The 144179-nt window shown below is 47.1% G+C and overlaps 3 protein-coding genes across 5 annotated transcripts; 1 reads left to right on the top strand and 2 right to left on the bottom strand.

Annotated features, from left to right (window-relative positions):
- Positions 1-13024: 13024 nt before the first annotated feature.
- Positions 13025-20756, bottom strand: LOC146046117 (uncharacterized). 2 transcript variants are annotated; one of them, XM_083165308.1, is made up of 3 exons: positions 20673-20756; positions 15976-16075; positions 13025-14555 (listed from the first exon to the last, which is right to left on the bottom strand). In XM_083165308.1, exons 1-3 carry the CDS (start codon positions 20723-20725, stop codon positions 13263-13265), a joined length of 1446 nt encoding a protein of 481 aa, XP_083021434.1. In that variant the 5' UTR covers positions 20726-20756; the 3' UTR covers positions 13025-13262. The 2 variants fall into 2 exon arrangements, with proteins under 2 accessions (XP_083021434.1, XP_083021435.1); XM_083165309.1 differs by lacking the exon at positions 20673-20756 and adding an exon at positions 20355-20474.
- A 14919-nt stretch (positions 20757-35675) lies between these two features.
- USP47 (ubiquitin specific peptidase 47) lies at positions 35676-83986 on the top strand. Of its 2 annotated transcripts, none has more exons than XM_083164113.1 (28): positions 35676-35833; positions 56006-56197; positions 57935-58048; positions 59883-60036; positions 60166-60262; positions 61091-61236; positions 63391-63470; positions 63715-63864; positions 64871-64966; positions 66193-66345; positions 66794-66955; positions 67429-67557; positions 68992-69068; positions 69465-69520; positions 70404-70516; positions 70591-70695; positions 71179-71386; positions 72510-72625; positions 72902-73021; positions 73715-74483; positions 77367-77542; positions 77665-77745; positions 78076-78191; positions 79836-79954; positions 80133-80263; positions 80358-80405; positions 81490-81620; positions 82589-83986. In XM_083164113.1, the coding sequence occupies exons 1-28, from the start codon at positions 35795-35797 to the stop codon at positions 82761-82763; spliced, it is 4053 nt and encodes a 1350-aa protein (XP_083020239.1). In that variant the 5' UTR covers positions 35676-35794; the 3' UTR covers positions 82764-83986. The 2 variants fall into 2 exon arrangements, with proteins under 2 accessions (XP_083020239.1, XP_083020238.1); XM_083164112.1 differs by having other exon boundaries at positions 66791-66955.
- A 3162-nt stretch (positions 83987-87148) lies between these two features.
- DKK3 (dickkopf Wnt signaling pathway inhibitor 3) lies at positions 87149-142653 on the bottom strand. Its single transcript, XM_083164111.1, has 8 exons — positions 142532-142653; positions 140733-140966; positions 130549-130692; positions 130237-130317; positions 92084-92176; positions 91545-91683; positions 89499-89652; positions 87149-88044 (listed from the first exon to the last, which is right to left on the bottom strand). The coding sequence occupies exons 2-8, from the start codon at positions 140910-140912 to the stop codon at positions 87810-87812; spliced, it is 1026 nt and encodes a 341-aa protein (XP_083020237.1). The 5' UTR covers positions 140913-140966; positions 142532-142653; the 3' UTR covers positions 87149-87809.
- Positions 142654-144179: the final 1526 nt, after the last annotated feature.

Below are 144179 nucleotides of genomic sequence, written 5' to 3'. Positions count from 1 at the left end.
AAGTCAATAGTTGGTAGTGGGGTCCCTTCTGCTCCTTCATTTTGGCTCCTGAATCTATACCCTGGCTCTCTAACGGCATATAAAAAAATCACTATTGAAGTTCCTTAATAGTGCTGCTAATGTGGTAATCCCAGTCCGCTGGTGATCTACCTCCCCTCCAAGATTCAGGAGTTCGCCGCTATGTGGCTTCGGTGGTTGGAATTTAAGTCTTCTCGTTTGTATCACCTAAATACTGCATGGGTCAAGCTGATTTAATTATCTGGGTAATCTGGCACTTACATTGAATATTGATATCACCTCTGGGACCCCACACACTACCCTCCTATAACTTCCCTACTTTCTTTCCTTCTACCCCTTCCCCTGTCCTGTATGTCTTTGTTTGTCGGTTTTTGCTAATTTTTATTTAACCTTCATAATTTGTTATGGACAAGATCCTATGGACAATTTGATAAGTACAATGTTCCATGATCCTTTTCTGTTGCATATAATCCAAATTGTATTGTTTGTTGTATGCTTTGACATAAGGTACATTTTGTACTTTGCTTTCAGAATCCAATAAACATATTTAAAAAAAAAAAAAAAGATTAAGACACAACTGTGGAGATTGATTTGTGTATTTCAACGTCACAGATGACAATACTAATAGGAATGTGTATGTTATTTGTTGCAATGAATTAAAGTCATTTTTCCTTTGACACAATGTAGCACAGAGTCCAGGCTGCCTGTGGGCGATGATAAAGATTTATCAGACCTTAATACCAGGTTCCATAGCCCGGAATTGTGCTCGATCAGCAGGACGTAGATAATGATTCACACAGCAGACGCTGAGCGGGTAAGAGATAGAACACGGACATGGGTGGAAACATTCAGAGATCAATTACGGGAGATAAACCAAGATTCTGTACTTATAATGCTGCCATCCCCTTTCCTATGCAGAGTTCCAGTGGGGGGCTTGTGTGTGCAGGCTATAAATTGGGGCCCCTCCTCTCCGGCATTGTAATAGTAGCAGACGCTCTGAGCAATCTCCCTAAGTGCACCCACATTATGCAGCTGTTACATTGGTGGAATAAAAAAAAAAAAAAATGGTGCAGAATGCTGTGACGCAAATGTGCCCCTGGCACACCTTGTCTCTCCCCCCCCCCTCCCCCCCCTGCATCGGTCCACGGATTGGCGACTTGCATAGTGAAACAACAATATTTGTGGAAATATAAATGGAAAACATAAATATTTTAAAAGTCCATACAACTGTTAATTGAATAAACTGTAGATCCAAGGTTTCTAAAGTAACTCAAACAGAGAAAAGCATGGTGCATTTGCTTAAGACTTATTTGGTGAAGGTCTTCCTTGTGTTATCCTGGGCTGAAAATTGTTTGCACTGTGGGTAATAGTATTGTTTTTGACTTGCATAGTGAAGCAAAATGCTGTGAAGCAAATCCTGAAACACGCTGTGGCAGAATGCTGTAAAGCAAATACAGAGACAAGTCGGCTGGAACACACTGAGGTAGAAGGCCGAGAAGCAAATACAGAGGCAGGTCGGATGGAACACAGAGGCAGAAAGCTGAGAAGCAAATACAGAGGCAAGTCGGCTGGAACACACTGAGGCAGTGCCGTCTTTCCCATTGGGCACGATGGGCAGTTGCCCTGGGGCCCTAGGACCTAGGGGCCCCCGGCCCAGCCCAATGGGAAAGATGGTGGCCGGGGTCCGGGAATCGATGGAAGCTATCCTGGCGCCGGAGCCGTCCCAGCACCGCCAGCTCGCCTGCTCCATCTCCCCCGCTAGCTCCCACCACGGCTCGCTGTGTGCGGGAGACGTGATGCTATTTAAAATTCACGTCTCCCTCTGGACCGCCAGCCAATAGGCGCTTGCGGTCCAGCAGCCAATCAACTGGTGGCTGCTGGACCGCGAGCGCCTATTGGCTAGCGCGGTCCAGCGGGATATGTGAATCTTAAATAGCAGGCGCAGCAGCACACACTAGTGCACTGTTACAGCGGGGACTGGGAGCGCCTGGGCAGCGGACAGCTGGGGGGTCCCCACTGTCAGATGTCGCGCGCAGGGGCGATCCGCGGCACTGCTCCCCTCTCGTGACAGCCATCACAGCCGCCGCAGCTAACATCATCATCCCGCCCACCCGGCTCCCAATGTGCTGGTAAGTTGTGGACATCAGAAGGGGGACCATGCTCGAGCTCCATATAAAAAACCTAAAAGAGGTCCAGACTCACCACCCTGGTGTTGGATGGTATGGGTATGTTGGGGACAGTGAAAGAGTAGGGTGTGTAATTGGGAGTGGTGTAGAGGAATAGGGAGTGAATGTGGCACAAACAGGGGGACTAGGGTGTATATGTGAGTAAAGCTTTATAGGGGGTCTGTGGGTGGAACAGGGTGTTTGTGGTGGGGATAGAGGGTTATGGGGTGTATGTTGGGGGACAGGGTGTTTGTGGTGGGGATAGAGGGACGTGGCAATGAGGTCTCTCCTCTTATATGGAATCAGTATGGGAATTCTGTAAAGGGGCAGTAATATGGGCAATGTTTAAGGGGCACTACGAGGGGAATTATGTGTAAGGGACATTACGCCGGAAGCTTACTGGCTGCCGCACGGAGCCACAGAGGTGAGGGTTGGGGAGGTGACTGTGGGCTCCTGGGCAAACTAATTTGGGGGGGGGGGGGGGGGGGGGGTCCAGTGAACTAGGTTGCCCAGGGGCCCTTCCTAATGTTAAGACGGCCCTGCACTGAGGCAGAAAGCTGAGAAGCAAATACAGAGGCAAGTCGGCTGGAACACACTGAGGCAGAATGCTTTGAAGCAATTGAGATGCTGAAAATGCAAATCTGGAGCAGCCACTGAACCAGGGAACTGATCCTCTAAGAGAGGTTACACTGGAATCCTGCTGCCAGTATTTTGATTTAAATATGTTGGCCTAAGCACTGATAGGCTGGACAAACCATGTGACTTCATTAGTCGGGAGCTGGTTAAAAGAGTGGTTCATGTATTGGAATCCAAGACGGCAAAGCCCATAGATCGGTGGGAACTGCAAGTAGAACACTAATACTTAAACATTCTGGGGGAGCCGCGAGTGGGCATTGTGGATGTGGACGGCTGCAAACTGACCTGGATTTCATGACCTGGATAGGTGAATTCATGAGGCATTGCTCCAAGTGGGCACACAGCTTTCGTAGCAGCCTTGCATGGTTGTAAACAACGTGATGCCACCAAGCTGGGCTTTCCGTGGCATGATGGTATATATAATTTTAATAGTAAAGGCTGCTACCATTATGTTGCTCACATTTTTTGGTATCATTCAGAGAAGTGATTTACTGACACAGAAATCATGCAAGCCTACTCTAACCTGCAGAAATACTAATGCTATTAATTTTCCACAACTTTCCACCTCCCTGCAACAACAGCTCTCACTAATTTCTACATTTACCTCTCCTGACTCTGCTGTTTCCCACTTGTACCAGACTCTTGAAACAGCCCTTGATGAAATGGCTCCAGCCCCCCCGCAGGCTTAGATGCCAGCCGTGGCACACCAAAATAACAAGACAACTACGGACTCAGTCACATAAAGTAGAACGCCAATGGTGTAAATCATGTAATCTGACTGATTTCCTCACATATAAGTCTAGCTACCACTCAATGCTTTGGACACTGCCAAACAAACATACTTCCAATCTCTCATCTCTTCTCATGCCACCAACCCTAAGCAACTTTTCAACACATTTAAGTCTCCCCTCCTCCCCCACCGGCTACCATCAGGGCATAAGAACTTGCCTCTTAATTTAAGGACAAGATTGATAACATCCGAGATGAAATGGTATGCTCTTCCTCAACCTCTAACCCACTTATTTCCCCTGCTGAACCCTCTGGCACTTTCTCTTCATTTGAGCCCACAAATAAAAAAAAAGGGTACTTGTTTCCTAGCACGGCGCCCATCTCGTTGATTGTATGCCTTAAGTTTAAGGCACTTAAAGCATACAATCAACGCGATGGACCCGATTTTATGTCAATCACCAGCTAATTTGCCGGTGAAAGACAAAATCGCGTTGATCGCGTCCATCGTGGCCCCTAATAAGGGGCCGCGATGCGACCGACGCGATCAACGCGATTTTCCCATAGGGAACAATGTTAAATTATTTTTAAAATTAAAATCGGGTTGATCGCGTCAGTCGTGGGCCATTATAATGGCCCGCGATGCGATCAACGCGATCAACTCGATTTTACATAGGTGACAATGTGAAATGGGCCAATATGGCCCATTTCACATTGAATATGGTTAAAAAGTATGTTTAATGCCCCCCCATTGTTAACGCCACCGCACTATTGACGCCAACCCGAAGTGTGGCGAGCGCAGCGAGCCTGCGAGGGGCGGCGGTACACATCCTACGACCTTTTCATACCCCTACTATCCACGTCGGGGTGGAGTTGATTTTGAAGTGTGGTGAGCGCAGCGAGCCACCGAGCCCGAAGCGTGGCGAGCGGACGCGGATACCTGTGAAGCCCGGGAGGGGACGCAGATACCTGTGAAGGTATCCGCGTCCCCTCGCGGGGCTCGCTATGCTCGCCACTCTTCGGGCTCGGTGGCTCGCTGCGCTCGCCACACTTTATAAATTATCTCCACGCCGATGTGGATAGTAGGGGTATGAAAAGGTCGGAGGATGCGTACCGCCGCCCCTCGCAGGCTCGCCGCGCTTCGGTTGGCGTCAATAGTGGGGGGGGGGGCATTTCAAACATGAGGGGGGGTTTGGTATTAAAATGGGGGTTTTGGGGCTTTTTACATTGAAATCAATGTAAAATGGGGTCTCAGGGACCATTTTACATTGATTCCAATGTAAAAATCAGGTCGATTGTGTCGATCGCATCGCATGAGATTTGGTTGGCATGCGATGCGATCGACGCGATTTTTCCGACCCGATGGATCAAAATCGGTGGCGCCATGCTAGGAAACAAGTACCAAATAAAGTATTCACACGCTTCTTATCCTACTACTCTATTACCTCTCCTCTTGATCCTTTACCTGCACAAGTCATTAAAAATGTATCTCCTGTGCTTATTCCAACCTTAACTAAAATCTACAATCTCTCTCTTGCTACTGGTACTTTTCCTTCTCTGCTCAAACATGCAGTGATTAGTGAAAACATAATTCTGACCCTAACTCTCTCTCTAACTACTGTCCTATCTCTCAGCTCCCATGCCTCTCCAAGCCACTGGAAAGACTTGTCTACTCTCGCCTCACACACTTTCTTAACTCTCACATCCTATTAGACCCACTTCAGTCAGGCTTTCACTCTCAACACTACACTGAGACAGCACTGACTAAAGTGGTGAATGATCTGGTAACTGCTAAGTCTAAAGGCCATTACTAACTATTTATTCTTCTAGATCTTTCTGCTGTGTTTGACACTATGGATCACACTCTTCTCTTACAAACACTACAATCCCTAGGTCTTAATAATACAGCCCTTTCCTGGTTCTCATTTTACCTATCTGATCGATCTTTCAGTGTTCACTTCTCTGACTCTACCTCCTCTTCACTAGCTCTGTCAGTCGGAGTTCTATACTTCCTATCTTGGCAAACTAATTAGCTCTTTCGGATTTCAGTATCACTTATATGCGGATGATACTCAAATCTATCTATCTGCCAATCATTGGTTGCCTGCATCTTACCGTATTCAATATAAAACACTTCTACTTGCATATAAAGCTATTAACCATACTGCACCATCATTTATCAATTTACTGATTACAAAATATCTCCCATCTCGACGTCTCCGCTCTGCACAAGATCTGCATCTCTCTTCTGCACGGATCACCAGCTCCCATTCACTATTACAGGACTTTCATCGGGCTGCTCCCACCCTATGGAATGCCCTTCCACGTACAGTAAGACGCTCCACTAGCCTCCAAACTTTCAAGTATTCCCCAAAAACTCACCTCTTCAGGCAAGTCTATCATAGTTAAGTTCTACACGCGTAACCCTCTGAGGCACTTATGTATTATATAGCTTTTCTTCTGGACTTGCAACTTGTTGGAACTGCTATGCTATTACTGGTATGGAGACACTGATTGGAGAGACATTTTGTGATTGAAAAGATCATTTAGAACTAACCAATTATTGGGTAATGTGTTTGCAGTACATGGTATATTTGTAGGATCATTGGGATTGGTCAGAATAGGCCAGTGGGGGAAATTTACTAAGAATACGAAAATTTGCATTCATAGTCTTAATACGAATGCATAACCAGCCTCAGGTTCAAAGAGCCGGTCCTGGTTTAAAAAAATCAGGAAACCATTTAGGTTTCCTGTATATTTTAAAACCAGCACCAGGCCCAAGGACCGAGTAGGGGTCCCCCGTATTTTGAGAACCAGCCCCAGGCCCATCCAGCCAGCAGGGTGGAGCCACAGTCGGGGGGGAGGGGGGGACGGACACTTTTTGTACAAGTCCCCCCCGGCCAAAGCATTCATCCCTACCGACCAGCCAGCCTGGGCAGGGGTCCTGCGGAAGTGGAGACCCACCCAATAAAGGGGTCCCAACCTCCAGAACTTACCTGCCCATGCTGAATCCTGGTGCTGTCCCCGGTACCCCTGGGCTGTGGGCATCAGGCTGATTGAAGTTAGAATAAACTATTGTATATTGCTGTGGAACTATGAGTCCTAGCAAACCTTTCCAAATGCAGGGACTTGGAGAGCCACAAGTCCCAGCATGTGGGGCATTAAAGGGCCGCTGGAACTTTTAGTTCCACAGCAGTACAAATAGTTAAATAAACACACTGACACACAAGAAAAATAAAGCTTTATTAGATACAGAGCCCTTTCATACAGATACTTACCTATCTTGAGCCCTCAGGTAGGTGTCATCCATCCATCCGTGCATTCCTGAAGAAATCCATGGGGTACCTGTGGAAGGAAACCATACTTATCCAGGGGAGAAGAAAAAAAATCTAATCTGGAGGAGGAGCCGCCGGAGGTAAACAAACATCCCCTGATGTTTTGCCCCTGATTTTTTAAATCCAGGACCGGCTCTTTGAGCCTGGTGCTGGTTATGGCTGGGGGGGGACGCCACGCTGTTTTTTTAAACTATTTATTTTTCTTTAGACTGAAGCCTGCACGGATCTGACTGCCGCTTAGTAAATTAGAAATCATCATTCTTTTGAATGGTGATTCGTAGTCATATTCTGTTGATGGCGTATACATTCGTATTTGTAAATACTGAAAATATGTATACGCCTAAAATATTTATATTTTACTGTATTTGGCTTAGTAAATTTCCCCCAGTATGTTTCTCTTCTTGGTTTAATGATTTGGGCAAATAAGTGATAGCTATTCTGTGTATGTGACCTTGGCGCCATCTTGTGGTTACACAGAAGAATCATTTCTGGTACTAAAAGGAAGCTGTACTAAATAAATAATTCGGTACTTGTTTCCTAGCACGGCCACAATCGTATGGATCGTGTACCTTTAAGTTAAGGTACACGATCCATACGATGGACCCGATTTCCTTTGAAATCAGGTCCATTTGGCCGGCTAGGATAAAATATCGGGGGCATCGCGTCGGTCGGGACCATTAACAATGGTCCCGACGCGACCGACGCGATGCCCCCGATTTCCCCATAGGCTTCAATGTTGAAAAATATTTTAACATTGAAATCGTGTCGGGAAAGGTAAAATATCGGGGGCATCGCGTCGGTCGGGACCATTAACAATGGTCCCGGCGCGATGCCCCCGATTTTTACATAGGCTTCAATGTTAAAATATTTTTTAACATTGAAATAGTGAGAAAATGTGAAAAATGTGAAATGGGCCAATATGACCCATTTCACATTATAGATGTCCCCGTCGTCACCCCACGATAGACGTGAACCCGAAGCGTGGCGAGCGCAGCGAGCCCGCGAGGGGCGGCGGTGCGCGTCCTCCGACCTTTTCATTCCCCTACTATCCACGTCGGCGTGGAGTTGAGAATAGAATAGTGTGGCGAGCGCAGCGAGCCACCGAGCCCGAAGCGTGGCGAGCCCCGCGAGGGGACGCTGATACCTTCACAGATCCCTGCGTCCCCTCGCGGGCTTCACAGATATCAGCGTCCCCTCGCGGGGCTCGCTGCGCTCGCCACGCTTCGGGCTCGGTGGCTCGCTGCGCTCGCCACACTATTCTATTCTCAACTCCACGCCGACGTGGATAGTAGGGGAATGAAAAGGTCGGAGGACGCGCACCGCCGCCCCTCGCGGGCTCGCTGCGCTGGCCACGCTTCGGGTTGGCGTCTATCGTGGGGTGGGGTGTACACCGTAAAATTTGGGGGGTTGGGAATATTTTACATTGAATCCAATGTAAAATCGGGTCCCAGGGAAAATCGGTCGGTCGCGTCGATCGCATCGCATGCGACCAAATCGCATGCGATGCGATCGACCCGATTTTTCCGACACGACCACCCCGATGTAAATCGGGGTGGCCGTGCTAGGAAACAAGTACCAATAATTCTTGTGGACACTCCATAGAAATGAATAGGGACACACCGATTGGTCAGAGAGTGGGAACTAACCAATCAGCGTATTCCCATTCATTCCTACAGACAGAGTGCCCAAGTGACCTCTCTTTCATGACAGGACTCTGGGATTAGCAGTGGCATTATTTGTTTTGACAAACTTTAGAGGTGCTACATGGACCAAAGAGGACATGAACCCCAACATTTTGTAATAAATAAGTCAACGAAGGCTGTGTGGGTGATTTTTTAATATTACTTATAAAATACTATAATACTCAGTAAGTGTCTCCTGTCTTTAGTTTCGACAGGCCCAGGGGTTATAGAAAAGAGTTCTGTACCCTAATTTTCGGTCTGTATGGTATTATGGCAGGGGGGCCCCATGGTATGAATCCCCCTGCTATAATGTTTGCTGCTCCAGTCTTCTACTAGTTATTGAAAAATAGAGGATGACCCTTTGCTGCCCCCCCCCCCCCCCCAATAGCAGCCTAGACTCAGAGGGGCGGGGCTTGTTAATGATTGGGGGGAGGGAGCCCCACTGTAATAACTTTTCAATAAACACAGAGTAAAATTGAGATGCTTGCCATCATTTTAGCCAAAGAATTAGAGCCCACCAATCAGGTGATGTCATCTGGTGGGTCCGTAACGTTCCTAAGGTTCGAGTCCAGAGCATAGGACCCCTAGGTCAGCACAAGCTGGACAAGCTACTTACACAGTCCTCAGCTTAACACTCTGTAATGGTGCATACACACGGTGCGATCTCCACTAACGGCAATGCCGGTGGCAGTGTCATCACTATTGTAGGCAGGCCCGGCACCTAAATGGGCTTCCCCCAGAGCGCCATACAGCAACGGCGGGGACAGACAGGCCCACCTGTTTTAGAAGGACGCCGCTAAACGGGCAGAGAACCTTTTGCCCTTTAAAAATCAGGCAGGGCGCCCCACCCTGCTAAACCAGCCTAGAGTGAACTCTAGGGTCGTAAAGGGAACGGCGGGAGCGCCCATCAGCCATAGGATGCAGCATTGGCACTGTGCAATAAAATGAGCGCTATTGCTCATAAGGCCTAAGATGAGCGATATCGCTTATTTTATTGCACCGTGTGTATGCACCTTTACATTCATCCATATCAACTTCTGTGCAACATAACAGAAGATAGAATGACGGGTTTCATGCAGCATATAATGGGGGGGATGCTCTTACATCCGTGCCCCCTTACCGCCGCCCATCGCCGGCTACCGCAAACATAATTATTGCATATGATCTAACATATATGATAATTATCACAAAAGACAGCTCTTGCGTTTAGAGCTGTCTTTTGCGTTGACCCGGCGATGAGCAGCGGGTCCCAGTGACTCCCCCCTCCCTTTCTTACCCGGCCTGGATCCTGCTGCTGCAGGGGGGGGCTGGCTCTCCTCCTCCCTGCACCCGGAAGAGGATGTACAGTGCAGGGAGGAGGAGGTGACAGGTCCGGGCAGCACAGCTCTGTGCTGCCCAGACACAGGTGAGGGGGAGGTCGGTGCGGGGCGGCGGTGGGTCGGTGCGGGGCGGCGAGGGGTCGCGTTAGAAGCCCATAGGCCAGAAAAATCTGGTGATGCCCCCTGCCACGGTAACCCAGCGGGGGATGCTTAGAGCATCCCAAAATGCGGTAAAAACCCAGATAACGGGGTTTTTACCGCATTTTTAGTTTAGAGAGTCTCCACCAATGACTTAAAATTGAAAGAATTCATTGAGACAAATTGGGTATTTATACTGCTGCTTCCATCTTCATCTATGGTCCAAAAGGCTGAATAAAAATCGTAACTCTTCAATATATCACTTAGACCCCATCAAAGATTTTTATATATGAAATTACAAACACTATTTTCAAGTCACAGCTAAACTATGATAAAAACTGGGGATGACCGCTTCTGAAGTTGTAAACCAGCTCATGCGACAGGGCCCTCGGGGGAAACCGTTCTGCAAAGTGCTGCAATACGGAAGTGTTACAAAAACTAAAAGGTTCGCTTGTCTGCCTGCCAAGGTTTGCTGCAGCTACGGGGAAGAAATGGGAAGTGAGGAACCAGGTTACTGCTCAGTTGAACAACTCACAAGTAGTTTAGAAATTCCTCTTAATAGATACTCAGATTTTTCTTTGCCCGAAGGCAGCAGAATAAATATCAATAATTTGCAAAGTATCTGGAGTCGTACAGACGTAGTAATCACTCAGTGGGAGAAAAATACATTATAGCCATTTTGCTATAAGATGCGCTTCTGTGAGGCCCATTACATTCTGAGCCCAAGCTGCTATTGCCGACATATGGTTAAACTGCCGACAGTTTAACACGGCAAGAAGAATCTAAAACACAGACGTTTTATCTGATGTTCCGGAGCAGAGGACAGGAAATTGTGCGGCAAGAAGCCCAGTAACTGGCTGCTTAGGAGGCAATTCTAGCACATTACAGTATGTTCCACAATGCCCGTAATACATACAAACAGATGAACATTTAGTCCTGTACCGTCACTGTATATACTATTGCACATTCCGCAATAGAGCCAAAGACCACACCTATTACTGCTAATGCTCCCTGCTTGCCCTTTATATGTGGTGAAGTATGATCTGTCTTATCGCCAAGGTATGTACTGTAATCTATTTGTATAAAAGGCTAACTACTCCTCACCTCTGTGAGGTGAAGTACCGCCACTGACCACACAACGAACCAATTTACTCCTTTGTGTGCCAAAAGATGCCATAACAGAAAGGGAAAGCAATTTTTGCAGGGACACTGATATGTTTTAAACTTGCTGGATATGGAGAGAGGGAGCTGTGAAGACAGAGATTGGAAGTAGGAGCAGTTAGGGAGTGGAGGCAGGCTGGAGAGTTTGTGGGCTAAAAATTGTCACAGCTCAAAGTGAAAGTAAAAACTGTCACAGCTCGAAGTGAAAGTACATTACAGAAGCCGTCATTTTGTTGGGGTTTTGACTAGTAAATATATATATATATATATATATCATCAGTTTTGTCTCACCGCCTGTGAGAACAATCAGGGTTGGAGCAAGGGCTCAGTAGCCGGTGACATCACTCGTACTTGCCTACTCACCGAGAAGGTGCGGGAGACTCCTGATTTTTTAGGCACTCTCCTGCACCCCTGAAATAGTAGGTTGTCCTCCTGCTATGTGTTTACTTCCAAATGCAGTGGGCACTACGAGGAGGATAAGGCCCAAAGCAAACACCAGCCCAGCCTACTTACCATTGGGAAGCTACATTCCCTCATACCAAACACCAGCCTGTCCTCATCCTGCTCTTCTATATGATAGGTGCGGGGTATGGAAATGGTTAAAACCAGTGTTATTTCTCAGCAGGATCCTCTAATTAATTATGACATCATCGGGAACTGGGTTCCTGAACCTGCTCTGGGCCAATACGTACTCTCCATAAGATAAGTTGATTTTAAGGTCACCTGTGAGTGCCCATTGTTTCTAAATACAATACAGTATATCCATATCTCTCTCTCTCTTTTTATTAATCGATCCACGCCAGGCCCGGAGTTCCTGGACCTATTTTACCAGAAAAATAGTACTGGTAATAATAAAACATAGGGGTTTATTTACAAAAATGGGAGTTCTATTGGAGATGAGATGTTGCCCATAGCAACCAATCAGATTCTACTTCTTATTTAGCAACTTCTAAAAGATAATAGATATAATTTTATTGGTTGCTAAGGGCAATAGAACTCCCATCTTAGTGAATTTTCCCCCAGAGTGAATTACAGCTTGGCAGCCCTGCTGCAGAATTGCGCTGCGCATCTTGGTCATACACAACCAGAGGCGCAAGGGAAATAACTGCACTGTTATCCCTGTTCTACTTGCAGCAAAAGCCATCAGGACAAGGGACCTTATTCTGGTTCGTTCGCACAGGGCCAATGTTTTTGCATTGTGCAGTTTTTATGTGCATGCACCAGGCATTCGCATGCTAATGGTGCCATGATGGAAATGCGGGGGGCAGCGGACATCACTGGATGTCATCTACCTGCCCACTTCCCCCCGGAGAACACGCATATGTAAAGTTGCTCAGAGCGCCTACCACATCTTTTGATGGCCGCCAACCATCGAAAGATGTGGGACGGTCCCAGTGGCATGTGAATGGATGTTTATGTAAAACCAGCACAGCCAGTGCGAATGTACACGCCTTGCAAAAAGTGGGCCGGCGTACCACCATTTGCAAGGCGGGATCTGGGAGATGCTACACTGCGTATATGCACGCCTCGTCTGCAAAATCGCCTGCAGTGCCCCCTATGTCGCAGACATGAAGTTTTGAGGTCATAGGAGGGGTGCAACTTCAGCGCTGTTGAAAACAGCAGCATATTGCGCCATGTTTTTGAGGTCCACCGAGACCAGTGTCTGCTGTGGTGCTAGGCCAAAAGCGTGAATATCCGGACATCCTGGCTGTAATGCCGTATGGAATTCATACTGTATTTGTGCATAGAGTTGCTTAGGAAAGTCAGCGTTACCCCCAAACAATGGATTTTACTTTTACGTTTATTTATGAATCATTCATTTTGGTATTTAATGGTCTGGCAAATGTATAAAAAATACTCACAAGTAGGGTAAAGCTGTTATTGTAGAATACATTTTTGCTTCATAAAAAAGTGCTTTATGTAGAATTTATAAATGGATTTAAACAACTAACGAAACGTAACTAAAACCAGAACAGCGGGCAGAAGTTAATGGTAAAATGCTGTGGCCTGGTGAATACATTTTTGTTAAAACTGAGGAATAATAATTATGATAATATACAACTGTATAACTATAGTATTCATCTACCGCGTTTGATAGTTCTCTTTCTTTGTCTGATTCGGCGCAGACTTCCTGGAATGCTTTTTGGATTGTTGCTTCATCTTCAACAGCGGTGTAATTGGCGTGTTTTCGTTGTCATCGCCTTTGCCTTTGAAGAAGTAGGAAGAGTTCAACATGGACTGGACAAGCCTAGAATCATGGGATCTCTTCAGCGGATCCCATCTTTTGCTCTTGCTTTTCTTCGTAGCTTGTCGGGCTGCGGCGGACGGCGAAGATTCTACTAAAATAACGTCATCGTTGCTGATATTGATGCAATCTCTGGTGGCTCTGATCCTAGATGGCAGGGAGAGGTCGACAGGCTCCTGAGAACAAGCCTCCAAGACTTTGATCTTCTTTAGAAAGCTTGACAGGGTGAGGTAGCTGAAGACATCATCCGTTTGAGTGGACTTTTCCACAGAAGCCATTGAGCGACAGCGGACGACATTATAGCGATCACCGCTCCTATGAGCGGAACCAGAGAATTGAGAAGGCAACCGCATTGAATTGGAACTGCCCATGGTGCTGCCCTGTTCTTGAGCGAGTGGCGGAGAGCATCCGCTACTGCTACTTGAGACACGAGCCGGCAGAAACAGCTTCTGAGTAATGAACAGGTCCTGGCTGTGGTCCGAAACACTATTTGCGTCTTCTGGTCTTCCAGGAACACCAAGCTTGTTCTCCAACGTCATTCTGGACGAAGTGGATGGAGAAGACAGTGGACAGTACCTTACCACTCCAGCAATGTTACTCTGCTGAATCTTCAGTGGTTCCTTCACAGGGCCACGTGTAGCTGTCCCCTTCAGTTTGGTATTTGCAGTGACATCAGAGCTGCTACTAACAGATAGTGGATCTGGAGCTGGTCTCTTATTCTCATCTCTTGAGAAATTATTGCCGGAGGACGATACTTCAAAATTCACTTGCTTTTTCTTCCTCTTTTTCTTTCCATCAGAGGAGGAATGGGAGGCGTTGTGCACTTCCTGCGCATGCTTTGCTTCCTGTGCTTCCTGCGGCAGACCAATCTCTGTGAATTCCAAAGTGGCTCTCTTCCGATGACGTTTATTCTTGTTTAATGAGCCACCGATGTTGGCGGAGTTTCCTAACGGGCTGGAGTTCTCTCTCTTCACGGTCAGGCTGGAAGAGGCTTCAATTTCTAGGTCAGTTATTTCACATTTTTGGAGCTTTTTTGATCCCTTCTTCTTACGATCTTTCTTTTTCATGGAGGAACGTTCCAACTGACACAAAAATTCCAAGTCATCCTCCTTGAGAAGGTCTTCATCCAGCTTCAAGAAAAAAACAATACGGGAAAACATCACAATGTGGCATAGACGCTGGCAAGTACCTCAAACCATGATTATCGGAAGTGTCACTGCGTGGCCAACTCTACATAAGTTGCGATATCTTTTCCCTTCTCATCTAGTGTGTATGTGGCTTAACTGAGTGGAGTTTGTATGTGGTCCTCCACCCCCATACTTGTACGAGTGAGTTCATTCTAGGTGCTCCGGTTTCCTCGTACACCCCAAAAATATACTGGTAGGGTAATTGTGTGTGTGTTTAGGGAACATACAGTGAAGCTCCACTTGGGCAGGGACTGTGTGTGTGTTTGTGTTTACTCAATTGTACATGATTGCCGCAAATAGTGGGGTCCTGAAATCTTATTAATCTGACCAAAAACATTGGGGGTTATATAGACCTGATCACTGGGCTGCTAATTTGTAAAGCCCTTTGCAAGACTACGATTAGCTGCAAATCCATTCACAAGCTGATAACCATTAAATGATTTTTCCAGTGTGTGCAGTGTGTGCAGTCTGTGCGTAGCCCAGGACTTACTCAGCGGCTGCGATAGCATCAGACTGATCGGGGGCGGAGCTGACATCACATGACTTCCCCTCACACACCTGGCCATGCCTGCATCATCCCTGACACTCCCAGATAGCAGCCACTCACCATGTAATGATTCCCCAGTGTGTGCAGTCTGTGTGTAGCCCAGGACTTACTCAGCGGCTGCGATAGCATCAGGCTGGTCGGGGGCGGAGCTAATGTCACATGATTTTCCCTCATACACCTGGCCATGCCTGCATTATCCCTGACACTCCCAGATAACAGCCGCTCACCATGGGATGATTCCCCAGTGTGTGCAGTCTGTGCGTAGCCCAGGATTTAGCAGCTGTGACAGAATCAGGCTGATCGGGGGCGGAGCTGACATCACAGGACTTCCGCTCACACACCTGGCCACCTGGAAACTCCCAGAAACAGCCGATTACCCCACACAAACGTCAGCATCTTGTTTATCAACTTGTGTATGGCCAGCGATGAAAAGAGTAGCAGGATTTTATTGCACAATGGCGCAGTCTGTCAATAATTGTTGGAGCGATCAATTCTGAATAACTCCCATTAATAGGGACCTATGTGATTGGGGCGATTCCCTCCACCCGCTGCACTAAGGCCCCATGCAAGTTTTACAAAAGCTGCTCCAAGTGATTATAATTTCTGCCAGGTGTCACCTTAAACATATAAGATTGGAAGGGTGTTAGAGTGGAGGGGGGAGCAGGGGAACGGTAAGTGGACCTCTGTCGGGATGCCAGCATGGGTATTCTGACCGCGGGCATCTGTATGTATTCCTTACAGTGTGCATGCATTAGCAGCAATACTAAACCACTCTGCTTAGGGTTACATAGCAAGGACTTGACATAAGACAAATACCATTTCCTCATGTGAGGCTGAAGGATCCGCAGGTCCAAGCTTGTGTGGACTTACGTCCTGGTGAGCTTCTAGCGAATCCATAAAAGGTGTCCTGTGTAGTCTGGAAATAAATAAATAACACATTTAAACTCAATGTAAGTTCAAGTTCCATTATTATTATTATTAGCATTTATGTATAAGGTACCACAAATGTCCTCACAGCTGTAGGGTATAGGCTGAGAAACTGGGCCTAAGGGTAAAAGGTGAAACTGTGCGAGAGAGGGCATTGTTGCAAGAGCTTACATTCTAAAAGTGCGGTGGGAGTAGTGTGGTGTTATTGAGGAGATACACGGAGCAGGTGCTGTATCAGGGATGGAGAAGAGGATGTTGGAGGAGAGTATGACAGAAGGAAGGAGAGCGTACCATAGATTGGGGCAGCACAGGAGAAGTCTTGGTGGCAGAAGTGAGAGGTGGTCAGCACTGGGGAGGTAAGGTGGCTGGTGATGTAGGAGAGTGGAGGAGCTTTGTGAGTGATTGCGAGATTACACTGGATCCTGCAGGGGACAAGGAGCAAGTGGCGGGATTGGCACAGGAAGGAGTGGAGGGATTGCCAGAGTGGGGAGGCACAGATTTGCATCATTCAGAGATGAGGATACATTAGCTTCTGTACCGAGCAGTAATAATGGGCACTCCCTTCAGTGGCTGCCAACATTGCCATCATTATCAGTAACACGCAAGCTTAAAGAGCCCCCAAACATTGCCCTATATTCAAAACAGGGCCTATACCAATGCATCCCAATCACCCTGCATTATACTACTGCACCCCTTGTTATGACCTGCACCCCATGTTATCACCCTGCATTATACTACTGCAATCCATGTTATCTCCCTGAATTATACTACTGCACCCCATGTTATCATCCTGCATTATACTACTGCAATCCATGTTATCACCCTGCATTATACTACTGCACCTCATGTTATCATCCTGCATTATACTGCTGCACCCCATGTTATCACCCTGCATTATTTTACTGCACCCCATGTTATCACCCTGCATTATACTACTGCACCCCATGTTATCCCCCTGCATTATACTACTGCACCCCATGTTATCACCCTGCATTATACTACTGCACCCCATGTTATCCCCCTGCATTATACTACTGCACCCCGTGTTATCACCCTGCATTATACTACTGCAATCCATGTTATCACCCTGCATTATACTACTGCACCCCATGTAATCACCCTGCATTATACTCCTGCACCTCATATTATCACCCTGCCTTATACTACTGCACCCCATGTTATCACCCTGCATTATACATCTGCACCCCATGTTATCACCCTGCATTATACTGCTGCACTTCATGTTATCACCCTGCATTATACTGCTGCACCCCATGTTATCACCCTGCATTATACTGCTGAACCCATGTTATCACCCTGCATTATACTTCTGCACCCCATGTTATCCCCCTGCATTATACTACTGCACCCCATGTTATCACCCTGCATTATACTACTGCACCCCATGTTAACTGCACCCCCTGTTATCACCCTGCATTATACTACTGCACCCCATGTAATCACCCTGCATTATACTCCTGCACCTCATATTATCACCCTGCCTTATACTACTGCACCCCATGTTATCACCCTGCATTATACATCTGCACCCCATGTTATCACCCTGCATTATACTGCTGCACTTCATGTTATCACCCTGCATTATACTGCTGCACCCCATGTTATCACCCTGCATTATACTGCTGAACCCATGTTATCACCCTGCATTATACTTCTGCACCCCATGTTATCCCCCTGCATTATACTACTGCACCCCATGTTATCACCCTGCATTATACTACTGCACCCCATGTTAACTGCACCCCCTGTTATCACCCTGCATTATACTACTGCACCCCATGTAATCACCCTGCATTATACTCCTGCACCTCATATTATCACCCTGCCTTATACTACTGCACCCCATGTTATCACCCTGCATCATACATCTGCACCCCATGTTATCACCCTGCATTATACTGCTGCACTTCATGTTGTCACCCTGCATTATACTGCTGCACCCCATGTTATCACCCTGCATTATACTGCTGCACCCATGTTATCACCCTGCATTATACTGCTGCACCCATGTTATCACCCTGCATTACACTTCTGCACCCCATGTTATCACCCTGCATTATACTACTGCACCCCGTGTTATCACCCCGCATTATACTACTGCACTCCATGTTATCACCATGTATTATACTACTGCACCCCATGTTATCACCCTGCATTATACTACTGCACCCCATGTTATCACCCTGCATTATACTACTGCACCCCATGTTATCACCATGTATTATACTGCTGCACTCCAAGTTATCACCATGTATTATACTACTGCACCTCATATTATCACCCTGCCTTATACTACTGCACCCCATGTTATCACCCTGCACTATACTGCTGTACCCCACGCTGTCATCCTGCTTTACACTACACTGCTGCAGTGCACCCCACATTGTCACCCTGCATTATACTGCTACCCCCATGTTGTCACCCTGCATTACACCTCACATTATAATGCTGCACCCCACGTTGTCACCTTGCATTATACTGCTGCAGCCCACATTGTCACCCTACATTATACTGCTGCACCCCTTGTTGTCACCCTGTATTATACCAATGCACTCCATGTTGTCACCCTGCATTATACTGCTGCACAGTTTCACCCTGCATTATACACACCTAGGGTGGCCAATCCCGGGATCGGGATCGGCGGGATCCCGGGATTTGGCCCCAAAATGTCCGGGATTTCAATCCCGGGATTGGAGTATCCAATCCCGGGATTTCGGGATTAGACTGCGCACGCGCAGTCTAATGCCGAGCAGCTTCTGAGCACCCGCTCAGAAGCTGCCCGGCTGTTCCCAACCCCGGCGTGCGGCCTGCGCAGCGTGACCTCTGACTGTCACGCTGCGCAGGCCACAGCAGCCTATCACAGGTGACTGCTTCCGGCCGCACTGACCTCCCCGCAGCGTCCGCAGCGCTATGTGCCCCACTGCAGCCCGCCTATGTAAGGTAATCTGCGGGGCTGCAGCAGGCACCCCCCGCAGCGCTGCTCTGTCCGACCGCCCGCCCATGTCGATACCCTCCCGCCCATGTCGATACCCGCCCGCCCATGTCGATACCCGCCCGCCCCCCATGTCCATGCCCGCCCGCCCGACCATGTCCACCCCCCCCCCCCTCCCGCCATGTTGATTATACGGGTGGACAGGGCATGTTTTTCTTTTAGGGATGCCAATCCCGGGATCCCGAGAATCCCGGGATTGAGCATTTTTCAATCCCGAAATCCGGGATTGAAAAAATGCCCCGGGATTGGCATCCCTATACACACCCCACACTGTCACCCTGCAATATACTGCTGCACACTTTCACCTTGCATTAAACACACCCCACACTGTCACCCTGCATTAAACTGTTGCATCCCTTGTTGCCATCTTGCATTATACAAATGCACCCTATGTTGTCACCCTGTATTACACTGATGCACCATGTCACCCTGCATTTTACTGCCACACACTGTCACCCTGCAATATACTGCCACATGCTGTCACCCTGCATTATACTGCCGCACACTGTCACAACTGATTATACTGCTGCATACCGTCACCCTGCATTATACACACCCCACACTGTCACCCTGCATTATACTGCCACACACTGTCACCCTGTATTATAGTGCCTTACACTGTCACCCTGCATTATACGGCTGCACTGTCACCCTGAATTATACAGATGCACCCTGTCACCCTGAATTATACTGCTGCACACTGTCACCCTGCATTTTACTGCCGCGCAATGTCACCCTGCAATATACTGCCACATGCTGTCACCCTGCATTATACTGCCGCACACTGTCACAATTGATTATACTGCTGCATACCGTCACCCTGCATTATACACACCCCACACTGTCACCCTGCATTATACTGCCACACACTGTCACCCTGTATTATAGTGCCGCACACTGTCACCCTGCATTATACGGCTGCACTGTCACCCTGAATTATACTGCTGCACACTGTCACCCTGCATTATACTGCTGCACACTTTCACCCTGCATTATAGTATACTGCTGCACACTGTCACCCTGCATTATGTACACCCCACCCTGTCACCCTGCATTATAGTATACTGCTGCACTGACACCCTGCATTATAAAATACTGCTGCACACTGTCACCCTGATTTATGCACACCACATCCTGTCACCCTGCTGCACCCTGTCATCCTGCTGCACACTGTCACCCTGCATTATACTGCTGCACTGCGCTGTGTAAACGGTAGTGTCTAGTTCCCTTTCAGTTTTGTCAATTCTCACTGCACCTTGGCGCGCAATTACCCCCGAGCGGCTATTACTGCTTCGGTGACGTCACACGGGTAGGTAGCGCAGGGTATCTTCCAGTGTTCCAGCTCCGCACTGTGTGGGACTCACCCTGAGCGGGGCGGGGCTTCCGGACACCCCGGGGTATCCTCGTGGGTATTGGGGGAGGGGGGGACTGGAGTAGAGCTGAGATATGTATAAGAGGGAGGGTGCCCGGGGCTTCGGTACATGTGTGTGCATGGAGGGGGGTATTATCAATAGTCAGGTACAAATCACTGCTACCTTGTATGAATCTATTGGGCACATGTAACTGTTCTTACCTACAATGGATGGATGGGGTGATGTCTGCTGTAGTATATGCCACTTTCAGCATGGAGTAGGATCCTGTGTATATAGAGCTGCCACAGACATCATTGGTGCACAGGGGTGAGGCCCAGGTCACAGATGATACATTGTTACATGTTGCTTTATTTGTTATTACCCAGCAGCCAGTGCTATGGGCAGCTGCTGCACGCTGACAGTATACCTGCTAGAGATGGGCAAAACGGGTCACTGAGCGGACCCGGGCCGACCCGGGTCGGTCAGTGAAAAGATCTAGATCCTTTGGGCGGCTCTACGGCTCACTTTGTGTAAAAAAAGACAGTTATTTATGGTTCGAGTTAGTGTACCATACCTCCCAACATGACCCTTTCCAGGAGGGACACAATGCTCTGTTTCTGGACTTCCCTCTTAATGTTTGATTGTTATTACCTGTGTGGAAACACCTTTCTTACCCATTTACCTGTTTAGAACAGGTAATAGCAATCATTCGTTAAGAGGGAAGTCCAGAAACAGAGCAAAGTCGTAGGTCAGAGATGGGGAACCTTTGGCCCTCCAGCTGTTGTTGGACTACACATCCCAGCATGCCCTGCTACAATTTGCTATTTGGCCATGATAAAACTGTTGCAGGGAATGCTGGGATGTGTAGTCCAACAACAGCTGGGGCCAAAGGTTCTCTAACCCTGACCTAGGTGGTGCACTTAACATAGATTGTTCTCCACTGTATTAGCCCGCAGAATCTATGGTTTTACACACAGGGGAAATTGACTAATAATTGAATAGCCCTGCGTGGTAAACACAGTAGATAATTGAATATTGAATACGTTGGGTTTGCCCCCTTATATATCTCAGGGTCCCTTCCTGTGGGGCTACCGGTCTCTGTACTACTACAACAATTAGCCTGTAGCCCCTCCCCTTGAATATCTCCCCAATAGGCCCTCTCATCCGAGCCGGGCAGTGCGATGTGTAGGCATAGACTACAATGGGCTATCGCCATCTCAGAATGGCGGTAGCCCAGGGGTGCGAAGCCGGACTGCCCAATGTTGGTACATCGGGCAGCTTCGCATCCCCCATAGAAACCTATGGGGATGCGGCCGGCGGCGCTGAAAGGGGGATCGCAGCAGGGATCGGAGATTCCTGCAGCGGTTCCCCGATGATACATTTAGGGGATACTGGCTTACTAGAGTAGAAGATACCATGTCTCTGGTACATGTACAGCTGCTAGCCAGGGAGTACACGGAGGGTGTCAGAAGGAGAAGAGGAGCTTACAGCGGGATGCGGCTCCTTAAAGTGTTCTGTACATTGCACATTTTAGAGAAATGTAATGACATCATCTCCAAGCGCCAGGCCCGCGGTGATCCCCGCCGGAACCACTGATCGCCGTGCTGGGGACAGCCCAGCACCAAGGTAAGCTGCTGGGCTGCCCCCAGCCCCCGTGCACCCCTCCAGCCATAGACCTGGAGGTGAATGGATGCCTCACACCGGCATCCATTCACCTCCTCCGCTGCTGTCTGCTGAATATAGCAGACAGCAGCGCAGGCTGTCTGTGCCCCCCTGTCCAACCTGCGGATGCTGCGGTCCCCTATTGATGTAAATGGGAGCCGGGTCGGATGACCCAGTGTACCCATTTACACCGACTGCCCTCTACCCAGGTCATAGTCATGTTCTACCCAGGTCAGGACCTGGGGAAACAGTCGTTTGGTCGACTGAACTAGGTCGACATTAGGTCAACAACACTAGGTCGACATGCTGAAAGGTCGACATGGTTTTAGGTCAACGTGGTTTTAGGTCGACATGGAACAAGGTCGACGTGGTTAGTAGTAGTAGTACGTTTATTTATAAAAAACAAATGACAAGGTAACATACAGGGTGTGTTGAAAAAGTTGACGTGGTTACAGGTTGACGTGGTTTTACGTCGACATGGAACAAGGTCTACATGGTTATAGGTCAACATGAGGAAGGTCGACAGGTCATAAGGTCGACATGGGGATTTTCACTGTTTTTTGAGCCGACATGTGCCGACAGGCGGTATTTCATGCCCTACCATCCACTAGGGCATGGAGTGAGATTATAATAGTGTGGCGAGCGATGTGAGCCACTGTGCCCGAAGCATTGCGAGCGATGCGAGGGTCCGATTTCACTTCCAACTGTGTTGACATTCGGGTCAAAGAAACAGCGAAAACCCCATGTCGACCTTATGACCTTTTCGACCTTCCTCATGTCACCCTAACTTCCATGTCGACCTAAAACCACGTCGACCTCTTCCCATGTCGACCTCTTCCCATGTCGACCTTTCTGCATGTCGACCTAGTGACTGTCTGACCAACGCTTGTCTGACGAACAATCCAGTTCCCAGGACCTGGGTAGAAGTCCCGTGTAAAGGGACACGGAGTGTCCCATTTACACTGCCGCTGACCTGAGTCTGACCCGCTGAAGACCCGGGGTTTTGCGGCGGTGTAAAAGGTGTATTCATTTTGCTCGTTGCCAAGGGGGATTACATTTGTTCATTGCCAAGGGGGACTAAATTTGCTCATTGCCAAGCCCCCCCCCCCCCCAAATGAAAGTTAAAAGAAGGCCCCCTCCCCCTCCAAATTAAAGTTAAAAGTACTACACAGCCCAGCAGACTCAGATCTAGTAAAAAAAACAAAAAAAACATGTGCACTGCCTAACCAAAGTCTGTGTGTCTGTGAGAATGTGTGTTCATACTTCTACACAACTTTCTGTGATACTGTACTAGTAGAAGATGGTAAAGCAATCTTGCAATGCCTCTGCTGAGTCTGCTATTGACCTCCTTTAGGGCTTCAAAAAGAATCTAGATCTGCACATGACACAGCTGCAGCAGCAGCAACAGCACAAGCAGGCTTGTTTTTCTATAAACCGCTGAGCGCCTGATGCCCCTCACCAGTCAACAAACCTAGAACCCAAAGCACCATCTCCTCCCCTTCTTTCCCCTTTTGTAACCTTCCCCTTGTACCTGAAATAACCAGTCGGAGTATAGTATTTTTGGCGAATTAAATGGTCACAATTTATTAACTTGATTTCAGATTTACTGTTACTTAATTTGGGTGGCAAAGATAGCACTGCGGTCCACCAGCCCTTATCAACTGATACATGTAACCGCCTGGGGGGCCGGGATCCCCTTCTCGCAACTGACGACCTGTACCCGTGGGTGATCCCGTTTTGCCCCCCGACACCAGGCCTGGCGCCCACCTTGGCTGGCCCGCAATACTTCCGCCCCCGACGCCAGGCCTAGCGCCATACCATGGCTGGTCCGCAGTACTTCCGTCTGCTGCTTTGCCTTCTTGAAGTTGCTTAATGTTGTTCCTTCTTCCTCTTGTGGTGGGTGGGTGGGATCCTTGCGGGGGGTTGCTTCTGAGTGTAATGACCCCCTTCCTGCAAATTTACTGTTACTTAATTTGGGTGGCAAAGATAGCACTGCGGTCCACCAGCCCTTCTCACAACTGAATCATGTAACCGCCTGGGGGGCCGGGATCCCCTTCTCGCAACTGACGACCTGTACCCGTGGGTGATCCCGTTTTGCCCCCCGACGCCAGGCCTGGCGCCCACCTTGGCTGGCCCGCAGTACTTCCGCCCCCGACGCCAGGCCTAGCGCCATACCATGGCTGGTCTGCAGTACTTCCGTCTGTTGCTTTGCCTTCTTGAAGTTGCTTAATGTTGTTCCTTCTTCCTCTTGGGGTGGGTGGCATCCTTGCTGGGTTTGCTTCTGAGTGTAATGACCCCCATCCTCCCCCTTCCTTAAGTATGGCCTATCACCTGGGGAGGGGCCATTTACCTTTTGTTCTTCACCTTATCTTCCCTCTTGCTTTAAGCTGGCACCTACCCTACCTGCCTTCCCCCCTGCAGGAATTATGTCTCTTTTTTGTGGAGCACAGGCTGAGCGTTTATACTCATTCGTTGCTTTTTGCAGCTCATTCTCTTTAAACCGCTGAGCGCCTGATGCCCCTCACCAGTCAACAAACCTAGAACCCAAAGCACCATCTCCTCCCCTTCTTTCCCCTTTTGTAACCTTCCCCTTGTACCTGAAATAACCAGTCGGAGTATAGTATTTTTGGCGAATTAAATGGTCACAATTTATTAACTTGATTTCAGATTTACTGTTACTTTGGGTGGCAAAGATAGCACTGCGGTCCACCAGCCCTTATCAACTGATACATGTAACCGCCTGGGGGGCCGGGATCCCCTTCTCACAACTGACGACCTGTACCCGTGGGTGATCCCGTTTTGCCCCCCGACACCAGGCCTGGCGCCCACCTTGGCTGGCCCGCAGTACTTCCGCCAACGCTAGGTCCTAGGACCGTAGCCCGCCACCCTACCGTGACCCTACCTCGCCCTGGACTCTAGTCTGATGGGTTTTTCTGTCCCCTAATGCCTGCTGGTGTCCTAGTCCCCAGCTTACTCTCTGCCCAGATGGCTGTGACCGAGCTATGTTCTTGTCCATACTGTGCTCTGACCTTTGTTGCCTGTTGTTGTGGTAACACCTCGTCTTCACAATCTGCCATAAGTGATGAGAACAGGTTAAACCTTGCAGCTGAGCCTGCGGTGCTGCCTCCCTAAAGGCTTCGCATTTTCCCCTGGAGAGGGCATCGGCTATTTTGTTGTCTACACCTGGCACGGAAGTTAATGTTGTGTTGTAGACACCCCAATACCAGGTGCCTGATCAGGTTAATCGCTGGCGGGGAGGAGGCCATTCCTTGTTGACCGCCTGCACCACCCCAAGTTGTCACACCAGAAAGTTATCTCCTTGTTGGCTAACCTGCTGCCCCACAATTCAACTGCTACTATTATTGGGAACAGCTCCAGAAGCAGCAAGTCAGCCCCTCCTCTGCCCAGCTCTGGGGCCACAGCGCCGCGCACCATTCTCCCTCTATGTAATCTCCGAAGCCCCATGACTCTGCTGGGTCCGTGTATAGGTGTAACTTCTTGTTTGGCACGGGTGGTGCCAGCCGGATCCTTACTCCATTGACTTTCTAGAAAAAGGTTTCCCACATGAGCATGTCTTCTCTAATCTCTGCTGTTACCTAAGTGATGCCCCTTTTTGTCCCCGCTGTGGCCCTTTCCAGTTTGCGACAGAAGATTCTGCCCATAGGGATCATCCTGCACGCAAAGTTTAGTGACCCCAGCAATGATTGGAGCTGTTTTAGTGTCAATTTCTTTGCCCTTGCGTGCTCGCTAATCTGCCCCAGGAGGTTGGACACCTTGTCTTCTGGTAACCTAAACGTCTTGTCTGAGGTGTCTATTTCAATGCCTAGGTAGGAGAGCCTTGTTGTTGGTCCTTCTGTTTTTTCGGTTGCTATTGGTACCCCAAATGTGTGGAATAGCGCCTGGGTGGATTTGAGCAGCTGCTCGCGTCTATCGGTATTAGCCTGGCCAACCATTAGAAAGTCGTCCAAGTAGTGTGCCATTGTCTTACTGCCTGTTCCTGCTTCCACACACCAGTGCAGGAACGTACTGAATTTTTCGAAGAAAGCGCATGAAATGGCGCAGCCCATTGGTAAGTATAGGTCAATGAAATAACTGCCCTCAAATTTGAGGCCCATGAATCTTTGAAGGGGGTGAAGCAGAAGGAGCCTGAATGCTGATTCGATATCTATCTTCCCCATAAGGGCCACTTCCCCGCGGCTGTGCACTATTTTGAGCACGTCCTCAAAAGACTGGTAAGCCACGCTGCACTGCTGTTTTTCTATAGCATCGTTTACCGACCCTCCTGTGGGGTATGACATGTGCTGTATTTATATGAATTTTTCAGGCATCCTTTTTGGTACTACCCCCAAGGGGGACACTACTAGCTGCTGTAAAGTGGGTTCCTTTTCCAGAAACTCTGCATCTTCTTTGTTGTGGTACCATCCTAGCCATTTTTGCACGTTTTTAGTTGTATCGGGGTTGCGGCCTTACTTATTGCGCTGATGTCCTTCTATTTTAGGCACTGTGTAACCCCCTGCTCTCTTGTAGCATTCCTTTGCTGGGTGCCCTTTGCCACAGTGTGTGCATGCGTGCCTGTATTTGCAGTACTGGCCCCTGGTGCTGTATGTGCTGTTGTATGTGAAGCATTATTGGGGACAGCTCCAGTAGCAGACCCTCCTCTTGCCTGCATGCCGGGTACCTCATACCTCCTCCATGCTGGCCTTAACTTGTTCTTTCCTGGGGCCCCATGAATGGCCATGCTAGCTTCACCCCTCCTTCCTGTCAAGGAAGAGTACTTTTGCATACTACGCTTTCTGCATTGTCGTAGCACAGTGTCCGTCCAGGTCATCAGCCTGCCCGCCTCCTCCGATCATTAGGCATCTGCATGTGGAAGAAGAAGGGTTGCACTGCGAGGTGACATAAAACATGTTAGTTTGTACTGTGTGTAAATACGTTGGACCATGCAGCCTCCCAAACCTGAGCAATAATCCTATGATGCCACCTCCATGCATTCTCCTTTTTCCGTTTCTTAAACTGCCTCTATCCATATACAAGTGACTGAATTTCCGCTGATAACTACCCCCATGGAATTTGTAACGGCTTGTTCAGTAAATAGTTCATTACCTTTGTTCTAAATGACCATGATAGAGAACTTGTACTAAGCTTAAACATAGAACCCAATTTCCTAATGAAAGTTGGGGTTGTTAAACTGCTAGCATGTTGTCGAAGGGGCTGTTATCCCTCGTATTTGCATAAAGGTTAGAAGATTTAGCCACCACATTGCTGGCAGGTGCACTGCGCATATGTCTGCTTGCACCCTTCTGATCCCTGTCATTATTGCAGCTATGATGGTTTACTACCCAAGTTACATAAAATGACACAGCTTTTCTTATAATTATTGTGCTTTGCTTATTCCATGTCAGAATTTCCAGCACATTCCTCCTAATTGGCAAGCTAATGCGCACTGAGCAGTTACCTGTACTGTGCAGTTTATTTATTGATTTATTAACAGATTCTAATATAGCGCAGCAGATTCCGTTACAGTGTCTTATATAGCGCAGCAGATTCCATTGCGCTTTACAATTGTAAACAGAGATAAAACAAACTGGCTAACAACAGCTAGACTTGGAGGGAACGTTATGCGTACACCCATTTTTATTTACTTATTTATTTTGCCTTATCTGTTAAAGGATCCATCTACCTTTGCACCCAGCATCAGTAATATTTCTTCCATGCGAAGGCCATGCATGTACCGCAAACTTAGTTGCTATCAGAACTATGGTTCCATCCCTGTGCCCTTATTAATAATACCAATTACATATTGCACCGCGCTTTACAGAGAATATTTGAACATTCAGTCTAATACTGAAGTAAAATGCTAAAGATGCACAAACATAATTAATTCCCTTATTGATATCATGTACTACCATTATGATTGTACATATAACATGTAACAATGAAGTTACTATTTTGTATGCAACACCATATTATACTTCTGAATGCAGCTTAATTTAACCTGATACAATATATCATTCCCCCATTCAGCAACATCTTTCTAATACTGTATATTATAATCCTATGATGCCTTGCACGCTGAAAAATGTGCCACCATATTAATTCTCCTGCCTTATATTGCATTATATTAACATTATAAATATACACTTGCAACCATGCATTCCCATATTTGCATTCTGCCTCTCTTACGTTATTGATTAGCCGTATCTTAATAACGCTGCTACGCAATATTATATTATGTTACTGAAAAAAACAATTCAGTTTTTCCAACATTTATCTGTACAAAACTATGCATTTGTTTTCCATTGCTAGGCAGCCTGGTTCATGGTTCATGTTGGGAGGAGTAGATGCAGGGTGAAAGGCGATATCATCTCTATCAAAGAAAATCCCCCCTGCTATGGCATGTAAACAAGCCCTCAGTAATTTCATTAAGGAGGGGGGGGGGGGAGATCATGAGACTTGTTTTAAACTTGCTTGTCTCCATTGGGCCTAATTCTCTGCTGCTTTGCTAAAGGTTGCAGGGAGTATAATCTTAAATCCCTTATATATATATATATATATATATATATATATATATATATATATATATATATATATATAAAGTACTCATATTTTCGCCTTGTCCCTTGTAGTAACCTCCTATTAAGCAGCATTGAACTACTCCTGCACTGAATCCCAGCTGTACTGTTAGGTAATTGGTGTACAAACCCTATAAGGTGCCTTTATTCCTTAGGGGAAAGTTGCCCAAACAGTATGTGGTATTACTGAGAGAGGATAGATGCATAATAAGAGAGCAGCAATGGCAATCCTGTCCACTGTGACCAGGCAGAACCAGAACCTCTGTGAACAGGCAGAACCAGAGCCACTGTGACAGGCAGAACCAGAACCTCTATATGCTACATTGACTATTGAATTCATAAGATACATTGGGAGTTTGTGACGGGCGACTATAGAGGGTGGCAGGGTGCCGAATAGGAGATGAAGTAAAAGAATAAGAAGGAATACTTGTAAATAAATAGATACTTAGCATAATTTCTGGTTCCATTTCTTGCTGCTGGATGATCCTTGCTGGGGTTGCTTCTGAGTGTAATGACCCCCATCCTCCCCCTTCCTTAAGTATGGCCTATCACCTGGGGAGGGGCCATTTACCTTTTGTTCTTCACCTTATCTTCCCTCTTGCTTTAAGCTGGCACCTACCCTACCTGCCTTCCCCCCTGCAGGAATTATGTCTCTTTTTTGTGGAGCACAGGCTGAGCGTTTATACTCATTCGTTGCTATTTGCAGCTCATTCTCTTTTCACTCAGTCTCCAATTAGAAGAAAATATCTCAGCTGCCAAAGGGGGCAGTGCTGAGCTCAAGCAATGCATTGTATTGTATGCAATGTAAAACGAAACTGATCCGGATCACCATTTTGGTATCGGCGGATCCCTCGTTCTTTGGAAGGAACCGTTCAAAAGAACTGGATCGTTCACGAACGACCCATCTCTAATACCTGCAATATACTGTAATCATTGGGACAGTAGGCATAGTGATTACTGTAGCCGCCACTAATAAGGAGTCGGGAGAAATAAAAGAAAGAAAATTGTGATTGTCTCCCATTCCAGGCCTGGGAATCTCACCCTGGGCAGTGATTGTCTCCAGCACCTACAGCTTCACAGATATCTGCTGGCGGGTATGGATCATTAGGTCACCAGTAAGTAGGTTGACAATCATTAGGTCGATATGCAGTAAGGTCGACATGACTTAATGTCGACATGCAGGAAGGTCGACATGGGTTAGGCCAGCAGGGTCATTAGGTCGACATGGGTAAGTTCAACGTTGAAAAAGTCAACATGTTTTTTTCCCCATGTTGACCTAATGACCCTGTTGGCCTAACCCATGTCGACCTTCCTGCATGTCGACCTTCCTACATGTTGACCTAATGCTTGTCGACCTACTTGCTAGTGACCCAATAGCCGTATCCCCTGCCGGCTGTTTTTCTGCTATGACAGTGGCCATAGACAGAAGTCAGTGTTTTAGGAAGCCCCTAACGATACCATTCATTGGGTAGCTATGATCCAGCTCCTCGTGTCACTAATTATTAAAGAAATAAAAGCAGCTTGGTTCAGACCTGCTCACTGGGCTGCGAGTATTCAGAGCGAGCAGGTAAACGTCACCCTGATGCCCCGCCCCTGTGCACGGCTGGAAATGCTTTCACGGCCGTGCACACAGGGAACAACCACTCACCAACAGTGGCGGATTCAGGGGGGGGGGCACCTGGGCACGTGCCCCCCCTGTCATTTCATTTTGTAGCTGAGGACCAGGGCTTTCCAACGAGCCCAGCCCCGTGTCTCTAGCCCCCCGGGAACCAGAGATATCGCCTGGCAAAGCTGTAACATTTTTTCCCCATAGGATAATATGGGACCCGTCAATTCCGACCCCCACCCGGTTCCAACGGCTGCCAGTTCCCCCCCTGGCATCAAAGAAGCTTGTGGTTGATCTCATTCAATTCCAAATCGCTGGGCCTTCAATATGATACCAGGCTGGTCCATATCGGTCAATCGTTTCCAGAGATATTTCGTGTAAACTAATTTTTTTATTTTTGAAATGTAATTTCATGGCTGTTCATGTTCTTTGAGCGCAGATTACTCTGGAGCCAAACGTTCCAGTTTCACTGGATCAAAATCATTCAAAGCCCACTCAAAAGTTCTTCAATATGATACTTGTCTCATGTAAATGGATCAGTTGGTTCCGAAGATATAGCCGGTTAAATAAGATAACTGGTTAAAGGGGGGGAGGGGTGGTTTTCTCTCTCCCTCACACAAGAAAATGCAGGGACTAGGCTGGTGTAAAAGGGGCCAACCTGGGAATGCATTTTCTGGTGTGAAAGGGGTATTATTTCAAATAGCCTGGACCTGCAGTGCTCTGAATACAGCCAGGCTCTGCCACTGTCAGTGGCTATCACTTCTGCCTGGCGGCTGTCCCCCATTTACCGCGAGCATGTATTCCCCTTGGCAATGAGCATGTAATCCCACATGGCAATGAGCATGAAACCTCTGGCAATGAGCATGGAACCCTTGGCAATGAGCATGTAGATAAGCAGCACTTATGTAGCATAATTTTTAATAGGCATTATGGTGTTTGACATAATACATAATGGATATAATGGCGCGTAACTTAACGTGTAATGGACATTATGGTGTAAATGTTTAATGCGCGCCTTTGGTGGACAATGTTCCTGTTTTTGAAACGTATTGTGAATTTTGGCTTAATCTGTGTGGCATTATGTGAATTCTGGCTCAATCCGTGTGGCATTATGTGAATTTTGGCTCAATCCGTGTGGCATTATGTGAATTTTGGCACAATCCATGTGGCATTATGCGAATTTTGGCTCAATACATGTGGCATTATGTGAATTTTGTCTCAATCCGTGTGGCATTATGTGAATTCTGGCTCAATCCGTGTGGCATTATGTGAATTTTGGCTCAATCCGTGTGGCATTATGTTTATTTTGGCTCAATCCATTTGGCATTATGTGAATTTTGGCTCAATCCATGTGTTATTATGTAAATTTTGGCTCAATCTGTGTGGCATTATGTGAATTTTGACTCAATCCATGTGGCATTATGTGAATTTTGGCTCAATCCGTGTGGCTTGATGTGAATTTTGACACAATCCATGTGGCATTATTTGAATTTTGGCTCAATCCGTGTGGCATTATGTGAATTTTGGCTCATTCCATTTGGCATCATGTGTAAGGGGCAAGTATAATGGGGTCTAGTATTTTGTTGCATAATGTGTAGAAGTTGTATATGGTGTACACTACACTCAAGGACATGCCCCCTGTTGAGTGGCCACACCACATTTTCCGGAGCGCGCCTTCGGCGCGCGCAAAACTACGTCCTTCCCTTTTGTCATCATGGTGGGCCTGCGTACTTTAAATGCCAGGGCCTATTTTTAATCCCATTCCCACCCTCTCTCTGCCGCTCTCTTAGCATGTACACTGGCACCACTAATACCGCCCCCTCCACCTAAACCCTCTTTTATCATGGTGCCCCCCCTGTCATTTTATCTTGGATCCGCCCCTGCTCACCAATGAATGATTTCCCCCTGCTCACAGCTCTTAGTAAGTTTAGTCTCACTCAGCGCTGCAAAGGGCGCGAGGAAAAGGAGTCAGCTGCTGTCCTCAGCGGCCCTCCCTCCCGATGGTCAGGGAACACCAGGACACTTGCGAAAAATGCAAGCGTTATGCCCCTAAATGCCCGGTACCTGTCAATCACATAGAGGGGCAGATGTATTAAGCTTTGCGAAGAGATAAACTTGAGATAAAGTGGAGATAAATTGGAAAGAGATAACGCACCAGCCAATCAACTTCCAACTGTCATATTTCAAACACAGCTGATTGGCTGATGCGTTATCTCCTTCCAATTTATCTCCACTTTATCTCAAGTTTATCTCTTCGCCAGGCTTAATACATCTGCCCCAGAGAGCGGCCAGGGAAGGCTAGTCTTCTCATGGTGTTCGCAAGGAGACCGTGCACACAGGGCACTGTGCACATGCGTGGTCTGTCGATAATCGTCAGAGCTATGAATTCGTTGTGGTCTGAATAGGGTCCATAGCTGCCAGTGCCAACACTTGCCTCCAATAGCAGTGTAATGTGGTGCAATGCAAAATAGGATTAATAATATCGCCCTCATGTGTGTATTTTATGCACCTTCAGGTGTCTGCTAAGCCTGCCCTGTAGATGGGTCGAGGATCTGTATGTCCTGGGAAGTAGCCCCCTTTGAGGGTCTGTGTGCCTCACTGGGTGGAAGTGGCTGCATCTGAGGGCCCATGTGTTGTGATGTGTGAAAGTGTCCTCTCCTGAGGCCATGTGCGCCCTTGCTGGGTGGCAATGGCTGCATCTGAGGGCCTATGTGCTGTGCTGTGTGAAAGTGGCCGCTCCTGAGGCCATGTGTGCTCTTGTTGGGTGGAAGCAGCTGCATCTGAGGGCCCATGTGTCTGTGTGACTGTGTGGAAGTGGCCGTACCTGAGGGCCTGCGCGCACCTTGTTGGGTGGAAGCGGCTGCATCTGAGGGCCAATGTGTCATGCTGTGTGGAAGTGGCCACTCCTGAGGCCATGTGTGCTCTTGTTGGGTAGAAGCGGCTGCATCTGAGGGCCCATGTGTTGTGCTGTGTGGAAGTGGCCATGCCTGAGGCCATGTGTGCTCTTGTTGCGTGGAAGCGGCTGCATCTGAGGGCCCATGTGTTTGTGTGGAAGTGGCCGTGCCTGAGGGCCTGCGCGCCCCTTGTTGGGTGGAAGAGGCTGCATCTGAGGGCCCATGTGTTGTGCTGTGTGGAAGTGGCCGCTCCTGTGGCCATGCGTGCTCTTGTTGGGTGAAAGCGGCTGCATCTGAGGGCCCACGTATAGTGCTGGGTGAAAAGGGCTCACAGCGCTGAGTAATTTTAGTCTCACTCAGCGCTGCAAAGGCTACGGGTAAAAGGAGTCAGCTGCTGTCGTCAGCGGCCCTCCCTCCCGATGGTCAGGGAACACCAGGACACTTGCCTCCAATAGCAGTGTAATGTGGTGCAATGCAAAATAGGATTAATAATATCACCCTTATGGGCAGTATTCAATGTGAATACCGGCGACGTGTGGCGAATCCTGTTTAGGATTCGCTGCACATTCGCCACTGCTCGCTGCCCCTGACTGGCGAATTTGACCTCCTGCGGCGGACGCCGCAGGGAGCCTGAGGACGGTGGCAGGCAGGGAGATGGAAGTCTCCCTGCCTGCCCCAGAACGTTTGTGGGGGGGAGGTGGGCTCCCCGGGTGCCAGGCAGCACAGGCTGCCCCCCGGGGGTGCCAGCAGGGGACCGGGTATATTCACTACACCCGATCATGAATATGTAATGATCGGGTGAAGTGAATATATGAATATCTAATGAGCGGCTCGGCTCCGGCCCCCTGCTGGCTGCTCTGTGTAAAAAAAAAATTTAATATATATATACAGCACATGAATAAAAATAGCATGCCCCTCCTCAGAATAAAATTTGAGGGCCCATGTATAGTGCTGGGTGAAAAGGGCCACAACTAAGGGATCCACAAAGGCTGGTTAAAAGGGGTTTGGGGTAGGAATGGGCATCACATCACAATGTTTTACTACCATTAATGTTTTTGTTTCAATGGTAGAAGTTTTACCATTTTATTGTGGCATAACGATGGTTGTCGCCATCAAATGGTAAACATTCTATGGTGTTCCGATGGTCCCGCCCACCAGTCTGCTGCACTGCAGTGCTTCTGCACATTCATAGCCAGGCTGAAGATGTTTGCGCATGCACAAAAATATACTTTCAATCATAAGATTTTTTTTTTCCTATCAAATTCTTTTGAGGCGATGGTCAGTGACCATCGCATTGGAAGATTTGATGGCGGATGCCCAGCCACCATTTGATGGTGGGTTTCCGATGTCCATCTCTAGTTTGGGGCAGCAAGAGAAGTGTGGATGCCAACAAAAAGTGACAGCAAGAGTCAAGTCCATGCTGGGTGGAAGGGGCTGAGGGGCCATGTGCCATCCTAGGTGGAGGTGGTCGCTCCTCAGGGCCTGTGTGCCTTACTGGGTGGGACAGGCCACATCTAAGAGATCAACAGAAGAGGGGTGTGGCTAACAGTAGAGGGTGACAAGAGTTAGGTCCATGCTGGGTAGGTAGGGGGCCACACCTGAGGGCCTACACTGGGTGGGCCGGGGGCCACACACCTGAGGGCCTTATTTTTTTAACATTGTATAAGGAGATGCAAATGTGTGTAATGATGATGCTACTGACTGTGAGGTCACCACCAGGAGTATATCACAGACACAGTATATAGCATGGTTGCCTACCTGACCCTCTCCTTCAGGGAAAAAATGCTCTGTTCCTGGCCTTTCCTGGTAATGTATGATTGCCAGCACCTGTGGTGAAACACCTTTCTTATCAATTACCTAGCTCACCACAGGTGATGGCAATCATACATTATCAGGGAAGTCCAGGAACAGAGCATTTTCTCCCTGAAGGAGAGGGTCAGGTTGGCAACCCTGGTATATAGATAGATGTCCCCTCCCCACCATACTGCACTCCCACGATACGGCACTCCCCACTCCCTTATTATGGGACGGTAGAGACTAGTTCCCATGCAGTATAGCTTACAGGAAGTGACGTTTAGTGAGGGCGGAAGTTGTTAGATGCCCTCACAACGTTTTTAAATTTATGTGTAATTCATGTAGGTGTCGTTTATTTTGTTTTATTTTTGCAGCATTGTACCCTCGCGGGCTCGCTACGCTCGCACGCTTCGGGCACGGTGGCTCGCTTCGCTCGCCACAGATTTATATTCCCCCTCCAGGTATACGTGGACCCAGGGCATGATGGGAAAATTACCTAAACTGCATGGGATCTAGACACTACCATTATGGGACCGGTCCCTTTCTTTGTAATCTTGAAACAATGAGAGTACCAAGATGGCTGACTGCACAGCTGAGACAAGAGAGGCGCCATCTTGGTGCTCTGACTCCACGTCGTCATGGTGACATGAGCTCTGAACCCGGAAGTGACGTTGAGGGCACTCTCGCGAGGCTTCCGGCGGCCATTTCTCCATTGATTGCGTCTGCTGCTGGCGGTGAGATTTACGCTGCGCCCACTGAGTCCGCGCACCATGACCCCCGCCTGACGCCGCTTCTCAGCCGCCACCAGCACGGAGATGGTGCCCGGGGAGGACAACCACCTCGTACCCACAGAGGTGAGGCGGCATCGATCGGGTGTGTGTCATTGTGGCCCGGGCCTGTCACAGGCAGCAGCCACGGGGGCCATCAGGAGGTGTGCGGGGCTCTGGTGACGGGCTGACAGGACGGAGCAGGTTGTCAGTGTTGTCACTGCTACTTCCTCCCCATTCTGTAGCCTCCTTCCTGCCGCCCCACTGTTGGCCCCTACACCTCTGTTGTCCCCTAGCCTCCTCTTATTGCCCCCCCCCTTCTGTTGTTCCCTACACCCCTCTCGCTGCCCCCCCCCCCCCTGTTGTTTTCTACACCCCTCTTGCCTCCCCCCCCTGTTGTCTTCACCCCACTTGCTAACCCCCCGCCCCCCGTTGTCTCATGATTCCCTCAAGAGAACCCTCATATCTGACAACTGTTGGCTCTAGACTCCTCTTGCCAAACCCCTCAGTTGGCCCCTTCCCCCCCCCCCCCCCCCCCCCCAACCTATGTTTTGCGCACAGACCCACTCTTGTTACCCAATTCTGTTGACACCTGTTGCTGCCCCCTTAGTTCACCCATCATTTCCACACCCTCTGTTGCCTTGAGTGTGTTCCCCCATTGCTTTATTTCATGTGATATAGCACTTCCCTATGTACCTCTGCCTTCTCTTACTGTAAACACTGTGACATCACTTTCAGTTTACAGCCTCCTGAGTTGTTATGTAGGTGAGGAGGCAGCTTTGTGAGGTAACGCCAGCTGGTGATGGGGATACACATTGTGTGTGTGGAGGTGTGATAGAATTGTGTTGCAGCCTCCTATTTCCTCTATGAAAACATTCAACACGTTGAACTGAAAGTGAATATTGTTGTTCTTCTGTGCAGCTGTGGTACAGACGGAGTAATGGTTAGCATTGCTGCCTCACCGTATGGAGGTCATGGGTTCCATTCCCACCATGTCCCTAACAGTGTGCAGTTTGTATATTATTGGTTTTCCAATTCCAAAATATACTAGGTTAATTCTCAACCTCAAAAAAAGTACCTGTGTGTATGCAGATGGGCAAAGTATTGGCCACCACATTTTGTTTCTATTTGTGATGCCTTGTATCTATGACCTCCAGTGTCACTGATGGTTCTCATTGTGTCAAAACCTTTGCTGCAGTTGTTGTATACATGTGTTGGTAAGACCAGGTCATTATTGTATTCTGTTCATGACTGAAATCTCCTAAGCTCTGCCCCAAGCTACTAAACTTGTCTAAAGTTCTTGTTTGGCCATTTTAAAGTCTGGGTTTGTGTGCCACAAATGAATCCCCCGAGTACTCATCTTACTGGTGCCCTTTTCTCCAGGGCAGTGTTTCTTATTCTCGCTAACACAAAGGCATGTATTCAATGCCGGTGCGAGGGGGTTAAACTGCGAGGATCACAGAAAACCAGTGATCCTCGCAGTTTAACCCCCGCGCCGGCCGCTCGCACTATGCAACGTTCCGGGGGAATCCTCGCCGTCACAGAACGGCGAGGATTCCCCTAAACTGCGAGAGCCGAGGCTAGTGCAGCAAACTCGCTGTAATTAGCCTCGATTCTCGCGGTTTTTGGAGGCACATTCGCCAATTCTCCCTCGCTCAAAAAACGGAGCGAGGGGGAATTTGCGAATGAGGGGGGTCAGTTGAATACTGACAGGGTGAGCGGTGACTGCGAGCAAAAAGTCCTGCTCGCAGTCACCGCTCGCCCACGGCATTGAATATATGCCAATATCCGGCTACAGTGACCCATCTCGTCTCTGTTAGAGGAAGACAATACAATTACTGTCAGTATAATTGCGTCACTTCATCTGTTTCGTATTGTGACCATTGCTCGACCCAGCGCTCCACAGGGAAGGACGCAAGCTGACGTATATCAGTGGATGCTAAGGGGTACGTTTACTAAGATGGGATGTTGCCCATGGCAACAATCAGATTCTATCATCTTCTAGAACAGGGGTGTCAAACACAAGGCCCGCGGGCCAAATCCGGCCCGCCAGACGTGCTGTGTCCCATGATAATAAGCAGGACATATGCCCTAAGACTGAGTGCTGCCCCCCTGTGCAGGCAGCGTGTGCCCTAATGCACTGCAGTTCACAGCAATAGCAGAAGGGAAATGCTACTGCTGAGTATACAATAATTGAATGCAGTGACAATAATTTATGATAATAAAGAGTGGACACATACAGATACAACCGGCCCTTTGAGGGTGACCAAACTGCTGATGCGGCCCCCGATGAATTTGAGTTTGACACCCCTGTTCTAGAAGGTGCTAAACAAATAAGCAGGAGAATCTGGATGCTTTGGGCAACATCCCATCTTCAATAGAACTCCCATCTTAGTAAATTTAGTGTTCACTTCATGTGGAGCCCAAAACTATGGTCTCAGCATCCATATATAGATTGCCTCACCTTTTTTAAGTGAAGTTCTGCCAGTGACCACTAGAGGACTTTACGGCCCAAATTACTCCTTAACAGAAAGTGAAACCAAAATAATCTGTTTCAAACTTCCTGGATATGGACAGAGGGAGCAGTGAAAACAAGGATTGGAGGTAGGAGCAGATAGTGAAGCTGGCCATACATCTACAGATTGATTGTCAGATCTGGCTGGTTGGAACAAAAATCTGGTAATATATGAATGACAGTTTTTGGCAGTTTTCCAGCATTTCGAAGCAAATGGTCAACGGTCATTTGCTCTCATCCAATACCAGGTTTTTGGTCCAACCAGCCAGATTGGACAATACATCTGTAGATGTATGGCTAGCTTTAGCCATCATTTTGGCATGCTTTTAACTAGAAGCCCATGATCTCCGAAAAGTAGTTTTTTTTTTTTTTTCTTGTTTTTAGATGTAATATCTGTGTGTTGTGTGCAGTCTGAGTCTCCTGTTTAGCAACAGATCTCTTTGTAGCGCATATAATAACAGGTAACAAAGTTGTTATTGAATGGGTGTCTGGTATGGGGAAGTCTGGTGGTGTTATGCTGTGCTCACAGATAGGACTCATTGCAGGCTTCTGCGTAGCGGAGACATTTTGCAATGAGCTGTGATGTGATTAGCTAAATATATATACCCAGTGTCACCTGCTTCTGTATGCTGATGACCACATAAAGACAGGAATGTAGAGTACTACCCTGGGATCTTTATCTCCCACCCCATAAATACAGTAGCTTGTTCCACTGGTAACACTTCTGCATTAGGATTTGAGTGAGGTTTTCCTTTAATTTCAGGGCAGGGGAGGAGAGGTACCATCCAGCAGAGGGCAAGCTGCCGTATTTTGTGTGCCCCCTGCCAGTGTGCCATGTGTTTCACGCAGCTGTCATAATAGCGGCCACATACACAAGCATTGCTCTTTGAAGGTTACAATTATACCCCTTTTACACCAGAGGTTGGACCCGGGATATTGCCTCTCCAGTCAGGGGCAGGGCTTGGTGTAAATGGGCTGAAAAAAAATAACACGGGTACTGTTCCCTGGGAATCTGACCCGGCAAATGTTCAGGGTCGGACACGGGGCTTATCAGGGGCTCAGGGTGGTGTAAATGGTCATTATCCGGGTTATTTGGCAGGGAGAAGGGCGCAAAGAGCTGATTGGTGCTTCTGCGGCTCTGGCAGATAGTGTCATCTGCCGGAGACCCGCACATGGAGCAGAAGCAGCGTTACACGCTGTTTGCAGCCTGTACCCTACACTACAGCAACATTCTGTGCTGGAAGCACTCTCCCCAGTTAGTTTACAGCCTCATCTGCAGGAACACACGCTGGCTGTCACACAGTGTGTCCCAGAGTGTTACAAGTTTGTATTCATACGCATCTTCATCTTTCTTTATGAGAATACATTACATCTATAAAGATTCCAATGTATGATGATTTTATGCATATTTTCAGCTTAATAAAGCAAAAAAACTTGAGGAGTGTCATGTTCCATTTGTTGTGACCTCATCAACAGGCCAAAAATCCATTTTTTAATGACAGCAGCAAGGAAAGGCAGGGCTGATCCGTTCTCAGTGTAAAAGGGCATTACCCGGGAATAACCTGGATTGAAGTGCAGTGTAAATGGGGTCTGAGGCAGGGCATGCCCTGGTAATTTCCCGGGTTCAATTTCCCGGGTCCTACCCGGCATTCTGGTGTAAAAGTGGTATGAGTTTCACTCCAAAATTGCTTAGAGGTCTCCAGTGTAAGCTGGGTACAGATAAAGGAGAGATGTGACTAATGCAGCCCATACATGGTCCGTTTTCGCCGGCTCCGTTTAGTACTATGCGATGCGCGCTCCCGCGCATCACATAGTACGGTACAAAAAGTATGTGCTGCACATACTTTTTGTACTAGGTACACATCGCATCGGATCACAGTGCATGCACAAGGCATGCACTAGGGATGCGATCCGATGCGATGTGTGCTAATTAAGTGCCGAACGGATACGTTAAACGGACCGTGTATGGGCACCTTAAAGGTGCCCATAGCATAGGTTTTGCAATGAGATGAGATCTAGTACAATTGTGCCGTTTATGGGCACCTTAAGATATAGTGCTTGTGCTGTCTACTCCCACGTCTCCTTGCCTTTTTTGTTCTTTTCCTTTTGTGTACATTAAGGGGTTAATAAAGGTTACGTAAAATAAAGTACTGTTTTATGATGTTAGTACAGCTCGAGCCCCTGCTTTGCATTTTTATAATGGTACACCCCCCCCCTCACTGCCCCCCTACTGAATGATATCGCTCAATGCACGCTTCCGTTAGGGATGCCAGGCGCTGCAACCTTGTGGATGGTGGCATTCCTGTGCCATGCATTGGTATTGTGGCTGCTTACATCCCATACCCCATCTGCTGGGATACTGAACACATGCCCTGCACTTTTTCCAAACCCATGCAGTTCCACTTTCCTGCCTTGGGTGTTGCTCTCTGCCGAGGTGCTCCTAGCACAATATGGTCTGTATCTCAGTGCTGAGAAAAAACGGAATGTACTCTAATCACCAAAGCAGACAGCAACACCTGCAGGCAGCAAAGAGACATTGCACAGGTGAAAGGTGCTGGGTACTAGAATGAACGCGATTGAATTATTCAGTCGGTGTCACCTGCCAGTTGTAGTCTCTGCGTAGTAAGGACATGACTGCGCACGTTTCTGCTGTTGAAATGGCTGTGGATTTCTGCAGGCCAGTAACAGCGCTGTCGCTCTGTATTACCCTAATGTGTATGTATGAGACCGCAGTGGTCTGATCTCTTGTGTCAGGCTGGAGACCAGTCATCACCTGCTGACACTGACTGATCCAGTCTATATTCAGCCACAAACCTTTTGGGAGCAAATAACTGTGTCACGGAGATGTGTCGCTCTGATCAATACCGCTGTAATTGTATTGATTTGTCCGTATAATGGGGATCAGTTGTGCTAAGGGACAATGTTGGCTTTCTGTTTGTAATGTCCTGAGATCTTAGTGGAAATGTCACACATGATTTTATAGCTAATATTATGGAATAATTAGAACTAGCGCGGTATTTGTTTCATGGCATCACTAGCGGAAGATTAGACCTCATGTCCTCAGCGTATGTCACATGACCATCCCCAGGTATATTTGCCGGCATTAGTGATAATCACCCATTCTTGTCTGACGAGGATGCATAACACTGTTCTATAACACTATGCAGCCTACCTGAGTCTAGAATATGTCTAAACACATGTTCTGTTAGGTGATACTGAGGTTAAAGGGATTATATATACATTTTTCCTGATGGCTTCAGTACTTTCTGTTTATATTATATCTATATTTTGTATTTAACAACTTTAATACAGGGTTAGAAGCAGTGTGGTACGTGCTGGGCTGGAGACACTGCCTAGAGCAGGGGTGGCCAAACCTGTCCTCAAGACCTACCAACGGTGCAGGTTTTCCAGGCAACCTGTGGATCTATAGTAGGAATGAATGCAGCAGGTTTTAAAATGTGACCGTTAGAAATGACTACAGCTGTGCACCAGCTGGGTAACCTGGAAAACGTGGACCGTTGGTAGTTCTCGAGGACCGGTTTGGCCACCCCTGGTCTAGAGACTGCAGAGGGGTGGTGGAGAGACTGGGGACTGCAGAGTGGAGGTGGAGCAGGGTGTGACTCTATATAGGTTCCACTGAAAACTTCCTTGAATACCAAGTATTCTTGTTCTATTAGCTCCCATGACTTAGTATGTGTTGGAGATCAGGGATATTTGTGTCCTGAGCCTCACTTCAGTGACGCTGATTATAATTTCCACTGCGGCAGAGACTAGTGTGACTGAGTAAACATTCTCTGTAAAAGTAATGTGTGCGCTATATAAAACTAACTAAAGTAACCATTCTAGATTGTAAGCTCTCCTGAGCAGGGCCTCCTTACCTACTGTGGTTTAAGTGAGGAAAGGAGAAACTTTCCTCACTGATTACACTGTCAGCTAATCTTGGGGTTCTCCCACACCCCCCTCCTCCCTGCACTTGCAGCTTGTAGCCTTCGCTCTGCACTGGAATGCTCCCCTATTTTATGGTTTTCCATTCATACGGTTTCTGTACTTTATAAGGCCCTGTGAGCCCCTTAGAGCGCCATTCAAAGTATAGTAATAAAATGTGTGTAGGCATAGCACATATATACAAAAATCCAGGGTGACTTGTTATATCCAGTGTCTTACACACATTTCATAAATAAAATATCTGCCCCAATCTCTTTGACAATGAAGAACCAGTAACTGGTACATTGGTATACCATGGTTATCAGTCAATTTGTGCCAGTGTACAGCTGTAACAGATTATACCTGGCACACACCGTAGGGAAAGTTACTGGCATTTGCTGATTCAGGGAGTGAACCAATTTGCCAGTGTTGTCTGGAATCCTGTTTGGATACTGTTTTGGCAGAGTTGCTGCTGTACAATCTGGGTGCACCTCCTCCATTGGAATAAAACAAATCTTAATAAACTCTTGTTCCCGTTGCTTGTTAAGCCCTGTAGTGAGGAGTGCAGCGTTAATGCCTCTTAGTGTGACTGTAACGAGATTAGCATCTGTTCATCTGTAACACCTGTTCTCTCTTCTCAGTGATACATGATAAATATACCTGTGGCTCCATCAAGTCCACACACTGCTTCAGCAGTGTCATTCAGGACGGTCTTTCTAAAGCAGTGGTCAGGGAACTCTGTCCTCATTACCCCACGCAGTGCATGTTTCCTCACAGAATCACAAGTGAAATAATTGACTCCACCTGCGGACCTTATAAAATGTGTCTAAGTAATTAGTACACCTGTGCACCTGCTGGGTTTCCTGCAAAACATGCACTGCGTGGGGTAATGAGGACCGCGTTCCCTGACCACTGTTCTAAAGGCTGCATTATGAAGTATTGTAACTAGATTTCCACAGATGGGCCGCAGTAGCACCGACGGCATCTGTCTCTGGAATATCACCTGCGGCGGAGGTCTCTGGCATTGGTAAAGTGGTCCTCATATAATAGAAGGAAGCAAAGGGTTAGTGCTGGCACAAATGGATAAAATTATGCCCCATGGGATTTTTTTTTTCTTTTTCTTTCATGCTGTTAAATATTCTGGAGTTACTCTCTGCATTCTTCCATATTCCTAAAAGTGTCAAACTCCTGGGTAGGTATGAACAGTGAATTGTGTGTCCGTATCTGGAAAGAATAAGAGCGTATGACTGCTTTTATACCCATCTATCAGTAGCCCATATCATGGTTATTTTATACAGATATGGTACGATGTGCCCTATGTTGGTGATACATCTAAAACGCATCGTATAAAAGGTGCTGGTAACCGCAACTTTTCCCATTTGTGGGTGAGGACGGCACATGGCAGGGTGCCATAATAAGGGGTATCCCATACCTCCCAACATTACCCTCTCCAGCAGGGACACATTGCTCTGCTCCTGCACTTCCCTCTTAAGCTGTGTACACACTGGGCGATATTTAGCACATACTGCCAGTGATTTCATGTGCTATGGGCGATAAATCACAGGGAGCGTGCTCCCGTGGCCAGCCATGCAATAGTCGCTGCTCCTGCGACCAGCGCTTTCCCCGGCAGTCAGCTGTTTCTCCCAGGCAGTTTCTCCTTCTCATCAGCGATCATCTCTGGTCGCTGATGAAAAGGAGACACAGCAATATATTGCTCCGTGTGTACTTAGCTTTACTTTATGATTGCCCTCACCTGTGCTGTAACATCTTTCTTATCAATTAACCTGTTCAACACAGATGATGGTAATCCTGCATTAAGAAGAAAGTCCCATTGTGTCCCTCCTGGAGAGGATCATGTTGGGAGGTATGGTATCCTGATGGCTGGCAGACAATGTTATGATCAGTATGTCGGCACTGACAATAGGTCAATACAGGCAAAATGTCGACGCATGAATAAGTCAACATGATTATTTCTTAAAAAAAAAATTGTAGCTTTTTCATACTTTCCGTTCACGTGGACTTATGATTGGGAACCGTTGTCATGGCGAATGCACGCGATACGCTTTTATCCTGGCCCTTAGATTGTAGATGTATCTTCTCAGAATAAAGTGCTTGGTGAGTACTCTAGTTCCAGCTGTCGGGGCTATCGCTCATGCGCGTTCTACCATTGTTCATTCTCTGAATGTGAGTTTGGCATATTATATCGACCTTCAGAATATCGACTGCATAATGTGGACATAGTCTTTTTATCAACATAGCTTTGGGAATATAAGATAAGCCCTAACGTGTACTGAAATTGTGTTGGCATTCGCAGCGCCAACACGACTCTGTACCTCTTGAAAGAGATGAGCTACAGCGGCAGAAGACCACCTCGTGTGTGTTCCCTTCCTGCCAGCTGAGTGCAGGAAAATGAATCTACAGTGGGCATGGGCACTTGGCCAGTTGTAGATTTGGCTGGCCAGGCGACGTTTGTCTAGTCTTCTCATGCAGGTGGTAGTCTGAATTCAGTGTAGACAACATGGGTCCTGTGTCAATCTGTCAGGCCACCGAGCACTGTTGTGGAATATGTACATCTGTTTTAGCACCAGTCTCCCATCCATTCCCACGGGTGGTACCAGCAGCATCCTGTCGAGCTGCTCCCACGGACACGTGCATTTTATTTCAAAGAGTTCTGATATCCAAGTAAAGACTTAGTGATCTGTTATTGGCAGGCAGTGGCTGGTGCGCTTGTCATGACATGAGTACATACTCCCACAGTACACTGCAGAGGCTGAAGTTAGATAGGTTAGCGCTTAGCCATGTCTGAGCAGGAAGTGAAGTGCTGAATCAGAAGGCTGCTGCTTCCTTGTTCCCTGTGTTCTGCAGAGTGTAATCTGATTTCAGTGACGTGTTCTGTCAGCCTTGTGTGAGGACGTACAGTGTGGGCTTATTGCGATTTTTTTTGAGCTGCTTAAAAGCTGCCCAGTGTGTATGGTCCAGCACTGATGCACACTCCTGCATCAAAGCCAACAGCCTCCGCTCATATAACGCAATATGGGCCTTTACTTTGGGTGCCCAATTATACATTTGAATAGCTCCCATTAGTTTAGGTGCCCCCACCACACACACACACACACACACACACACACGGACACGGCAAACAATTGAATTGCCCAGAGTGTAGAGACCATAGTGTGGAATCTGCTGTACATTCTGGGGGAAATTTACTAAAGGAAATTTGTAAAAAAAAATAGGTGTATTTGTATCCAGAAATACTTATTTTTGACATTTACTATCCCGAAAATACGGCAATTCGTATTGATAGCACATCCATACGACTACGAATTGACGTATAATTGGGATAGTAAATGTCAAAAATAAGTGTATTTCTGAATACAAATACACCTATTTTTTTACAAATTTTCTTTAGTAAATTTCCCCCTCTGTATCTGCCTGTAATCTGGCACACCAGTACAGAAATGTCCATTACAGCTGGGATACAGGGTAACTCTATATTTATGACTGTACATAACCAGGTTATACAGACGATGGAATGTACGAAGCCTGTGTTACTGTTCTTGGTTTCCGATAAATGAATAGGTGAAATGATAACTATACTACTGTAGGGGGTTCTTCTAGCGCCAAATCCCTGGCAGGAATGGGTTCTAGCTGAAGTGAGAACCTCCTTAGGGCAGACCTGTCATTTCCCAATGTCACTTTGAAGATCAGGGTTTGGCTGCATTAGACTTCGGTTTAGTCACTCGGATGAGGATTCTTTACTGCCCCAAGGCTGGCAGGTCTGTGTGATGAACTAGTGGTACCCACGCACAGTGAGATGTGTGCTAGCTAGGTGCGATTTAACCCATACAATTTGTGCTATGCAATTTGGATTGTACACAGGATTTGAACTTAATCTTATTTTGGCTACACTGCAATAGTCAGTTACAGGGTGCATGCGATCTAGGTCAAAAATACCTGCATGCACATCCTATTTTTGCCTTGATACAGTATATTGAATACATGTGAGTGAGCATCACAAAAGCAAATGCACGTGGTGCAATTTGAAGTACACCCAATGCGTTTTGATATAAATCACACAATAATCGCATCAGAAGTCTCTCATTGATACCACCCATCGGGGCTATAGTTCTTCAACCCTCACAGGACATTGTACATGCTTAATAATTATATTGGATGTTCTCTTGTGTCTTCAGTCCTATACACACTAGGCGACTAGGGTCCCCCGTTGATATATCAGTGATGCCACGGGTCAAACGATATTGAGTGCACACAGTAAACCTGGGGTAGCCAACTCCAGTCCTAGAGAGCTACCAACAGCTAATGGTTTCCAGGTCTCCTCACAGAATCCCAAGTGACGTAATTAGCTCCACCTGTGGATCTTTTACAATGTATCCGTCAGTAATGTGCACCTGCAGGGTGAGCTGGAAAATGTGAACTGTTGGTAGCTCTCGAGGACTGGAGTTGGCTACCCCTGCGTTCAGTGATGTCACCGGGACCCGCTGTATATTGTTGTTGGCTAAATAGCCAAAGTCAACCTGCATGTTCAGCAGATGGGGTGGTCGTTAACAATGCAAATGAGCGCACGTTATTAACAATATTGAGTATACACAAGATTTTTTTTTTTTTTTTTTTTTTTTTTTTTTTAAGATATCGCTCAGAAGGACCATTCTGAATTGATTGGTGCAGCCTTTACTCAGATGGTTGCATAACCCGTTTGTTCTTATGACACAGGGTCTAATTGTCAAACTAGCAGGGCCTCTCATCACTCCTATGGGCAATTTTATGGCTTTGCTGGGAAGATGTGAACTAACCCCGGTGTTCTGATGATGGTCTGTTATTTTTTTATTTAAAAAAAAAATATGTTTTAAATATGTCGTTTACTTAATTCAACCCATAAGAATACATTTTCTGAGCAGTTCTTGGAAATAAAAAAAAAGAAAATAGTCAGTGAAGTGGTTAAAACCGTTTGTAAATAACATTTTTCTTACAAAATATCCATTCTTAGGTAATTAGTGGGAAAATAACATTTCACGGTTTTTGTGTCACACTTGTACTAGGGAAAATCCACTACAATGATCTGGACGTAATAAGCTGTACGGAGCTTATGCCCCTTTCAGGCCGCACTTTAAAAACGGTATATTGCCGTTTTTTTACCGTTTTAAAACGGTAATGTGTGCGGTCTGAAAGGTGCAGGACCACTTAACCGGTTAGAAAAAAAACGTTTTTTCTAACCGGTTAAAATGCAGGGTCCTACCCGTTTCAGAACCGGTATTTTAGGCTCAAAATCGGTTCTGAAACGGTATTTAGGACCCAGCCAATGAGCTGGGTCCTAAATTCAGCACAGTGAATACTTAATGAGCGCTCATTAAGTATTCACAGCACTTTAGCCCCCCCGCGCGCGTGTCGACACCCCCCGCGCGCGCGTCGACGCCCCCCGCACGCGTGTTCCCCCGCGCGTGTCGCCGCCCCCCCCCCCGCGCGCGTGTCGGCGCCCCCCCGTGTCGACTTACCCCGTGCCGGTATCTCCGTTGTGGTTCCCGGCACTGCAGCTCAGTATGCTCGGAAAGCACTTATGAAAAAAGTGTCTTTCAGAAAATGGCTGCCCCCATACGAAAGACAGTTTTTTTAAACTGGGTTTCCTATGGGGCAGCCATTTTCTGGAAGACACTTTTTTCATAAGTGCTTTCCGAGCATACTGAGCTGCAGTGCCGGGATCCACAACGGAGGTACCGGCACGGGGTAAGTCGACATGCGCGGGGGGCGTCGACATGCGCGGGGGGCGTCGACATGCGCGGGGGCGTGGACCCGCTCTCGGTCGACACGCGCGAGGGTGGGGGGGGGAAGCTGCACGGAGGGGAGGGCTGAAGGCTGCACTGGCTTTGACCCTGTATTTGGAAAGTTTCCAAAAACGGGTCTGCCAGTGTCAAAAAATCGGCACTTAAACGGTAATATACCGTTTAAGTGCTGCGGTGTGAAAGGGGTTTTATCTGGCAGACCCGTTTTTGGAAACTTTTCCAAATACAGGGTCAAAGCCAGATATGCGGTCTGAAAGCAGCATAAGTAACGCCTGCTAATTACACTGTTATATAAATGGATTGTGCATTAGCTGAATCTTTATAAAGTCTACTGTCTAATGATTCCTACTTAATTCTATTTAAACCAAACTTGTAAAGGTGAGTTTATAGAGGAAAGAGAATTACACAGTTCAGTGCTGGGAGCTGTTCTGATACTTATTGTTTTATTTGTAAGGTGCCACGAGTGTTTCACAGCGCCGTACTGATTATAGTGTTGGGGGTTTGTACTGCTGTATAGGAATATATGCCATTTTTCCCAGGCCTCCTCTATCTGCCCCTGTTAAGGGGTATTTGAGTTACCCGCTGCGTTCAAGGTTAAATTCGATTGGGTAACCACCACGGTACTGCGATTTAGGTAACCACCACGGTACTGTATAACTGTTACTGTACAGCGTTCAAGGTTAAACATGATTGTCTGACGGCAGCCTTATGGTTCCACTAAATTTCCCAATCATGTAAGAAAAAGGTTGACTGTAATATATGCATTTGTGGTCACGGTTGGCGGCATGCCACCTGCTGTTAAAGCCATGGTGAGAAAATATACAACAGCGACCAATGGTATAATTCACTACATTATATGGGATAAGACCATGTATAAAAACAATCTAGTAAATGCACAATATTCACATAAAAAATGGCAAATGATGGACTAGAAAAATCTATATATAAATACTAAGGGCCAAATGTAATAGGGTGTGAGAATCAGAAAGTTAGATTTTGGGAGAATTTTCGGTACTTTACTAGCACGGCGCCACGATCTAGACTGTATGTGTCGGGCCGGTATCGCAAGCATTGCATGCATCTTATGTGTTTGTGCGGCATAAGATGCGATCAACGAGATTTTTACATTGGAATCAATGTGAAATGGTCCCTGAGACCCAATTTTACATTGATTCCAATGTAAAAAGCCCCCAAAACCCCAATTTTAATTGCTAACCCCCCCTCATGGGTGAAATGCCCCCCCATTGTTAACGCCACCCCACTATTGACGGCAACCCAAAGCGTGGCGAGCGCAGTGGTACGCGTCCTCCGACCTTTTCATACCCCCACTATCCACGTCAGTGTGGAGTTGATTTTATATAGTGTGGCGAGTGGACGCGCATTACTTCACAGGTATTAGGCGCCTTCTCGCGGGGCGCGCTGCGCTCGCCACGCTTCGGGCTCGGTGGCTCGCGCACTATATAAAATCAACTCCACGCTGACGTGGATAGTGGGGGTATGAAAAGGTTGGAGGACGCATACCGCCGCCGCTCGCAGGCTTGCCACGCTTCGGGTTGGTGTTGATGGATCTTTTATCTTATGGATGCAAAAGATCCATAAGATGAGATCCATAAGATGTGATATTGTACATACAATTAAAAATCTTTTCAATTGTATAGATTGTATGCCTTAATTAAGGCATACAATCTTATGCGATGGGCGCCGTGCTAGGAAATAAGTACCGAATTTTCTTTTTTTTTTTTCTTTTTTTTTTTTTTTATATATAAAAAGCTTAAAATATTTACATGGCAAAATAAACCTGGTTTTGCAGTGTAAATGAGTGCCGGTACTTGTGTAGTTTGCCACTTTAAAAAAATAAAATGAGAAAACTGTCCCAAAATCTCTTTCTGATTCTCGCACACTTACATTTGTGTTCTATCTATATCTATTAGTCCCCTGACTCGCGCTTGGTTTAAATAGGTATGAACCATAAAGATATTCGATGAGGCCACTTTACACACAAACTTCCCTGTTAGCAACGGAAGGACACAACAGATAAACAAAACAATTGTCTTATGGCGCCTTGTGTCAGAGAACTTTCTATTAAGGTGCCCATACACGGTACAATTATTGTATACAATATCGCATCGCACAGGTTTTGCAATGCAATGAGATAAGATCTAGTACAAAAAGTATGCGCAGCACATAAGCAGCCCATACACGCTGCGATGCGGGCTGTGCTTTGAGGTGCGCGCTCCCGCGGCACCTCATCGCACAGTACAAAAAGTATGTGCTTGCACATACTTTTTGTACTTTGTTTTCATCACATTGCATCGCATTGCATGCACAGGCAATGGAATATGATCCGTGCTTGTTAAGCGCGGAACGCACGCCCGTATCGGGGCGTGTATGGGCAGCAATACTCATCTCTCATTGCATTGCAAAACCTGTGCAATGAGATGCGATATTGTATACAATAATTGTACCGTGTATGGGCACCTAAATACCTTTTTACACCACTTTTTTTGATGTCTTTAATAATGTTCACAACTGAAGTCCATAACAAAGATTTTTATTGCTATATATACTCGAGTATAAGCCTACTTTTTCAGACCATTTTGTATGCTGAAAAAAGTCTGGAGATGTGTTCACCAATCAAGCTCCACATGGAGGAGGATAAGTAAAGCCAGAGTTTAGCTTAACTTTGTAAGAGGAGGTCATAGGCAGAAACCAACGCGTTTCTTTGGTTGACTTCATCAAGAGGGAAAAGAGCAGTGGGACTGGACTGCTTTTTATACCTTAAGTACTTATTGAATAAGTATGACATTATATCCTGTTTTGAGAACTTGTGTGTTTTTTTGTTTTTTTTTAATCGGGTATTGATAAACAGTGATATATATGGTGACCAGGGGTAAATAGTATTCTGTGCAAGTTTATATACAGGAGTTTCATATAATAAATGCTATTAGAAACGCATAAAAAGAGCAAGAATCTGCAGCACTTCCTCTATATTGTGTTCTACGTCGGATGACGTGTGATGGAGTAAACATTGGTTTGTCTCTGCCTATAGTATACTGTGTGACCAGCAAGGTGTATTGTACAGGAACGCTAGTTCCCTGTAATGCCCCGTAAATAGATTAATTGCCAGGGCTCAGTGCAGTATAAATTCCTTTCTCTGTCCATCCGGTGACGTATTTTATAGTGTTCGTTCTATTGCAGAGCGCAGGTTGCAGCTCAAAGTCTTGCAGATAAGAGTGAGCGAGGAAGGGAATAGCTGCAGATTGCTCTGCATCATCACAGGTGCAGTTTGCTGGGTATATTCCCCACCCCCCCACCCCCTGGGTTTGGAATGATTACACTAATAGTGAAACATGTCTGTGTGCCTGGGCTGTAAGGAGGGCGTTGCTGCCACGAAGGAAACTGCTGAAAACGTCCCACATGACTCCCTCCTGGCTTCCCAATGCTGAAGTTCCTGGTCAATCTGATCCTGTCTTGTTCCAGGTCTAAGGATGAGTTTATAATCCTCAGTCAGGTGAGTCTTTCCCGCAGGCCGCGAGCAGGCAGAATGTGTGGTTTCCCATTGACGCTATGGCTGGTAATGGTTGACATCTCCTGACCTTGGATGCTGTAACACCGGTGTGTGCAGGTCCCTTAGCAGAGTGCCTCTAGCCGGTGACTTATTAGCAAGCTGCCAATTTCTAACTGCTAGGTGGTTGTGCTTTCAGACCCCTAAGGGTGTATTTCGTGTATTTAATTGCTTATCTTTATTTACCAGCCTGTAAAACTTTCTGCTCCAGGAGTCTCAGTCAATGCTTTGAAATATCTCCGGTTCCAGAGACGTGTTGTGTAACTGGCTGCAATGACCGTGCGCTGCTCTCCCCACCTCGTACCTGGCCCATCACTGTGATAAGAGGAGACTCGCATGATTCAGTCTTGGCAGGCTACTCCCGGAAGCAGATGGCACTGACCTTTAAGACTGTTTGGTTCTCCGTCCCCAATAAAACATTGATGGCCGATCGCATTGCAGTGTACTCAAGGAGTCCATCTTCCCAGACTGGTGGCAGAGTGAGCCTGGCTTTCTGCTGATTGGGCTTCCCCTGGAAAGAGCAGGGAATCGTGTGCAAGTCGTTTAAGGAGAGAATCCTTGCAGATTATGGATATATGATCCAAAGTCTGTGCCCTCTGTCAGTGTACTGCACGACATTGTGTGTTCCCTCCAGAGATAAATTGGTCACACCTATTGTGATGTATGGCATGGGATCCTGCCGTCTGGGAATGTCCTGGGGGGGGGGGGGGGTCGGATGGCCGGATGGCCATACACTGCTACAATGCCTCTAGTAGACACAACCCTGCTGTAGCGAAATCCCATCTTGCGAATTCAGGTGCACGCTGTGCGAATGGAAGTGTACGCCTTGCAAAGACGTCGCAGCCAAGCCAATCCCTTTGTTACAGGCTCCCCATCAAATTATTATACCACTGGTCACCAGTCATCGCAGGTCAGAGTAGCCAGAGACTTACTCGGGGGCTGCTATGAATACAGGCATGTCCAACCCGGAACATGTGTGTCACACCCTCCCCTAAATCGTTAGGCGCGCCAGCGGTGTATGGGTACTCCCAGGAAACAGCCGGATACCACCCACAGATACTTCCTGTGGGTGGTGATCCCAGTGTGCCTATTTGTGGCCGTGCAAAAAGGTCTGGTTCAGTCCCTTAGGCCAGAGCAAATACTAACACCTACCCGTTATTATTCCGTATCAAAGAGCTGGTCCTCAGTGTGACGACGTGCGCGGCCTACTACACTATCATTGTTCTAAGCAAGAGCTGAGGCGTCCACAGAAAGGCCGTAAACCCCTCCCCATTATTTATAATTATGTCTTCACTTTAGAGCAGGGCTGGGCAACACCGGCCCTCCAGATGTTGATGAACTACACATCCCAGCATGCCCTGCATCAGTTTCAGCATGGCCACATAGCAAAACTAATGCAAAGCATCCTGGGATGTGTAGTTCATTAACATCTGGAGGGCCGGTGTTACCCAGCCCTGCTTTAGAGCCTATTATTTCAGGTTATCATAGTGCACTGGAATGTAAATGCCTTTTTGTAGCTTTTTAGGTAAAGATCCTGCAAAATTTGCCATGATTATACCCCTGTCTCTGACTTGTCCCTGTGGGTGCTATGTATGTACAGATCTGTCTTGCCTCACCGATGCTGCTGTTGCCGCTGTTCGTGGTGATTGCGACAATAGTGCACGCGCGTATAGAATGCGTTTGCACCTACGGCTACTCGTTGCCACGTTACGTGCAAACACCAAGAATGAGACTGGTCCCATTAACAATATTTCTTCTTCCAGCTTTAGGTCACATAGCACAGTCTGGCCCGTACATCCGTCTTGTGAAACTTTTTTTTCTGGTTAATTATTTTTTCTGTTTTATAGAACAAACTTTTTTTTTTTTTTTTTTTACTGTTATAAAGATCAATCTATTTCAGGTGTAAGCAGCCTTGTGGCCTTTTTAATGGTGGTTGAACTATGGTATCCTCTGCCCTGTTCCCTGCTTGTGACTTCACCATCACATTTACCCCCTGGTCCACTCACCTGCACCCCATTCATTCTCTCCTTTTTTATTTTTTTTTATTTTATTTAAATCAACAAATTCTCTTTGGTTTGAAATACACCTGGCACTTATATGTATGATTGCCAACATGCCCTTGAATCAGCTGCTAAACATACTGTGAATTAAACTTGTATATTTTACACTAAATACGTTTTTATTATATGTGGGCACAGAGTAGTCTTCAGGTGGAAGTACGTTCTAGCGCACTCTAATATTTCTTCTGCCTTTCTCTCTATTTGGACCTATTAGATAGGATGGGGAATTGGGCAATACATCAGCTGTTTTGGCCCTATTCAATAACAATGTGAGATCTTAACATCTCATTAAGGTCATATTTTCCACTGATGTTGAATCAGGAATATCTCTGTCATAGGGTATGTTTTGGAGTTGCAGACAAAGTATCTTTAATGAGATGAAGAAGAAATTTGTGCAGGTAATGTGACATTGGCCAGGTGTGTATGTGTGTGCCATGCTTATGCCCTGTGGCATCTTTGCGTGTGTCCTTGGGCCCAGGGCAGGCGGAACAGTTGAGCGAAGCCGTGGCAGAACTTTCTCCAGACATAAGTAGCTGCATGCGTCAGAGTGAGACTGTATGTAATATAGGGGGAAACTGTACCCCATCTGTTACAGCGCACATAATCGTAGCGGAGCATCCCAAACAGTGAAAGCGAGACAACGATAGAGCCGCCTCTGGCTCCTCCTCATACGCTATCTTGCCATAATAAAGTTCTCAGGCTTCAATGCATGTCTTTGCTAAGTAGCGGTTTACAAAGTGCATGGAAAGTCACCTTGGGTGAATAAAATAAAGCAGTACATAACTTTTGGATGTCTCCAGCAGTACAGGTATAATACCAATTATCTGAAATAAGAGACGTGAGGCACCCCTTACCCAATGACGGGTATATACAATGGGGGTGAGACACAAAAAAACATCATAGTGTAGTATTGTGATACAAGAGAAACATTTAATTTGTACATAAAACTCACAATAGATAATAGACGTTTAAAATCGCAAGATCAAAAATCCCAATGGCAACAACTGCAACCAGATGGTGGTTCTGGGTCCGGTCCTCTAAGATGTCATCAGGGTGGAGATGGATGCACACAACAGGTATCTGGATCCTCCTCTTGGAAACCAGGAACCCAGGGCAGTCGGCAGGGAAAGTTGAATCCAGTGTACCCACACTTTACGCGTTTCGGATGCTGGGATGAAGGACCCCTGTTTTTTTCCATTCAATGCATGTCTTGCCAAGCCTGCGTATGTGCGCATTTGCGTGGCCACACCCATTGCTGGACTAGACCTACACTACATCACCCCATCCACCTGTTTGGGAATAATCAGAGTCCTGCATAGGCATGCTTACTACAATGCGTTGCAGCATCAAACTACATTTGAAATATTCTAGGAGTTGGAACGACTTTCAGGTTTTGGGGGAATTTTGCATGGAATACATCAGTTTCGCTCATCTGTAGAAGGCGCACAAAGTTTTTTGCATGTAACGAGATTGTATTCTGAGGCGTAAATACCATAACTTTGTGCTCATAATCTGAGGTGAGCGTTTTGGTGTTACACTAATGCTGTTTTTGGGTCCTTTGCTTGTTACCATGCTGCCTTATTGCACGTGTTGTAGAGGACAGCTCCCGGTTTCCTGACTGTAATGTTCTGTTGTGTCTGTGTCTGGCATGAAGAAGGTGGATCAGCCGCCGGCTCTCACTTTTGAGTCCATCAGTTGTCAGCAAAAGGCTATTGTCTCTCTACGGTCATACGGTGCTGTCCACTACTAAGGTGCAGGAGATTCCAGCCACCATGAGACCATAGTGATACAATAGAATGGAGCCTGCAGGTGTCTGAAAGTAACCTCCCCTGACAAGGTGTAACCACACAGATTCTCAGCCATCACCTGTATTGGGGTGACTGCTTTTATCCTGCTCTCAGTTACAATGACTCTAAACTCCTTTATTGGAAGAGTCCTCATGCACGTGTTGAAGGGAGTAAAGGATAACAAAGTCCCATGATCTAGCATCCTATATGAGCCTTTCTGGTACAACTCATTGTTCAGTGCTACCCTGAAACTCTACTGTCGCTTTGCATGACAGAGCACTAGATATTTAGGACAATGCTTCTATAGAATGTGAGTGGTCCACCCCAAAGCATGATGGTCAATCAGCCACCCCCATGTCAGTCACGCCCAGTGTTGCTGCCATATGTGCCGTCCTATAGTTTGTACAGCACATCGGTACTACCAAGTGCTGACATCCAGGTGCATGAAACAGGAATATACTATATAGAGTAATCATCCGGTGCCTAGTCTGTGTGTATTGGGAATGTAGGCTGATTTTTGTGCTTGCGTTGTGTGATCATTACTTGGTGCAGGCTCACGCATTTCACAGTAATAACACTGAAACGTGCTTCTTGTTTCTTTTACACCCTCCAGATAGAAAATGCTGCTGATGAACCGAGAGTGCTGTGCATAGTGCAAGACGTAACCAACTGCAAAACCATCAACGAGCAGATCCCCCTGAACCTCCCGGCCTCCACCTCTGTGCGCCAGCTGTTTGAGGATGTGTCCAGCAAAGTGGGTTACGTGACCGGCACGTTCAGCCTGAAGTGGGGGAATGGAGACATGGTGAGCGGGTCACTTTCCTACATGTAACCGAATGTGTTCCGCGTAATGCAATGCACTTACCACTGTTGCAGGGTTATGGTGAATTAAATACTGTTGGCACATCCTGTGACGTCCGTTGCACTGTTGTGTATACTATTTGCCAGCATGATAAACGCCAGACCCCAACTAGTTATTCAGAATGCTCCCATCTCCCTGAGGCCAATTTCAGTTGTGTTACTATGTATGTGCGGATTTCCATGCTGGTGGCATCTGGGGTGCACTTTTGGTAAGTGTGAGGGGTGTAGCAGGGGGCTTGGGCGTAGCCGGGTTTACTTTTAAAACCAGACCCTGCGTCTGGTCTCCATATGTGTAGGAGATTTATGATTTCATATAATCTGTGACCCTTAGGGCTGTGGGTTACAGGTGGTCTAATGCTGCCCTTCAGTGTGCCTGCTTGGGATATACCTTATATGCTGCCCTTCAGTGTGCCCGCTTGGGATATAGCATTATATGCTGCCCTTCAGTGTGCCTGCTTGGGATATAACCTTATATGCTGCCCTTCAGTGTGCCCGCTTGGGATATAACATTATATGCTGCCCTTCAGTGTGCCCGCTTGGGATATAACATTATATGCTGCCCTTCAGTGTGCCCGCTTGGGATATAACATTATATGCTGCCCTTCAGTGTGCCCGCTTGGGATATAACATTATATGCTGCCCTTCAGTGTGCCCGCTTGGGATATAACATTATATGCTGCCCTTCAGTGTGCCTGCTTGGGATATAACATTATATGCTGCCCTTCAGTGTGCCCGCTTGGGATATAACATTATATGCTGCCCTTCAGTGTGCCTGCTTGGGATATAACCTTATATGCTGCCCTTCAGTGTGCCCGCTTGGGATATAACCTTATATGCTGCCCTTCAGTGTGCCTGCTTGGGATATAACATTATATGCTGCCCTTCAGTGTGCCCGCTTGGGATATAACATTATATGCTGCCCTTCAGTGTGCCCGCTTGGGATATAACATTATATGCTGCCCTTCAGTGTGCCCGCTTGGGATATAACATTATATGCTGCCCTTCAGTGTGCCTGCTTGGGATATAACATTATATGCTGCCCTTCAGTGTGCCCGCTTGGGATATAACCTTATATGCTGCCCTTCAGTGTGCCCGCTTGGGATATAACATTATATGCTGCCCTTCAGTGTGCCCGCTTGGGATATAACATTATATGCTGCCCTTCAGTGTGCCCGCTTGGGATATAACATTATATGCTGCCCTTCAGTGTGCCCGCTTGGGATATAACATTATATGCTGCCCTTCAGTGTGCCCGCTTGGGATATAACATTATATGCTGCCCTTCAGTGTGCCCGCTTGGGATATAACATTATATGCTGCCCTTCAGTGTGCCCGCTTGGGATATAACATTATATGCTGTCCTTCAGTGTGCCCGCTTGGGATATAACATTATATGCTGCCCTTCAGTGTGCCCGCTTGGGATATAGCATTATATGCTGCCCTTCAGTGTGCCTGCTTGGGATATAACATTATATGCTGCCCTTCAGTGTGCCCGCTTGGGATATAACCTTATATGCTGCCCTTCAGTGTGCCCGCTTGGGATATAGCATTATATGCTGCCCTTCAGTGTGCCTACTTGGGATATAATATTGTAAGGTCACATGTACAACTTGTTCTGCTCCTAACCCTGGGGACCTTTTAATTTTCTCCATCTCTGCTTTCCAACACCGTGTTATTGCAGACAGAGCTGGATCCAAGTCTGGAGCGGTCGTTAGTGGATGCCGGCTTTGAGGCAGGAAAGAGAAATTTCCTCCATTTAACCGATAAGGACGGGGAGCAGCCTCAGCTGACATCGGTAAGAACCCATGACTGTAAGCGGCCATAGCATAGATGAGCACTGTGGGGACTAGAGCCACCTCCTGTAGTGGCCGCTCTCACCACGATACGGACAAGTCGGTCTCTGTTCTCATCAATAGGGAAATATTCAAAAGGTGTTGCAGAGAAGCAGAGGGTAGAAAGCTCTTCTCTGGGGGAACACTTCAGTGTAACCATTGATAATCTACTTTTATAGTTGGGTACACAGAGGTGAGACTGATTACAAATTGAGTTAATGATAGGTTTATGCAATTAAAAGTAACTCCATTTAATGTAACCTAGAATAATTTACCAGTAATTGAAGAGGCGAGTGTATGAAGGTGCTGTTACGTTTAGAAGAAACTGAGATATTTTAGAGTATCAGAACTTTTATCCAGAAAGTAGATCTGTAAGTAGACTACTGACATTTAAAGGAACAATGTTAACATGATTCATACGCCTTCATCCATTGAAAAAAAAAATCAGCAAAATTGTTGCCAAAACTTGGCAACGCTCAGCAAATCGCCCCGAGTGTAGGCCCCGTTAGAGCGAGTATAATAGTGGTTCCCAAACAGTACCCTAAAGTATCAGAATTTGATTCACGGCACCCCCAGGCCACAAGTTTCTTATCGAGAAATTTAAATAAAATAGATGTGTTAAATGAAGTAAATTGTGTTAGTCGTCCTTAAGGTTAGTTATGTGATGAGGGATTGGATTAGCGTATGCTTGTCCACATATTTTATCATTTTAAGCCACAAACAATAGTTTTACTTATTCTACTGACTAATTTGAATTACTCCAGGACCACCACCTGAGGCACCCCTGAAGGTATCCCAAGGCAACCCAGGGTGCACACAGTCTGGGAACCACTGGTGTATACACTAGACCAGTGGTTCCCAACCCTGGTCCTTAACCCCTTCAGTGGTGGGTTTTTTTTTTTTTTTTGGGAGCGCTCCCTTTAAAAAAAAAAACACCACTACCCCCCTGGGTCCGGGCAGCGCCGCTGAACTGTCAATCAGCGGCTGCACGGACCTGCGCCCCCCACCGCATCGCTGTCCCCGGCAGCCGGCTTGTCATAAGCCGGCGCCGGGGACTTCTATTGAAAACCCGGAGGGGAGGAGGAGGCGACGCCGCAGAGGGGAGGGAGCCGGGCAGCGCGACGCTGCCTGAAATCAGAGTGAACTCAGCAGCGCTGCCCGACTCCAAACAGTGGCAATCCCGAGAATTTTCCGGGCTTGCCAGACTGGGCACTGAGGCACAGCCCGGAAAATTCTCGGGATTGCCACTGAAGAGGTTAAGTACCCCCAACAGTGCAGGTTTTCCAGGTCTCCACACAGAATCACAGGTAACATAATTAGCTCCACCTGTGGATCTTTTAAAATGAGTCTGAATAATGAGTGCACCTGCTGGGTGACCTGGAAAACGTGCACTGTTGGGGGTACTTGAGGACCAGGGTTGGGAACCACTGCACTAGACCACAGGTTCTCAAAGTAGGTCCTCAGGACCCCACACAGTGCATGTTTAGCAGGTCTCATCACAGAATCAAGTGAAATAATTATCTACACCTGTGGGTCTTTCAAAATGTGTCAGTGAGTAATGAGTGCCCCTGCCAGGTGACCTGGAAAATGTGTGTGCGGTCCTGAGGACAGAGTTTGAGAAACGCGGCACTAGTGTGTATGCACTTGCCGATGCCGGGTCCCGTCACTCAGCATCACTGTATATTGTAATTCTAAACCTTCTATAAGGGCAGCAATAATGTAACACCAGCTAGCGATGCTAGAAGTACTCCAGTGATAGTGGTTTCGGTTATGGAGGACCCCACTCTGTGTTTTCAGGACGAGTCGGGGACAGCAGACAGCAGTGGTCTGGATGACAGCACGCAGGAGAAGCTAATCGGGCCCCTACCAAGAGATGCTTCTGCCGGCTGCACCAGTGACTATGTCAGCCAGAACTACTCCTATTCTACGCTCCTCACCAAGTCCGACACGGGTACGTTCTATTACTTCCAACATCTGTAGGGGTGTGACTGCGCCCGTAACTGTGCGATAGTTCTGTGTTACACAGGGAGATGGCTGGGTCTAGGATATCACCATGTGTGACTAGTCCTTCTTGTTCCAGGTTATGTGGGCTTGGTAAACCAGGCCATGACATGCTACTTGAATAGCCTCCTGCAAACACTGTTCATGACGCCAGAATTCCGCAATGCGCTGTACAAGTAAGTGCTGTGAGAATGCCTATGTACGTATGCCGGTGTGATAAGTCCGACAGCAATGCTGACACCCAGCAGACTAGCTGTAATGCTGGTTACTTGCCCTGCACAATTATGAGCTGGTTCTGGGCACCGGCTGCTAATCCATGTCTGGCTGGATGAGGTCCGTGTACAGAAAGCAGCATCGTTCTGGCGTATTGCATTATTATAGCTAGGCTGGTGGCTGAATGTGGCTGCCAGGTTAGTTTATTTACATTGGGATTATAATTATCAAGGCAGAGTGTGGGACCGTCCATCAAGTTGACATGATCATGTTTTCAGGGTCAAACTGCGACATGCAACATGCCTGTGGGCTGAGCAGGTTGACATTGATCACCTCTACCAGAATGATTTGTCAACATGAACTACCGACCTCTAGTTTTGTAACTGCATTAACACACACACACACATATACACACACACACACCCTAACTGCCAGCATCCTGACACTGTCGACATTTCACATGGCAATATTTCAGATGACATCCTAGTTCCCGTTGACATTGATGTGACCTTCTTCAGATGCTCTGCATGGTGACTGTCAACCACTCAACCAGATACCAAAGGCGGTGTGGGTTATAAGAATTAACCTGGTGTTATCTCAGGATTTGGGTGTATTGGCTGGTTACTGCTACTGACCAGTGTTACCGATGACTTTCAGTTACCTGATTGAGAAATGTGCAGCGACACAATCTTGAAATGCATAGAAGAGAATGAGAGGTCTATTTATTGTCGATAACAAATGAAATGTAAATTCTGCTGGTGCCGTCAGTCTGGTTTTTCTTTCGCTAACAGGTGGGCGTTTGAGGACAAGGAAGAGGACCCAGTGACCAGTATCCCATATCAGCTGCAGAGATTATTTGTTTTATTACAAACCAGCAAGAAACGGGCGATTGAGACGACAGACGTGACCAGGAGCTTCGGCTGGGACAGTAGTGAAGGTGACAGAGCGGCTTTGTGGTGCCTCGAGGAGCCGTTTGTTCGCTATATCTGCAAGCTGGACTTCTATCCAGTATAAAGAACTGTGCAGAGTGTCCAGGTTCTAACTGGAGGATAGGGTGATGGCATCTACATAGATGGGCAATAGGTCAACATTGACAAAAGGAAAAAACAAACAGAAGGTTTGTGTAGAGCGCCAGGTGTAATTATAACACTAAATATTTAAAAAATAGGTAAATTTGATCAATTGGGTATCACAAAGTAAAAAACATTTAATTATCACAACAAATTAAAATCATATACAGAACAATGCACATTCATTTTACACCTAAAAGACTGATGATTGAGCTTTCAGTAAAGTAGGCACACAGTAAACCACTTGTCAAAAATGAATGAAAATTAAGGATACTTAAGTGAGTCCCGCTTGTTCCAAAATCTTGCTACTCGATGGTTTGGGTTTATTGAAGTCCCAATATGAAGGGGGCAAGGTGGGATGGGGAAAGGTGGAAGTCCGGATTGACTTGTACTTGTGGGGATCCAGTTGGTCCTGCTGGAGGCCTTTGGTCTTTGATTCCACTGGTGGGCTACATGTAAATACCTCACTGCAGGGATGATAAGGCTCCAGAAGTTAGCAGGTGGGAGTTCCCAAATTGTACATCCAGATTGGAAGAGTCAGCATGGAATTGCTGGGCCCGTGAATACAGGCTGGTAGCTGGTTCAAGGGGTAATAGTGGGTATCCAGATGGTGGTCAAAAAGCAGACAAGGGTTATCTGACGCGTTTCGTTGCGCTCTGGCAACTTTCTGGTACCTTTAAGAAAGTTGCCAGAGCGCAACGAAACGCGTCAGTAACCCTTGTCTGCTTTTTGACCACCATCTGGATACCCACCATCTGGATACCCATATTGGGACTTCAATAAACCCAAACCATCGAGTAGCAAGATTTTGGAACAAGCGGGACTCACTTAAGTATCCTTAATTTTCATTCATTTTTGACAAGTGGTTTACTGTGTGCCTACTTTACTAAAAGCTCAATCATCAGTCTTTTAGGTGTAAAAGGAATGTGCATTGTTCTGTATATGATTTTAATTTGTTGTGATAATTAAATGTTTTTTACTTTGTGATACCCAATTGATCAAATTTACCTATTTTTTAAATATTTAGTGTTCTAATTACACCTGGCGCTCTACACAAACCTTCTGTTTGTTTTTTCCTGTACTCACCTCAGGGGCTTAAACCCCCCCTATGTGTGAGCTGCCTAACAACAAATCACCCCATCTCTCTAGCGCCTTTATCACCTGCTGGTGATTCAACCTTTTTCCAACATTGACAAAAGGGTGACATGACTGGGGTCAACGCAAGAAAGGGTGACATGCTTTAAATTTTTGTTTTTTGGGGACTTTTACATACTTTGCCATCCACGTGGACTCCGATTGGGAATGGTAAAGGGTGCTGAGGGCAGCGAACACACAAGTATGACAAGCGAAGCACTATTCTAATTGGATGTCCACGTTCTCAGCTGTTGCCAAAAAACTCATGTCTACCTTTTGTCACCATCACACTTGTGCATGTCGACCTTTTGACTGTATGTAGACACTGTCGACCCTTTAATCTGGAACCCTCCTGAGTAGCTGCTTCTTTCTAACAGAAGTTAGTTTGGAAGCTGTTGCTCTGTCCTGTGCTGCTAGATGGCGCTCTGGAGACACACAAGTCTTTACGATGGAGATTTCTGTGGCTCCAAATAGCTTCCTATATTAACTGATCTGTGACTTCTGTTTTATCCTGGTCTCACACAGCTCTAACATTGGGAATTAGCATTCGATGTCTAACACGAGTTAGGAACTTGTAGAAATGCAGATGTAACCTTTTAAATGTAGGTTATTGGCTTGTACATGATCTGGAAGTACTGTGTCCCCCTGGGAGTCCTGCACACACGTCTGTTCTTATGCTGATCTCTCTTCCGTTATTTATATATCAGCCGCAGACTCCCTAGTCTAGAGTACTGGACAGGAATGATGCCACTGCACAGGGACACAGATACATGCAGATGTATTTTCTGTAGGGCGCATGATGCAGTGGCTGCTGAGTCCTTACTGAGTGTGCTGACAGTGTCCCCTGTGGGAACTGTGACTTATGCTGTATTGTGTGTTTTTGGCAGCTTGGCAGCAGCACGATGTACAGGAGCTCTGCAGGGTCATGTTTGATGCTCTGGAGCAGAAATGGAAGCAAACTGAGCAGGTAAGTGTCCGTACAACCATAATACTGCTGGTATATATAGTAGGGCATCACGTGGGGTGCTGACATAATTACTGAAATAGTGACACTGCTCCCGTCACATGCAGCCCTGTCCTCACTGACACATCACTCATCTCCTGATATACTCTGTGCTGCTGGGGACCCGGCACTTCCCACTATATAACTCTCGGCCTGCGGTGGCGGCTGCTGCTGCTGCCTGTCTGTTAACCCTTTTCTTCCCTTACAGGCTGACCTTATAAATCAGCTGTATCAGGGGAAACTGAAGGACTATGTCAGATGCTTGGAGTGTGGCTACGAGAGTTGGCGGATTGATACATTTCTGGACATTCCGCTGGTCATCCGGCCCTATGGCTCCAACACAGCGTTTGGTAGCGTGGTATGTATATTGTGCAGCTCAGAATTCCTTGTGTGCTTTTGCTGTTGACTCCCCCCTCACTGATTATCAGGTTACAGACATGTCTGTGTCCTATAGCTACAAATCTAAAGGCCCCCATACATTAGTCCGACTTGTCCTAAGGACAAGTCGGACCTGATTTCCCCCTGCAGCTCCCCGGGAGGGGGACACACGATTTGGCACTTGATGTGCCAAGTTTTGCAAATGATACATCGCATGCGATGTATCATTTGCAACTCCCGGGGAGCTGCAATGTGGAGCAAGCAGGGGGGCCGGGGACGTCGAGGTGGCGGGCGGGGGATGCTGCAAGGCGGCTGGGGGGACGGACGCACGCTGCTAGTAGTGCGGACGCTGCGGGGGACACAGGCGGCAGTAACATAGAGCCGGGCGGGGGGAGCCGGGAGCTGTCAGTACTGAAAAAAAAAAAAAGCCCATACAATGAATGGGCAGCCTGTGATTGGCTGAGCGCTCTCTCAGCCAATTGCTGACAGGCTGAGAGCGCTCAGCCAATCACAGGCTGCCCATTCATTGTATGGGCTTTATTTTTCAGTGCTGACAGCTCCCGGCTCCCCCCGCCCGGCTCTATGTCACTGCCGCCTGTGTCCCCCGCAGCGTCCGCACTACTAGCGGCGTGTCCCCCTACCCGGACGGAGCATGACAGATCCCTGCTCCGGCTCCCCCTGCCGCCCCCCTCCCTCGCCGGCGTCTCCCGCCCCCCTCCCTCGCCGGCGTCCTCAGAGTCCCCACGGCTGCACATAAGATTTATCTTATGTGCAGCCAGTCCGACGTCCCGACTGACCCGATGCGCACGGGACTGCGCATCGGGTCAGAACGGGTGTCAAAACCTGCGATTTGGTCTGATTTCACTGCCCGATCCATCTGGATCGGGTGAAATCGGGGCCAAATCGCATAGTGTATGGCGGCCTTAAGTGTGTTGCCTCTATCTGATAATCTGCAGCGGTTTTCTCTTTTTTGTTGCTGATCCCAGGAAGAAGCGTTGCATGCGTTCATTCAGCCTGAGACCCTGGATGGACCTAACCAGTACTTCTGTGAGCGCTGCAAGAAGAAGTGTGATGCTATGAAGGTAACCAGCCTTGTACCGTCCTCTGTCACTCTGATCTGTCTGAGGACACAGTCAGCCTTGGGGTTAATGGTGCAGCAGGCATGATCAAGCCCACGTCTTTCTGCATTTAGGTCCTCTCCTTCTTTACCCCATAAGCACCAAAGGGCCAGTAGTATTTAGTCTTATTATGTGCCTGATGCCAGCTTGGGGATCATCACCCAATACTTGGATACTACCGCTACTGTAAAGGAAGAGCTAAACCTCCAAAATATACAATAATGCTAAGTAACCACGGAGCACTGTGGCCCTTATTCAAATCCGATCGCAGTACAAATTTGTTCTCAAAATGGGCAAAACCATGTGCACTGCAGGTGGGGCAGATGTAACATGTATAGAGTTAGATTTTGGGGGGTTATTTTGTTTCTGTGCAGGGTAAATACTGGCTGCTTTATTTTTACACTGCAATTTTTAGATTTCATGTTCAACACACCCCACCCAAATCTAACTCTCTGCACATGTTACATCTGCAGTGCACATGGTTTTGCCCATTTTGAGAACAAATTTGTACTGAGCTCAGAGCTGAATAAGGGCCTGTGTTATTGCAGGGAAAGATCTATTTAGATAGTTAAATTAATAAAATGGTAACTTTGCATAATAAAAATAAATCTAAAATTTGATAATCGAACATTTGCGGCATATGGTAATAGTGTGACAGGTTGCTTGTAAATGAAACCATATAAACCAAACTAGTAACCTTTAATATGTCCATTGCAGCATTAGCTGCAGCCGTATCCAGCTCTGAAGCAGTCCCATCCCTCAGTCCGGCTCCCTGATATTTCCCACTGGTATTGTCTGGAGTCAGCATGTGGCAAGCTGTATATGCGTGCCTGTATAGGTGACGGCTGGGGGAAGAGGACAGCAGTGTGTGTGACCATTGGAGAGTGTCCCAGTCACGGTGTGATGGGGAAGTGCGCACTGTCTGGCTGAGTATATGCTGTTTGTGCTCTGCTCCGCGCTGTGATTAGAAGCGATTGTTGGGGGTGGGGGAGTTGACCGGGGACCCACGTGTCGGTCAGTTTGCCATTGATTTCCAATTACCATATCTGCTCTGGTGTTCTGTTGGGGGGCTAGTTTATTTACTTCTCCTGAAGGCACGCTCTACACCCCAAGGTTGGCCGTGACACCCAGATGTAGTGAGGGAAGCAAATGTAATGGTGAGTGCAAGTCATCCTCTCGTCTCGCTATAGGGCCTACGGTTTCTGCACTTCCCTTACCTCCTGACCCTGCAGCTGAAGAGATTTGACTTTGATTACACCAGCATGCACCGAATCAAGCTGAACGATCGAATGACCTTCCCGGACGAGCTGGACATGAGCCCGTTCATTGACGTTGAAGATGAGGTAAGGGCGTGTTACCAGGATCTGAGTCCAGTAGTGTCACAGATAGGATCTCCAATGCTTGTGTGCTTGGGGTCCAGTCCGTTCAGTGTAAGGAACTCTCCTGGGATTACAGGACACTTGGGCCAGCAGAAGACTTGTAAGCCTGTTGGTATACCTGCATGCAGGACAGACAAATGGGGGTACAGTTTCTAAAGCTTGATGCTGTTGCCTATGGAAGATTTGGGTCTCGTTTTCTACACTGCAATAGACCAATGATAGCTAGGACCTGATTGGTCACGAGGGGAAATATTTGTTCTGTACCATGATACATTGAATAGTAACTGGATTGCCATAAAGTAGAAATGTTATGTAGAATTTTTCAGCCCTTGAATATGGCAAATGTGTTGGTCAGGAACAGTGGTCACTCCCATTTACTATTGCCCTTGCCTTGTTCTATGTCTGGAAGAAGTCCCCTCAGACAGAGAGCTGCACGGACAGCGGGGCGGAGAACGAAGGCAGCTGTCACAGCGACCAGATGAGCAATGACTTCTGCACGGATGATGTCCTGGACGAAGGCATTTGTCTGGAGAGCAACAGCAGCGTTGAGAAGCTGAATAAGCTGTCGGAAAAGGTAAATGTTTGTGAGTGGTGGGATCAGAGGCGATGGTGATTGCTATAAGAGATGGATGGTGCAGTCCGTGATCCGTCATTCGCCCAATTTTCCCACCCTGTATTTTGCTTTGAATGGAGTACTAGAGCATATTACCGGCTGTTGCCCCTTATGCCCTGTATGCTACCAATCAGCTGGTTCCAGAGCTTTCCTACTGGCATTGTGTTGGTGCTGGGCCTTGCTGAGACGGCGGGTGCACAGGATTTATGGGTAACTGCTAAAGTAAGGTTGCCGGGTGTGTTATAACTTCTGTTATGCCCCTAAACTTGGGTTATTAATGTACCAGAGGAGCGGACTGCCAGTCCAGCTATGCTTTGTATGACGTGTACAGTACATCATTTTGTCTGACATGTACATCAATAGTATTGTAGACTTACTGAAACGCGCATGAAATTTCCTGGTACTGAAACTCACATGAATTTCCCTTTTCATAGAATTCTTTGTATGAACTGTTTTCCGTGATGGTCCATTCAGGCAGTGCGGCGGGGGGACATTACTATGCCTGTATCAAGTCCTTTGCCGATGACCAGTGGTATAGTTTCAATGACCAGCACGTCAGCCGGGTGAGTGAGAGCAGATGTGTCGCACGCACAGATCGTTATGCAGTTGGCATGAGTGTCTGCAGGCTGTGGGGGTACGCGGGCACTTTGAGGGGTGCTATATGGGCACTTTAGGGGATATAGTCCAACAGCCAAACATGACTGCTGAAAGTAACTAATATTTGGCAGTAACATAACCATCCTGGAATTGATAAATACGGGGAACTCTACCTGACAGATCAAAGTTCATATACAGTGCCCCAATGGAGGAGACCATTTCACCCTCCCAAATCTCTGTACCGCATGGCTCTTCAACCTGTGGCCCTCCAGATGTTGTGAAACTACATGTCCCAGCATGCATTCCCACATTTTTTTCCTTTAAGAGCATGCTGGGACAAAACTGTCACGGCATGTTGGGACAAGTAGTTCCATAACATTTGGATGGCCACAGGTTGAAGACCTGTGCTTTACCGCTTGCCAGCAATCTCTAATTCTCCTATGAGGCCCAATTGATCAGAATTCCCGCAGTGGGTAAGAATTACAGGCCAGTTTCCCTATTAAATTCTGATTTCACATCAACAGACTTTGAGAATTTGCATCCCTACGAGTGAACCAGATCTCGCCTCACGAGGTGCGCACGTTAGCACTGGCTGCTAATGGATGTTTTACATAAACATCCATTTGCAGCCTGCAGGAGAACACCCGCATCTTTCGATGGTCGCCGACCATCAAAAGATGTGGAAGGTGCACACATATGTAAGGTTGCTCTGAGCCCGCCCCCCGCATGTCCGTCACGGCCTAATTAGCATGAGAATGCATAGCGTTCCCATATACTAATGGACCAACCCAGCAACTCCCTCCGCCCTGAATAAGGTCCTAGCTCCTCTCATGCCTAGCATGTCACATCCTTCTAAAGGGGGACTTGTTTTGAGAAGTAGCAGGGTCTCCAGCAGCACAGATTATATCAGGAGATTAGCGATGTGTCAGTGAGGACAGAGCTGCATGTGACGGGCAGAGGCATGATATGAGGAGAGGAATGGAGGCTGCAGGAAGCCACAGACTGAGGAGCCGATCCTATTAACACCGGAGGGTGCGAGCTCCTCTTCAGGTGCCGTTTTAACGCTGAAAACGGAACCCGAATGAACCCTAACTCGCACCCTTTGCAGGATTGACCCCTAAGAGTTATATAGTGCGAGGAGCAGGCTCCCCAGCAGCACAGAGTATATCAGGAGATGAGTGATGTGTCAGTGAGGACAGGGCTGCATGTGAACGGCTCAGTGACATGAGGCAGCAGGAAGCCAGACTGAGGGTTATATAGTGGGAGGAGCTGCGCCCCCCCAGCAGCACAGAGTATGTCAGGAGATGAATGGAGGCAGTGCAAGGCCACAAGCTGAGGGTTATATAGTGCTAGGCGCAGCAGACCAATTCTGTAGTAATGTGAAATGTTGTTTTATACAGATAACCCCAGAGGATATTAAGAAAACTCATGGAGGAGCCACAGGAAATAGAGGTTACTACTCCAGTGCCTTTGCCAGGTGTGTAGGCGATTACAGTGGAGGATATATGTTATGTCTATATACTGGGTGGTTATTATACCATAGTAAATGGTTGGTTGAACCTTCATGTGTAACTATAGATGTATAATGACTATCTAGCTTCTATAAAAGGGCAGAATTTGTGTAATGTGATCCGTAGTAGCCTTCCGCTGTAGGCAGCCATCGCAAGGCCTGGACCAGTATTCAAAACCATGGGGCCAGTGACATCACGGATAGGAAATGCAAAGTGATGTCATTAGTTCCTTGTGAGTGATGGGCTTTATTCTTGCTGTTGGATAAAAGCCCATCTGTCTGCCCCTATTATACAAGGATGACTGGTACACTGTAACCATGCCAAGCAGGCAGATGGCTCACTGAATGTTTATATTCCTCCAGCTCCACCAACGCTTATATGCTCATGTACCGCCTGAAGAACCCGGCCAGAAATGCAAGTAAGTGATTTACTGACATGAGGAGAGTTTCTCTGCTGTATGTCGCTAATCAGGCTGTGTTACCTCTAGTGTCCACAGAGGTAAGGCATGCTGGAACTTGTTGTACAGAAAGCTGTTCCAGCTGCTGAGGATGGAGCGGTGGGGTACTTACCCTGAATTAGAGGGGCAAGACTGAGGATAGTGGCTCACCTGGAGAGAAGGGGGTGTGACAAGGTTGAGGGAGGGCTTACTCTGAGAAGAGGGGTGTGGCAAGGTTGAGGGAGGGCTTACTCTGAGAAGAGGGGTGTGGCAAGGCTGGGGGTAATGGATTAACCTGAGAAGTACTGTAGCTGTATGTACTATTATATTTTTGTTGGCATCTGTGACCTTTGTAACTGCGCTTGCAACTTCCCTTCGTTTTGTATGAAAAGCGTAAAAGAGGTTATGCAGATAGTAATGGCGCCTGTTTTTTCACCCGAGTCTCCAACCTCCCAGCAACTGGTCTTTTTATATTCCATAGTATAAGAGCCAACCTGTAGTCTCTGCCACGACCCTTTTCTATGCCCTTTGGCTTAGATCCTCCCATTGGTGTCCTTCGTGGGCAATCATCCATAGTGTACAGTGAATAGTATCCGTGCGTATCTGTGATGTAACATAGATCTCATTACAAGTCTAGTGCACAGTTCTACGTTCTGGTTCCTATGAGGGTACGACTCAGATGTCGGGTACAGCCTGGCAGTACATTGCTGGCGACAGCATGTAATGCCAATTTTACAGAATTTATTGGAACCCAATTCTACTAGTATTGCGAAATCGGGTCATAATTTGCCATCCGTTGCTCCGCCCTTGTGCGTTTCTGTTGCTTGGTTTCTGTTTCCCAGCTTCCTTCCTTCCTTACTTGTAGAGTTTCTGGAAGCGAGCGAGTTCCCAGATCACATCAAACACCTGGTGCAGAGAGAGAAGGAGCAAGAGGAGGAGGAGAGGCGGCAGCGAGAGATTGAGCGCAACACGTGTAAAGTTAGTACTTGTCCTGGGCGGAGTTCTGTATTATGGGCGTAGTTGGCCAGATACTGAATGCTGTTTTCTTCCAGCTAAAGCTTTACTGCATGCATCCTGGCAAACAAATCCTGATGGAGAACAAGCTGGAGGTTCATAAGGATAAGACCATGAAAGAGGCTTTGGAGATTGCATACAAGGTACTTTGCATTGCCCAGACAGGCTGTTCTTGTTATGACAGTAATTCCTATGGCTCTAATTGGGCCCTGGTGCAACTAATTTTCAGAGACGCGCATGCCAGTATGTGTGCGTGTCTTAAGGTGCCCATACATTTACAGATTTCTCTTCAGATCTGGCTGGTTGGAACATACACCTGGTCATATCTGAATGACAGTTTGTCAGTTTTCCAGCATTTCCGAGCAAACGGTAATCTGCTCTCATATTATATATTTTTGTTCCAGCCAGCCAGATCTGTAGATAAATCTGTAGGTGTATGGGCAGCTTTAGTCTCACCTGCATCCATTAACATTACATTAGATGGAAAAATGTAGTTGTCTGACTTGCATGTTCTCGCACACGTTCTATGTATAGGTGATACGAGGGTCAGGGGGCGCTACATGTATCACATGTATGTAAGCTTCCCATGTTGTACAATGCTGATCTCTTGTCTGCTGATTTATCAGATCATGGATTTGGAAGGTGTGGTCCCGCTGGATTGCTGCCGGTTAGTGAAATACGACGAGGTTCACGACTACTTGGAACGCTCTTACGAGGATGAGGAAGACCGGCCAATGGGTCTCCTGCTCGGTGGGGTCAAGTCCTCCTACATGTTCGATCTGCTGTTGGAAACGAAACGTCCTGAGCAAGTGTTCCAGTCCTATAAGCCTGGCGGTAAGTCTCCGATGCTCACATGGAAGGTACTGCTATCCGTCCCCCACATTGAATACGTGACAGCCGCAGGGTGGAGTGTCTGCTCTAGAAGCCAGCCTCCCTGTTCCCATGTCTGCCTCCAGGATATGTAGTTTCACAGTGGGTTCTGGTACATGCACCATCAGTAGGAAGGAGTTAGTATTAAGCCCTGTACACACGCTTAGATTTTTCCCTGTTTTCGATTCGATTTTGCTTTTATAGAAGCAAAATCGAATCCACATCGAATGGTTTTTAGGACACTTTCGATCTGCGTTCGATTCGATGCGCGCTCCCATTTTCTCAATCGAATAGAAAAATCTACTTTGCAGCCAAGGAAATCTCGAATTCGATCCAGTAAATCGAATGAGTACATTGTGCCTACATTGTGAAATCGATATTGAATCGAATGCAAAAGTACAGATCTAATGCCTAATCGAATGGGATGATCTAATGCCAGATCTAATAGAATATCGAATCTAACATCAAATCTAAGCGTGTGTACAGGGCTTCACCTTGCCCTGGAATCACAAATGTGGACTGGCCCATAATTCGTTCATATTCATTTAACGGTCATTACTGTACATACCTAAACCCCTATATAACTGTGAAACACTATTATCCTAACCCTAAAGGGTGAACTGGGTGGGCTATGTGGTTCTTATCCACTGTCAAATACTCTTTTTCTCAGTAACAATGTGAGCTATTAGTCCTGTATTAATACATCATGTGCTGTATCCACTGGGTGGTGCTGTTGTACTGCAGATTACCATCGTTTGAGGTTTATCCCATTTACAGTCTGGTTTTTCTAAATGCCAATTTATACATATGTGTATATAACATCTGTTCCATTGTAATGATAATGTCCCATTGCGGTCCCTGGCTACCTAGACCAGATTCTAGCTCCAGTACTGCCGGTCACATGCGCAACATGTAAAGTGGGTATTACTGGTCAAGCAAGATTGTAAGCTTGCGAGCAGGGCCCTCCTACCTTGTTTTTTCTTTCTGTAAATACCCAGTTTGTGTCACTGTTTAAAGTTGTAAAGCGCAACAAAATATTCTGCGCTATATAACAAACTGATATCTGTATTCTGTTCTGTGTTCTCAGAAGTGATGGTCAAAGTCTATGTGGTGGATCTGAAGACAGACACTGTGGCTCCTCCGGTCAGCGTCCGTGCCTATCTCAGTCAGACTATCCAGGAGTTCCGGCAGCTCATCTCTAAGGTTGCGAGGAAGTGTGTGTTGGGGGGTTATAAGTGCAGATGTAATTAGGGATACGCTGCAGTACCATCAGCCATAACACATGACCGTGCAAGAATATCATCTGTGTTTTCTGTGACAGAACCTATACTGTATAATATACTTATAGACCTACCGACCCATCCTGTGTGTGTGTGTGTGTGTGTGTGTGTGTGTGTGTGTATGAAGATAGAATTGCACTGGTCACTATGGTTTGCTGTAAGTCTTGGCTTTCTCTAACCATGTTGTTTGGGGTTACAGAGCATAGATTTGCCAATGGAACCCATGCGTGTCGTCCTGGAACGCTGTTATAATGATCTTCGTCTTCTCGGCGTGCCCAATAAAACCCTAAAAGCTGAGGGGTTCTTTAGAAGCAATAAGGTGAGACTCTCCTATCTGTCATCACTTCATATGGAGGTGTATTCCTGATGCTTCTTTTCTTCTACCTCCTAGAACGCTCCAACACCGTGCCTTAGCATGCAATTCTGGCTTTACGTTTTCTACCCCCAGGGGTGGCCAAACCGGTCCTCGAAATTTGCCAATGATTCACGTTTCCCAAATCCCCTAGCTGGTGCACCAGTGTAGTCATTACTAACTGTCACATTCACCAGATCACCTAGCTGGTGCACCAGTGTAGTCATTACTAACTGTCACATTCACCAGATCACCTAGCTGGTGCACAGCTGTAGTCATTACCAACTTTCACATTTCCTAGACCACCTAGCTGGTGCACAGCTGTAGTCATTACTAACTGTCACATTTTCAAACATGCTGCATTCATTCCTACTATAGATCCACAGGTGGCCTGACACGCATGACATGTTGGTAGATGCTGAGGACAGGTTTGACCACCCCTGGTGTACACTGTGCAAAGTACAATTAAATAAAAACCACATGTTTAGTAGGTAATTCAGTGATCTTAGTTACATATATAGGCAGAGATATGGGAAGCCTCCAGGCTACTTCAAGATCTGTCTGATACTGAAGATCCCTACACTGCATTATAAGAGAACCCTCTCTGGGCCATAAGCCTGCATGATGATAGTCATTTGATGTGTAATGTCTGTCACACAGGTGTTTGTAGAAAGCTCAGACTCCACCGATCACCAGCTGCCCTTCGCAGACTCTCAGCTGTGGAAGCTCCTAGACCGTCACGCCAACACCATCAGACTGTACGTCACCCTTCCCGAACACGCGCCAGGATCCCAGACGCGTCGCTCTGCCTGCCCAAAGCTGTGCGGGAACTCGCACCGCCCGGGCGAGGTGTGTGAGCGGATGGAAGGTGGCAGTAAATCTGTGGACGCTATTTTGGAAGAAAGCACCGAGAAGCTGAAGTCCTTGTCCCTCCAACAGCAGGAGGAAAGCGGGAACGGCGACAGCAGTAAAAGTACGGAGGGCAGCGACTTTGAAAACATTGACTCTCCCCTGGTCGATGCCGATTCCTCGGGATCAGCTGACAACAGAGAGCTCGAGAACCGAATTATCCCAGCTGACCCGGAAAACAACTTCCAGTCGGAGGAGCGATCGGACTCGGACGTTAATAATGACCGGAGCACTAGCTCTGTAGACAGCGACATTCTTAGCTCAAGCCATAGCAGTGACACACTTTGCAATGCGGACAATGCTCCAATCCCTCTGGCCAATGGACTTGATTCCCATAGCATCACCAGCAGCCGCAGATCCAAAGCCAACGAGGGGAAGAAAGAAACTTGGGATACAGCCGAGGAGGATTCTGGGACAGACAGCGAGTATGACGAGAGTGGGAAGAGCCGGGGGGAAGTGCAGTACATGTATTTTAAGGCAGAACTGCATGGGGAGGAAGGATCTGGGGATGTGCAGAAAAGTAAGTATGTATGGATGAATGTAGCTGAATATTTACATTTTGTGCAAACCTTTACATTTGACCACAAAAGGAAATATTATTATGGTTTATTATAACTGATTGATCAAAACAAGAAAACAGTGACTTACTGTAGAAGACCATGTCTGACAAGCACTTGGTATATACACATTGCTGCATCAGGGGATCCGACCCTATAATAAGCATCTGTGCGCTGGAAAGTGAGACCTGGGTGACATTGTAGGGAGTAGGAGAAATAAAGGGCATAAGGGGTGAGGGCCCTGCTCGTGACTGTTTTATTTTTAAAGGAGAGAGGCAGACAGAGGTGAAGTGGGGTGGAAGTGAGCATGGCTGTGTTTGATGAAGAATTGGGTACTTTGACATTTTCTAGAGAGGTGTAGAGTCTAATGAGAAGGAGAGAATTCCAGAGATAGGGAGCAAAGTCTTGGAGGTGGGAGGAGGTAATCAGTTAGCCGGAGAGGCGGCGTGTTTTTGTGGAGCAAAGAGGATGGGTGGGAGATGAGTTCCGAGATTTAAATGGGAGAGCAGTGTTTGAGTGCTTTGTTAGTAGCTAAATTGAATTTGGAAAAAAGGAAGGGAAGCCAGTGAGGAGCTTATGGGAGAGGCCAGATAGGTGGAGTTGTCCAGTGAGTGTATGAGGGTCTGATCCTGGAAATATTGCTGAGATGGAGACGGCAGGACTGAGAGGTGGTGAATGTGTGTTTGAAGGAGAGGGAGGAATTGAGGAGAAGGCCAAGGCAGCACACTTTGGGGCTAGAGGAGATAGTTGTTCCATCAGTAGATCTTGTGGGAGGTGAGGTAATGCGGGAGGCTGGGGAAGATAATCAACTGTCAGACATGTCAAGTTTCAAGGAAGTCCTGGAACATCCAGGAAGAGATCGCAGAGACAGTTGAAGGGAGGGGGAGAGGAAAGGTAGATCATAAGCAGACAGATGATATTAGAGGTCAGAAGAGCTGATGAGCTCACCTAAAGGGAGAATAGGAGAGTTGCCCCCCAGGAATAGAACCTTGGGGGGCACCTACTGTTAGTGGAAGTTGGGGTGATGTGGCGTCACGATAGCAGACAGAATTGAATGCTCAGAAAGTTAGGAGGATATCCAGGAGAGGGCAGTATCGCACACAACAAGGCAGTGAAGGATTTGTAGGAGAGTGGTCTGTAATGGCCCTTGGATTTGGCATCATGCAGGTCATTGCAGACTTAGGGCAGTATTCAATAAGAAATCTCGCCGTGTGCAGCGAATCCTGTTTAGGATTCGCTGCACACTCGCTGTGTTCCGGAGGGCTGGCTGCCACTCGCTCTCTCTGTATTCAATGTTGGAGGGGCGAGTAGCCCCTCGCGGCGAATCTTAACCCCTGCAGCGGACGAGCGTCCACGGCAGGGAGCCGTGGGACGGTGGCAGGCAGGGAGATTGCAGTCTCCCTGCCTGCCCAAGAACGTATGTATATTCACTGCTCCCGATCGTGCATATGTAATGAACGGGTGCAATGAATATATGAATATCTAATGAGCGGCTCGGCTCCTGGCCCCTGGCCCCCTGCTGGCTGCTCTGTGTAAAAGAAAGAAAAAATATATATATTTTTTAAATTAAATCTATATTCATGTGCTATAAGCATATGAATAAAAATAGCATGCCCCTTCTCAGAATAAAATTCCTGATTTTTTTTACACCAATTAAAACAAAAAAACTTTTATTTAAAAAGTTCACATTCCACTTCTCCATGAAAAGGTGGAGAATTGCTACACGGAGAGACACGGCGAAAATCACTCAGAAAGACGGCGAGAAGTGCACATTGGGCGGTATTCAATGAGAATTTTGACTATGTGCAGCGAATCCTGTTTAGGATTCACTGCACATTCGCCACTGCCCGCTGTGTTCCAGAGCCTCGCCGGCTCCAGTATTCAACATGTCAGGGGCTCACTGCCCCTGACCGGCGAATTTTAACTCTTAACTTAGCGATGCCGCAGGGAGCCTGAGGACGGCGGCAGGCAGGGAGATGGAAGTCTCCCTGCCTGCCCCAGAACGTTTGTGGGGGGAGGTGGGCTCCCCGGGAGCCAGGCAGCACAGGCTGCCCCCCAGGATAGCCAACAGGGGACCGGGTATTCACTACACCCGATTGTGCATATGTAATGATCGGGTGCAGTGAATATATGAATATCTAATGAGCGGCTCGGCTCCCGGCCCCCTGCTGGCTGCTCTGTGTAAAAAAAAAAAAAAAAAAAATTTTAAATATATATTCATGTGCTTACAGCACATGAATAAAAATAGCATTCCCCTCAAAAAAAAAATCAGGAATTTTATTCTTTTACACCAAATGTAAAAAACAAAACACTTTATTTTAAAAGTTCACATTCCACTTCACCATAAAAAGATAGCGATTGCTACTCGGTGAATATTGGCGATAAAAACCTTGAAATGTATTCGCCATCTGGTCATTGAATAGGGTGATTCACCAATTTTGTCAAAAAAATCTCCTTACAGCACGAAAATAGCACAATCGCCATAAAACATGGCGAATCAGCCTCATTGAATACTGCCCATTGAATAGGGTTGTTTGCTTTTTGAGAGCAAAAGTCTCCGTCCAACGCGAGAAAAGCACAAACTCTCCATAAAACACGGAGAATTGTTCTCGTTGAATACTGCCCTTAGAGCAGGAGTGAGCATCGCAGGGCATCTACTGAATTGCTACAGGGTTCATTCTATTACCTGCACTGATTTAGTCTCAATCCGCAGAACCTTAATCAGTCTCTATGTCTGCAGTTCAGTCAGTGCTTTTGTTTGTCTGAACTGTTACATGACCAGAGGAGGTGCCAGCTGTTCTATACAGACACTTGTACACATGTCTTCCTCTCTTCTGTCCCTGCAGGTTTACTGGTGAATGTAGATAAAAGAATCACACTCGCTGCTTTCAAACAGCAGCTTGAGCCTTTTGTGGGGGTCCTGTCCTCCCAGTTTAAAGTCTTCAGGGTCTATGCCAGCAATCAGGAGTTTGAAAGTGTCCGTCTGAACGAAACGCTCTCTTCCTTTTCTGATGATAACAAGGTATTAGTCGTTCAGCCAGCAGTGTCGGCCTTCCCTGTGTGTTATAGTGACTGGCCTGCATGGGGTGCTATACACACAGTGTGTTTGGGTAATACAATACCTATATCGTTGCTTGCTTTTAGATCACCATTCGGCTGGGTCGAGCGCTGAAGAAAGGGGAGTACCGCGTGAAAGTTTTCCAGCTCCTATTAAATGAACCCGAGGTATGATTTGTGACGGCTAATTGCAGAATGCTGGTTTAGAACGCATTGCTATTCATTGTGGACTGCCCCTACTCTCTGTACCCCATTTAAGGCGCCCCCCCCCCCCCCCCCCCCCCCCCCCCCCATATACACTATGACTTCTCTTCTTGAGCCGCCCACCGGATCGCATGCGATCCCATTCCCCCCTGCCGGGAGGCAGTCCAAGTCTGAGGTTGGACGTGCAACTGGGTCCGACCGCCGACTCCAGTCCGAGGTCAAACACCTGCATTAGCCGTTACTGATCTGTGACACAGGTACACACTGACCTAATGTATGTGTTTTACTTTCCAGCCATGCAAGTTCCTGCTGGACGCTGTGTTCGCTAAAGGGATGAGCGTGCGGCAGTCTAAGGAAGAGCTGATTCCTCAACTCAGGGAGCAGTGCGTGCTGGAGCTCTCCATAGACAGGTAGCCGGCATCTCTCCCTGCTCACAGATGTGCAGCACCAGTGTTACCGTACCACACAGAGTGCGCTTACTAGTGAGCCGTTTGCCTTGCATGAATAACTGTCAGCTGTCTAGTTACAAATCATTCATTTATAGGCAAATAACCACATCGCATTCCCCTCCCAAGTCATGTGACCGATGTTCTAATCCCGCAGCCTTCAAATATATAAAAATACAATGATAAGGCAAAATCCTCAGTCTGATTACCCGTAGCCTCCAGTTTCAGTCCCTTGTATGTGATTAATGGTAACCTCCGACTTTAGTGCGTGATTACCTATAGCCTCCGACTTATTAATTCTTAGTGTGTGATTACCTATAGCCTCCGACCTTATTAATTCCTAGTGAGTGATTACCTATAGCCTCCGACCTTATTAATTCCTAGTGTGTGTGTGTGATTACATATAGCCTCCGACTTATTAACTCCTAGTGTGTGATTACCTATAGCCTCCAACGTATGCATTCCTAGTGTGTGATTACCTATAGCCTCCGACTTATGCATTCCTAGTGTGTGATTACCTATAGCCTCTGACTTATTAACTCCTAGTGTGTGATTACTTATAGCCTCCGACTTATTAACTCCTAGTGTGTGATTACCTATAGCCTCCAACGTATGCATTCCTAGTGTGTGATTACCTATAGCCTCCGACTTATGCATTCCTAGTGTGTGATTACCTATAGCCTCTGACTTATTAACTCCTAGTGTGTGATTACTTATAGCCTCCGACTTATTAACTCCTAGTGTGTGATTACCTATAGCCTCCGACTTATGCATTCCTAGTGTGTGATTACCAATAGCCTCCGACTTATGCATTCCTAGTGTGTGATTACCTATAGCCTCAGACTTATGCATTCCTAGTGTGTGATTACCTATAGCCTCCGACTTATTAACTCCTAGTGTGTGATTACCTATAGCCTCCGACTTATTAACTCCTAGTGTGTGACTACCTATAGCCTCCGACTTATTAACTCCTAGTGTGTGATTACCTATAGCCTCCGACTGATTAACTCCTAGTGTGTGATTACCTATAGCCTCCGACTTATTAACTCCTAGTGTGTGATTACCTATAGCCTCCGACTTATGCATTCCTAGTGTGTGATTACCTATAGCCTCCGACTTATGCATTCCTAGTGAGTGATTACCTATAGCCTCCGACTTATGCATTCCTAGTGAGTGATTACCTATAGCCTCCGACTTATGCATTCCTAGTGAGTGATTACCTATAGCCTCCGACTTATGCATTCCTAGTGAGTGATTACCTATAGCCTCCGACTTATGCATTCCTAGTGAGTGATTACCTATAGCCTCCGACTTATGCATTCCTAGTGAGTGATTACCTATAGCCTCCGACTTATGCATTCCTAGTGTGTGATTACCTATAGCCTCCGACTTATTAATTCCTAGTGTGCGATTACTTATAGCCTCAGATTTATTCCTTGTGCATTATTCCCAGCTGTAATGTATAACTGTCCCTGCCATGTAAGGACAGAATAGCACTGTGCAGTGGTGTGTTGGCGCTATCACTGCCCAGCCACAGGCGCCTCTGTACTCCCTATGTGCGGCTGTATTGTGTCTGCAGAATGTATAACATCCTCACTGTCCCTGCAGGTTCAGATTACGCAAAAAGACCTGGAAGAACCCCGGTACAGTGTTCCTAGACTACCATGTTTATGAGAATGAGATTAGTATTTCAAGCAACTGGGAAGTGTTCCTGGAAGTGCTAGAAGGTGAGCTCTCAGCCCCGTTCTCTGTGGTGGATCCTACGATCTGGACCCCAGTTGTTGCTGTCGCCCTCTGTTTCATGTCTGCAGAATACACACTGGTGGCATTTATACCATAGGGTAGTATATATGATTGCTGTATGTTAGGGCTTTGCTCTAACCCTGCCTGCACTTTTCCTCACAGACAGTGAGAAGATGAAGTCTATGTCCCAGCTCTCCCTGCTCACCAAGAGATGGCGGCCGTCTCAGCTGACGCTGGATCCCTTCCAGGAGATCGTGCTGGAGACTAACAGTGTGGATGAGCTGCGGGAGAAGGTGATTGTCTGAGCATGGCGACCCAATGATCTGGAGGTTGTGGGGATAGACTCCCATTCTAAAAGCTACATGATTTTTTATATTTTTTTCCCAGATCTGTGAAATCAGTGGAATTCCGATGGAAAATCTAGAATTTGCAAAAGTAAGTCCACTTCTAACCCTACTTATAGCCCAGACTCCAGGTCACCAGCAGTTAATATATAGGAATCATTTGGCGGTTGCAAGTGAATATTGTACTAGATTGTGAGTTGTTAGAATGCTGAACTAATCGGTCCTCAGCCGGTGGTTTCTCTGGATACGAGAGAGAGTACCGGTTCTGACTATGCCCTCAGGACCCCACACAGTTCCTGTTCTCCATCTCACCTGTGTACTTTTAAAATGTGACCGTTGGGAATACACAGCAGTACTGCCGAATGATCTGTGAGCTATGGGGAACAGTTTGAGAACCACTGCATTATAGGAACATTATCCTCCTGTACAGATCCTGTCAGTAGAGATAGGAGATACCAGAACGTGTGTGTGATCACATCTCAACTGACCTGCTCTTTGGCTTGTGCTGGTCATCCTCCCTGATTACCTCTGCTGATAGTGGTGCCTAGATCCTCACTGTGACCTTGGAATATTCTACAAGCTCAATGTTTGGTGTATGCGTAGCCGCATTTTTGTGCATACGCCAGGTGTTTTTCCGCCACAGCAAACAGACTGTCAGCCAGGAAAAGGCTGGGCGTTCCCATGTAAATCGCCCTGTGACGGGAACTGGCAGCTGACATCACCGGATGTGCGTAAGCGTTCCACATCATTTGATGGTCAGCGACCATCAAATGATGTGGGTGTCCCCGCACAGCCTGCGAATGGATGTTTATGTTAAACATCCATTCCCAGCCAGTGTATACGAATGTGGTGTGCGAGGGGGCGTGCGTTCCGGCATTCACAGGGTGGCGTCTGGTGGACTCGCAAGGCTGCGTATTTGAATACGCCTTTAGTCCGCACTGGCTTTGCGGACAGATGGTATCGCAGATGGGGGGAGGGGGGCTTAGTCAGAGGATTATTCTGCTATGTGTGGCCCATGCTCCCAGGATAGTTTGTTTCTATTTACGAAAGCCATATAAGATCTTTCTGTTAGGGGTGGCAAGTCGTCCCATGCTCGCCTTATATCCCTGCATTCATAGAGGACTGTCCCTCCTGCAGCCCTCATGTTTTTTACTGTCTTGTACCCTATTCTGCAGGGACGAGGGGCATTTCCCTGTGACATCTCTGTACTGGAGATCCATCAAGATTTAGACTGGAACCCCAAAGTATCGACACTGAATGGCTGGCCTCTGTACATCTCTGATGACGGCGCTGTGATATTTTACAGGTACGGGAGAGTGCTCCTAAGTGATATTTTAGAGCCCTGGGCAACTGATGGTGGCTGTATATACCTGTTGTTCCTCCTGTGTGTGAACGTCCGCCTAGCAAGGGCCACGATTGTCAGCAAATCCCTGAGATAGGCTTAAGCAGGACATCTGCTGTGTGTTCTAATAAAGGACTACCGGTTCCACCACCGCTGGCCAGCCAAAGGCAGAACACTCATTATGGTCGGTACTTGTGTATTATCACAGCAGCCAAAGATTTCCATCATACGCCATCATATTGGTCGTGTCACATGAGATCCGATTTGGACCCGATTTTTTTTAATTGTACAGGCACCCTGATGGGTGATTACTATGTTAAATGCACCCCCATTGTTAACGCCACCCCCACTATCAACGCTAACCCGAAGCGTGGCGAGCGCAGCGGTACACGTCCGCCGACCTTTTCATACCCCCACTATCCACGCCGGCGTGGAGTTGATCTTAGATAGTGTGGCGAGCGCAGCGAACCCGAAGCGTGGTGTGCAGCGGATTACTTAACATGTAATCCGTGTCCCCTCGTGGGGCTCGCTGCGCTCGCCACACTATCTAAAGCCAACTCCACGCCGACGTGGATAGTGGGTGTATGAAAAGGTCGGAGGACACGTACCGCCGCCCCATGCGGGCTCGCTGCGCTCGCCACTCTTCGGGTTAGCATTAATAGTGGGGGTGGCGTTAACAATGTGGTTGCAATTAACATAGTAATCCCCCATCAGGGTGCCTGTACAATTTAAAATCGCATCGCATGCCATTTTAATGGCATGCAATGCAATATTTTATTGTACAGTGTGGGTCTTTAAACCCGAAAATCTGGTCCAATCGCATACCTTAATTAGTGGTATGCGATGCGATAGGCGCCGTGATAATACACAAGTACCTTATGGTCAGTTGCTTCCGAATTATGAACCGGGATAAAGCTTTTCTTCTGTTCTAGGGACAACAATGAGGAATTGGTTGAATTAACCGATGAGCAGAGGAATGAATTGATGAAAAAGGAAAGCAGTCGGCTGCAGAAAACCGGACACCGCGTCACCTGTTCTCCCCGCAAAGAGAAGGCGCTAAAAATCTACCTAGACAGAGCTTCAAATAAGGCCCCTTCCCAGGACTGACACATGGCGTAGCGGCCATCTTGGATAGCCGCGTTTCCACAGACCTGTTCACTCCCGCGGAGTGGTGCGCCTCGGCGGGGGACAGTCGTTGAGTGTGAAGCTACGACACCAGCACTGATTGGTGGACTGTTCAGCCAATCAGCAGCCTAGTACCCTACGGGGGTCACTGTTTGTGACTTGTAATCATGTTCTGCACTATGGTCGATTTAAACTGTAAAGCTGAAAGGGACGTGCAAATAAGAATAAAATATATATATTAAATAAAATCAAGCCAGGGGCAGTGGGAAATGGGCATCGCCTTGCTCAGGTTTGATGGGTGTGGCTAGAGCCCTGGTTGGCTTCAGGCTCCTCGGAAGTTCTGGAGGGTCTTTTTATTTTGCTGATACACGCATTACCTCATTGAATGACGGAGAGTGAAGCACAGCTTGCGGGAGAGCGGCTGGGATGCTCAGACCTAACCGCGACACAATCACACTAGCCCGAAGACTGCTATACAGACGTTTCCTCGTCTCTCGCCTGCAGGTGGGGTGAGACGGGCTCCAGGCGTAGCTGAAGCGGGGCCACGTGTTGACAGACAAGGTTTTGAACCCGGGGCTGGTCGATAGCAATAGTGTACATTTTGTGGCGTAACGTCTTCTGTGGATCTAGAAGTCCAGGAGTACCTCTGCCAGCCTCTATGATGCTGGGACTTGTAGTTCCACAGAAAGCGGAGAGCCCAGGTTGCCAACTGAGCAATCATCTGCTGTGTTTCATTGAGTGTAAATAAGCCCCCCCCCCCCTCCCTAATACAAAAAGTACAAAATCCCCCCAGCTATGCTGTTCCTAGGTTACTTCATATCAACACTGTGTCCCTGGGACGTTCAGCCGCCTATTTAAGTTCCTCCTCACTGCTGTTTGAGTATCCTGGTACTATAGATTTCTATATTTGCTTTTTTTTTATTATTCTATTTTTTGGGATACTGTTTTTAGTTGTCAACACCTTTTTTTTTTTTTTTCACTTTTTATTTAAGTTTTCCTGAGTTAGTGGTTTTGCATTCATTAATCACCATTTCATCCGCAAAAATAAGCATAAACGTGTAACGGCTCCGCATAACTTTTTTTGAAATTTCCATCTAATTTATAACAGATCGATTATAAGGTTTTGATAATTTTTTTTTTCTTCTTTCATGCCGACCGCTGTTTACAACAACGAACATGCCAATAAATAAAAGGTGTTAAAGTAATTTTGTCTGTCTTCCCAAATTGCTAGATATTCTGCGCCTGTAAGCAGCAAGAGGCGGGTGTGGACCTTGAACAGGTTCACCACTATTGGTCGGCAGTGACCAAGGGTTGACTTGTAAATGGTACAAAGTTGTGGTACATCTGTAAGAATCCGACCGTACTCATGGTTCCATTGTTAGTGTTGTATAGTTTTCACAAGCTGCAGAGTTGTTTCATTGTATAACTCAGGGCTTCCCAAACTCTGACACTGTTCAGTCAAAGTTTTGCTATCCCTGCTTCTTCACGGGTGGTATAATCAAACTGTCATCTGTTCTTAACCCTTTCGGTGCCATTATCTCTGTGAGAGATGCCCAAAATATCCACTTAAAATACCAGCTTTGCTTAAATTTGTTATATAGGAAATCATCTTTTTATTTGAATTTATATAAGGTAACATTACCGTTCATTATGAGGAATATAAATGTTTGCTTGCCAATTTTCACACCTGCGCTTGGCACTCAAAGGGTTAAACATGGATAATCTTTAAAACCAGGACTGTTTAGGTGAGATGGGGATTGCATTTTGGAAGCCCTGGTATAATTATTGTAATGTAGAACTGGAACTAAAGATGTATATCAAACAAATGCCTTCTGTGTTTGGACAAGGCTCCCACCCCAAAGATGTCTCATTATGGGATGCATATATTACAAACCACAGATACATCCGATATCCAAAACACCCCTGGTCCCAAGCACTACGGACAGAGACTTGATCCATATACTAATGTGGCTTCTAATAAATTATTTCTGGAAAGTAGCTACAGTACAGTGTATGTATATAATATTTTGTTAATCCCATACTCCCCTTTTCCCCATAGTGGCAAAGCCTGGGGGGCGTACTCCCGTGCAGCTGTGTAAGCTGCATCATCATCGTTCTTAGCTGGATACATTTATTCTGGTTCTTATAGAGCAGGGGTCTTCAACCTTTAAGATAGTGTGGGCCACATTAAAAAATTAAACGAAGCCCGAGGGCCACTAAGCTCTACTGTGGTATTTAGCACAGCTCTTAATAGATAGACAGCACAGCCCCTGCATAGATAGTTGGCACAGCTGCCCATACACATAAACCCTGCCCCCAATATATATATAGTCAGCACCAGGGCTATTTCTAAACAATTAGGGTCCCAGTGCGAACAGAATAAAAATGCAGCCCCCCATACATAATATGGTATTGAAGAAATTGCGCGCGCCTAAGGCGTGTGCTCCCAAAAAGGGGTGTGGTCTAATTATAAGGGGCATGGGCTAATTATAAGAGTGTGAACTAGCAGGAAAACAATTACCTGACACCTCATTTTGCAACCTGCATGACCAGACATTGGTTACCGCAGGAATGGTTGTTGTCCTTCCACGCTTAAGTTGGCTGTCTAAAGGCCATACAGTGACATATAAACATGAAGGCCCATTACACCATGATGCCCATTGCACAATATGCCACACACTGTGATGCCCATTGCACATTATTCCACACACCATTATGCCCATTGCACATTATGCCACACACTGTGATGCCCATTGCACATTATGCCTCACACCATGATGCCCATTGCACATTATGCTTTACACCATGATGCCCATTGCACCTTGCACTATAAGGCCCCCAATACTCCTGCTTATGCATATGATGCCCCCAGCAGTGCCTCCCACAAAATGCCGCCAGTAGTGTCCCTCATAAAATGCCACCAGTAGTGTCCCTCATAAAATGCCACCAGTAGTGTCCCTCACAAAATGCCACCAGTAGTGTCCCTCACAAAATGCCACCAATAGTGTCCCTCACAAAATGCCACCAATAGTGTCCCTCACAAAATGCCCTAGTATTGCCCTCCATAGTCAGCACATTGGACAGCATGCCAGCCCTCCCTTAATCAGCACCACATTGGACTGCCAGCCCCCCTCCCCCCATAGTCAGCACCCTCCCAATACACAGGGCCACATTGCACTGCCAGCCCCACCTCCCCCATAGTCAGCACCCCCCCCCCACCCCATGTCCAGCACAACATTGCAAAAGGCAGCCAGCTCACCTCCCCCCCCCCCAGTCAGCAAAGAAAACATTGCAGAGAGCCCCCCCCCCCCCCCTAGTCAGCACCGCATTAGCGAGCCGGCTTCACCCTTCCCTAAGATACCTGCATTAATCTTAGTGTCCCTGGCAGAGGGCTGCTGCCGGCGGCGGCTGTCTTCACTTGAAACTCCCTTCAGGCAGGGACGGGTGCGCAGTGTCAGAGGCTGGCAGCAGGGTGCACGGCGTCAGAGGCTGGCGGCTGTTGTCACTCCCGGCTGTCTTCTGTGAAAGGGAGCCGGCGGGAGGGGTGCACGGCGCCAGCGTCAGGAAATACACAATGAGCATGTCTGCACACAGTCCCACCTGCCCCAGCCAGCACATCCACCTCCGCCGCGTCCCACTGTTAAGGGACTAGCGCGGAAGGTGTTTTTTTTTTTTTTTTAAACAGCATTAACTGGCGGGCCAGTAAAAACAACTCGGCGGGCCACTCGTGGCCCGCGGGCCATGGGTTGAAGACCCCTGTTATAGAGGGTACACATGGTGAGATATGCACTATTTTTCTGTTAGACTTTGTACATAGAAGCAAAATCGAATGGTTTGTCTACATTCGATACCGATGCAATCCCAGTGCGCGCTCCGGTGTAGTGCAATAGAATGGAAAAATAGGGTGAAATTTTAATAGGATGAGAGATTTAGAAAGTGAGAGATTTGGAAAGACATCTCCAGTTTTTTTAAAGCGGCAATCATTTGCACTGCAAAACCAGCTTGATTTTGCTGTGTAAATGATTGCCGCTTTAAAAAAAACTGGAGATGTCTTACCAAATCTCTCACTTTCTAAATCTCTCATCCTATTAAATTTCCCCCATAGTCTTTTCACGCAAGACTATATAGTGCAGATCTGTACTACAGTATATAGTCAAATTGAATTCACTTTGCGTACCATTCTATTTGATCCCAATCGAATCACAAGCAAAATCGCACTTTGTGTACACACTATTAGAGTCTAAATAAAAAATCTGCCCTTCTCTTATCAACACTGCAGTTGTATGAAAGAACCATTTACTGTATGTAATGTGCACAACACACGCGTGCTTACTCACATGCTTGCAGCAAACACACGGATTACGCTGCCTTATTAAAATAGTTTAATCAGCGCATGAGTACATTAGAGATCTGGGTTCCACCACACATGACAAAGTAACATGCAAACTGGAATCTAGAATATAAATTATGTCCCCTCTTCTATTGCACATGAAATAGGAAATCAGATTCACTGAGAGCCTGAGGCCGTGCTCTTGTTACATGCAGTAGGTTCCTTAAGTCCTTAGTGTGCACAGGATCTGTACAGTGCCATGCTTGTCTACCGCAGGTCCGGTATGGCGAGGGCGCCAGGGTATACTGGACCTGTGGACTCTGCTGCCCGCACATTGAGCTGAGGGTAGAGAGGAATCTGGAGACTGGTCTAAGAGACAACACTATCTCTGATGGAATTATGTAAGAATGAGCAACAGGATTTGGTACAGTTGGTTGCAGTGGTCTTCTGCAATTGGGCATGCAGAACTGTGACACATACAGTACCTGGGTGCCTCATAATTTGGTTATTACACTTTGGCAGTGAATCCTGTACAATAAACAAAATCTAGGTTTCCTAAATTATAGTGACGTCAGGCAAAGTATCTGTTTCGAGTCTCTCTGAAAAACGGTTTGCGTCACACTAAGGCTAGATAATGTCTGGCCCTTCTTACAAAGCTGCCAGCCACCAGTTCATGCTTGGGTCTTGTGTACAAGTCCTCAGATATAGTCCACAAAATGTGGTTCAGAAACAGTTTTCGGTTCACTTTCTGCAGCATCGTCTGAATCACTGGGCTCTGCTGCAAAATCTTTTGGGAGAACAGTTTCTTCTTCGTAGACCACATCCTCTTGGGACATTGGGGTGACGAGCAGCAAGTCATCGATGAGGGTTTCAGAAGGGTCTCTCTTGGCATTTTGTAATGATGGTTCCTCACACAGGGACGGGAAGCCGTTACTAAGACAACACAAAGAACAAGTCACGTTTAGGGGGATTCATGTATCTGTATAGATTTAGCTATAAGGCTCCAGAATTCTACAGTATTACAGGAGATCTGGGAAGAGGTGTGTAAAGGAACTGGAGTAAATTTACTAAGAATCATATTTGGCTGCATTTTTTTTTCTTCCAAACGTTGATTTACTGCAGGAACGAATGAAATAACGAATAGTATGGCAAATGCTGGAAAATCTGCTAATAATTGACAATACCCCAGCAAGAGAAATGTGGAAGTACTTTTAAAATAAATTGAATACAAAGAAAGTTAGGTACTTGTTTCCTAGCATGGTGCCCGATTTTGATTGTATTGATCGCGGGTGAAAAAAATCGCATCGCATGCAATGCGATTTTTACATTGCAATCAATGTAAAATGGTCCCTGAGACCCAATTTCACATTGATTCCAATGTAAAAAAAACCCAAAACCCCAAATTTAATAGCAACCCCCCCCCCCCCCTCATGAATTAAATGGCCCCCCATTGTTAACGCCACCCCACTATTGATGCCAACCCGAAGCGCGGCGAGCGTCCTCTGACCTTTTCAGACCCCCCACTATCCACGTCGGCGTGGAGTTGATTTTATAAAGTATGGCGAGCCCCGCGAGGGGATGCGCATAAATTCACAGGTATATGCGTCCCCACGCGGGGCTCGCCACACTTTATAAAATCAACTCCACGCCGACGTGGATAGTGGGGGTCTGAAAAGGTCTAAAGACGCGTACCGCCGCGCTTCGGGTTCACGTCAATAGGGGCGTGGCGTTTAACATAGTTCAAAAGCAATAGGGGGCATATACAATGAGAAATTGGGCCCATTTCCCATTGTTCCCTATGTAAAATCATAGGGAATGAATGCTCTGAGCTATTTGATTGTCCACATTGGGCTGGGCACTTGGATTAATTTGTACTCACCTGACCAGAACCATCTGAAAACCATTCTCCAGTGTATAATACAGAGCCTGTGTTCTGTGGACTAGAACCAACCGTGACTCCACTCAGGGCTGGATTAAGGCTGGCAGGGTCTCCACTACAACCATTGCTGCCAAATAACCAGTGTAATAGCCCATTTCTACTATTTATACTACCTGTGGGCTGTGCTTGTGTGTCTGATGTTAGAGGTTGCATGACTTGGTGGTATGTATTGTTTGCTAGCACCATCTGGATTGGTCATCCCTCATATTAAAAAAGGAAAGGATGAAACTCATCTGGTTGCCTTCTGCTGCTGCACACCCAACAGAGGGCAGCCATTTTACAGCCTTGACTAATATTCAGCTTACCAATTCACTGGGAAGCTGTGATATCACTGAGGTATTAGACACTCTATCCCTCATGCCCCTGGTTGTGTTCTCATGAATATCCGATAATTCCACAAAATGGCCGCTCTACACTTTATATTCTATGGACTGCTGCTGATGCTCACCTCTGCGGTTGGCAGACCAGTCCATGGGAACAGGGGCAGATGTGCACGGGTTCTTCTGCTTCCATGTCCCATGATAAGAGATCTAGCAATGGGTTTACGCTATGGCAGATTTCTCCCTTCGCAGGCATCAGGGTGCACACAGGGAATAGGAGGCCTGGGAAAAGAAAAACATCGAATTATAAGTTATTTCTATGGCGATAGCATACGTTAAGAATTTACAATTGGAACAAGTTATTAGCATTAGGCTTGGTTCATTCTCTGTTCATTAGTGCAGGATCTAAGGGATATTGGTATCATGAGCCGGACTGAAGAGGCTCCAGTTAGTTGTATGGGGAAAGGAAGGTTGCGAGGCGAGGGGGAATGGAAGTTTCTCAAGAAGCTTGGAGCACCATGTTACCACAACCATGGGACAATAACCAGTGAGAGTTTGGGCAGAATTTGTGTTTTCAAAATAGGCATAATCCCTGAATGCTGGAATAATGGTGGAATGATCCCAGTGTAGAGGGAGATGTTTTAGGATGAGCAACAAACAACTGACGTGTTAGTGTATAGGGTCAGTGGCCAGGGTGTAGCATGGGAAGATAAGATGCTGAAGTGATCTGAAGAGGTGTTTGCGGCTAGAAGCTTGAACAGACATGAGACCATGGGAAAAAGTCTGCAGATAATCAGGGCAAGGCAGTGAGCACCCAATGAGTAGGAAAGCAGGTGCATTGGGAGAGGCAGGTAGAGCAGGTGACATGGAGTAGTCTGAAGACACAAGAACGTGGATGATCAGTTAGGATGTAGAAGTCTCCAACAATGATGGTGGCATAAGGTATAGGTGAGCCGGGCAAGGTTGTGGTTGATGTGCTCCAGAACACAGAGGAAGAGTCGTGGTACATTAAATCTGCCCAGACACATAGTCCACACATAGGCCCTTATTCTAGTTGGCTCAGACGGATGCGTATTTTAGGACAGGAACCGAGTGTTCTTAGCTCCTTCTACTGTACGGATCGCTCACACCGTCCGAACGCGGTAAGATGCCGAGCGAACGGACCGTGAGAGGATGTTTCGTGTGAACACCTCCATCTGTGGGAACCTCCCCCATCCTCCTATGGTCGCCGACCATGGAATGATGGACCGAGCAGTCAGGCAGCACCGAGTGCTCCAGACCACTCGGACATGTTTCCATATGAAAGCAGGGAAATGGGCGGGCAGCTGTCCACCCCCCACACGTGCGTCACGGCCGTATTACCATACATACGCCCAGCGTTTTCATGGGCGTATGCATATGGTAATGAGCCCAAACAGCCCTTCACGCCCCTCTTCACCCCCTGCTCGGACGGTTCTGACCGATCATTTTCTGGACTGACCTCACTCCGTGTTCGGACGTGCGATGCGTTTGCACATGCACAGATACGCCTCTGCACATGCGCAAACACCAAACATTGGCTGTCCGACCGCACACGGAGCTGTCCAACTCAATCAGAATAAGGGCCATAGTCCAGGCTTGGCTGTCATTGGGCATAGAAATAAATTTGGTTAATCTGGTCACCCAACAATTTGCTATTCTTGTGTCAAATGCATTAACTTGGGGGCACTGTCACTCAGATAGTCAGCAGAAGGACCAAACACTAGGGTCCCCCAGTGTATGTAGCAGGGCTTTATTGAGGGTATGTGCTCAATTTACCTACAATCAAATTCCCAACGGTCAGAATACTGACAACCATTGACCGACGGTCAAAATACCGAAATGATTTTTTTAAAAATTGAATCAGACTTGTACATAGTTTACCATCCCAGTGGACATGGAGGGGGAATGTGTGCCGAGCACAGCGAGGCACCGTGCCCGAAGCACGGGGTTAATGTTGACCTATGTCAACATACAGACCCAAAAAAATATGAAAACGTGTCTAATTTTTGAACTGTCTATATTTTAGATGTAGGTATTTCGACCGTCGGTCAATTGCTGTCGGGATTTTGATTGTAGGTAAATCATACCAAACCCTTATGGAGAAGGTCAAGTAAAACACCATACGTAATATATGGAAAGAGGTATGTAATTACTGGTATGCACGGCGCAGCACAGGCCACCTTCACAGTCCTGTTGGCTTTCACAGATTGTCCCGTTCTCTCCCTTGGTAGAAGTCTGGCACTGACCCCAGACGCACAGCTGTCCGTCGCAGCATTCGCCATCTCTGGTGCACTACAAAACGCACAAAATTTTATCGCAGGTTTCATACAAAGAAATCCGCTACTTCATCTTAGAAACCTGATGATGATTATTATTATTTTCACATTTTATAGTCCCTCACTAATCATCAAGTCAACATTTATGATAATTTCTTGGTAGAGATGGAGAACCATACTTGGTCCATACTACCAATGGGGATGATTCTGGTTGATTCGGTAAGTTGCAAAGATTGTAGCTTACCGAGTGCCAGAGAGCCCATCCTGCCGAATCCACACCCTGCCACCAAGTCCCGTCACTACCATGCAAGGGGATGTATAATGAGGACACCCCCTCGCATGCTGCCGCTGCAGGAGACGTCATTCCATGGTCTTTGCCCCTCTTACATATCCCCCAATCTGTGATCGCGTCTCACCGTCTCCTCCTCCTTGCACCGCAGACATCTGTAGGTGGAGTCAGAGAAGTGGCAGTAATTGCCGGGCATGCAGTCCTCATCCACGATACACTCCTAGGATGGATATAAGGGAGAAGTTGGTGATTATCCTACGTCACATCGGCATCCGGACGCATCACACAATGGGGGTTATTCTGATTCACTCGGAAAGGCACAATCACTCTCCAATGGACAAAACCATGCTGCACTGCAGGTGGGCAGATGTAACATGTGCAGAGAGTTAGATTTGGGTGTTTTATTGTTTCTGTGAAGGGTAAATACTGACTGCTTTATTTTTACACTGCAATATAGATATCAGTTTGAAGTACACCCCACACTCAAATCTAACACTCTGCACATGTTACATCAGCCCCACCTGCAGTGCACATGGTTTTGTCCATTAGAGAGTGATTGTGCCTTTCCGAGTGAATCAGAATAACCCCCATTATCCCAGCAATACTCAGATTACAGGTATTTATTGGAATAACATGCAATGAAATGGAGAAAAGTCATTTTCTGCTCACAAACGCATTAATCATAGTATTAATTTACAAAGAATATGGTTCATTAAAAACCTCTCCCCAATTATCAGCATTATCGCCGGTCAGAGATGACCACTGCGTAATTTCAACGCAAAGGCTATTGTGCGCTACATGGAAGATGGTTACATGATATATACATGCTGTGCAAAGACAGTGAGAACGTACAGCGTAGCATACACAGCGCTAGTCTGATCATGCCACCCCAGCAGGAACTATTGCAATGGTAAGATCAAACAGAACTTGCTGCGCTATATAAGAAACTGATAATAAATAAGTAATAAATTACCAATTGTTTGAGCATCAAATAAAAAAAAATTGTGGGCAATATATCTAGTGCCTGTGTGTCACCGAAACACTGCCACCTGTTGGCAACAAGTGAAACTACATCTCTTTCTCTCTAACATTAGCTACCTTACTAGCTCCGGGTACTCCGATTTCCTCTGATAATCCTCCCAAAAAATATATACTGGTAGGTTAATTGGCTCCCAACAAAATGAACCCTAGAATGTCTGTGTGCGCGTGTACATGTGGTAGGGAATATAGATTGTAAGCTCCACTGGTGCAGGGACTGATGGGAATGTTCAACTATACTCTGTAAAGTACTGCGGAATATGTGGGTTATTTTGGTTCATTCGGCCCTCCATGCATTCGCAAGTAGGACCGATTTTGTGCGTCTGCATATGTGCAGACACAGGGTGCATGCACCCTACACGGCGAGCAGGGGGTGGAAAAGGGCAGCGTTTCATTGGCATTCTCATGTTTATGAGGCCGTGGTGCAGGAGGCGGGCAGCTGACATCACCGGATGGCAGCTGACATCACCATTTTGTCCAAGCGTGCACACATATGGAAGTGACTTGAAAGTCACTTTTATATGCATGCACCTTCCACATCTTTCGATGGTCGGCGACCATCGAAAGATGTGGGTGTTCCCCGCAGCATGTGAATGGATGTTTATGTTAAACATCCACTGGCAGCCTGTGCGTGGGGACACATGCTGCGAGGGGGGGGCGGGTGGTCGTCATATGCCTGGTGGGGTTTGGCCGACTTGCAATGCTGCGAATTTGCGAATCAACCAGAATAAGGGCCTATGTGCGCGCTATATAAGTAACTTAATAAATAAATAAAAAATGTTTTATATATATATATATATATATATATATATTTGCAGAAAGAACAACAGTGAGCGCTATACTGATTCACCAAATTAGACACAGTCCAGTATTAGAAACCTTTCAGAATATTTTTCATGAAGGTTAGGGAAAGCACCAGAGTCCGTTCTAGAACCCGCAGCTGGTTTTTCAATCTCAGGAGGAGAGGATCTCTGGAACCCGCAGAGATAAAGATCTATTGGGAAGTGGAGGAAAAACAGCGCTTCATAGTGCATTAAACGGAGTTTTTTTAATTAGGACAATAAAACATCCACGGTACAATTCAGAGTAGCCCCGTACCAAGATTATGCACTCTGTGGGCTGGATACCACACGGTTTGTAAAAAGCACAACACAGGCATAGACTGCTCACATAACCATCGATGGACTCGAATGGACCTCTAACGATGCGCCGCCACGCTGGATTGCAGGACGGGGACCAAGAAGCCACAGCCGGAGAACACGTCTGGAAGGCAGGTAACAGGTAACAGGAGCGACGTAAGCCACGACCTGACGCGTTTCGTCACAAAGACTTCGTCAGAGGGCGTGGCTATTACGTCAGCTCCCTAGATCTTTATAGTACCGGCTCTCAATCAGAGTCGCCGCACTCAGAGGGACACTCCCCCTGTGGGCGGCTGTTAGCGGCGCCCATGTCTAAAGATATATTCAAAGTAAAAGGCGGCTAATAGCAACACTTCGTATCTTGATCACAGGTTATAAGCATAAACCTCAATGATCTTAAAAATCGCATCCATCGATGGTCAGCGATCACAATTCCTTCCTAGTTTACACTAGCGGGCTCACAGTACTATGTACATCGCGGATTCTCTGTAATACATTTTAAAACACAGGAATGCAGTCATTTAGCTGCACATATATACACACAAATAATTATAAAAATACATATCAAAATACATATGAAAATACATATAAAGATAAAAAACAATTGCAAATAATATTGGCCAACTTCACCTCTGACAGGAGGAATATATTAACCATCATAAACACTGGGCTTTTCCTCAAAGCCAGATCAAAGACCATTTACAATACAAATTCAGATAAAAATTCAATTAATATATGGGGTTATCTCGTAACCCTCATTAAGACCTACGGGTGTGAGTGAGCCCATACGCAAGATCCATGATGTTTCCCTCTTTAACAGGTCTTTATCACGATCTCCACCTCTATTACCTTTTAATACCAGTTCTATCCCTTTGACGGTAAGCGATCTGGGATCACAATTATGATGTTCCTTATAATGTCTTGAGAGGCTATGATTAAGGACACCGTGTTTTATATTTCTAAGGTGTTCTAATATCCTTGTTTTTAGACAGCGCTTAGTCTTGCCTATGTAATTCAACCCGCACCCGCAGGTTACCATATAAACAACATAAGTGGAATTGCAATTGATAAAATGTGCTATCTTAAAAGATGTGCCCTCAATAGTGTGCCCTTTCTTCATATGTGGGCAAATTTTGCAGCTATTACAGGGGAAGCTGCCACGTATAGATAAAAAAGTGTCACTTAACGGTTTTTCATTTAATACTTCTAACTGGCTTCTGGAGACCAATGATTGGTCTCCAGAAGCCAGTTAGAAGTATTAAATGAAAAACCGTTAAGTGACACTTTTTTATCTATACGTGGCAGCTTCCCCTGTAATAGCTGCAAAATTTGCCCACATATGAAGAAAGGGCACACTATTGAGGGCACATCTTTTAAGATAGCACATTTTATCAATTGCAATTCCACTTATGTTGTTTATATGGTAACCTGCGGGTGCGGGTTGAATTACATAGGCAAGACTAAGCGCTGTCTAAAAACAAGGATATTAGAACACCTTAGAAATATAAAACACGGTGTCCTTAATCATAGCCTCTCAAGACATTATAAGGAACATCATAATTGTGATCCCAGATCGCTTACCGTCAAAGGGATAGAACTGGTATTAAAAGGTAATAGAGGTGGAGATCGTGATAAAGACCTGTTAAAGAGGGAAACATCATGGATCTTGCGTATGGGCTCACTCACACCCGTAGGTCTTAATGAGGGTTACGAGATAACCCCATATATTAATTGAATTTTTATCTGAATTTGTATTGTAAATGGTCTTTGATCTGGCTTTGAGGAAAAGCCCAGTGTTTATGATGGTTAATATATTCCTCCTGTCAGAGGTGAAGTTGGCCAATATTATTTGCAATTGTTTTTTATCTTTATATGTATTTTCATATGTATTTTGATATGTATTTTTATAATTATTTGTGTGTATATATGTGCAGCTAAATGACTGCATTCCTGTGTTTTAAAATGTATTACAGAGAATCCGCGATGTACATAGTACTGTGAGCCCGCTAGTGTAAACTAGGAAGGAATTGTGATCGCTGACCATCGATGGATGCGATTTTTAAGATCATTGAGGTTTATGCTTATAACCTGTGATCAAGATACGAAGTGTTGCTATTAGCCGCCTTTTACTTTGAATATATCTTTAGACATGGGCGCCGCTAACAGCCGCCCACAGGGGGAGTGTCCCTCTGAGTGCGGCGACTCTGATTGAGAGCCGGTACTATAAAGATCTAGGGAGCTGACGTAATAGCCACGCCCTCTGACGAAGTCTTTGTGACGAAACGCGTCAGGTCGTGGCTTACGTCGCTCCTGTTACCTGTTACCTGCCTTCCAGACGTGTTCTCCGGCTGTGGCTTCTTGGTCCCCGTCCTGCAATCCAGCGTGGCGGCGCATCGTTAGAGGTCCATTCGAGTCCATCGATGGTTATGTGAGCAGTCTATGCCTGTGTTGTGCTTTTTACAAACCGTGTGGTATCCAGCCCACAGAGTGCATAATCTTGGTACGGGGCTACTCTGAATTGTACCGTGGATGTTTTATTGTCCTAATTAAAAAAACTCCGTTTAATGCACTATGAAGCGCTGTTTTTCCTCCACTTCCCAATATATATATATATATATATATACATACACATACATACACACACATATATACATAATATGAATAAGGGCCTATGTGTGCGCTATATAAGTAACTTAATAAATAAATAAATGTTATATACACACATATATATACATAATATGAATACACAAAGTGCAAAGTATACTTGTGTTTATACACTTTTGGGGGTGATTCAAGTTGGTTTGCAAACTTCTTTAAAGGACAAAACCATGTGCACTGCAGGTGGGGCAGATGTAACATGTCCAGAGAGAGAGTTAGATTTGGGTGAGTTATTTTGTTTCTGTGCAGGGTAAATACCCCCGATAAGATGTGAACCACATCTGATCTGCGGCGACTTATCGTTTTGCCCATTTTGAGAACAAATCTGCCCTGCGCTCAGGTCTGAATTTTGCCGAAAGGTAAACACAAGTGGGAACAAAGCCGTAGAGCATAGATCTTTGTTATGTGGGCGATTCTAACCATAGTGCCAGGCTTCACAGGGCAGCCATCTTCCTGCTAGTCCACTAATTCAGCAGGTTACTAACTCATGCTGTGTACACACAGTGAGATTCCCTTGCTATTCGACTTAAGATTCGAGTGCTATGCAATCTTTGCTAACTCTGTACTATCTACATACAAGTCATACAATCTGCAAAAACCTGTGCGATCTGCATGCGATTGTGACTATATATTGTCAAAAATCTAATGTCAAATCTCACCGTGTGTACACAGCATTAGAGCGTCCAATCAGGGCATGGCCAGAGCCAGACTACGCCTCAGTGTAACCTCCACATTTCTTTCAATCTTTTGAATGGCATTATTATCCCAGTTCTGTAAGGACGATGTGCGCAGTGTTATGCTGCCTGGCCTGCGTCCCGACGCCACCTGATTAATTAGATCTGTTATTTTCCGATTCCCTTGGTCAGGTTCCCAGCTCTCGCATCAGCCAGCTCTGAGCAGACAGTGAGGAATCTGTGAGAGATGGAGGCAGCTACTGCTAGGAACCAGGAGGCCGATGGTCGGCTGAACGCGCCGACAGATTAATACAAAAACCTGAGCTGTTACCCCAAAATCTCGTAACGCAGAAAGGCCAAATTAATAGCATTTAACACATTATTACAGGAACAACAGATTGCTCCTATTTTGTTTAAAATAGAAGAATTCTCCTTTTTTTTTAATTTAAATCTAAGGAACAATGGGCCTGATTCAGGCCTGTTCAATAGGCTGTTTCTTTTCCTAACCAGAATTACCCCTGTCTTTTAGCACCTGAGTGACATCACAATCTGATGAGCAGCTTGCCAACAAATGTGTTGTGTGTGTAAACGCTGCATGGCCGAATGACCGCCCCCCATGGTGCCTGAATCCCCGCCCCCCATGGCGCCTGAATCCCCGCCCCCCATGGCGCCTGAATCCCCGCCCCCCATGGTGCCTGAATCCCCTTACTCGCATGTGGCGAAAAGGAGAGAAATAATTCGCTGGTCGATGATTTTTCTCCCCTATAAAAAGTCAGATGTATGCAGTGGTGTAGCATGAAGCCATAGCACCCGGAGCAAGCTCCTGTCACGGCGCCCCCCCCCCCCCTTCATATTTTCATGCGTGGTGCCAGTGTGTGTGTGTGTGTGTGTGTGTGTGTGTGTGTGTGTGTGTGTGTGTGTGTGTGTGTGTGTGTGTGTGTGTGTGTGTGTGTGTGTGTGTGTATATATATATATATATATATATATATATATATATATATATATATATATACTTAGGGGGAAGTTGAGTATACTTACCTGACCCCTATCTGTATTCCCTCCTTTGGGAAGGATTATGAGCCACGTCTTCCCACCACAGGTCATTGCTCTGTATTATATATATATGTTATATATATATATATATATATATATATATATAATACAGAGCAATGATCTGTGGTGGGAAGACGTGGCTCATAATCCTTCCCAAAGGAGGGAATACAGTCAGGGGTCAGGTAAGTATACTCAACTTCCCCCTAAGCAGCCTAACCCTAACCCTCCCCCCTGCAAGCTATCCCTCCCTAACAGCTAGTACTTAACCCTAATGCCCCACTGTCTAATCCCTAGCCCCCCCCTCTTTTAAGTTCCTAAACCTCCTCTCCCCACAGCCTAGATCCAAGATCATATTAGTTTCTAAACATTAAAGGGTCATTGTTTTTTGCATAAGTCACTTTTTAATATTATCAGGTGCACAACATAATTTATTTATACATACCCAACACACAGCATACATAGATACATATATACACACACACACAAAACAAATACATACATACATACATACGTACATACACACATGCATAAGACATATACACACATACACAACACATCAGACATACACACAAGACACACAGCATGATGCATACATAACACACATCATACATACACACAATATACATACATACATACATACATACACACACACAGCACACATATATGATACACACAGCATATATACACACATAGCTTACAAATAAGTGTACACAAACAACATAAACAAAGCACATACAGTACCACCAGCAGATGAGGACAGGATGAGATCAGTCTGTGTAAAAGCTGCTCAGTAGCTCTCTCTCCCTGCTGTGTCACCCGGAAATGAACTCTGCAGAGAGGAGCAGCAGTCAGCTGTTCTCTCACAGTGAGTATGTGCCGCGCAGGAGTCCCCAGCCTGTCTCAGTGGGGGGGGGCGATAAGAGGCAGTGGGGGGGGGGGGGGGGGCGCTAAGAGGCAGGGGGGCTTGGGGTGAGTACCCCCTGGGCTCCCCCTTAATTCATGTCTGAGGGCAGCCAGTCAGTGTTATAGACACTGAGATAGCGCTGGCTTTCATCTCAGCTCACCAACAGGGGAAGCCAACTAAGCTCAGCCCGGCTACTGCCTGTCACTGCTCCGCATCAGGTGGTTTGCTAAAGGAAGCCACCTGACGCAGAAGCGCTGAGTGACAGCCGTACAGTCAGGCAGTAGCCGGGCTGAGCTTTTATGACTTCCAGTGTGGGTAAGCTGCAGCTGCGATGAAAGCCAGCGCTAGCTCAGTGTCTAGTATAACACTGAGTGGCTACACTGGGTTTAAGGGACAGAATGGGGCTGTCAGGGGGCTGCAGGCATCCCCAACATTTATTGAAATCAGCTGTGTGCGCCAATGCGAGGTGCTGCCGCCCGGAGCACAAGCTCCGCCGGCTCCACCGTAGCTACGCCTCTGGATGTATGGAGAGGGGTTCAGGGGGAGGGGAGGCTGTAGCGCTGTACACAGCACTGATCACACACGTGCTGTAGCGCTGTACACAGCACTGATCACACACGTGCTGTAGCCCTGTACACAGCACTGATCACACACGTGCTGTAGTGCTGTACACAGCGCTGATCTCACACGTGCTGTAGCGTGGTACACAGCACTGATCACACACGTGCTGTAGCGTGGTACACAGCACTGATCACACACGTGCTGTAGCGCGGTACACAGCACTGATCACACACATGCTGTAGCGCTGTACACAGCACTGATCACACATGTGCTGTAGCGCGGTACACAGCACTGATCACACACGTGCTGTAGCGCGGTACACAGCACTGATCACACACGTGCTGTAGCGTGGAACACAGCACTGATCACACATGTGCTGTAGCGTGGTACACAGCACTGATCACACACGTGCTGTAGCGTGGTACACAGCACTGATCTCACACGTGCTGTAGCGTGGTACACAGCACTGATCACACACGTGCTGTAGCGTGGTACACAGCACTGATCACACACGTGCTGTAGCGCTGTACACAGCACTGATCACACACGTGCTGTAGCGCGGTACACAGCACTGATCACACGTGCTGTAGCGTGGTACACAGCACTGATCACACACGTGCTGTAGCGTGGTACACAGCACTGATCACACATATACTGTAGCGCTGTACACAGCACTGATCACACATATACTGTAACGCTGTACACAGAACTGATCACACATATACTGTAGCGCTGTACACAGCACTGATCACACATATACTGTAGCGCTGTACACAGCATTGATCACACATATACTGTAGCGCTGTACACAGCACTGATCATATATATACTGTAACGCTGTACACAGCACTGATCAAACATATACTGTAGCGCTGTACACAGCACTGATCACACATATACTGTAGTGCTGTACACAGCACTGCTCACACATATACTGTATTGCATTACTGTTGCAGCCTGACATCTAGTACAGATCCGTTGGGATTTCCAGCCGAGTGAAGCACGGTGCAATCTCCTCCCCGAGGGACAATTGTACAGATCTATAAACAGAACATGTCGGTAAACAAGTTATAATTCTACGGCTGCATTTCAGATCTTCCAGCTGAGGAGATGTATTGCACTTTGCTTCCATACTCTGTATTTATTTCCCTAAGAGGACAGATGTATATTGTAGGGCTGGTAAGGAACAGGTCAGGCATGCTGGGGTACGAGGTGCCAGGTTGCTGATACAATATTCCAGATCCGGAGGCTTACAGCTGCAGTCAGAACGGACTGTAGGGGTGACTGTGGGGTTAGCGGAACGGGAAGCGGATACAAGCCAAGCAACCTTTTGCTTGGGACGATCAATTGCCAATGTTGACCGTTTGACTCTGCAGACTCCACACCCAGATTTGAGAATCATCCGCGTACAGATGATACTGAAATCCAAAAGAACTAATAGTTTGCCAGAGCATGTGTTAAAGATGGAGGATATAGGACTGAGGCTTGAAGTCTTCAACTGATAGAGGTAGCAGAGAGAAGGCATATACAGAGAAGGGAACACTGGATGTGTGATTAGATGGCCAGGATGAGAGCCTGAACAATTATGGGGTGATGATGGGCGATAACAGGTAACATCCCATAGCATGCACGTTCTACACATCATACCGGTCCAATTCCACCTAAGGAAGACTGGCTGCCCATATGAAAGTGTCAGTGGCATTTCTCATCCAATATGGCATTACAGTGAATTCGGTACTACTATAAATTACTTACAGATAATGGTCACAAAGCCGAGTGCCATCACTTGCACCTCTGTTAGGGTGCTGGGTTGCACCTCCGGTGTTGCTCTGTATGTTGTAGGGGGATTTATGGGATTGGAGGTCACATGAACCATATTACTTTAGTAGTTTTTTTTTCTGGTTTTACAGGTAAATAGTGGGTGATATTCTTACAAAAAGCATTCATTGGACTTTCTCAGCCCCCCCCCCCCCCTCCTCCCCTGTATCTATTTAATTCTTCATTCTCCTTTTCTGTGAATTTTTTAATAAAACAGATTGTCGCACATTATAAAGTGGACGTACATATTATAAACATTCAACATTCATTCTCCCATCAAGTACTTACAGACAGAGGTGCCGATTTATGTTTTTGCTAGTGGGTGCTCAAGGAATAAAAAGGCCACCGGAGGGGGGGGGGGGGGGGGGGGTGGTGCAGCCGGGGTCCCCGGCCCTAGGATTAGGTTAAAGAGGGTTACCGCTTACCTGTTTCTGCTGCCGTGCCGGCATTCCCTCTATGCTGTGTGTGTGGCTGCTGGGACTGGCAGTCCCTTACCTATTTCTCCGAGTGCAAGCGGGTCTGTGGTGCCACGTGGCGTCATGAAGCGATGCCCGCTGGCCCGCAATGCACCTCTGGGAACACAGTAGCACTGTGTGAGGGCCAGGGACAGATTTTCTGGCTCCAATTTATGGGCCCCTTGGTACCTGCCCGGACTGACCGTGGGTGCTCAGGCCCGGGAGCACCCACGGAATCGGCGCCTATGCAGTTACTGACAGAGACAGAAAACAGAACCCACACTGTTAGAGAGGGTATGAAATGCTGTTTTAACTTTTTGGGCATCATTATTGGTGCTGCAGTCCATTGTATTCTGGTGCAGCGGAGGAGAAGCACATGAACCGTTTCATTGGATTTTGGTTCCTAGCAGTTTCCTAGCACAGGTCGACATTGAGAAAAGGTTGTGTTGACCTATTGTCAAACTAGTGAATGTCATCCTTTTATCCATGTCCACCTTTTAGTGTCGACTTATGGACCATTGACCATGACAATGTCTGTGAGCCATCCGGATACCCTTTCACATTTACAGCTAAATCAACGGACCTGCTGTCTCCCGGTATAAGACTGGGGGTCAATCTCTGCAGAACACGCTGCATCATGAGGGGTTCTGCAAGATTTACAACTGCGTTCAATGTCAGCACAGATCTGTACAACCGCCAGTATCGTGTGATCATCTGACTGTGGCCCAGGTACCAAAAGTAGATTGTAAGCTCTACTGAGCAAGTGTCCTGCACTGGAGGACGGTCTGTGTATAACATAACGTTCTAGGCTCTGTGCAAAGATGAGGAAATGTACAAGTCAGCATTTCTCCAGCCACAACAATCTGGGAGAGATTCTGTTATATGTAATGTATTAGGTATACATTGGATAAGAGCTGACTCAGCAGTATGTCTCCAGTCTGTCATACGTGTCCTAAGGTGAATGTCTCACTTACATTCGTGTGCAGCAACCACATCACGGCCACCCAACAATGATCAATTCATTCCACATCTGTTTTTCTTTAACAAAAGTAGCAAGGCAAGAGTATACAGTCCACACAGTTCTCCCCGCAGCAGTAATATACAGGCAGTGCTCAGCATACAGTACTCCGCTCCCTGTGACAGTAATATACAGGCAGTACTCAGCATACAGTACTCCGCTTCCTGTGACAGTAATATACAGGCAGTACTCAGTATACAGTACTCCGCTCCCTGTGACAGTAATATACAGGCAGTACTCAGCATACAGTACTCCGCTCCCTGTGACAGTAATATACAGGCAATACTCCGCATACAGTACTCCGCACACTGTGACAGTAATATACAGGCAGTACTCAGCATACAGTACTCCGCTCCCTGTGACAGTAATATATAGGCAGTACTCAGTATACAGTACTCCGCTCCCTGTGACAGTAATATACAGGCAATACTCAGCATACAGTACTCCGCATACAGTACTCCGCACACTGTGACAGTAATATACAGGCAGTACTCAGCATACAGTACTCCGCTCCCTGTGACAGTAATATACAGGCAGTACTCAGCATACAGTACTCCGCTCCCCGTGACAGTAATATACAGGCAGTACTCAGCATACAGTACTCCGCTCCCCGTGACAGTAATATACAGGCAGTACTCAGCATACAGTACTCCGCTCCCCGTGACAGTAATATACAGGCAGTACTCAGCATATAGCACTCCGCTCCCCGCGATAGTAATATACAGTCAGTACTCAGTATACAGTACTCCGCTCCCTGTGACAGTAATATACAGGCAGTACTCAGCATACAGTACTCCGCTCCCTGTGACAGTAATATACAGGCAGTACTCAGCATACAGTACTCCGCTCCCCGTGACAGTAATATACAGGCAGTACTCAGCATACAGTACTCCGCTCCCCGTGACAGTAATATACAGGCAGTACTCAGCATACAGTACTCCGCTCCCCGTGACAGTAATATACAGGCAGTACTCAGCATACAGCACTCCGCTCCCCGCGACAGTAATATACAGGCAGTACTCAGCATACAGTACTCCGCTCCCCGTGACAGTAATATACAGGCAGTACTCAGCATACAGTACTCCGCTCCCTGTGACAGTAATATACAGGCAGTACTCAGCATACAGTACTCCGCTCCCTGTGACAGTAATATACAGGCAGTACTCAGCATACAGTACTCCGCTCCCTGTGACAGTAATATACAGGCAGTACTCAGCATACAGTACTCCGCTCCCTGTGACAGTAATATACAGGCAGTACTCAGCATACAGTACTCAGCTCCCTGTGACAGTAATATACAGGCAGTACTCAGCATACAGTACTCAGCACCCTGTGACAGTAATATACAGGCAGTACTCAGCATACAGTACTCTGCTCCCTGTGACAGTAATATACAGGCAGTACTCAGCATACAGTACTCCGCTCCCTGTGACAGTAATATACAGGCAGTACTCAGCATACAGCACTCCGCTCCCTGTGACAGTAATATACAGGCAGTACTCAGCATACAGCACTCCGCTCCCTGTGACAGTAATATACAGGCAGTACTCAGCATACAGTACTCCGCTCCATGTGACAGTAATATACAGGCAGTACTCAGTATACAGTACTCCGCACCCTGTGACAGTAATATACAGGCAGTACTCAGCATACAGTACTCCGCTCCCTGTGACAGTAATATACAGGCAGTACTCAGCATACAGTACTATGCTCCGTGTGACAGTAATATACAGGCAGTACTCTGCATACAGTACTCCGCTCCCCGTAGCAGTAATATACAGGCAGTACTCAGCATACAGTACTCCTCTTCCTGTGACAGTAATATACAGGCAGTACTCAGCATACAGCACTCCGCTCCCTGTGACAGTATTATAAAGGCAGTACTCAGCATACAGTACTCTTCTCCCTGTGACAGTAATATACAGGCAGTACTCAGCATACAGTACTCCTCTCCCTGTGACATTAATATACAGGCAGTACTCAGCATACAGTACTCCGCACCCTGTGACAGTAATATACAGGCAGTACTCAGCATACAGTACTCCGCTCCCTGTGACAGTAATATACAGGCAGTACTCAGCATACAGTACTCCGCTCCCTGTGACAGTAATATACAGGCAGTACTCAGTATACAGTACTCCGCTCCCTGTGACAGTAATATACAGGCAGTACTCAGCATACAGTACTCCGCTCCCTGTGACAGTAATATACAGGCAGTACTTAGCATACAGTACTCTGCTCCCTGTGACAGTAATATACAGGCAGTACTCAGCATACAGTACTCCGCTTCCTGTGACAGTAATATACAGGCAGTACTCAGCATACAGTACTCCGCACCCTGTGACAGTAATATACAGACAGTACTCAGTATACAGGACTCTGCTCCCTGTGACAGTAATATACAGGCAGTACTCAGCATACAGTACTCTTCTCCCTGTGACAGTAATATACAGGCAGTACTCAGCATACAGTACTCCGCTCCCTGTGACAGTAATATACAGGCAGTACTCAGCATACAGTACTCCGCTCCCTGTGACAGTAATATACAGGCAGTACTCAGCATACAGTACTCCGCTCCCTGTGACAGTAATATACAGGCAGTACTCAGCATACAGTACTCCGCTCCCTGTGACAGTAATATACAGGCAGTACTCAGTATACAGTACTCCGCTCCCTGTGACAGTAATATACAGGCAGTACTCAGCATACAGTACTCCGCTCCCTGTGACAGTAATATACAGGCAGTACTCAGCATACAGTACTCCGCTCCCTGTGACAGTAATATACAGGCAGTACTCAGCATACAGTACTCCGCTTCCTGTGACAGTAATATACAGGCAGTACTCAGCATACAGTACTCCGCACCCTGTGACAGTAATATACAGGCAGTACTCAGCATACAGTACTCCGCACCCTGTGATAGTAATATACAGGCAGTACTCAGCATACAGTACTCCTCTCCCTGTGACAGTAATATACAGGCAGTACTCAGCATACAGTACTCCGCTCCCTGTGACAGTAATATACAGGCATTACTCAGCATACAGTACTCCGCTCCCTGTGACAGTAATATACAGGCAGTACTCAGCATACAGTACTCCTCTCCCTGTGACAGTAATATACAGGCAGTACTCAGCATACAGCACTCTGCTCCCTGTGACAGTAATATACAGGTAGCACTCAGATCTCTCAGCAGTAATATACAGGCAGCAGTCAGATCTCTCAGCATTAACATACAGGCAGCACTCAGATCTCTCCACAGTAATATACAGGCAGCACTCAGATCTCTCAGTGGTAGCATACAGGCAGCACTCAGATCTCTCAGCAGTAATATACAGACAGCACTCAGATCTCTCAGCAGTAACATAAAGACAGCACTCAGATCTCTCAGCAGTAATATACAGGCAGCGCTCAGATCTCTCAGCAGTAACATACAGGCAGCACTCAGATCTTTGTAGAATCCAGTGAGAAGGTAGTATTAGTAATGAAATCTCAGTACCATACAGACAATACTCAGTATATAGTACCATAGTTGCCTACCCTCCTGCATTCTGCAGGAGACTCCCTGAAATAGCAGCAATCTCCCTCTCTCCCTCATTAGTCTAGCAATCTCCCTCATTTCACCTAGCCCACATTACAATGTTACATTTTTGGGGGAAAAAGGAATGAGAGACAGATACATTTACATTGAATCATCAGCACCATTTCCCAGCACTTTACCAAGTACAGTATCTCTTACTAACTGCTTTGGGGCTCATCTACATTTGGATATAAGTCATTTTAAAAGATTACCCTCAGATGTAGCGGTACACACCCACACTTCTAGGTGCCACGTTCACAATCTCTTTTCACAATCTCTCCATATAGGAACACGCCCTTTGAGAGGAGCAAGACACCTGTGGGGCACTGTGCAAAATTCTATTACCTACTATAATCTCCCTGAAACTAGTTTTCAAAAGTAGGCAGGTATGATAGTACTCAGAGCTCACAAGGATAGTGTAGCCTTGTATTATCACACAGTAGATTCCATGGGAAGCAGTGTTACAATCTAAACAAAAGAGGTCACATGTTGCCTGCTGAGCCCCTGAGGACGAACAACAAGATACAAATGAATTAAACGTTCTGTATGGGATTTAGCAATAAAACAAACACAACTCACTGACATTCTCATCTCATAGCTGCCAGGACCTATTGTGGACTGCAGAATGTTATGTGACATACACTGCCATCTGTTGCCAGCAATTGAAACTACATCGACTAGCTTTCGAAGCATTTGCTTTGAGTAGGCTTATTAGTATCTTTATATTTAGCAACTCATTGAAATATTATTAGCTTAGACTTCATACCGATCCACAGAACTATACAGGTACTCTTCGCAACTTGTACCATTTACATAGTAAAATAAGCCATATTGCCTATAATGTCACTAGGACCCAGTGCCATCACTGAGAATGCAGCCTATCCAGTGACCAGAAACCAGTGACATCACTGAGAGTGCAGCCTATATAATCACTAGGAGCCAATGACATCACTAAGGGTGCAGCCTATCCAGCCTAGCCAGTGACATCACTGAGAATGCAGCCTATCCAATCACTATGGACCAGTGACATTACTGAGATTGCAGCCTACCCAGTCCCTAGGAGCCAGTGACATCACTGAGAGTGCAGCCTATCCAGTCACTAGGAGCTAGGGACATCACTTAGAATGCAGCCTATTCAGTCACTAGGAAACAGTGACATCACTGAGAGTGCAGCCTATCCAATCACTAGTCTAGGAACCATTGACATCACTGAGATTGCAGCCTACCCAGTCACTAGGAGCCAGGGACATCACTTACAATGCCAACAACAGCATTAAGGTTAGACATTATGACCATTGTAACATTAGGCCCATGTAAACATTTAATTTTTTCGATCATGAATGACGACATGGTCAACATCGACATAATATTCTGAACCCTACACAAGCAATAGTGATATGTATGCGAGTTTAAGTCTGTCTGCTGCTCACGTGTAAAGCACATAGCCCTATCGGAGATTAGCTGCAGAGGCCATACTGGAAACAGGATCTGGATATGTTCTGCGTGATGCATATAAAGCTGTCTCCGACAGTCACGGAATAGCAGGAGAGCGGATATTTCATCAGTGAGTGCCGGCACTGGGAGCCTCGAGCCTGTGGTTAGGGGACATTATTTACCTGCCAGCGGGAGACTTTCCAGACTCAGAGGACTAGTCACACTCCTCCATCACATGCATCCTGGTAATAAGAACAGGTTATATCCCCTTCTGTATCTCTGTGTCCTATAACATGCTCTCATTGCCGTAGACTAGGGACAACTCCATATTCTGTTACTGTTATTACTGTAGCACTGATGTTTCAAAAGTTTTGCTAAATTGTAAATGTCACTTTAAACCTAGTTTCCGTAATAATCACCCTAATCCCCAGAGGACCAGTCAATGGGCTATGTGACTTACCGCATATGAGGAATGTTCTCGCACCAAACTGTTTAGTTCCTAGATTAAAGTTCATGAAGCTCTGTCTGCACATGTGTGATATGCATGGAAACATGTTTCCAAAGCTGCTGTTTAATGATACACAGATGTTTCTCCTTAAGACCAAGGGGATCATGTAGAGTTGGACAAAAATTGTGTTTAAATTACAGTCAAGGGCAGCATAAATGCCTGGGTTACAGCAGGAGAGACCGGTAGTATATGTGCCTGGGTTACAGCAGGAGAGAGCAGTAGTATATGTGCCTGGGTTACAGCAGGAGAGACCGGTAGTATATGTGCCTGGGTTACAGCAGGAGAGAGCAGTAGTATATGTGCCTGGGTTACAGCAGGAGAGACCGGTAGTATATGTGCCTGGGTTACAGCAGGAGAGAGCAGTAGTATATGTGCCTGGGTTACAGCAGGAGAGACCGGTAGTATATGTGCCTGGGTTACAGCAGGAGAGAGCAGTAGTATATGTGCCTGGGTTACAGCAGGAGAGACCGGTAGTATATGTGCCTGGGTTACAGCAGGAGAGAGCAGTAGTATATGTACCTGGGTTACAGCAGGAGAGAGTGATAGTATATGTGCCTGGGTTACATAGAGAGTGATAGTACAGATGGGTCGGGTCTCATCTTTGCAGGTGATGGCGTCGCCATCGCCATCCCCTGCCCCGACGCCATCTGTATGCCGGAAGGGGACGCGCGCGCACGAGGCGCGCGCGCATCCTCTTCCGACAGTACTGTCCTCGGTCGCCCGGTGCCCACACCGGGCGACCGCACCCCCCCGTAGCCTCCTCGGGCCCCCCCCCCTGCCCCTCGAGCGGGAGGCGGACAGTAATGCGTCCGCCTCGCCGCCCCGTCGCCCGGATACTGTGACGCGCGTGCGTGGGGGACGCAAGCGCGTCACAGTCAGATGGCGGCGCCGTGTTGCTGGCGATCTGCCAGCAGCATGCTGCTGGCGGATCGCCAGCAAAGATGACACCCGGTACATCTGTATATGTGCCTGGGTTACACCGGGAGAGAGCAGTAGTATATGTGCCTGGGTTACACCAGGAGAGAGCAGTAGTATATGTGCCTGGGTTACATCGGAAGAGAGCAGTAGTATATGTGCCTGGGTTACATCGGGAGAGAGCAGTAGTATATGTGCCTGGTTACACCAGGAGAGAGCAGTAGTATATGTGCCTGGGTTACACCGGGAGAGAACTGTAGTATATGTGCCTGGGTTACACCGGGAGAGAGCAGTAGTATATGTGCCTGGGTTACAGAGGGAGAGAGCAGTAGTATATGTGCCTGGGTTACAGAGGGAGAGAGCAGTAGTATATGTGCCTGGGTTACAGAGGGAGAGAGCAGTAGTATATGTGCCTGGGTTACAGAGGGAGAGAGCGGTAGTATATGTGCCTGGGTTACATCGGGAGAGAGCGGTAGTATATGTGCCTGGGTTACACCGGGAGAGAGTGATAGTATATGTGCCTGGGTTACACCGGGAGAGAGCAGTAGTATATGTGCCTGGGTTACAGCAGGAGAGAGCAGTAGTTTATGTGCCTGGGTTACTCAGGGAGAGAGCAGTAGTATATGTGCCTGGGTTACACCGGGAGAGAGAAGTAGTATATGTGCCTGGATTACACTAGGAGAGATCAGTAGTATATGTGCCTGGGTTACAGCAGGAGAGAGCAGTAGTATATGTGCCTGGGTTACACCGTGAGAGAGCAGTAGTATATGTGCCTGGGTTACAGAGGGAGAGAGCAGTAGTATATGTGCCTGGGTTACACCAGGAGAAAGCAGTAGTATATGTGCCTGAGTTACACCAGGAGAGAGCAGTAGTATATGTGTCTGGGTTACATCGGGAGAGAGCAGTAGTATATGTGCCTGGGTTACACCAGGAGAGAGCAGTAGTATATGTGCCTGGGTTACACCATGAGAGAGCGGTAGTGTATGTGCCTGGGTTACACCGGGAGAGAGCAGTAGTATATGTGCCTGGGTTACACCGGGAGAGAGCAGTAGTATATGTGCCTGGTTACACCAGGAGAGAGCAGTAGTATATGTGCCTGGGTTACACCGGAAGAGAGCTGTAGTATATGTGCCTGGGTTACACCGGGAGAGAGCAGTAGTATATGTGCCTGGGTTACAGAGGGAGAGAGCAGTAGTATATGTGCCTGGGTTACAGAGGGAGAGAGCAGAAGTATATGTGCCTGGGTTACAGAGGGAGAGAGCAGTAGTATATGTGCCTGGGTTACAAAGGGAGAGAGCAGTAGTGTATGTGCCTGGGTTACACCGGGAGAGAGCAGTAGTATATGTGCCTGGGTTACACTGGGAGAGAGCAATAGTATTTGTGCCTGGGTTACAGCAGGAGACCAGTAGTATATGTACCTGGGTTACACCGGGAGAGCAGTAGTATATGTACCTGGGTTACACTGGGAGAGAGCAATAGTATATGTGCCTGGGTTACAGCAGGAGACCAGTAGTATATGTACCTGGGTTACACAGGGCGAGAGCAGTAGTATATGTGCTTGGGTTACATCGGGAGAGAGCAGTAGTATATGTGCCTGGGTTACAGAGGGAGAGAGCAGTAGTATATGTGCCTGGGTTACAGAGGGAGAGAGCAGTAGTATATGTGCCTGGGTTACACTGGGAGAGAGCAGTAGTATATGTGCCTGGGTTACAGTAGGAGAGAGCAGTAGTATATGTGCCTGGGTTACAGTAGGAGAGGGCGGTAGTATATGTGCCTGGGTTACAGTGGGAGAGAGCGGTAGTATATGTGCCTGGGTTACAGCGGCAGAGAGCGGTAGTATATGTGCCTGGGTTACATGGGGAGAGAGCAGTAGTATATGTGCCTGGGTTACACTGCGAGAGAGCAGTAGTATATGTGCCTGGGTTACACCAGGAGAAAGCAGTAGTATATGTGCCTGAGTTACACCAGGAGAGAGCAGTAGTATATGTGTCTGGGTTACATCGGGAGAGAGCAGTAGTATATGTGCCTGGGTTACACCAGGAGAGAGCAGTAGTATATGTGCCTGGGTTACACCATGAGAGAGCGGTAGTGTATGTGCCTGGGTTACACCGGGAGAGAGCAGTAGTATATGTGCCTGGGTTACACCGGGAGAGAGCAGTAGTATATGTGCCTGGTTACACCAGGAGAGAGCAGTAGTATATGTGCCTGGGTTACACCGGAAGAGAGCTGTAGTATATGTGCCTGGGTTACACCGGGAGAGAGCAGTAGTATATGTGCCTGGGTTACAGAGGGAGAGAGCAGTAGTATATGTGCCTGGGTTACAGAGGGAGAGAGCAGAAGTATATGTGCCTGGGTTACAGAGGGAGAGAGCAGTAGTATATGTGCCTGGGTTACAAAGGGAGAGAGCAGTAGTGTATGTGCCTGGGTTACACCGGGAGAGAGCAGTAGTATATGTGCCTGGGTTACACTGGGAGAGAGCAATAGTATTTGTGCCTGGGTTACAGCAGGAGACCAGTAGTATATGTACCTGGGTTACACCGGGAGAGCAGTAGTATATGTACCTGGGTTACACTGGGAGAGAGCAATAGTATATGTGCCTGGGTTACAGCAGGAGACCAGTAGTATATGTACCTGGGTTACACAGGGCGAGAGCAGTAGTATATGTGCTTGGGTTACATCGGGAGAGAGCAGTAGTATATGTGCCTGGGTTACAGAGGGAGAGAGCAGTAGTATATGTGCCTGGGTTACAGAGGGAGAGAGCAGTAGTATATGTGCCTGGGTTACACTGGGAGAGAGCAGTAGTATATGTGCCTGGGTTACAGTAGGAGAGAGCAGTAGTATATGTGCCTGGGTTACAGTAGGAGAGGGCGGTAGTATATGTGCCTGGGTTACAGTGGGAGAGAGCGGTAGTATATGTGCCTGGGTTACAGCGGCAGAGAGCGGTAGTATATGTGCCTGGGTTACATGGGGAGAGAGCAGTAGTATATGTGCCTGGGTTACACTGCGAGAGAGCAGTAGTATATGTGCCTGGGTTACACCGGGAGAGAGCAGTAGTATATGTGCCTGGGTTACAGTAGGAGAAAGCAGTAGTATATGTGCCTGGGTTACATCAGGAGAGAGCAGTAGTATATGTGCCTGGGTTACAGCAGGAGAGAGCGGTAGTATATGTGCCTGGGTTACATCGGGAGAGAGCAGTAGTATATGTACCTGGGTTACACCGGGAGAGAGCAGTAGTATATGTGCCTGGGTTACAGTAGGAAAGAACTGTAGTATATGTGCCTGGGTTACACCGGGAGAGAGCTGTAGTATATGTGCCTGGGTTACAGCAGGAGAGAGCAGTAGTATATGTGCCTGGGTTACAGCAGGAGAGAGCAGTAGTATATGTGCCTGGGTTACAGTGGGAGAGAACTGTAGTATATGTGCCTGGGTTACACCGGGAGAGAGCAGTAGTATATGTGCCTGGGTTACAGCAGGAGAGAGCAGTAGTATATGTACCTGGGTTACAACAGGAGAGAGCAGTAGTATATGTGCCTGGGTTACACCGGGAGAGAGCAGTAGTATATGTGCCTGGGTTACATCGGGAGAGAGCAGTAGTATATGTGCCTGGGTTACACCGGGAGAGAGCAGTAGTATATGTGCCTGGGTTACACCGGGAGAGAGCAGTAGTATATGTGCCTGGGTTACACCAGGAGAGAGCAGTAGTATATGTGCCTGGGTTACAGCAGGAGAGAGCGGTAGTATATGTGCCTGGGTTACATCGGGAGAGAGCAGTAGTATATGTACCTGGGTTACACCAGGAGAGAGCAGTAGTTTATGTGCCTGGGTTTCAGCAGGAGAGAGCAGTAGTATATGTGTCTGGGTTACACTGGGAGAGAGCAGTAGTATATGTGCCTGGGTTACACCGGGAGAGAGCAGTAGTATATGTGTCTGGGTTACACCAGGAGAGAGCAGTAGTATATGTGCCTGGGTTACAGCAGGAGAGAGCGGTAGTATATGTGCCTGGGTTACATCGGGAGAGAGCAGTAGTATATGTACCTGGGTTACACCAGGAGAGAGCAGTAGTTTATGTGCCTGGGTTACAGCAGGAGAGAGGAGTAGTATATGTGCCTGGGTTACATCGGAAGAGAGCAGTAGTATATGTGCCTGGGTTACATCGGGAGAGAGCAGTAGTATATGTGCCTGGGTTACACCGGGAGAGAGCTGTAGTATATGTGCCTGGGTTACACCGGGAGAGAGCAGTAGTATATGTGTCTGGGTTACAGAGGGAGAGAGCAGTAGTATATGTGCCTGGGTTACAGAGGGAGAGAGCAGTAGTATATGTGCCTGGGTTACAGAGGGAGAGAGCAGTAGTATATGTGCCTGGGTTACACCTGTAGGGAGCAGTAGTATATGTGCCTGGGTTACAGCAGGAGAGAGTGCAGTAGTATATGTGTCTGGGTTACACCGGGAGAGAGCAGTAGTGTATGTGCCTGGGTTACAGAGGGAGAGAGCAGTAGTATATGTACCTGGGTTACACCGGGAGAGAGCAGTAGTATATGTGCCTGGGTTACATCGGGAGAGCAGTAGTATATGTGCCTGGGTTACAGAGGGAGAGAGCAGTAGTATATGTGCTTGGGTTACAGAGGGAGAGAGCGGTAGTATATGTGCCTGGGTTACACCGGGAGAGAGCAGTAGTATATGTGCCTGGGTTACAGCAGGAGAGAGCAGTAGTATATGTGTCTGGGTTACACCGGGAGAGAGCAGTAGTATATGTGCCTGGGTTACACCGGGAGAGAGCAGTAGTATATGTGTCTGGGTTACACCAGGAGAGAGCAGTAGTATATGTGCCTGGGTTACAGCAGGAGAGAGCGGTAGTATATGTGCCTGGGTTACATCGGGAGAGAGCAGTAGTATATGTACCTGGGTTACACCAGGAGAGAGCAGTAGTTTATGTGCCTGGGTTACAGCAGGAGAGAGGAGTAGTATATGTGCCTGGGTTACATCGGAAGAGAGCAGTAGTATATGTGCCTGGGTTACATCGGGAGAGAGCAGTAGTATATGTGCCTGGGTTACATCGGAAGAGAGCAGTAGTATATGTGCCTGGGTTACATCGGGAGAGAGCAGTAGTATATGTGCCTGGGTTACACCGGGAGAGAGCTGTAGTATATGTGCCTGGGTTACACCAGGAGAGAGCGGTAGTATATGTGCCTGGGTTACATCGGGAGAGAGCAGTAGTGTATGTGCCTGGGTTACAGCAGGAGAGAGCAGTAGTATATGTGCCTGGGTTACACCGGGAGAGAGCTGTAGTATATGTGCCTGGGTTACACCAGGAGAGAGCGGTAGTATATGTACCTGGGTTACACCGGGAGAGAGCAGTAGTATATGTGCCTGGGTTACAGCAGGAGAGAGCAGTAGTATATGTGCCTGGGTTACAGAGGGAGAGAGCAGTAGTATATGTGCCTGGGTTACTTCTGCAGATGTGGTTTCACCATTGTAATAGTAAAAGTACACAATACATACACAGTATGTACACTACAATACATACACTTATGTTTGTACACTGTTTTTAAATAATAATTGAATTTACCGTGTAACAGTGGTCGAAGTGGAAATTTTGAAGTGGGGGTATGGAAATTTTGAAGTGGGGGTATGGAAAAGTAAAGAGTGAATATAGTGCGCACCTTCGGACACCCCCCTGTCCATCAACGTCCCCTGACAGACTGACAGGTATTACATAAGCACAATATGTGCTGCTGAGTGATCAGAGAGCATCATGAGGGGGAAAAAAAACTTTTTTTTTTAATCTTCAGATTAAAGTGGGGGTATGCCATACCCCCGTATACCGCCCCACTTCGACCACTGCCGTGTAAGAGACACATAACAGCTACACATTAAAAGTAATAATTAAGTTGAAATAAACACAACCACTGTAGTTTCCTTAGAAGATTGAAGGAACACCAACAACAATTAAGAAAAGATGATGTCACCCCAATAACTTGAGTGAAAGATCACATCTGGTCATGACCATGTGACTCTGCCTGATAATATCCTGCATTACACCAGACGTCTGCCTTCCGTAAGCCAACAGCACAATAATTAGGTTTTGGCAAAAACAGATCTTAGCTCGTAACTGAATTATCTTTATGGAGACAAGTTACAAGGTTACTGAAATTCATTTTATTTTTATGCAAATCCATAAATGACAAACAGCTGAAACAGCAAAGCCCTCAGGACAGTTATGCTTATAGTAATGTTAGGTTAGGCTCTTCTGCAGCGTTAACCTTTAGAAGCCCATGAGCTACAAAATTAGAGCTTCTTCTGGAGAGGGGACTCTGGCCGCAGAATAGGAACAAGGGCCTGGTTGTTGTTGTTATGCGGATGGTTTGTTTTTCTGAGCGTGCGCAACTGCGAAAGATGCAGATCAGCTGCCCTGAGACTAGAGGGGCGTCCAACTGTTAGCAAGGCGCATTTCTGGAAATGAAAGCTATAATGTTTGTCCACAGATACTGACAATCAATCTGTGTACAAGCGCACAAATCGGGGCGATCTGACTGCAGAGAGTACATCCCGGAATGCGTGTCATTATGTGAATCGAAGGCTGGATTCAAACCTGATCGCTGCTCTGTGAAATTGCAGTCTGGGATCAGATAGCCGCCAACATGTCTGTGATGGGCTGGGTATGTGGCGTTTCGGAGGATGCCAGCTCCCACCTCCATCCCCACCTAGGGGCACCATATTATCTGGCGGTAGAGAAAGCCCAAGGCACGCCAAGACCTGGCACAGGCCCTACTTACGACAACCTCCAGAATGCCACTTATAATACCAGTGCAGTAGGTGTTTGAGCTGCTCAGCATCCTATATACAAACTAGAGTCCGCCACTGAAGTCAGCTACAGCACAGGGCAATGAGAGCAGCAGGCCGGCCGGGTCTCCACAGTAGGGAGCAGGGCAGAAAGGTGGTCGGCAGGTGTGGAGAAGACCCACTAATGGCAGGATATGTGAAGTGACCCCATATGTTACAGTTATCCTTGCCTTACAGTACATTCACATTGCCTTATACATTCACTGACAATTTAGATCAGCGCCTTTAATTGACCTTTACATAAAGCCACAGGTTTGTCATTCCAGTAACACCCTAACTGCAAATATTGGAAACAAGCCCTGAACACCGAGATCAGGAATATGATAACAGCTAGAAGGCAGTGACCCGCCAACGAGACAAGTCACATGTACTAGCATATAGTGCGGATGGTGTAATGGTTAGCATTACTGCCTCACAGCACTGAGGTCATGGGTTCTATCCCCACCATGTGTTATATATACGGGCAGTACGGATGGTGTAATGGTTATAGCATTACTGCCTCATAGCACTGAGGTCATGGGTTCTATCCCCACCATGTGTTATATATACGGGGCAGTACGGATGGTGTAATGGTTAGCATTACTGCCTCACAGCGCTGAGGTCATGGGTTCTATCCCCACCATGTGTTATATATACGGGGCAGTACGGATGGTGTAATGGTTAGCATTACTGCCTCACAGCGCTGAGGTCATGGGTTCTATCCCCACCATGTGTTATATATACGGGGCAGTATGGATGGTGTAATGGTTAGCATTACTGCCTCACAGCGCTGAGGTCATGGGTTCTATCCCCACCATGTGTTATATATACGGGGCAGTACGGATGGTGTAATGGTTAGCATTACTGCCTCACAGCGCTGAGGTCATGGGTTCTATCCCCACCATGTGTTATATATACAGGGCAGTACGGATGGTGTAATGGTTAGCATTACTGCCTCACAGCACTGACGTCATGGGTTCTATCCCCACCATGTGTTATATATACAGGGCAGTACGGATGGTGTAATATATACAGGGCAGTACGGATGGTGTAATGGTTAGCATTACTGCCTCACAGCGCTGAGGTCATGGGTTCTATCCCCACCATGTGTTATATATACAGGGCAGTACGGACAGTGTAATGGTTAGCATTACTGCCTCACAGCGCTGAGGTCATGGGTTCCATTCCCACCATGGCCCTAACTGTGCGGAGTTTGTATATTCTCCCCGTACTTGCGTGGGTTTCCTCCGGATTCCTCCCACAATCCAAAAATATACTGGTAGGTCAATTGGCTTCCAACAAAAATAACCCTAGAATGTCTGTGTGCGCGTGTACATGTGGTAGGGAATATAGATTGTAAGCTTCACTGGGGCAGGGACTGATGTGATTGTTCATATATTCTCTGTAAAGTGCTGTGGAATATGTGTGCGCTATATAAGAAACTGCTAATAAATAAATAAATATAGTAACCAAGTCTCTTATACCCCTTTCACACAGAAAATGAAATACCCGGGTGAAGCAGTTCATTAAATACACAAGTCCTTTTTCTGTGTGAAAGGGCACACCCATGTCATAAATCCCATGTCTCCGACCCTGGAATTGACCAGGGTCGAGGACATAAGATTTATGACCCGTGTTGACCCTTTCACACAGAAGAAATACCTGTGTTATTCAGCAAATTACCGGGTAGAAATTTTCAACCGGGTAATTTGTTCTTCTGTGTCAGGCTGATTCCGGCAAAATGACACGGCCGGGATTTTCAGACTTTTCTGTCTGAAAGGGGTATTATTCAGCCAGGAAGAATTATACCATAGTCAGAGATCGGGGGATCAGCCTGTCCATTACCCTCATTATACAACACCCTCTAAAGATAAGGTGCTTAGCCCTAGAATCTCACTAGGACGCTCTGCATTGTATGGCAGACACTATGATGCTCTGCATTGTATGGCTGACACTATGATGCTCTGCATTGTATGGCTGACACTATGATGCTCTGCATTGTATGGCAGACACTATGATGCTCTGCATTGTATGGCAGACACTTGGATGCTCTGTATTGTATGGCAGACACTAGATTGCTCTGTATTGTATGGCAGACACTAGGATGCTCTGTATTGTATGGCAGACACTAGGATGCTCTGTATTGTATGGCAGACACTAGGATGCTCTGTATTGTATGGCACACACTTGGATGCTCTGTATTGTATGGCAGACACTTGGATGCTCTGTATTGTATGGCAGACACTAGGATGCTCTGTACTGTATGGCAGACACTAGGATGTTCTGTATTGTATGGCAGACACTAGATTGCTCTGTATTGTATGGCAGATACTTGGATGCTCTGTATTGTATGGCAGTCACTTGGATGCTCTGTATTGTATGGCGGACACTAGGATGCTCTGTATTGTATGGTGGACACTAGGATGCTCTGTATTGTATAGCGGACACTAGGATGCTCTGTATGGTATGGCAGACACTAGATTGCTCTGTATGGTATGGCAGACACTAGGATGCTCTGTATTGTATGGCAGACACTAGGATGTTCTGTATTGTATGGCATACACTAGGATGCTCTGTATTGTATGGCAGACACTAGGATGTTCTGTATTGTATGGCAGACACTAGGATTCTCTGCATTGTATGGCAGACACTATGATGCTCTGCATTGTATGGCAGACACTAGGATGTTCTGTATTGTATGGCAGACACTAGGATGCTCTGTATGGTATGGCAGACACTAGGATGCTCTGTATTGTATAGCAGACACTAGGATGCCCTGTATTGTATGGCAGACACTAGGATGCACTGTTTTGTATGGCAGACACTAGGACGCTCTGTATTGTATGGCAGACACTAGGACGCTCTGTATTGTATGGCAGACACTAGGACGCTCTGTATTGTATGGCAGACAATACGTTGCTCTGCATTGTATGGTAGACACTAGGACACTCTGTATTGTATGGCAGACAATACGTTGCTCTGCGTTGTATGGTAGACACTAGGACACTCTGTATTGTATGGCAGACACTAGGACACTCTGCATTGTATGGCAGACAATACGTTGCTCTGCGTTGTATGGTAGACACTAGGATGCTGTGCGTTGTATGGCAGACACTAGGATGCTCTGTGTTGTATGGCAGACACTAGGATGCTCTGTATTGTATGGCAGACACTAGGATGTTCTGTATTGTATGGCAGACACTAGGATGCTCTGTATGGTATGGCAGACACTAGGATGCTCTGTATGGTATAGCAGACACTAGGATGCCCTGTATTGTATGGCAGACACTAGGATGCACTGTTTTGTATGGCAGACACTAGGACGCTCTGTATTGTATGGCAGACACTAGGACGCTCTGTATTGTATGGCAGACACTAGGACGCTCTGTATTGTATGGCAGACACTAGGACGCTCTGTATTGTATGGCAGACACTAGGACACTCTGCATTGTATGGCAGACAATACGTTGCTCTGCGTTGTATGGTAGACACTAGGATGCTGTGCGTTGTATGGCAGACACTAGGATGCTCTGTATTGTATGGCAGACACTAGGATGCTCTGTATTGTATGGTAGACACTAGGACGCTCTGTATTGAATGGAAATAACTAGGACGCTCTGCATTGTATGGCAGACACTAGGATGCTCTGTATTGTATGGCAGCCACTAGGACGTTCTGTATTGTATGGAAGTAACTAGGACGCTCTGCATTGTATGGCCGACACTATGATGCTCTGCATTGTATGGCAGACACTATGATGCTCTGCATTGTATGGCAGACACTAGGATGCTCTGTATTGTATGGCAGACACTAGGATGCTCTGTATTGTATGGCAGACACTTGGATGCTCTGTATTGTATGGCATACACTAGATTGCTCTGTATTGTATGGCAGACACTAGGATGCTCTGTATTGTATGGCAGACACTTGGATGCTCTGTATTGTATGGCAGACACTTGGATGCTCTGTATTGTATAGCATTCACTTGGATGCTCTGTATTGTATGGCGGACACTAGGATGCTCTGTATTGTATGGCAGACACTAGGATGCTCTGTATTGTATAGCAGACACTAGGATGCTCTGTATGGTATGGCAGACACTAGGATGCTCTGTATTGTATGGCAGACACTAGGATGCTCTGTATGGTATGGCAGACACTAGGATGCTCTGTATTGTATGGCAGACACTAGGATGTTCTGTATTGTATGGCATACACTAGGATGCTCTGTATTGTATGGCAGACACTAGGATGTTCTGTGTTTGTATGGCAGACACTAGGATGCTCTGTATGGTATGGCAGACACTAGGATGCTCTGTATTGTATGGCAGACACTAGGATGCCCTGTATTGTATGGCAGACACTAGGATGCTCTGTATTGTATGGCAGACACTTCGATGCTCTGTATTGTATGACAGACACTAGGATGCTCTGTATTGTATGGCAGACATTAGGATGCTCTGTATTGTATGGCAGACACTAGGATGCTCTGCATTGTATGGAAGTAAGTAGGACCCTCTTCATTGTATGGTAGACACTAGGATGCTGTGCTTTGTATGGAAGAAACTAGGACGCTCTGCATTGTATGGCAGCCACTTAGATGCTCTGCATTTTATGGCAGACACTTGGATGCTCTGTATTGTATGGCAGACACTAGGATGCTCTGTATGTATGGCAGACACTAGGATGCTCTGTATTGTATGGCAGACACTAGGATGCTCTGCATTATATGGCAGACACTTGGATGCTCTGTATTGTATGGCAGACACTAGGATGCTCTGTATTGTACGGCAGACACTAGGATGCTCTGTATTCTACGGTAGACACTAGGATGCTCTGTATTGTATGGCAGACACTAGGATGCTCTGTATTGTATGGCAGACACTAGGTTGCTCTGTATTGTACGGCAGACACTACGATGCTCTGTATTGTATGGCAGACACTAGGACGCTCTGTATTGTATGGCAGACACTGCGATGCTATGCGTTGTATGGCAGACACTGCAATGCTCTGCATTTTATGGTAGACACTAGGATGTTGTGCATTGTATGGCAGACACCAGGATGCTCGGTATTGTATGGCATACACTAGGATGCTCTGTATTGTATACCAGACATGAGGATGCTCTGTATTGTGCGGCAGACATTAATATGCTCTGATTTGTATGGCCTACACAATGATGCCCTGTATTGTATGGCAGACACTCGGATGCTCAGTATTGTATGGCAGACACTAGGATGCTCTGTATTGTATGGCAGACACTAGGATGCTCTGTATTGTATGGCAGACACTAGGATGCTCTGTATGGTATGGCAGACACTAGGATGCTCTGTATTGTATGGCGGACACTAGGATGCTCTGTATTGTACGGCAGACACTAGGATGCTCTGTATTGTATGGCAAACACTACGATGCTCTGTATTGTAAGGCAGACACTAGGATGCTCTGTATGGTATGACAGACACTAGGATGCTCTGTATGGTATGGTAGACATTAGGATTCCAGAGTACTGCAGCTCATAGAGCTTTTCGCTATGGAAAACAAGTTCTGTTTAGTTAGGCTGCTTTGCAAACAATAGTTCAGCTGTCTTTAATTATTCACTGTATACGTACTGTGGTAGTCCCTGGGGTGATCTATGTATTGTATGGCTCTAGGATATCTCCCATATTGTAAAGTGCTCACAATGGTGTTTGCTTTATTGTAAACCGGTAACTAGGATGCCGCATGGTGGTAACTAGGATGCAGTATGTTGTGCACAACAAATTACACGATTTATCTCTATACTGTATACTAATCTCTAGCATTCTCTATTTTTGCATGATATACTCTGCTTTGTATGGAAGTCCAAAAGATGCTCTCTATATTGTACAGAATTCTCTAAGATGCTTTCTGTATTATACTGCATTAAAGTTACTCTGATGCTCTCGTTCTTGTATAACTGTCACTAGAATGCTGACTGTCTGGTAAGTAAGAAACTTTATTATATTGCAGGTAATATGGTGCTCGCTGTTTGGTTGTGACAGGACAGGATACCCTTGATTGTATGGTGGTCGCTGGGATGCTGTCTGAATTGTATTGTAGTCACTTGGTTACTCTCCATATTTACAGCAGTCTCTTGGATACGCTGTGTATTGTATGACAGTTACTACAATCCTCCATGTGTAATAGTATGGTCATTGGCGTGCTATTTCTATTGTCAGGTGGTCACTAGGATGCAATATGTATTAAAAAGTTGTCAATTGGATAATCTCATATCGTATACTGACCATATGTCGGTCACTAGGATGATCTCTCTACTGCATTTTGGTCAGTATGCTATTTTGTACAATGGACAATTGTTTACTTTCAGTATCTTAAGGCTTTCACCAGGATATAGTCTGTATTGTATTGCGACTACTGGGATACTCTCTATTGTATATTTGGATACTTTCTACTGTATATTACTTTCTGTATTTTAACACTTTCAGTGGTATTCTCTATGTACTGAACAGTGGTCTCTGTCTTGTACATTATTCACTGGACTACTGAAAATATGGCCCTAAATATTTTATACTATTTATTGAAAAAGTGCTCTGTTCAACAGGTATTTGGAAGGCCTTCATATACTCACACTGTCACTGACTAGCAGGAACCAACAATATCAATTACAGAGATGCTAAACCAGGCTTTCCCAACCACGGTCCTCAAGGCACACCAACAGTGCAGGTTTTAGTGATATCCAAGCTTCAACACAGATGGTTTAATCAGAATCACTAAGGTACTAATTAAGTCACCTGTGCTCAAGCCTGGATATCACTAAAACCTGCACTGTTGGTGTGCCTTGAGGATCGTGGTTGGGAATGCCTGCGCTAAATCATTGTAGGAACTGGAGGCTTTAGGTCACAAGGAGTGGACTCTCTGGGCACTGCTGAGATCTGATGCCAGTCTGTCTATGCCAGGACAATGTTTAGGGTCTCCACTTCTCTGTACTCACACCAACAAATCGGCATTGCTGAATGATTGCGTGGTGAGCTGGAAACCTCTAAACATGTAGGGTTAGGGTCATAATACATACTGATCACTCAATACCTAAATGAAACCCAGAAGCAGAGGAACATGAGGAACACGAGGAACACTTTCTCAGAATTTTAATTGAAGCAGTTCATTTCTTTTCTTATTTGATTTGTTTTAAGTTTTTTTAAATTTGCCCTGTAAGGTGTCAGAACTTATACTCAAAGTTCCCATTTTCATTTAATTCGGATGAACAGATTCAGTGAGTGATTTTCGGGCCATCATCTCCTTCAGCATCATGTATTGCTTCACGAAACCTCCTAAAGGAGAATATCGTAATGACCCCTCATTGTGGGTTTTATTCATACTGCGAACGAACACCTGTAGATTAAAATATTTAGACGTTTAGTCAAGCAGGACTAGGTGTGAATATTTCTATATTATGTAGCAAGCATATTATGCAGACCTGCTACCAGCAGCATCCCACAATACCAGAAATGGCCACCATGAACACGCAGAGGCTGACATACTCCAGCAGGTGCAAAGAGCTGAACATACCCCAGATAGTGACCATTTGCCAATTTAAGTAATGCCAATATAGGCCTACACCAGCAGAGCCAAAATAGTGATCACAACTGGGGTCTGGCCAATCTCAAACAGCGTTCAACATACATCAGCAGAGCCCACCAGAAACCAAGAGAGCCCTCCATTTATCAGCAGAGCCCAACAGATACCAGGAGAGGAGAGAACACAATACATCAGTATAGCACAACAGAAACTAGAAATGCCCAAAATACATCAGCAGAGCCCAACAGAAACCAGGAGAGCCCAAAATACATCAGAGTCCAACAGAAACCAGGAGAGCCCAAAATACATCAGAGTCCAACAGAAACCAGGAGAGCCCAAAATACATCAGAGTCCAACAGAAACCAGGAGAGCCTGAAATACATCAGAGTCCAACAGAAACCAGGAGAGCCCGGAATACATCATCAGAGTCCAACAGAAACCAGGAGAGCCCGGAATACATCAGAGTCCAACAGAAACCAGGAGTGCCCAAAATACATCAGAGTCCAACAGAAACCAGGAGAGCCCGAAATACATCAGCATAGCCCAACAGAAACCAGGAGAGCCCGTCCTACATCAGCATTGCCCAACAGAAACCAGGAGAGCCCGTCCTACATCAGCAGAGCCCAACAGAAACCAGGAGAGCCCACCATACATCAGCATAGCCCAACAGAAACCAGGAGAGCCCGTCCTACATCAGCATAGCCCAACAGAAACCAGGAGAGCCCGTCCTACATCAGCATAGCCCAACAGAAACCAGGAGAGCCCACCATACATCAGCAGAGCCCAACAGAAACCAGGAAATCAGTCATATATCAGCATAGCCCAACAGAAACCAAGAGAGCCCGTCCTACATCAGCACAGCCCAACAAAAACCAAGAGAGCCCATCCTACATCAGCATAGCCCAACAGAAACCAGGAGAGCCAATCAGTCATATATCAGCATAGCCCAACAGAAACCAAGAGAGCCTGTCCTACATCAGCAGAGCCCAAGAGAAACCAGGAGAGCCCACCATACATCAGCAGAGCCCAAGACAAACCAGGAGAGCCCACCATACATCAGCAGAGCCCAAGAGAAACCAGGAGAGCCTGAATTACATCAGCAGAGACAACAGAAACCAGCAGAGCCTGAAATAGATCTGCAGAGGTCAACAGAAACCAGGAGAGTCTGTCATATACCAGAAGAGCCTCACAGAAACCAGCAGAGGATAATACATTACTTCAGTGTTCATTAGGAACATTTGTGTAATTACAAGGAGTAACTACGTTTATCACACATACAGTAACATCTACCTTCCCCCCAAAAAATAAAAAAATAGAGAAATTTAAAAAAAGCGTTTTCTTGGAATTCTTAGTTAAAACTGAAAATTAACTGGTCAGGGTAATCTAGAAACAATTCCTGTCATGAATGTCCTCTCCCTATCTCCTCTCTCTCTTCTAGCTCCCTGTCAACAGACTCTTTCTTTTAACTACTCTCCTGTAGGTGCTTTATAAAGTTGATGTTGCAACGAAACGCGTTGTTGCATTCTGCAGGAACAAATCCAGGAACGTCATTAACAACAGGTCGCTTGACCTATCGTGACTATAACAATTCATTTAGACCACCTGAGCCACAAGGCACTCACTATTTATTGCTCTTATCCAAATATATGTTGTATGTCAATTTTATTCATTTAATAAATGTATTTAATTAAAATTGTGTTATATAAATTTATGGTTTTAACAAATTTGTTGTCACCCACACAGCGCAGTTATAACTTTTTCCTATTATTTATTATACAGGATTGACACCCCCGTTCCATTTAACTGCAGCTTAGCACAGAAGCTCACCACCCAGCGCCCCATCAGATACTTGTTATCTGTTTCATCCACCATGCAACACTGACCTGCTTTCCTCCATCTCTACACCGTGCAACACTCACCTGCCCTTCCTCCATCTCTACACCGTGCAACACTGACCTGCCCTTCCTCCATCTCTACACCGTGCAACAATGACCTGCCCTTCCTCCATCTCTACACCATGCAACAATGACCTGCCCTTCCTCCATCTCTACAGCATGCAACAATGACCTGACCTTCCTCCATCTCTACACCATGCAACAACGACCTGCCCTTCCTTCATCTCTACACCATGCAACAATAACCTGCCCTTCCTCCATCTCTACACCGTGCAACACTCACCTGCCCTTCCTCCATCTCTACACCATGCAACAATGACCTGCCCTTCCTCCATCTCTACACCATGCAACAATGACCTGCCCTTCCTCCATCTCTACACCATGCAACAATGACCTGCCCTTCCTTCATCTCTACACCATGCAACAATAACCTGCCCTTCCTCCATCTCTACACCGTGCAACACTCACCTGCCCTTCCTCCATCTCTACACCATGCAACAATGACCTGCCCTTCCTCCATCTCTACACCGTGCAACACTGACCTGCCCTTCCTCCGTCTCTACACCATGCAACACTGACCTGCCCTTCCTCCATCTCTACACCATGCAACAATGACCTGCCCTTCCTCCATCTCTACACCGTGCAACACTGATCTGCCCTTCCTCCATCGCTACACCATGCAACACTGACCTGCCCTTCCTCCATCTCTACACCATGCAACAATGACCTGCCCTTCCTCCATCTCTACACCGTGCAACAATGACCTGCCCTTCCTCCATCTCTACACCGTGCAACACTGACCTGCCCTTCCTCCATCTCTACACCATGCAACACTGACCTGCCCTTCCTCCATCTCTACACCATGCAACAATGACCTGCCCTTCCTCCATCTCTACACCGTGCAACACTGACCTGCCCTTCCTCCAGCTCTGCACAAGGAAACACTGCCATACTGTAACTCCTATCCTACATCCCTACCATTCAACACCACCCCTATCACATCTGAACCATGCCATACCTCTCCTCCCACCTATGGAACAAGCCATACCTCCATCCCTTATCTATGCACCATGCCATAACACCCCTCCCACATATGCACCTTGTCACACCACTCCTCCCGCATCCACATCCTGCCACACCACCCCTCCCACACTGTGCCACACCGCACCCTGCCATACCACCCCTCCGCATCCGCAACCTGCCACACTACCCATCCCACATCTGCACCCTGCCACACCACACCTCCCACATCTGTACCCTGCCACACCACCCCTCCCATATCCAAACCCTGCCACACTACCCCTCCCATATCTGCACCCTGCCACACCACCCCTCCCACCAGGGCTGGCAACAGAATTTTTGGGGCCCCATACACTGATAGATCTGGGGGCCCCCCACCCCCTCAAACGCTATCAACCCCCCCTTTTTTGGAACACTGCGGCCTGCGTTCTTACCCACTGACACCCTCCCTCACCCCACAACTTGCGCTCTTTCGCACCGATGCACTCCCTTACCCTGTGGCCTGTGTTCTATCACACTGACATGCTCCCTCAGCCTGCGGACTGTGTTCTATCACACGGACACACTCCCTCACCCTGCGGCATGCGTTCTATCACACAGATGCACTCACTCACCTTGTGGACTGCACTCTATAACACTGATGCGGTCGCTCACCCTGGGGCCTGTGCCCTGTCACACTGATGCACTCCCTCAGCCTGCGGCCTGCACTTTCATCACACTGACGCGGTCCGTCACCCTGCGGCCTGCATTCTGTTACAATAACGCACTCCCTCACCCTGGGGCCTGCACTCTATCACAATGATGCACACCCTCACCCTGTGTTCTATCACAATGAGGCATTACCTCACCCTGCGTTCAATCACAATGACGCACTCCCTCCCCCTGCATTCTAGCACAATGACGCACTCCCTCACCCTGCATTCTATCACAATGACGCACTCGCTCACCTTGCGTTCTATCACAATGACGCACTCCCTCACCCTGCGTTCTATCACAATGACGCACTCCCTCACCCTGCGTTCTATCACAATGACGCACTCCCTCACCCTGCATTCTATCACAATAACGCAATCCCTCACCCTGCATACTATCACAATGACGCACTCCCTCACTGTGCGTTTTATTACAATGACGCACACCCTCACCCTGCATTCTATCACAATGACGCACTCCCTCACCCTGCGTTCTATCACAATGACGCACTCCCTCACCCCGTGTCCTGCTCTCTATTACACTGATGCACTCACTCACCTTGCGGACTGCACTCTATCACACTGACGCGCTCCCTTAGCCTGTGGCTTATGCTCTATCACACTGATGCATTCCCTGCAGCCTGCGTTCTATCACAATGATGCACTCCCTCACCCTGCGGCCCCTGCGCTCTATTATTATAGGGCGCCACAAGTGTTTCGCAGCGCCGTACAAAGAAACAGTACAGGGAGACAAAACTTAGCATTACATTGAATAAATAACAAAAATACAGTACAAGTAAAGAGCACCACAGTTCAATACACATTACAGCTTAAATATAAGTAGTGAGGACTCAATCAATGTACTACTAGAGGCTTGTGGCCAATGATGGAGATGAGTATGCGGACAAAGATGATTACTGAGTATTTGAGTATGGGAGAGCTGTGAGTGACATGTGGAGAGAAGAGGGCTTTAACAACAGAAGGGAACAGGACCCTGCTCTGAGGAGCTTACAATCTCTGACGCGCTCCCTCACCTGTGCTCTATCACACCAACGCACTCCCTCACCCTGCACTCTATCACACTGATGCACTCCCTTAGCCTATGGCCTGCGCTCTATCACACTGGCATGGTCCGTAGCCCCCCCTACCCCCTGAAACCCTTGTATCCTGCACCCTAACCCACCCTACATATACAAACACTAAGCACTTACTCTACCATTAGAAACGCCTACAGAGGGCATTCTCACTGTGGGTGGCACTGGAATGGCAGCAGCTTCTTCCTCTTAACCAAGCTCAGGCAGCACAGCAGCAGCCTTCTGGGACCCATGTAGCTCCGCCTCTTTAAGGCACCTGAAGCTCCGCCCCCTTTTCGTCACGTTTGGGGGGGAGAGTGGCTGAGCAAGTGAGCGGCAAAAGTCAGGACGCAGGCTCCGAGGCTGGCCACAGCCCGCAGGTCATATGAGCGAGGGGAAGAGAAGGCAGGGGGCACAACAGCTGAGTGATTGAGAGGGATGGAATGCTGAGTGGGGGGTGTCGGGCCTTGGGGCCCCTCAGGTCATCGGGGCCCGGGACGGCTGTCCCCCTTGACCCCCCTGTCGCCGGGCCTGCCTCCCACATCCGCACACTGCCACACTACCCCTCCCATATCTGCACCCTGTTTGTTTGTATGTTTTGTCATCCCGCCAAACTGAGGGGTAGATTTATCAATATGGTGTTAAGGTTTCTTATGGACGCAGGTTCGCTTCACCACTTTACCGTGGTGAAGCTCACCTGCAATTCGCCCTAATGTATAAACAGAGTGGTCTTCGTTATGGGAGTATGTTATACCCTGCTACCGGGGATACGCTGCCTCCCATAACATATCGTGCGCTCCCGTCCCCCTGTGTTATCTGCGCAGGGGCCGGATACCTTTGTCTTGCGCAGATTACACAGCCGGACGGCGGGGAGTCGGATGAGCAGGCGCCGTGAGTAGAAGGCAGCACTGCTCGTGACCTCAGACGCCGGCTACTCAATGATGACAGCAATAAAGTTTATTGAAAGGAACAAAAAAATAAATAAAGGAGACAAGCAAGTTTGCAACGCCAGATCATTAGGGAAAGCAGCACCCAGACGAACGGAGGGAGATAAAGAAGTTTCATAATTTCAGTAGGACTCTTGAGCGCTGTACTTTTAGTACATGCGCTAAGTCACCGCCCCCGCACTGACGCCGTTTAAGGACACGCACAGCGGGTTTGATAGATGTGGGGAAGCGTTATCCCCTGCTTTAGCGCAAGGGGATAGCGCATATGCCCCACAGCACCAGTTGATAAATCTACCCCATAGTTACACCTGCAATAATGTAATTAGCTTCATCATACTGACAAAACGCAAACTGCACATGACATTGCTTTGCGTTTACAAATGGCATTAAGCGACATAGAGCTGTAACCCATATCAACCAGGTGCTAGATCAGACTAATAGGTGACAAGAGTGTTAGATAAGGGTTACGCAGCCTATGAGATACACACAATGGCCGCACAGTACACGTGTATGGGAGACTTACATTGCTCCTCTTGTCCTCGCCCTTCAGATGGGATACGATGGTCTCAGAAATATAGGTGGATCCTGTTGTGTTGTCCGTTTTCTGCAGAGAGATAGTGGGAACATTGTCAGCCAGCTTGTGCATGTCCGTGGCTCGGATAATGATCACATTGCATGTTACCGGGGAATACACCCATCCTACATGGAACTTGGCAGAAGCCACTTAATAAGCACTGTAACTCAGACCTGGTTACATATACTGTACGTCTATATATAGACTACTCTCCGTATAGATCATATAAGCAGCTACAGGTTCCCCTGCTCTCGGCAGTACCTTGTCAATCTCCTTTCGGGTCACTATGGTGTCATTTCCAACCTTCGTCTCGGTTACCGTTTCGTTATGAAAATTGGGAGGGAGGTCTTTGAAGGCGGCGTTCTCTGCTGAGATCTTCTCAGTCTCCTTCTCTGCAGCCTCCATCTGAAATAGAGCGTATCCATGCACGATTACATACAGAGAACACACGGTATACAACTAAGGAACAAATTAAGGGGCCTTATTCTGATCGGTGCGGCCGGATCCGAATATGCGGCCAGGACCGTGCGTGCGAAACCCCGCCTTCCATACGGATCGCCAACTCCGTCCGTACGCGGTAAGAAGCTGGCCAAACGGACCGCACGTGTATTTTTCATGGAATACGCCTCCTCCATCTCAGGGAACCTCCCCCATCATTCGATGGTCGCAGACCATCGAATGCAGGACCGAGTGCTCCACCAGCTCCCGCAACCTCAGACCACACGGACATTTTCCCGTGCAAAAGCAGAGATCTGGGCGGGCAGCTGACATCCGGCGATGTCATATGTCTGCCCCCTACACGTGGGTCACGGCCGCATTACCATACGTACGCCCAGCGTTTGCATGGGAACGCCCATGAAACGCGGGGCGTATGCATATGGTAATGAGCCCAAATAGCCCTTCACGCCCCTCTCCACTCCCTGTTCGGAGTGTTCACATTTCATGCGGGATTTTGCCGTACGCCCTGCTCGCACATGCGCAGAGACGCCTCTGCACATGCGCAGACACAAAACATCGGCGGCACGAACACACGCGGATATTACCGCACCAACCAGAATAAGGGCCAAGGTGCCATGTTTATAATACTACCACAGAGGTGGTACATGTCCTAATTCATTTTGTTAAATAAGACATTTCTGAAAGGTTAAAGTATAGTCACAGGATTATTAGGACCCCTGCCCCATAATAGTGATAATTATACAGTGCACCATTATAGAATTCTGTCAGAAATATGGATCTCATCTAGGGGTGGTCCAGAACATGACGGACCTGTGAGCTATCACCTGTACTGGGGTATAAAGGTAAGGGGCACCGTATGGCATATTGGAGGGGTAAGTCATAATGATACAGTGGGCGAAATGTAATAGGGTGTGATTTTTGGACGAGTTCCAAACTCGCCAGAAATCGCACCTTTAAAAATCGCGTTTTTTGCCGCGAATTCGCATATGTAATGAGATGCGAATTAGCGGCAAAAAATGCGATTTGCCGCGATTTCGGGCGATTTTTAGTCATGAAAATGTGCGCATTTTCAGTCATGAAAATGTGCGCATTTTCATAAATGCAATTTTGTGCAAAAAATAAAAAGTTTAAAAAAAAACGGCGTGGGGTCCCCCCTCCTAAGCATAACCAGCCCCGGGCTCATTGAGCCGGACCTGGTTCCAAAAATACGGGGGGACAAAAAGCATAGGGGTCCCCCGTATTTCTGAAACCAGCCCCGGACTCTTGGACCGGTCCTGGTTCCAAAAATACGGGGGACAAAAAATCTGGGGGTCCCCCGTATTTTGAAACCAGCACCGGGCTCCAACAGCCCACGGTGTCATGCCACAGCCGGGGGACACTTTTTATACAAGGTCCCCCGGCCAAAACATGAGCACCGTGGCTGGTCAGCCTTGGACGGGGTACCTGGAGGAGTGGGGACCCCCCCAATAAAGGGGCCCCCCCCCCAGGCTTCACCCGTCCAGGGCTGAAGCCCGGGGCTGTCACCGGCGTCCGTGGCCAGTGGACGCCGGCCTGATAGGGTTAAATCGATCATACGTTACATTGCTTTATACCGGAGAACTACAAGTGCCAGCAGACCTCCCCCGCATGCTGGGGCTTGGAGAACCACAAGTCCCAGCATGCGGGGCATTAATGGGCCCGCTGGGACTTGTAGTCCACCTGTAAAAAGAATGTTTATAAAAAACACACACACAGAGAAGTAAAAGTTTATTACACACACACACCTCACTTTTACACCAGCGTTACTTACCATTCCTGGATCCAGCGCTGGTCTGGCTGCTTCACAGCCGGCTCCCCCCGCACTGACAGGCAGCGGGGAGAACCGGCTTTCTCCGTTGCCTCTAACAGTTTCTGTAGCGCTGTCCCAGTGCTACAGAGGCTGAGAGCGCGATTGGCTGAGCTATGCGTCTCCATGGAGACGCATAGCTCAGCCAATCAGGACTGAGCTATGCGTCTCCATGGAGACGTATCGGCCAATCGCGCTCTCAGCCTCTGCTACAGAAGCTGTTAGAGGCAACGGAGAAAGCCGGTTCTCCCCGCTGCCTGTCAGTGCGGGGGGAGCCGGCTGTGAAGCAGCCAGACCAGCGCTGGATCCAGGAATGGTAAGTAACGCTGGTGTAAAAGTGAGGTATGTGTGTGTAATAAACTTTTACTTCTCTGTGTGTGTGTTTTTTATAAACATTCTTTTTACAGGTGGACTACAAGTCCCAGCGGGCCCATTAATGCCCCGCATGCTGGGACTTGTGGTTCTCCAAGTCCCAGCATGCGGGGGAGGTCTGCTGGCACTTGTAGTTCTCCGGTATAAAGCAATGTAACGTATGATCAATTTAACCCTATCAGGCCGGCGTCCACTGGCCACGGACGCCGGTGACAGCCCCGGGCTTCAGCCCTGGACGGGTGAAGCCTGGGGGGGGGGGGACCCCTTTATTGGGGGGTCCCCACTCCTCCAGGTACCCCGTCCAAGGCTGACCAGCCACGGTGCTCATGTTTTGGCCGGGGGACCTTGTATAAAAAGTGTCCCCCGGCTGTGGCATGACACCGTGGGCTGTTGGAGCCCGGTGCTGGTTTCAAAATACGGGGGACCCCCAGATTTTTTGTCCCCCGTATTTTTGGAACCAGGACCGGTCCAAGAGTCCGGGGCTGGTTTCAGAAATACGGGGGACCCCTATGCTTTTTGTCCCCCCGTATTTTTGGAACCAGGTCCGGCTCAATGAGCCCGGGGCTGGTTATGCTTAGGAGGGGGGACCCTACGCCGTTTTTTTTTTATAAAAACACTTTTACACATTTTTATTAACAGGACCATGCACAGATCTCAATGATCTGTGCATGGTTCTGTCAAATTCGCCTGTCAGAACCTGGTCTATTTTTTTTGCGATTTTTGGTAACATTTAGCAAAAATCGCACCCTATTACATTTGCGAGTTGTATACTTTATAATGGGAAAACATCTGGATGCGAATTGAAATGTGACTAAAAATCGCACTTCTAAAAGTGCGATTTCGCGGTAAAAAGTGTGATTTTTTACCGCGATTTTCAACCTATTAAATGTGCGATTTTCGGAAAATGTGCGATTTCGGCCGTTTTTGACCCAAAATCGCACATGTCCAAAAATCACACCCTATTACATTTCGCCCCTTGTGTTCACCAATATGCACTAGTGTGAGCAGCACGACTACAGATCCCTCAGGACATATCAGAGACTTTTTTACATTAGTGCTGCATTATGGGTTTCATTTTTATTTGTCATTTATGTTTCCTTTTCTTTTTTTAATTGTCTGCATTGTATGATTAACAACTTATATAAGTAACAATTTCACTCACATAAAGTTTTGTTATATCAAAATAATGTAGTTTATTCACATCTTCCAATATAGGATACACCCTGTGTGGCATATACGCCAGGTACGCCTCCAGGAGGCGCTGTCACCACGAAGGATGCTGGGTAGGTGAGCTGCTACAGGCAGGACGCAGGGTGGGTTACCTGCTACAGAAAGAACACAGGTGGGGTGAGCTTCTACAGAAGGGACACAGGGCAGGTAAGCTGCTACAGAAGGGACACAGGGCGGGTAAGCTGCAATGTGAAGGACAAAGGGCGGGTAGTGCAGGTGAGCTAGGTGACTAACATTGAAATCACTATCAGTGTAAAACCCAATTCCTCTGCTTGTTCCACTTCTTTCTGCCTGCTACATTTACTGTGTATTAGAGCTGTATAGTCTGCAGAGGAAAATGGACATAAAGGAGGAGCCATCAGAAACAAGCATATGATAACAGAACCATTGCAATCCCAGCACAAAATCCATTTCCATTGGGGGGGGGGTCTTGCATCTGCTTTTTTTCTGCAGTATTACAAGGCAGATCTACCTGATTTATACACAATCAAATATTATTTAATGCAAAAACCGATCATTAACGGTTACTGGCAACTATACAATAAACGTGGATGCACAATGTAAGACAACAAAGAGGAAAGTGCCTGCCTGACAGAACCTGACACCAACACCATCTGCACCCCGTGATCTAACTCTCTGAGCACCTGCCTGACAGAACCTGATGAACTCACAGTGTGCACCAACACCATCTACACCCCGTGATCTAACTCTCTGAGCACCTGCCTGACAGAACCTGGTGAACTCACAGTGATATGTGTGCACCAACACCAGCTGCGTCCAGTAATCTAACTCTCCGAGTACCTACCTGACCAACTCACAGTGTGCACCTACACCATCTGCACCAAGTGATGTAACTCTCCAAGGAACTGCCTGACGGAACCTGCCCGAACCTCATTGTGCACCAACACCATCTACACCCCGTGATCTAACTCTCTGATCACCTGCCTGACAGAACATAATGATATGTCCATTAACACCATCTGCACCCCGTGATCTAACTCTCTGAGCACCTGCCTGACAGAACCTGACCGACTCACAGTGTGCACCAACACCAACTGCACCCAGTGATCTAACTCTCCAAGTAACTGCCTGACAGAACTTGTCCGAATCACAGTGTTCACCAACACCATCTCCACCCCGTGATCTAACTCTCCGAGCAGCTGCCTGACAGAACCTGATGGACTCACAGTGCTATGTGTGCAACAACACCAGCTGCATCCAATAATCAAACTCTCTGAGCACATGCCCTACAGAACCTGACCGACTCACAGTGTGCACCAACACCATCTGCACCCCGTGATCTAACTCTCTGAGCACCTGCTTGACAGAATCTGACTGACTCACAGTGTGCACCAACACCGTCTGCACCCCGTGATTTAACTCTCCAAGCACCTGCTTTACAAATCTGACCGACGTGCAGTGTGTACCATCACCATCTACACCCTGTTATCTAACTCTCCAAGCACCTGCCTGACAGAACCTGACGACTCACAGTGTGCATCAACACCATCTGCACCCCATGATCTAACTCTCCGAGCATCTGCCAGACAGAACCTGACCGACTCCCAGTGTGCACCAACACCATCTGCACCTCGTTATCTAACTCTCGGAGCACCTGCCTGACAGAACCTGACCAACTCACAGTGATATGTGTGCACCAACACCAGCTGCGTTCAGTTATCTTACTTTCTGAGCACCTGTCTGACAGAACCTGACAACTCACAGTGTGCACCACCACCACCTGCACTCCGTGATCTAACACCTGCCGGACAGAACATAATGGACTTACAGTTATATGTGTGCACCTACACCGGTTCCCCCCGATGATCTAACTCTCCGAGCACCTGCCTGACAGAACATTATGGACTCAAAGTGACATGTATGCACCAACACCACATGCGTCCAGTAATCTAACTCTCTGAGCACCTCCCTGACAGGACTTTACGGTCTCGCAGTGTGCACCAAAACCATCAACACCCCCTGAGCTAACTCTCGGAGCACCTGCCTGACAGAACCTGATGAAATTGCAGTGTGCACCAACAACATCTGCACCCCGTGATCTAACTCTCGGAGCACCTGCCTGACAGAACCTGATGACTCACAGTGTGCATCAACACCCCCTGAGCTAACTCTCTGAGCACCTGCCTGACAGAACCTGATGGACTCACAGTGTGCACCACCATCTGCACCCCGTGATCTAACTCTCTGAGCACCTGCTTGACAGAACCTGACTGACTCACAGTGTGCACCAACACCATCTGCACCCCGTGATCTAACTCTCTGAGCACCTGCCTGACTGAACCGGATGGACTAGCAATGTGCACCAACACCATCTGCACCCCGTGATCTAACTCTCTAAGCACCTACCGGACAGAACATAATGGACTTACAGTGATATGTGTGCACCAACTCCAGCTGCACTCCATGATCTAACTCTCCGAGTACCTGCCTGACAGAACCTGACAAACTCATAGTGCGCACCAACACCATCTGCACCCAGTGATCTAACTCTCCAAGCACCTGCCTGACAGAACCGGATAGACTAGCAATGTGCACCAACACCATCTGCACTCCATGATCTAACTCTCTAAGCACCTGCCGGACAGAACATAATGGACTTACAGTGATATGTGTGCACCAACTCCAGCTGCACTCCATGATCTAACTCTCCGAGTACCTGCCTGACAGAACCTGACAAACTCATAGTGTGCACCAACACCATCTCCACCCCGTGATCTAACTCTCCGAGCACCTGCCTGACAGAACCTGATGGACTCACAGTGCTATGTGTGCAACAACACCAGCTGCATCCAATAATCAAACTCTCTGAGCACATGCCCTACAGAACCTGACCGACTCACAGTGTGCACCAACACCATCTGCACCCCGTGATCTAACTCTCTGAGCACCTGCTTGACAGAATCTGACTGACTCACAGTGTGCACCAACACCATCTCCAAGCACCTGCTTTACAAATCTGACCGACGTGCAGTGTGTACCATCACCATCTACACCCTGTTATCTAACTCTCCAAGCACCTGCCTGACAGAACCTGACGACTCACAGTGTGCATCAACACCATCTGCACCCCATGATCTAACTCTCCGAGCATCTGCCTGACAGAACCTGACCGACTCCCAGTGTGCACCAACACCATCTGCACCTCGTTATCTAACTCTCGGAGCACCTACCTGACAGAACCTGACCAACTCACAGTGATATGTGTGCACCAACACCAGCTGCGTTCAGTTATCTTACTTTCTGAGCACCTGTCTGACAGAACCTGACAACTCACAGTGTGCACCACCACCACCAGCACTCCGTGATCTAAAACCTGCTGGACAGAACATAATGGACTTACAGTTATATGTGTGCACCTACACCGGTTCCCCCCGATGATCTAACTCTCCGAGCACCTGCCTGACAGAACATTATGGACTCAAAGTGACATGTATGCACCAACACCACATGCGTCCAGTAATCTAACTCTCTGAGCACCTCCCTGACAGGACTTTACGGTCTTGCAGTGTGCACCAAAACCATCTGCAACCCGTGATCCAACTCTCAGAGCACCTGCCTGACAGAACCTGACCGACTGATAGTGTGCATCAACACCCCCTGAGCTAACTCTCGGATGGACTAGCAATGTGCACCAACACCATCTGCACCCCGTGATCTAACTCTCTAAGCACCTACCGGACAGAACATAATGGACTTACAGTGATATGTGTGCACCAACTCCAGCTGCACTCCATGATCTAACTCTCCGAGTACCTGCCTGACAGAACCTGACAAACTCATAGTGTGCACCAACACCATCTGCACCCAGTGATCTAACTCTCCAAGCACCTGTGTACGATGAGGTAAGTATAACTTTACTTGCTGACAAAGAAAATATCTACATAAGGTTGCTAAGGGCAAGAGGGTTCTGCAAATATCTCTGAAGTATGTGACTTGGAAACATCTCGCCAGCCCTGTGTGCATACTTGTGCCCCAGGAGAACAGGCAGGTGGATCAGATGGTAGAAGCATGTGCCCCAGGAGAAGAGGCAGGTGGATCAGACGGTAGGAGCCTGTGCCCCAGGAGAACAGGCAGGTGGAGCAGGGGGTATGAGCCTGTGCTCCAGGAGAACAGGCAGGTGGAGAAGAGGGTACGAGCCTGTGCACCAGGAAAACAGGCAGGTGGATCAGACGATAGGAGCCTGTGCCCAAGGAGAACAGGTAGGTGGTGCAGAGGGTACGAGCGTGTGCGCCATGCAAACAGACAGGTGGAGGTACGAGCCTGTGCCTCTGGAGAACAGGTGGGTGAAGCAGAGGGTATGGTATGAGCCTGTGCCCCTGGAGAACAGGTGTGTGAAACAGAGGGTACGAACTGTGCCCCAGGATGACAGTGGTGGTGGGGGTCTACTAGATGTAACCCAAAAGTAAAGACATAAGCCACAGCATTGTACATTTGGCAGATGCAACCAATCAGTAGTTATCATGACAATGCCAGCCTCATTAGTTGCTATGGGTGAAACATTATTCTATGCCAGCGTCATGGACACGTCTGAGAATGTCTCCTTATGGAGGCATAATACAAGCAGGACCCGCTAATCGCCTAATCTCTAGCCCCTGCGCCTCTCGCGACCAGCCATATGGAAACGCGTCCCCACCACAAGTCTCCACTGCACCCAAACAGGACAAGACTCAGGACGCTGCAGCTGCAGACAGACAAGGGTCACATTTCCCCAGTAACACAGGGTAATAATCCTCAGTGTGTAATATTACTACCAGCGCTGTGAAACCTGCCTTACAGACATTTTATTAGTCTCCTGAAAATAAAATAGTTTTCATTTTTTTTCCATGTTAGATTTCTTTAGGAAAAACCACAGCTGAGATATTTCCCCTACACGTCCCTGTTTTATTTAGCCAGCTGCCAAAAGTATGTTGCTTTATACTGCAGAATAGCCAGGATTTGGGAGCGCACTCAGCCGCATGGAAAAACCAGAGGAAAATCAAACCAGAAACCACACAATTCTGGGATCTCATGCAGAAAGCTCATAGATAGCAGCATTAGGGACCTGTCCAAATAATGATCTGATCTATAGACCTGATTCTAATGAGAATATTTTAAGGGTCATCATTCATTTACTAGCTTTTTATAAATGACACAACAGGAGAGTTAGATCCCCTCAGCGCTAATTCACAGGATCCTTGTTCACACTGTCTTGTCTCCTCACGGCCTTCAAACCTCCCGAAGTGGTTATTCAAAACACCGGAAAAAGAGAAAACAGTCTCCTAATTATCGTCAGCTGGTATTAGTGTGTCAGTGATCCAATTGGTCACTTCTCCAACTCACCTAGACCAGCTAGGAGAGGTTCACATAAAGGTATCTTTCAATGGGACATCAGATGAAAGGCACAATCAGAAATAGACTCACCTAGGGACAGAACCCTATGTACATCCAAAGGTTTCTTTAGTTGATGGAAATAGGCACCGGGATAAACGACTTGGTTCAAAGTATAAAATCACATTTATTATATAAAACAGGATGCTCCAGAGATAGCCTGAATACAGTCACGTCAAAAACCACCCTTATCCGGAATGGGGGCCAATCTGAGGCTGTAGGTCCAACAGGTATTACAAAGGCAAATATCCTGGAATCCTGGGTAAAAAATAGCATATAGCTTTTTATAAATGACTATAAATGTCTTTATTTTATGTGTCTTTTGCTCTTTACTGAGAAGCTAAAGTCCAGTTTTTTAGGCGGATATGGTTAGGTGGAAATCCGGCAGAGATTAGAGAGTGAGTCAAATTGTGGATAGCCCAGTTACATAGTCAATGGTGGTGGTTTATTGAAGTTAACAGATATAGCCGTACTCACTGTTACATGTACACTGGTGATGGAGCAGATTTTTATACAGTTTTCCAGCTGGATGCAAGTATTAATCAGATCTCTCATAGGAGCCAAGCAGAAGACTTCTGTTTATCATAGAGACACATTACACAGTGCCTCACACAGTATAAAAAAAAAACAAGATGGCTCCTGCATATGCCTGATAGAGATGGCAGTGGCCATCTTGGGATAAGGCATGAAGCTTCCTGAAGAAAAATAACAATGGGGTTTGCGCAATGTTGACTCCTCTTTCAACAAATAGAACATACAGGGGAGGAGAGGGGAACATTGCTTTCTGACAGCCTCTCTCACAGCCTCCTACGCTGTCCTTACCGCCTCAGCCCCCTACACTGTCCTATACTGTGCATTAGGCTTGGCATGTCCAAACTGGGGCCCTCCAGCTGTACATGGGGGCAGCGGTGCAACAAGGAGGTGGGATACCTACCAACATGACCCTTTCCTGGAGGGACACAATGCTCTGCTCCTGGACTTTCTTCTTAATGTATGATTACCTTCATCTGTTTCGAACAGGTTAACTGATAAGAAAGGTGTTTCACCACAGGTGATGGCAGTCATAGATGAAGAGGAAAGTGCAGGAGCAGAGCATTGTGTCTCTCCTGGAGAGGGTAATGTTGGGAGGTATGAGGTGGCATTAATAAGTCCAGCTGCACGTGGCTCATACCTCTCTGACGGCATTCTGCAGCTTGGTCTGGGTGTCCTCCATTAGTTCCTCCACTTCCCTGAACATATCATTCAGGCTGTTGTCTTCCAAATCTGGAGATCTTGGCGTTGGAGAGGCTGCCACGAAGCACAGAGCCAACGTGACCAGTAAGGTCCTGGAGAGACTTAATGTAGGGCTCATCCTGACAGTGTAGCCCGTGGTGCTCAGACAGCAGGAGGACACTGGAACCTAGATCTGCAGCATAAGAGGGAGACAAGACATTAGTGATCTGAGCAGGACAGACACCAGCACACGGTGACACATGTTCCCATGTTCCCAGACATGGTGGGACAAAACCTGTGGCCTTGTGCCCTGTCCTTATGCTGTGCGCACCCCAACAGAGCAGCATGTGACTGCTGCATCAAGCACCATAAAGTGCCGGTGAGCAAAACCCTTAAATTCTCCCCATAGAGGTGAGGAGTAGAGTTTGCCTTTTATTATATACTGTAGGAGATGGATCGTATGATGAATGCACATACTGATCCCCATGGGAGGCACCAATGTGCTGACCAATAACAATGCAGGGGGGTGAGGCACCAACATATTGACCAACAACATAATTAAAGTGAGAGGCACCAACATACTGACCAGCGAAATAATGCTTTGAGTGAGGCAACAACTTACTGACCAGTAACATAATGCAGAGGTATGAGAGGCACTTACATAATGATACTAAACAGTAACAGATAAGACAGGGGATGAGGCACTGACCAGTAACAGATAAGGCAGAGGAATGAGGCACTGACCAGTAACAGATAAGACAGGGGGTGAGGCACTGTGACCAGTAACAGATAAGACAGGGGGTGAGGCACTGACCAGTAACAGATAAGACTGGGGTTGAGGCACTGACCAGTAACAGATAAGACAGGGGATGAGGCACTGACCAGTAACAGATAAGGCAGAGGAATGAGGCACTGACCAGTAACAGATAAGACAGGGGGTGAGGCACTGACCAGTAACAGATAAGACAGGGGGTGAGGCACTGACCAGTAACAGATAAGACAGGGGGTGAGGCACTGTGACCAGTAACAGATAAGACAGGGGGTGAGGCACTGACCAGTAACAGATAAGACTGGGGTTGAGGCACTGACCAGTAACAGATAAGGCAGAGGATGAGGCACTGGCCAGTAACAGATAAGGCAGAGGAATGAGGCACTGTGACCAGTAACAGATAAGACAGGGGGGGTGAGGCACTGACCAGTAACAGATAAGGCAGAGGAATGAGGCACTGGCCAGTAACAGATAAGGCAGAGGAATGAGGCACTGCCCAGTATTAGATAAGGCAGAGGAATGAGGCACTGGCCAGTAACAGATAAGGCAGAGGAATGAGGCACTGACCAGTAACAGTGATGAGGTACTGACCAGTAACAGATAAGGTAGAGGGATGAGGCACTGACCAATAACAGATAAAGCAGAGGGATGAGGCACTGACCAGTAACAGATAAAGCAGAGGGATGAGGCACTGACCAGTAACAGATAAGGCAGAGGATTCAATGAGGCACTGACCAGTAACAAATAAGGCAGAGGCACTGACCAGTAACAGTGATGAGGCAGAAGAATGAGGCACTGACCAGTAACAGTTAAAGCAGATGGATGAGGCACTGACCAGTAACATACTGCAGCAGTGACCAGCACACACTCAGCATTTGCATAATGTATAATATATAAACTGTATGTGGGTCACTATGCCCCCTGTGTACAAACACAGCCCCAACACACCGTGTCCCCGCCCCCCGCAGCACGGACACCCCGGGACTGACCTGAGATGCAGCCGGTAACGGATCCTGATTCCTGACTCCTGATGATCAGAGGTAGCGCACAGCAGCAGCTCTGGCAGGACACGCCCACTAATCTGCATACTGAGACATAATAGGCCGAGACTAGACACTACGTCACAGAGGAGCACACGCAGCAGTTATATAATGTCACAGGGTCCCCCTATAGTTACAATGTAACACACACACACACACACACACACACACACACACACTACAGTTATACAGTGTGTAATACATCAGTTACAATGTAACACACACAGCAGTTATATAATGTCATAGGATCCCCCATAACTACAATGTAACACACACACACTAGTTATACAGTAATACTGTACATCACACACAGCAGTTATTTAATGCGGTCATTTGGTCTACAGCATGATTGTCGACAGTCATTAGGTTGACACTGCTGGGTCAACATGGGAAAAGGTAGACATTGGAAAAGGTCCACATGGTTCTAGGTCGAAAGTTCATTAGGTTGATAGGTCATTAGTTCGACAGTGTCTAGGTCGACAGTCAAAATGTCGACATGGGGTTTTTCACTGTTTTTTGAGCCAACATGTGCCGACAGGCGGTATTTCATGCCCTACCATCCACTAGGGCGTGGTGGGAGAATAAGATAGTGCGCCGAGCGTTGCGAGCGCAGCAAGCGATGTGAGGGGATGTGGTGCACTTTAAACTGTGTCCATGTTGACTGTGTTGGCATTCAGGTAAAAAACTGTGAAAAACCCCATGTCGACCTTTTGACTGTTGACCTAGACATTGTCGAACTAATGACCTGTCAAACAAACGACCTGTCGAACTAATGACCTTTCGACCTATAACCATTTCGACTTTTTCCCATGTCGACCTAATGGTGTCGACCTAATGACTGTCGACCATTATGCTGTAGACCAAATGATCCCAACCCTATAATGCCACAGGGTCCCCCTATAGTTACAATGTAACACACAACAGTTATACAGTGTGTAATACATCAGTTACAATGTAACACACACACACACACACTACAGTTATACAGTGTAATACATCACACACAGCAGTTATATAATGTCGCAGGTCCTCCCTATAATTACAATGTAACACACACACACACTACAGTTATACAATGTAATACATCACACACAGCAGTTATATAATGTCACAGGTCCTCCCTATAATTACAATGTAACACACACACACACACACACACACACACAAACAACAGTTATACAGTGTAATACTGTACATCACACACAGCAGGTATATAATGTCACAGGGTCCCCCTATAGTTACAATGTAACACACACACACACACACACAACAGTTATACAGTGTAATAATTTACATCACACACACACACACACACACACACACACAAACAACAGTTATACAGTGTAATACTGTACATCACACACAGCAGGTATATAATGTCACAGGGTCCCCCTATAGTTACAATGTAACACACACACACACACACACACAACAGTTATACAGTGTAATAATTTACATCACACACACCCACACACACACACACACACACACACACACACACACACACTAGTAATACAGTGCAATACATCACACACAGCAGTTATGTCACAGGGTCCCCCTGTACAATGTAACACACACACACACACACACACACACA

This window comes from Crinia signifera, chromosome 11 (genome assembly GCF_055691185.1).
Source record: "Crinia signifera chromosome 11, ASM5569118v1, whole genome shotgun sequence".
NCBI classification, from domain to species: Eukaryota; Metazoa; Chordata; class Amphibia; order Anura; family Myobatrachidae; genus Crinia; species Crinia signifera.
The sequence above is the reverse complement of the archived record's forward strand: the minus strand, read 5'-3'. Positions and strand labels throughout refer to the sequence as shown.

What these genes read in the sequence shown, in the direction of transcription:
- LOC146046117 (XM_083165308.1), bottom strand. Translation starts at nt 20,725, where the DNA reads ATGCTGAAAGTGGCATATACTACAGCAGACATCACCCCATCCATCCAT. An exon ending in ACCCCATCCATCCATTGTAG is followed by an intron (nt 16,076 to 20,672) that starts GTAAGAACAGTT and finishes ATTTATTTCCAG; the next exon opens with ACTACACAGGACACCTTTTA. An exon ending in CAGCCTCACATGAGGAAATG is followed by an intron (nt 14,556 to 15,975) that starts GTATTTGTCTTA and finishes TTTTTCTTGAAG; the next exon opens with CTGGATGAAGACCTTCTCAA.
- USP47 (XM_083164112.1), top strand. Translation starts at nt 35,795, where the DNA reads ATGGTGCCCGGGGAGGACAACCACCTCGTACCCACAGAG. An exon ending in AGAAGTGTGATGCTATGAAG is followed by an intron (nt 64,967 to 66,192) that starts GTAACCAGCCTT and finishes GTCTCGCTATAG; the next exon opens with GGCCTACGGTTTCTGCACTT. An exon ending in TCCGGCAGCTCATCTCTAAG is followed by an intron (nt 72,626 to 72,901) that starts GTTGCGAGGAAG and finishes TTGGGGTTACAG; the next exon opens with AGCATAGATTTGCCAATGGA.
- DKK3 (XM_083164111.1), bottom strand. Translation starts at nt 140,912, where the DNA reads ATGAGCCCTACATTAAGTCTCTCCAGGACCTTACTGGTCACGTTGGCT. An exon ending in CCCGAAAGGAGATTGACAAG is followed by an intron (nt 130,318 to 130,548) that starts GTACTGCCGAGA and finishes ATCTCTCTGCAG; the next exon opens with AAAACGGACAACACAACAGG. An exon ending in CTGGTCTGCCAACCGCAGAG is followed by an intron (nt 88,045 to 89,498) that starts GTGAGCATCAGC and finishes GTGTTGTCTTAG; the next exon opens with TAACGGCTTCCCGTCCCTGT.